This window comes from Vombatus ursinus, unplaced genomic scaffold (assembly GCF_900497805.2).
Source record: "Vombatus ursinus unplaced genomic scaffold, bare-nosed wombat genome assembly UNPS02014799.1, whole genome shotgun sequence".
NCBI lineage: Eukaryota > Metazoa > Chordata > Mammalia > Diprotodontia > Vombatidae > Vombatus > Vombatus ursinus.
This window is the reverse complement of record NW_020954577.1, coordinates 18,275,907-18,420,085: the sequence shown is the minus strand read 5'-3', so window position 1 is coordinate 18,420,085 and position 144,179 is coordinate 18,275,907. Positions and strand designations below refer to the sequence as shown.

The window sequence follows — 144,179 nt, the reverse complement described above, 5'->3', positions numbered from 1 at the left end:
CTTTGTCCTTCTGTGTTTTATGTTTAGCACAACCCCTAAAGCAAAGATCATGGCTCTGTGTCTGCTATACAAGACCTCATTAGAGTTCATTAGCTTCAGGACTGTATATAAATTAATGCAGAAAGTATCTGGTAAGATTTTAATAGTAAAATATAACTTCTAAGAAGGGAAATTGCCACCTTCTGTGTATTACATTAATTGAAATGTGTTTAAGGAATAAATTTATAGCATATTTTAGTAAAAGAACAAAAAAAGGATGAGTATTGGGCCAATGGCCTAGAGACAATACTATTTACTACCATGTAGATGATCTGAGTTCAAACTCTCTTCCCCAGAATTGTAAAAAGCCTCGAAGTCTGGGAGCTATTGTCTCTCTCCTGTCATTGGGAGATCCTTAGTGCAATGTCAGACTTGAGTTATTGCTGAAGTAGTTGAACACATGGATTCTAAATGATGGATTATTTTTGGATAAGGAATTTTGGTTTTTGTGACCCATTTGGATTATAAATCTTACAAATTTTGGAATATGCCTTATGGACAACCTTTCAGAGGTAGACTAAGATTATTTAATAGTTTTTAAAGAGTGAACCTCAGTGCATATGGTGTACTGGACTCCATCTGCTCAGTAACTTCTTGAGTTAGGGGTAGCAGTGCTAGTTGGGTTCTAATCTTTTCTTTCATGGCAAGTGAAGAACAGAACCTAGAACTTGGGTATGTTGGGCACTTTTTGTTTGTGTTAACATTCATCGGGGATTTTAGTGACACACTGAGCTCTTCAATGAAAGCGTTTATGTGTGAGCTTAACCATTGTTGCAATTCACCGAATCAGATATGCAGATCGTACTTAATAAAAACATAGAAATGAGGAAAAGTAGAACTATTTTTGTAATTAAAACGTGTAACTGTTGCTCTTGTAACTATGTGTGTCAAACTAAAATCTGTAATTTGTTAACTAAGCATGAAAAATAAAATTTCTTCCTGTCAAAGTGCGTTTGAATATGCATTTTGGGTTCATTAGAATCAAATAATCTAAGGTTGCATGGATCCCCTAGCCTTAAAATTCTCAGCAAGGAACATTTTTTGTGTGGTTCCTCAGTCACTAAAAAAGTGGATTATTAAAAATAATAATATTTAAAGATATCCGGATTCTGCTGCGGGGAGGGCTGTGCCGATTTTTAATTAAAATATATTTTAGATGTCTTTGGCGTCCTAGAATTAGGCATCAGTATTGTATATAAAAATGATCAAAATCCTATGATATTGGACTGCCTGTGTTTATAAACAGTTTGCTAAAAATTCATTAACCAGTCCCTATGTTGTGTGTTTCTATTTAACCTTCTGTTACCAATTTTAATTATTTGGGAATGAATTCTGTTAATCAAATAGTTCTGTATAATCTAATGATTAGAGTAATTATGAAATAAAACCTCAGATTTACCAAAAGGAAAAATACAGTTCATCAGTTTTAATTGTTCTGTACACATTCAGTTAGGACATTCTCTGCCATGTGGTGTGTGTGCCCTTACAAAACTGATAGCAGCTACACATGCATTGTGATTGTCATCATTTGGCTTGATTAGAAATACTGCTTTACGACATGTTGGCGTTCTCCGTCCTCGACCTCTCCGCCCAGTCATGGGAGTTGTTCTCTGGTGGGATTCTTGTTCATGGCCTCCCTCGTGTCCTCCCCAGTGCCCCGGGCTGGCTCATGGGTCTAGGTGGAGAATCCACGTGGACAGAGTTCTCGTTTGTCATGCATCTCTTTGGTGCCCTGGGTGATGTGTTCTGACTGTGTTGCAGCCTCTCTGTTTTCAACAAGTCTTCATGGCCATTTGGTCATTGGTTTACTTATTAATCACTTGGCTTACTAATCACTTGTGTGCAAGGCGCAAGCCCTGTACTCAAGTATCCTGAACATCTTGTATTCAGGGTGTTTCCCTAGATTGGGATAAATTAAGAAAGTTTATGTCATCTCCTCCACTCGAGTCCTGTGATGCCTCAGTGTAGGTGTGGAAGTGAAATTAGCTTCTCTGGCAGCTCTTGCCATTGGGAAAAAGCTACTGCCTGATGAGGTCATAGGTGGAGCTTCCTGGGCATCAACAGACAAAGACTGAACGACCATTTGTTAGGGATATTTATTTGAAGATTCTTTTTCAAGTACAGGTTGGATGAGATATTCTCAGAGGTCCCTTCCACCTCAGAGACTATGTGGTCTGTATAGGCCTACACCAGACTTTAGCACACCTAGATGACATTAATTGGTGCCCATCTGCCCTGATGGATCATCGAGTACTTTCTAAACCCAAGACTATTTCAGAGAGAGAACCTCTCCCAAGTTGGGACTCCTAGTTCCTGTAGTCACGGTCTGAGTAGGGTTCAGTTCATGGACTTTAAGGGAGATTCTAGGGAGCTTGGAGACATGGTGTCTGATGAAGTCTGCACCCATATACTGGCAGTTCGTGGCTGCCTTTTCATTTGGTTGTGGGCAAGTCTTGTATCTGAGTTATCCCATGGGTGCTCCTGTTACCCTAGAAGGGCCTGGGAACCTTCCTTAGCCTTGGAGTCTAAGTGATCCTCAAGACCAGGCCTGTATGTCCAGATCCTTGAGTATCCTACTACAGATGTGCCTGAGGCTAGGGGATGGGGCATGCATACAGCATGTCTCAAAAGGGTTACACAGAAGTGGTCACAGGCTTGTGGAGCAGGAAGAGAGGCTGTGACTGATGGACATGCGCTCATTTGCTACCTCTTGGATCTACTTTGGTTGTAGTGAACCTCCTCTGATTTCTGGGGCTCACTGGTTCCCAGTTGTTGCCTCCCTCTAGAGTGGTCTGGAGGCCTTCTTTGACCTCCGCTTCACTTCTTCTCTCCAAGGACCCAGACTGTCTCTGCTTCCCTCACCACAATTTTCTTAACCTGTCTTGCGTGTGAACCACAGTGGTGCCTCCGTGAAGCCTGTGGGCCTCTTCTCAAAGTCTTTTAAAATGCAGACATTACAAAGGAAACAGCATGTTGAAGGAGTTGTCAGAATATTAAAACCAGTAAGTTTATGGTCGCCAGGTGTAGGACCCTTATCTTGCACGATACTCGGGAGCCATTCCAGCTTCAGAGAGGCTCATCACCAGATAAGTGACTGTGTAGCAATTGGTGAAACTGCTAAGGGGGAGAGAGGCAGGGAGGCCCCAGGCCTTTGTTTCCAACATTTGCCAGTGCTGTGCCCCAGTCCCCCCTCAGATTCAGCCTTGCCAGCGCTCTGCCTTCCCCCACCCTCCAAAATCGGAAACAGCCTGCCTGAGTCTTCTAGCATCAGCTAACTTCCCTCCGCCTCCCCCTTTCCACATCCATTCGGTGGCCAAGTCCTGTTAATGTTCCTCGCACTGAGGTCCTCTCAGCCCTCCCAAAGCAACTGTCCTCGTTCAGATGCTCAGCTCTTCTCACCCAGATTCTTCTAATAGCCACCAGATGTTCCCGTGGGAGCTGACTGGCTCTTGGCATCTGTAGTTCAGAGGATAAGCATTACCTTCCCAGCTTTGAGAGGCATTTGGGACCGTCGGGATGTTCGAGCCAGAAGATGGAGTCGTCCGTCAGACTGGGAGGAAAGAGGAGGAACGGCAGCAGTGGGGTCCCGTGCCCCAGCCCTAGCCTAGAGCCCCCCAAAACTGAGCCGGAAAGAACTGGCAGCTTAGGAGCAGTGAGCAAAGGGAGGAAGAAGGCAGGTAGAGTCCATGGGAGAGACCGAGGAAGGACGTCGGCCCCGCGGCGTCACAGAACAAGAGTTAGGTGAAGCCTTCCTTAAGACTTGGGCCGGGTTCTCAGCTTCTCCCTCTCTCTTCCTCTAGAGCCATTTGTCTTAGGTCTTCCTCTTTGGGGTTCCAGCTCCCTGAGATCAGAGGTTGTTTTGTAGCTCCCATTATAACCCCAACACCATGCACCACCTGCTGTGTATGACATCCCAGAGAGCCAGCTCTGGCCGCTGACAGGGGACTTGCCCAAGGTCATCCAATTGGGTCTTTATGACTCCAAGGCCAGCTCCTGCCCACAGGGCCCCAAGTGCCTTTTGAGACTAGAAAGTAGGATCCTCGAAAGTGAAAGAAACATGACATTCCCTTGTAAGGAAGCGGTAGGATTCAGAGAACTGGATGGCCCTGCCTCTTTTGTCTAGATGTCGCCAGAATTAAAAATACAGAGAGAAAAATAGGGGATCAAAGATCGCATATCTTTTGAGGAAAAAAATAAACCAGACTAAGAGACACAATAAATCATTTTTATAAGAGGCGTGCCTGGTGCGGGAATTGGGAGGAGGGGAAGGGGAGAGAGGAGTGGGGCAGGAGGATGGACCTCAGGTAGAATTAGTCTTGAAATGTCTAGTCGACCTGGAGTCTACCATGATTGAGAGCTCAAGGAACCTCAGATGGACAGCCTGCAATTCAAAAGCCCTCAATCTTAGAGAATCTCAATTTCAAGAGACAAGGAGATTACTTAGTCCAATTCATAACTGAAAACGAGTCCGCAGCTTCCCCAGCAAACTTTCAGTACAGCCTTTGCTTAAAGACTCTCCCAGCGGGAGAGAAGCTCCCAGGGCAGCCCATTCCTCCTTTGGTGAGCGGTGTAATGGCGAGGTTGGCTTTACAGCGCGCTAATCTGTCTGGCCTCTGTGCCGTCGCCCTGCTCCTGACTTCTGGGTCTAACGGCCTTCGTCTTGTATCCATTCAGATTTTTGTGGATCTCTGTCTTCTTTGCCCCATTTCTTTCCATCTGCCTTTGTGTGGAGTGCCTTCCGAGCCCTTCATTCTTCATTGTCACCTTTCTCTGGATGTTTTCCAGATCATCACTCTCCTACCATGTGATTGTGGTCTGACCAAGGCAGGGCAAGTTGGGACCACCACTTACCCTGAGCTCTGCTTTTCCTAATAGAGCCTTTTGGGGACCTAAATAGGAGATTTTAAATCTGTCTTTATTAAATTTCTTCTTGTGTTCAATCTGGTACTCTAACCTGCAAGATATTTTTGGACCCTGACTGCCATCAAACGTGGTTGCTCTCCTCTCTAACCTTGCCCCCAACTTTCCATCATCTTCAAATCTGATCAGCACATTACCTCTGCCTTTGCCCACTTCACTGATAAAATCTCAAATAACACCGGGCAAAGGGCAGAGTGTGGGGCACTTCACCGGACACATCCTTAATACAACACTGATCCATCCACGACTATTCCCTGAGTCTGGGCATTTCAAAAGTTCTCAATCTATTAACACACATCTCTTAGGCATCTGTGAATTCATCTCTCCTCTGGTGTTTGCAGCAACCCCTGCCTTGGGAGATAGTTTAGTAACTTGCTGTGCAAACAAATGATCTCTGGGGGCCAACCTTCTGCCGACGAACCTTCCCGCTTGCTGCTGGACCTGCCAGAGTGCAGAGCCCTCCAGAACCCAGGAACCTTCTCCAAACTCCCACTGATGAAGAAAGTGCCAACCTCAGCCTCCCGGCTGCCTACCTCTCCAAGACAACTCAGGTTTCCAGGGGTATCCCTCAGTTGCACTGAGGTTATTTGCTAATGCTATTAACTTGAACCATCATTCCAATGTTACTTACTCTTTATATCCTCCACTGATTAATGCCCCAGTATCACTTAGCCAAATAGCATCCATACAGCAAGAAGTGACAAAATCTTTCTCCCCAACACCAGTTGGAGGAGTGTTGGTGGAGAAGGATGGTCACACTCTGCTTATTAATCAATAAACATTTATTAAGTGCCTTCCTTCTGTGTGCCAGATACCACCTCAGGGCCTGTGGAGAGTGGATTCCGCCTGAAAAGCAGCTGCTGCCCTGTATTCACCCCATGTGTTCACTTGAGAATGCAGCTTAGCTGAGGAATGACTTGCTGCCACTCCCTCTTAGCTGCCTTTGATCCACAGCTGTGCAGGTCAAGCGAGTAACTCGGGACTTTTTCCTCGTAAGCCTTGGCTGTCCAAAAAAATCCTTCATGGACTCCAGCTCCCAACCCCACTACTGTCCATCTACAAACCTGAAACTCAAACAGCTGAAACTGTCTGACAGGACTTGAGCAAATGCAAAAAGGCATAGCTAGAGGGCCAGGGGCTGAGCTCCCAGGCCTTGCCTCACCCAGAGTTCACAGCTTGGTCTCACTCAAGCCAGCCAAGCACAAAAGAAGACCGATTTGCCCTCCTGGGAATCTTTTGTATGAATACCCATTTCTGGCTCAGCAGCCAGTCTCAAAGACACACGGTAAGTGTACAAGAAACAGTAGGAGAATTCCTGTGCGTGGGGAGCTGGCCGCCTTCATTCTAGGTCATCAGGCACTTCTCAGAAGCAGGATGGTTAACAAATCAAGCCCTAGAACACTGCAGAGCCTCCTGGAAAGGACCGGTGGCCACCCAAAAGAGCTTGGCCTAACCATCTGTACAGGAGCATTAAGTAGATGAAGAATATTGTTTAGTTAATTAAGGACACCAGATGGGGAAATTTGCTCAAGACTTACTCTTTTCCTCCTAATCAATTCTGGGCCTTAAGTGTTTGTTCTGTCTCCCCGCCCCAGCCCAGCCCCAAAGCTCTGATTAGTGCATGCAGCTACAAGGACAACCAAGAGCACTTGTCGTTCAGAATATAATCCGTGTATAGTAAATATAACGTGCATGGAACTACAATCTGCTTTACCTTGCCCGCAGCCATTGTCATGGAAGCTCAGGACTTGGGAAGTGACTGATTAGTTGGGGAGGCATTTTAGAGTTCTGGAGATTCTGAAGGCTGTGGATTTGACCTGGGGCAGATAATCCAGAGGGTTTCCAGCCTGGGGCCATGAAGATCCTGAAGGCCTCCAGGATATGAAGTATTTCTTGGGGCCCATTAATCTCCATTGGCTGTCTGAAGGGAAACTTGACTAGCCACAGGAACATCTGAATGGCTTTCTTCAGGGCCGCTGCCTGGAAACAACTCTCTCCGTGCGTTATGGACATTGTCAATAAGCCACCTTGTGTTTTCCGATTACATAAAAATTGTTTTCAAGGACAATTGCTTTTAGGTGATGAGCATATTATCTCATTCCTCCAGAGCTGGGCTCTAAATCCTTGCCCACAAGCTTTCTCTGCTTATTACTTTACAGATTACCTAGCTCATCTGTATTAACTGGTTGAGACTTCAGTTGAGCTGCAGAGATGTCTGACCAGAACAGGGGCTGTGTTCAGGAGCTGGTGTTACACCTGGCCATTTTTTAAGCTAGCAGGCATCAGTGGGTTGAGTCACCCAATACCTAGTTGACTTGCCTTCTGACGTGGCCACTTTGCTGTGGTAGACACAGACATTGGACAGCATGGCGGAGGTTATAGATGAGTTTCTTGTCCGTCATTCTTGATGCAGTCTAGAGGTTAGGGGTCCTGGAATCCCAAAATCACAATTCCGGGGACCTGCCTGAAAGAATTCGACCCAAGCCTTCTTGCAGCCAAAAACAAAGTTTATTGAAGATTCACCATAATAGCTAGATTCTTAAGGAATCTGAGCATCTGTGGGCTATTGGCTAAATTGTAAGAATCAGAGCATCTTAATGGAGACAAGATGGACCTTACATACAGAAAGATTGTGGGAGGGATCTAGAAGTGGCCAAGTAATCCATGAGGTAATAGAATTACCAAGGGTGGGAAATGGAGCCTAGGTGGCACCAAGGGTGGGAAGTGGCCTGGGGCCATAGGAAGGCAAGACAATGGAGGGGAGATTGGGTGTAGCCACAATGAAAGGCCAGTTGATGGGATTATAGCCTCAGGGGAATGCCAGAGATTTGGCCATGTGGGGAAGTCCATGGTTTTTCCTTTCTGGGACCTAGATTCCAACCCCATCAATTCTCAGGACTTGATGGCCTGGGTAAGTGAAAGATGAGCTGGCCACTGCCAGGGCTTTGGGGATTAGACTTCTTCAGAGTCCCATTGACAGAGGACTCACACCTCTGGTAAATTTCCATCAATGCTGCCATCAGCAGAAGTGTTTGCCCTTGTGTTTTGTCCAGGGCTCGGCCTTAATCTCGAGGCCTTCTCCCATACCAGCTCTGCTCGCTTCTCTATTTCTGTTTTCAGTTACCTCACGTATACGGCACACCCATCTACTCAAGGAAGGCTGCCTAGAGGCCAGGCCAAAGCCCCTTCTGAAGTCTTCCAGACTACTCAACTGATTTAAATTCCACCTGCAGCTCTGACATCTTCCCTTTCCAGGTTCTTGTTAACCATCACAGTCAGTTATCATTTTCTTAAATGTGTCCCTGCCCTCTGCAGCTCATCTCCTCCCCGAGTGTCAACAGTCTCCACTTCCCCCAGGTGGCAGACTCACCTTTGTCACTTCTCTCCAAGTTTCCCTCACCAAGGCTTTGTGGTGGTGTTTTTCTGTTTCTATCCCTCAAGTTTAGTCAGTTAACAAGCACTGATTAGGTATTGATTTTGTGCTATGCACTAGAGAAACAAAAAAGGGGAAAGAGTTCCTGGTCCCCAGAAACTCGCATGCTAACAGGGGGCACTGTGTAAATCACCAGGTACAGAGTAGATGGAGGGTCAGTTCAGACAGCAAAGGTGAAACAGCGTGCTGGGCATGGACACTGACCAGTCCAAAGGCACTGTGAGTAGGAGCAAGTGTCTGAGGCACTACCAGGAGGTGAGCACAACTGAGTACCTGGAGGGGAGGAGAGTGTAAGAAGCCTAGGAAAGGAGGAAGGAGCCAGGTTATCAGCAATTTTCAAATCTAAACAGGGGAGTTTATATTTGATCCTGGAGGTAATAGACAGAATGCAGTTTGTTGAGCAGGAAGATGATGCTGTCAGACATAAGCTTTGGGAAAATCACATTGCTGTGGGAAGATTTGAACTGAGGAGAAAACTGAGTTTCTTTTGCACCAGGAGAGTCAGAAAGACCTGAATTCAAATCCAGCCTCAGACATTTCCTAGCTATGTGACCCCGGACAAGTCACTGGACCCCAACTGCCTCCAAAAGAGAAGAAAACCACCACAATAAGAGGTGATGAGAGCTTAAATGAGGCTTGTACCTGAGTGGAGAGAAGGAGATGCATAGGAACATTGTAGGAATGACAAGATTTGATAACATGACATTTGTGGGGCAAGCCCATGTGAGAAGTCAAAGATGGTTAATGGGGGATGAGTGAGAGGGAAGAGTCCAGGATGGCACCAAGATGGTGCCTTAGCTGTGGGTCACTGTGAGGCGGGTGTGAGTGCCTTTAGCAGGAATGGGACAGTTAGGAAGAGGCTATGGCTTGGAGGAGGGTGGGAGACAGTGAGCCCTGTTTGGACACGTTGAGTTCGTGATGCCCACAGGATGTCCAAGAGGATGTTGGAAATGCATGACAGTATCTTAGCTTCATCAAGATGATATTAAAGTCATGGCAATGGGTGAGAAAGTGTAGAGAAAAGGAAGGGCTGGTAACACAGAGCCGTGGTCAGGGAGCAGGATATGGTTGAAGAGCCAATGAAGGAGACTGAGAAGGTGCAGTCAGGTAGGGAGGAAGAGGAGCAGGAGAGTCTCTAGAGGAGAAGATGTGCAGTAGGAGAACGTGAGTGTGAAAAGTGCAGTGTAGGAGCCTAAAGGAGAGAGAAGAAGGTTTGGGAGGACATATCCCACCGAGGATAGTGGGATATGGGCTTAATGAGAGAGGAGTAAAATGTTTGCCTTGTGGAAAAGGACCACATGTACAAAAATATTTATAGCAGCTCTTTTTGTGGTAGCAAAGAATTGGAAACTGAGGGGATGCCCATCCATTGGAGAATCACTAGGCAAGCTGTGGCGTATGAATGAGATGGAATACTTCTGTTCCATAAGAATTGGTGAGCAGGTGGACTTCAGAAATACCTGGAAAGACTTGCATGAACTGATGCTAAGTGAAGTGAGCAGAACCAGGAGAACATTGTAAATAGTAACAGTAACACTGTGTGATGATTTAACTCTTCTGCGTAATGCAGTGATCTAAGACAATTCCAAAAGACTCAGGATGGAAAATGCCATCCACATTCAGAGAAAGAGCTGTGGAGTCTGAATGCAGATCAAAGCATATTATTTGCTCTTTTTTGTTGTTGTTGCTTTTTTGTGTTTTCTTTCTCATGGTTTTTCCCTTTGGTTCTGATTCTTTTTTATAGCATGACTAATGTGGAAATATGTTTAATATGATCATATGTGTATAGCCTATATCAGATTGCATATTGGGGAGGGATAGTGGAGGGAGGGGAATTTAGAACTCAAAATTTTATAAAAGCAAATGCTGAAAACAAAAAATAAATATTTTTTTAAATATCTGCCTTGTTACAAGAAGCAAGGGCCCATTGAGGTTATATAATGTAACAGGGTGACTTCTAGGGGGAAAGATACTTAGAGGTCATCTCCTCTATGCCAATCCTCTCATTTTACAAACAAGGAAACCAGTGTCCAGCGACTTAAGGTCTCATAGATTGTGATCGAACCAGGATTTGAACCCAGGCATCCTAACAAATCCAGTGACCTTCCCACCACTCCATACCACCTCCCCATTTTTATTGTAATTATGGTCCTTGACAAGACACTTGAATTACTGACTTCATAAGCTTCCAAGATACCCTACTACTGGAGGCTTTTCTCTGCTTTAATCTTTCATGTCCATAATTTCAAAATTAATCTTTTGCCAACACAACTTTCATGTAGTAAATCCCTGCCCAAAAATCACAGTGACTCTTAATTACCTATTTTATCAAAGTAAAATTTTATCAGTATATTTTGTTTTTATGGCACCTATATTTCCCAATGTTCTTTCCCTCTCAGTGTGTCACAATTACACCCCAAGGCTCATTTTTTCCACCAAGAAAGCACAAGCAGAGCATGTTTTATTGGACTTTGCTTCATTGCACTTTGCAGATGTGTTTTTGTTTGTTTGTTTTCACAAATTGAAGGTTCCTGGCAGCCCTGCATTGAGCAAGTTTATGGGTGCCATTTTCCCAACAGCATGTGCTCACATCATGTCTGTCACGTTTTGGTAATTCTGGCAATATTTCACAGTTTTTCATTATTATTATATCTGTGAACTATGACCAGTGATCTTTGATGTTACCATTGTAGATGTTTTGGGTGCCATAAAGTGTATCCATATAAGACAGTGAACTTAATAAATGTTTTGTGTGTTCTGACTGCACTGCCTACTGGTTGTTCCCCATCTCTCTCCCTCTCCTGGCCTCCCTATTCCTTGAAACACAACAATATTTAAATTAGGTCATTTAATAACCCTACAATGACCTCTAAGTGTTCAAGTGAAAGGAAAATCGATGTAACACACTTCGTTGTTTTATTTTAAGAAATTGCCGCAGTCACTCCAACCTTCAGCAGCCACCGTCTGATCAGTCAGCAACCATTGACATCCAGGCCAGACCGTCCACCAGCAAAAAGATTCTGACTCACTGAAGGCTCAGATGTTGGTTAGCCTTTTTTAGCAATAAAGTATTTTTAATTAAGGTATGTATGTTTTTTTAGCTATACTATTGCATACTTTAGATATACTATTGCATATAGTATAGTATAAACATAACTTTTCTATGCACTGGGAAACCAAAAAATTTGTGTGACTCACTTTATTGATATTTTCTTTACTCTAGTTGTCTGGAGCAGAACCCATAATATCAGAGGTATGCCTGTATAGAGGATTTATTATGGAAGTGGAAAACAGTCAATCCAGAATGGCAAGAGAGTCCCTTGGCACGAAGGCCAAGGCAGAGTGACCTCTCATTAAAAGATGGAATGTCCTGTGTCAGAGAAAGGTCAAATGATGGTAAGAGCCAGTTCTTTGTCAGACGGTAGAGCTGGTACAGTCCTTCATAGGGTCATGTCTCCGGCAGGCTTCTGCCAGGTGTCACCAACAGTCCAGTGGCCCCTCGGTGGCCATCACAGTCACAGTCACCTCTGCCTCATCTTCCACTTGCATTTCAGCCTTTTCAAACCAGCCCTTTTAATAAAGAATAAAAAGGGAGATGGGGGTGGGGGAACAGTAGAACAAAACTAACAGATTGAAAAAAGATGATGTCATTTGCTGTATTCCATCGCCTTCTCCCCCACCTACGTATGGAAGAGGACATGGGCCTTCTAATAGCTCTTGGGTGTCAAGCCTGCCCATCGTAATGTCACAGTTTTCAGCTTCAGGTTTTTGTTGTTACCTTGTTTCTAATGGTTTCTGGATCTGCCAATTTCACTTTGCATCAGTTCATGTGAGTCTTTCCTTCTTCTCTGCATTCAGCGATCTGTCCTTTCTTCTTCCCTTTCAGCACAAGAATATTTCACTAATTTGCCAGCAGATGCTCTGCCTGTTTTCAGCTCCACCATCATCCTTATCATCACCCTCCCGTCTTTCTTTGGTCTGTTATCTTCCCCCGTTGGCTGTAAGCTTGAGTGCAAGGGTTGTCTTTCTTCTCGTCTGTGTCCCCTAGTGATTAGCACAGTGCCTTGCACATAGTAGGTACTTAATAGATGTGTGTATATATATGTGTGTGTGTATGTATACATATATTTACAGCTATCCCCGAGGGAGCTCAAAAATCTGCGATAGGAAGAGAAGCCAGGACATCAGCCTGGAAAGTGGGATGAAGATGGAGAAGCGTGGCTACCAGCCCCTCCATGAAGATCCCACATGTGGAGGGCTGAGGTTCCCCTGCCGACGCTACCGGCCCTGGCGGCGGGCAGCGGGATTTGTTGACTGACTGGAATTGCTCACAAAACAGTTTAAGATGCATTCTTTGCATGCGTTTGGCAGGCTCTGCAAGCTGTCCACATGGACTTCTTTTTTTCCTTTTCCAGGGAAACCTCTTCTAGAAGCTAGCAGGAGCAGAGCATCCAGGCAGATGAAGGTGTGCTCTAGGTGTGGAGCGGTGACAATGTGTATAAGCTCCCTGAGGACCGGCGCAGGCTCAGTTTGAGCTTCGTGGCCCCAGCCCCCAGCCCCCAGCACAGTCAATGGCAGGAAAAAGGCGCTAGTGAAAGTTTGGTTTTAATTGAAGTGAATTGTATTGAGAAGAGGAGGTGGAGGTAAGAGATTCTGTGAGGACGCAGTGGCCAGGGCCTCGTAACGCATTGAAAGCAGGGGCTCGGTCTCTAACGCGGTCACTCTCTGGTCTGTCGAGGCTTGGTCCCAGGGAATACCTCTAGCCTTGATCCGTGCGCCTGTGCTACTGAAAGTCTTCGCGCTGCGTTGGCTGAAGGCAGAAAAGCCACGCTTACCCATATTTCAAATGATGCAAAACCGAGAGGAACAGGTATGGCGGAAAACGGTCAGAATTCCAGATCTTGACAAGCTGAGCACAAGAGCCGAATCTGTCTAGTACAGTGAAATTTGACTCGATAAATTCCAAGTCCTACATTCGGGATCTAAAAAGCACAGAGTGGATGGTGCAGAGCTAGACAGCAGTTCATGTGAAAAAAAGACCCGGGGTTTTTAGCAGACAGAAGTCTCCGTATCAGTCAACAGCGTGGCATGGCAGTCCCCCAGCCCCAATAAAATAAAATAAAAACTTCCAGTGCTCTCCTGGATCTCCTGAGGAAAAGTCCCCTGTCCAGAAGAGCCCCAGTAGCTCTCTTGCTCTCCGTGAAAGGTTTCTCTTTATAGAAAATACCCCTCACGATAACCAGTTTTCCATAGTTCACAAAAGCTGAACATATTATTCTCCATCCCAGCCCCTGCCCATTTAAAGAGCCATCCTTAGGACAATGATGCCTCCTGCCAAAGAATGTGTCCCTAATAGTTGGCATTTTATACCCAGTGGGGGTTTTGCCCAGCCTCTCGTCACCCCATCTTTAAGGCCACCTGTTTTGCCAGGTCCCACTCTGTTCTGGTCAGCTTTAACTGGTCTTTGGACAACTGGCTGACTCCTCTTTCTCCAATGGCATTGGGACCTGCGTTGTTTTGGACTCTTGATGAACTTGCTGATTAGGGGTGGAGCATTGTGAGAGGAAACCACTGACAGAGGGACCCAGGACTCACCTCAGGACCCACGGCCATGGCCTTAGACACAGGAGCTACTGAACTAATCCCCCCGGGCACAGAGGCTGTGGTTCCATGCCCAGCTGACTTCATGTGATGCAGTCCCCAAGGACCAATGGACCCTAGCCTCTGAGGTCCCTAACCAGCCCTTTCATTCTGCAGAGGGGGACACCGAGGCGGAAGGAGGCGAGGGCTTGCTAGGGTCACCCAGCTAGGAAATGCAGAGGGACGGGCTTTGCCTCCAGAGTCAGCGTTCTTTGCTGACCTGCGCTCTGGCCTGGAGCCTGCTCATTGCAGGGAGGGGGGGAAGGGTTCCATTCTCAGTCAGACTGGTTACACCCAGGAGGCATCCACACTACCCCAGCATGGACCACTGCGGGATTATACTGCAGCTCCTGAAATGAGTCTGAAAGCCAGACCCCTCTGGTCATCTCACGATTTAAAAATGAACGTGCAAATCTCTACAAGGAAAGGTGTGTAAAGTCACCCTGCTTCCCTTGTCCGTTCTCAGGGTGCTGACGAAGAAAGCCACGGAAGGGCTTCTGCTTCCTTGGTGTAAGGTATAAGAAATTATGTTTCTACAGATGTAGAGGAAGTGGTACTAACAATAGAATTCAGAAGTTGTCACTGGGTAGAAGGACAGGTCTTGCTCCAGAACTATTTTTACAGACAAAACCTGCTGACATTAGCAGTAGGGTTAGAAGACAGTAATACAGAGGTTATAGCTTGGCTAAGGTGAGCATGCTTAATGAGCCTCTGCATATTAACTTCTCCTCCCCAGGAGGATTAACACAATTTTAGGCACAATGTTATATGTAGAGGGAGAGGGGACATATTAAGGGTTAGGCATTCCGGGAAGGTGTACCCCTGGAAGTATCCAGCCAATGGAGAAATGAGGGAGGGACTTTGCATTTTGGGACAGAGATGTAACTACCTCCTCTGGCTTCTGGGTATGTGCCTGCCTCTAGCAGCACATGACTTCTTTTGAGAACCTACAATAAAGGAGCTTGCCTCATCTACCCTGGAAGTCTTTGTTCTTCCTACAGAAGTTATTCTTAACCCTGGTTTTCCAGGATGGTCTCGAAGGCCTGGCCTCCCAGGCTTGGCAGAGCCTCTGGAATCCGTCCGCCTGGCTGATGGAGACATCAAAGGGCTGCCTGTCATTCCTGCCCGAGGAAAATCAGAGCAAGATTAGGTTGGGGAGATTTTCTTGTCAAAGATGACCTTAGAAGGAGATGGTGGCTAAACCCTGCCTTCACTTAGCTGATTAAAAGGCTGGCCCTTCACGTGAATATTCACATCCTTAAGAGAGAACATCCCATTAACTATGGACAAGCTCAATCCCCATGTGTGGTACAGCTACTCTAACACAATTAAACTCAGAGACTTCACAAGGAAGCAAAAATTACTCTTTATTACAATCTCGCGAGAAGGGGCGTCTCCTCCTCCAGTACACTACCAGCAGGGGAGAGGCGAGGCACAAAGGACAAAGCAAGGTTATATATCTTAACGCAAACAAGAAACTCCCACCCCGCCACTATCCCTTACTCCCATTGGCTGGGAGGAGGGCTTACGTTCTAGGTGTGAAAATCTTTCCCATTCCCAAAGAACAAGGAAACAGGGTATAGCCAATCCAAACATACGTGTCCTTATTTAGTATATATAATGCTAACATGGCAGTGGCAATCAGGAGAGGGTTTAGGGCCGAATTAAACTTATGGCCTGTTAGTTCTCTCAGAGCCTATCTCTAGTTTCGAGACAGTCTTTTCATCACCTCCCTGAGAAGTCTTGACAGAGGTTATATCTCATTCACCCAGGATGAATTTCTCTGATACTTTTTGGTGGGCAGGGTCTAACCAGAAGATAGATGCATCTGTTATGCTGTTGCATCAAACTAAAATAAATAAATAAATAAATATAACCTCCATTGTATCTCTATTTATTGTTGTAGAGTCGTTTTTTCAGTTGTATCTGACTCTTCATATCCCCATTTGGGGTTTTCTTGGCCAGGCTGCTGGAGTGGCTTCCCATTTCCTTCTCCAGCTCATTTTACAGATGAGGAAACTAAAGCAAATAGGGTTAAGTGACCTTGCTCTGGGTCACACAGCTAGGAAGTGTCTGAGGCCGGATTTGAACTCAAGTCTTTTGATCCTTTTGAATCTTTTGAGTCTGAGCATTTTTTCCACTGGGCTACCTACTTGCCCTTTCATCTCTATAGGCTGCCTCAGACACTAGCTGCCTGTGAGAGCCTCCTCACTGAGGCTCAGTTTCCCCATCATAGCATTCTCTGCTGCAGAGAAAGCCAGAGGATTGGGAGTGAGACAAGGTCATCGAATTTGTTACTTAGAGGTCATTAGAGACTTTCAAGACAGGAAGTTCGGTGGAGTGGAAAAGCTGGAAGCCAGACTGCATCATTTGGGAAGCATTTATTAAGCACCTAGGGTGTGCTGGGTAATGGCCCTGCCCTGGAGGAGATTATAGAAGAGAGGACAGTATTTTCACAAATAATACAAAATACATTGAAAGTGACTTGGGGAGGGGGCTAGGTCTCCTGAGGGGTGGCCCTTGAGCCAAGTGCTGGAGACCAGGCTGTGTGTGATGAGCCACCAATGGGCCAGTCTGACGGTGAAATGGAGCAATCTGGAAGGCCTCTGGAAAGGCCGGCTGGAGGCTGTGGAAGGGCTGTGGACTTGGGGGCTGGAGGCTACAGAGCACTTTCATTGAATCTTGGAGGGGCTGAGCAGCCGAGGAGTGACCTAGCGGAGAGCTAGACACAAGGACACTGGAGAGGAGGCTTTTGCTGTCGTCCCTGGCAAAGAAGAGGAGAATCTGAGCAGGGCAGGCTTCAGGCTGGGCTGCAAGCCGGAACTGAGGCCCCTCTCTATTCCTGGGGTCACAGTCATGCAACTTCTGAATTTGCATGCGTTCAGGCTTCAGCCTGGGGCTCAAGGCTCCTCACCCTGCAAAGCCGCCCCCTCCTCAGTCTGCCCTGGATCTGTGAGCCCAGAACAGCGACAGCGGTTTCGTGCCCTGCACAAGCTGAGTCCCCTCTGGGCTGGATTTGGGGTCTGTCTCCTTAGTGCCTACCTTTCCCTCTTGTCGAATGTTCTGAGAGGCTGTTCTTGGGCAGACAGCATCTCCAGGGTCCACAGATTTCCCTGGCTGTCTTCTGTTGGAAAAATGACTCACTGTGAATTTTTTCTTCTATTTCTCAGTCAGGACCCAGTCTGGTGTGTTTTCCAGATCTCTTTGGCAGAGGGTGGAGTAGAGCATGGCTACATTTCCTCCACCTTCTCCACTATCTTGGCTCTTCACCCCACCCTCCTCCATATTTATTCTTAACCATCCATTATGCTTCAAGTGGTTTGTGTCAGGGAAATCAGGCAAAATAGGGAGCGTGCTGGAGGAAAAATAAAGAGGAGGATAAGAGTAAAGAGTATTTGAATGAGGGTGGCCTTAGCTAAGAGAACAGTGCTGTGAAAAGGCTCTTTGAAAACTCTCCTGGTTTGGGATTAATTCATTTCTTAGATTTTAAATTAATCCTGCATCTCTGACTTCTCTCCATTTTTTCCCCAAAGACCCACCAAAGATGTGGGGAGCGTTGGCCAGTGATATGAAAATTCTTCCGTGCTAATGGCAATATTCTCAAGCAATGTTGAAGAGAAATCCCTCATCAGGGATGGAGTCAGGCCTGCAGAGATGGTAACCCTGCTATGGGTCATGTCCTCACATGGCCCATGGGGCAAGTGAAGGAAGCACTGGGAGCTGGCAGGAAAGCAGAGCTTTGAGACTTTGCCGTTGATTCTGCTGTGACATTTATGCTTTGGCAATTGGAGTTAGGAGTCAGCACGCCTCCACCGAGGCACCAGCTCTCCCCAGCCTCCAGGAGCAGCTCGTCAAACAAGGCTGGGAGATGGAGATTAGGGGCTGTATGGACTCGTCTTTGTTTCCCTGTAAGCCTCCCAACTGACTCAGGCACTGCATGGAGTAATATTTATCCCATAATCCTTAAAAAATGATCAAGGAATCATGTTCAGTCATAATAATGCTATGAGAATAAAGCCTAATTATTTTCATTTTCAATTACATTTGGGCTCATGGTTCCATGAATTCTTATTTATCCGACAACTTCATACAGCGGCCATATTGGCTATGCTTCATCTTTACCACTGTATTCACCTACCAATTTACTTGGAAGCTATCAGTTACCCAATCATTAATTAATGTCTGGCTGAACATCATAATTTACAACTGATTTTGGTGCCTGAGTTCCCTGGGCCATTTTTGATGTGGAAGGCAAAGTGCCCTCGTCAAAGTGGGTGGAGATGGTCTGAAGACACCCCCTCCAGGTGTGGCCCCACCCAGATCACCTGCCTTTCTCAGATGGAGTTTCCTCATCTGTAAAATGGGGCTGTGGGATGAGATGACCTCTAAGCACCTTCCAGCTGTCATGTTCTACTTGTCTCCTAAGGCGGCATGATGTAGTAGGTAGAATGCTGACCTTGGAGTCAGGAAGAGCTGAGTTCGAATCCTTGTTCAGGCACTGCCAGCTGAGTGACTTCATGCCTCTGAGCCTCAGTTTCTCAGGAGGAGGGTAGACTCCACAGCATGTTAGGTTCCTTCTGTAATTCTCTGGCCCTGTGATCTTGCTCCATCTATAAAATATGAACTAGAAACGACAAAAGACAGCTGTAATTACATATTCCCACGGGCCTGTGGTCTCATTAATTTGGGTGTTTCCTCCAGCAGTACAGGCCCCAGCTGCTCCACATCTGCCTGGCAGGTGGGTCTGTGTGTCCTTCTCCTCCCATCTGCCTGCTGGGGCGGGCTCCCTTCCTCTTGAAGTCAGTGGGCTCTCCTGGCAGATGCTGGCCCTACGCCTGCCTTCTCCCCAACCCATCTTCTCTTCCCATCTTAGTGTCCCATGGTCATGTCTTTTCCTTCCTTTCATTGGTAAGATATGGCAGGCTGCTTCCATAGCTCTTACTTTATGTTCAATTACATTGTGCTTAAGCTGTGACTTTAAAAATCTCTGAAAAAGCTTCCAGCAGTATTTCAAGTCTGTGATCCTATTACTATATTAATTATTAATAGCTAATGAGTATAAAATCATCTTTCTGGTACTAAGTAACTGAGAAATTGGAATAATGTGCTAAATGCAACAAACACTGATGTGACCAGTTGCATTTTTAAAAATATTCTGGGCCAAGGTGATCCAGCTCCATTCTTCACCCTTCCACCAGGCCGTTGGATCTAGGGCACACCAGCTTCTCATGGGGACTTCCCTGCCCAGGGACTTCCCTGCCAGATTCTTGTGCAGGTTTTATTAGAACAAGAACATTTCAATTCAACTCACTGTATGAATTTGTTAAGTATTTGCTTTATTAAGTCTTCAAGACAGAAAACAACCTGGCATGGTAGACAGCTACATGGCCTCAGAGGCATCAAGATCTGAGCAAGTCCTGGACCCTCTCTGAGCCCCGAGCAAACCTTTGGAGAGACCAAGACCCAGATGAGCGCTTCTGAAATGAGACTGGAACCCAGGATTGTCTCACTCCAAGGCCACCGGTGCTCCGCAGTCAACAGCCTCTCTCTCCAAACCCCAGCTTAGATTTCCCTTGTTGTGGGCGTGGTTTTCATCCCTTCTGTGTTTACCCCAGCCTCACTCTAACCCCTGGTGAACAGTCAGTCCCTCGTGACAAATTAAAACCCCTAAGCAAAAACACCTGATACCAAACCCAGGCTGAGTCACACATAAAGCTTTCGGTGCTAGGAGGCTGCCCTTTCTGGGCCATAAAAGAGGAGGTGCATTGAATTATCTTTTTTCTGGGAACAGCATTTTTTTCCATTAGTAGAACTCTATTTCCCTTTCTTGTTTCAATAAGTATGTGAGTCTGCTTTGCCAACAGAGTGAAATCTGCAGAAGAAGGCACCTCATTGCCTTGCAAGCCTGTGGTAAAGTGATGGGCGGCCACTTCTTAGTTCTGCCCCATGGTGATGGGGCAGACTCCAGCCTCAAAGCTGATACCATTGTTGCCCAGGTTTCTTCCTGCCCCTTCAGTGCCCCAAGACGGTCAGGGGCTCCCCAGTGCCTCCAACATAAAACCCAAGGCCTCTGCTGGACATTTATAGCCCTTCATGGTCCAGCAGCGGCCTCGCCTTCCAGGCTAATCCACATCCCACCCAAAATGTCCTCCTTGCTGTTCCCACCTCTGTGTACCCACCATGTGCTCCCTTCTCTCCTGCTTAGTGGAAGTCCTAGCTTCTTCAAAATGCGACTCACTCACTTCCTCTTCTGAGTATTCCCTGATTCCCTCAACTTAAAATGGTCTCTCCCTCTTCTAGAGATCTTGGATCCTTAGCCCCCTCTCAGCCCATCCTCCTCTTTACCTCTCTGCCATGGCTAGCTTTGTATTTGTATGGGTACTCTCCAGAGATCTGCCCCATCTGCCCTCACACAGGGCTGCAGACAGCCAGGGAATCTTATCTTTTAATGAGGACGTCTTTGGAATACTCAGTCATAAAGAATATTTTTATTCATTAAGTAAACTAGAACTTACAATTTGTTGACATATTAGAATGTGCCTGTGCACATCTGGTCACACCTGGCCACACCTGGTAAGTGTCCCTAGATGCCCAAGTTCCCAGAATGCTTTCTGGTCATGAAGGTCATCCTTCTAGGCAGACCTGGAGAGGAAAGGCTCGATCTGAGGGGAAGCGCTCTCCCTGGCGTCCTGCTCCACTGAGGGGTTCTGTGACCTTCACTCTGTCTCAGATCCTGTGCATCTTCCTGATGGGGTTGGGATCTGGGCCCCAGAAATAAAAAACCCTGGACTTTGCCACATTGCCAAATCTCTGGCCTTCCCCTGAGGCTATAATCCCATCAACTGGTCTTTCATTGAGGACCTTCCTATGGCCCCAGGCCACTTCTCCATTCTCCCTCGGCCACGTGGTCCAGGTCTCTGGAATTCTATTACCTCATAGACTACTTGGCCACTCCTAGATCCCTCCCATAGTCTTTCTGTATGTAAGGTCCATCTTGTCTCTGTTCAAATGCTCAGATTATTAAAATCTAGCAAATAGCTTGTTCAGACTCCTTAAGAGTCTGCCCAATATGATGAATGTTCTAACAAACCTTGTCTTTGGCTGAAAGAAGACTTGGGTTGAATTCTTTCGGGCAGGACCCGTGTGTTGTGATATTGGGGTCCCAGGACCCCTGAACCTCTAAACTGCATCATTCCCAGGTCTGGTTGAAATCTTCATTTCCTGTAGCACAGCAGTAGAAATGTGTTTGTATCTATGGGACCTTCCCAATTCGTTTGATCCCTTCTGGGTATAAACCTAGTGGTGATATAGCTGGCTCAAAGGGCCTGACCTGATTCGTAATTGTATATAAACCCAGATTGTTTTCCAGAATGGCTGTACCCACTCACAAGTCTACCAACAATGCATGGGTGGGAGTGTTTCCCTGCAGCCCCTCCAGTACTAATCATTTTCCTTTTGTGTCATCTTTGACACTCCCTGTAGAATCTCAGAATTATGGTAATTTGCATTTGTTTAATTAGAACTCTGTTCATATACTTAGTCCATTTGTCAATTAGGCAATGTCTCTTATTTTGTAAATTTAACTGAGTTCCTTAAACATCTTGGAAATGAAACATTTATTGAAACTTGCTGCAAAGATTTTTCCCATTTAATTCGTTCTCTTTTTTTGATTTATTTGTACAAAAACTTTTTAATTATTTATAATCACACACATACATACATATATAGGAGCAGCTAGGTGGCACAGTGGATAGAGCACCAGGCTTGGAAGCAGAAGACCTGAGTTCAAATCCAGCCTCAGACACTTAGTGGCTATGGGACCCTGGGCAAGTCATTTCACCTTTGCCTTGGTTCTTTCAGCTATAAAATGGGGGTAAGGCCAGCGCCTACCTCCCAGGGTTGTGAAGATCAAATGAGATAATATTTGTAAAGCACGTAGCCCAGTGCCTGGTACACAGTAGGTGCTTTATGAAGGCTTGATTTCTTCCTTTAGGTGACTCTTTAGGGTTCTTTAAGTGGATCAGGATTTCATTCTGCCACAAAAGCAGCTTTTAGGGGAAAGTTCCTATCTCTCCCCTGTGCTGCATCCTTTTCCCGCCTCTTTGGTCTATTTTCGAGCCTTCACATCTTTTTTTTTTTTTTTTAAGGCAATTGGGGTTAAGTGACTTGCCCAGGGTCACACAGCTAGTAAGTGTTAAGTGTTTGGTCTGAGGCCAGATTTGAACTCAGGTCCTCCTGACTTCAGGGCCGGGGCTCTATCCACTGCGCCACCTAGCTGTCCCTGATCCTTCACATCTTGCCTCTTGTTTGGTGACCCTGCCTGTGCACTGGGAGCCTTGGCTCATTAATGGGGCTGGCTAGGATGCAAATATCAAACCCATGGTAGGGACTCTCTCAAATGTCAGCATCATTCATGGAAAACTAATTTTAGAAAGAACATTTTCTTAGGAAATCAGCCTTTCCTAACCTTTGAACTCGGCTTCACATCCGACATTTGAGGCATTCTTTTGTCTACAAGCCTTAGACAGTTTGCTTGTGTGTGTGGGTATCTCTGCCTGTCTCTGAGTCTCTCTTTCTGTCTCTGTTTTTGTCTGTCCCCCCACCCCCCATTATAAAACTAGGTTATATTTCGAGGAAAATTCAGTGTACAAAGGAGTAAATCTATCGACAGAGAGAGCCTCTACTTATAACTTACATAAAGCAGATTCAGAAGCACTTTCTTCATGCAAGGTCAGGAAGGTCCTTCTCCTGGAAGGTTTTCTTATCTTTGAGTGTTTTCAGAAATCATAAAAGTAAATTGGAATAAACTTTCACCAAGGAGAAATTCTATTTACAAAAAAAAGTTGAGAAGCAATATTTGTCATACACAGAATATCAAAAGCAAGTGTTTTTAATTACCATTCAGGAACATAATCTTTGATTTTCATCTTCTTTCACGTGCACTTAATGAAAAAGAGAGCTGGACTGGATCTCGGAGGTACCTGTTAGCTCTGAAAGGGGCTGAGCATCCAAAAAGACAAAGTCATCGGAATGGAGCACTGGAGCACTGCAGGCAGAGGTAAGACCTAGTGTTACCTAAAGTCCAGAGTTTAGATATCTAGCGCAGTTTATTTCTGAAAGACAGAAGAATGTGATAAACTAAAGCTCAAATGATAAATTTACAACTAGAATCCAAAAGCTTAGAGATGGAGCCCTGCAGAAAGAGAGTGACAGGGACAGAAACAGAGAACAGGGAGATGGGAAAAGGAAGAAACCAAGAGAAGGAAGGAGACAGAGGAGAAGGAGAGAAAGAAAGAAAGAAAAAAAGAAAGAAAGAAAGAAAAAGAAAGAAAGAAAGAAAAGAAAAGAAAGAAAAAAAGAAGAGAAAGAAAGAAAGAAAGAAAGAAAGAAAGAAAGAAAGAAAGAAAGAAAAGAAAGGAAGGAGGAAGGACAGATAGACGCTGTTGGGCCTGTGGGAATTCTGGGGAATGATTTGCAGTAACCACCTTCACAAACCAGAATGCCATCTGGTCACCCCCTTCCTCCCTCCCGGTGGGCAGATGGCTCAGAAGCCCAAGGAGAGTTGTTACAGCGGTTTTCCGGGCACACCTCTGATTGTCCTTCTGCCAGAGAGGGAGAGGCCTCTAGCATCAGATCACAACTAGCCCTTGGGGTCAGAGGCCTCCTCCCTTTGACACGGCGTGGCTCTTTCTCACCTGATTCCTCACTCCCCACCTAACCCCACCCCATGCCAGCCAACAGACCTCCATCCACCAGTCAGGATTCATTACCTTGAACATTTGAGTGGATCACAGGTATTTTAACTCCAGGCTTTAAACTAATGTTTCTAGGTAGTCTCTCTAATGACATGCCATTTTTTTTTAAGGATGAGTTGTTGAATAATTAATTTATATTAGGTCTTCATCAGATATGGGGATGTTTTTGTTTGGGGTTTATAAGCCCTTAGGCACTGACTACAGATGGAAAGATGTTACTAAAGGGAATTTAAAAAAAATAACTAAATTAACTTGATATAATGTATCAAGAGTAGGATACCTGTGTATAAGTAACATCTGGATTTTCAAAGGAAAAGGTACCAAGAAGGCAGCTTTAGGCTCAATTTCTGGAACAACCTTCCCAACAACTAAAAATGGAATGGGGTGCCCCAGGAGGGCATGGGTCGTCCCTCACTGGAGGTCTTTAAACCAAATGTATCTAACTGCTTGCTGGATGTGTTAGAAAAGGGAGTATTAAGGAGATGGCGCCCTGAGAGCTCCTCCAGCTCTGAGAGTCTGTAAGAAACTGGAATTGACAGAAATGGGATTAAAAAACACACACACACACACACACACACACACACACACACACACACACACATACACACACACACACACACACAAACTTTATTAGGCTTTGGTTGCCAAAGTCATCAGATGAGGTTTAAAAGGTGCCCCAATGACCCTCTGACCGCCAACACAGTGGAGGAGGTGTAAAAGAGTGGCCCATTTTTTTTTTTTTATCAGTACCAAGTCACTTTATTGGGATGTAAATGGTGGTAGTTTTTTTGGTACGAATTATGAAAAAGTCAGATAACCAAAATATTCATGCACTGAAAGACAGTAGGAGTCCTGCCCACAGTTCCCAGGTGTGGGGGAAGCCAGGTGTGGCTTAGCTCTGGTGGTCACTGTCTCCACAAGCGTGCTGGTCAAAAAGATATTCTGCCATGCCAGAATCAGGGCCCCATTTTGCACAGGTTGGTTCTGTGATCACCCAATTGTTTGATAGACTTTACCTGTCCATTCAGGTAGTGAGTTTCCATGAAATCACATAAATGGGAGTCATTCTTATCAGCTGTCAACTTGTGTAATTCCGGTAAGGACTGATTGACATTTTTTTCCAAGTGCAGAGCACACTCCATTGCATCTGCAGAGTAGCCCATTTTGAGAAGAGAATGAAGGAATGTTCCCCAAACCCACTTCTTCTGTCAGGGAGGAGGGTTGACTTTTCACAAGGCTCATCCCCAGCCACGCGGTACCCAAAGGGTCAGACACGAATGTGTCCCTGTTCCTCTGTGTGAGCAGTGAAGGTTTGTGGGGTGGCAGCCAGAGAGAGAGCCCACACCCCCAGACAGGTTGTGAACCCCTGGTTCACTGTTTACTTTTTCCTAAGACAAGACTTAGGCTCATTCCCTAGGGTAGAATAATAGAACACATTTCTATAGCACTTTATAAAGTGCTTTAGAGAGGTTACCTCATTTGGTCCTCACAAAAACCTGGGAAACAGATGCTGCTATTATCCCCATTCTGCAGATGAGGAAACTGAGGCTGAGAGACAGTAGGTGACTCTGCTCAAGTCTTATGGTGAGGAAGGCCAAGTTTGAACTCAAGCCTTTCTGACTCCAGGCTGACCGCTGAGCACTCTGGCCTCCCACTGTACATTCTAGTTCCTCCTTAAGTGATTCATACATTGTAACTTCATTTCCCTCAATTTAGTTCAGTCACAACGAAGGGGAGAAAGATTGTGCTGGAGTAATGATGGACAAGATCACATCCCCGTGTTTTCAGTCTCAGAAATAAAACGTGTCTGCTCCATAATCCATGAGCCTCTCCGTCAGTACCTTAAACACTTTGTCTGGGGTGTTCATAGGGCATTTACAAATGCAGAGTTATGGCGACACTTCTGATCCTTGGGCAGCAGGGAGCTGCACACTTTGTAGCATCCCAGACTGGCATGGGCGTGAATTTCCTGCAAAGAGGGAGGAAGTGAGTGTTCATATGATGCTGACCGCTTGCCAGGCCCGACAAGTAGGATCCCACTGAATCCTCCTCACGGCCCTGCCAGGAAGCGGCCCCTCATGTCCCCATTTTACAGGTGAGCAACCTGAGGCACAGACTTACCCAGGGTCTCACAGCCAATAGTGACGATGCTGCACCTGCTGGCTCTGGCCCAATGTTCTACGTCCAAGAGCCGCTGGCCCTGCGGCCTGTCTTGGCTCTCTGGTGACACAGGGGTAGGTCCCGAGGGGTGCAACCTCCTACCTCCTGCCCTCCCTGCTCCCAAAGATGCCGCGGAGTCTGAGGTGATTGTAGGGTGAGCATCGAGGGCTGGGAGGCAGGAGGGGGCCAGGTTAGCCTCTCCTCTTTGGCATGAGGCAGGGTCAGCAGCAGAGCAGCAGCGGGTGGACCCAGGCTTTATTCCCACTGAGATGCTTGAGGGGGACAGAAATGCAAGCTGCTTCTGCATGTGTCTGTTCATGTGAGGTGCTGCAGCTCCAAAGAGCCTGTCAGCCCCTGGCCTGTGCTTGTGAATCACCCTGATGGAGAGACCACTTTCTGTTGGGAAGGATGTCAGCCTGGCCCTGCACCTTCCCACCTTCTGATTCCGGGTTCTGGGTCAAAGATGGTGTGGAGTGGAGTTAATCAGGCAGAGGCTGGGTTGTTGTAAAAACATTCTTGTTCAGCAGGGATGAGATCAGCAGGGGCAGGGAAGGAGGGCGGGATCCACAGGTGACCTCCCTGACCCTCAGTCTTCTCATCTTTAAAAGAAGGGGGTTGGAGAGATGGTTCCTTCCCACTCTCAATCACTTGTAAGGGGACAAATTCTGTTCTCTCTTGGAGGGTGATGGTGAGATAAGTCTGGATGAAGGAAGGGTGCAGTCGGGTCCTCACAGGAGAGATGCTGATGTTCATTAGCAGGCGCCAGTAAAATCTGTGTCAGAGGAGGGGGTCCCTGGCCTGGGGAGGACGCCCTTGCTCCTGGCTCTTCCCAAGGCTAATCAGGCTCTTTTCCTCCCCGTCACCTCTAGGCTGCCCTGACTCCCTTCAAACTCCCCAGGTTGGAGGAGGCCATTCTCCCCTGTTGCTGGTGCCCTGCCTCTCCAATAACCTTTCCCTATTGTGCATCTATCTCATAGTGACCTGGCTATTTATGTGCTGTTGACCCCATGAGAACATACTCTTAGGCAGCAGGGACCTTTCTCGTTCTTGGTATCCTTAGCACTTAGTGTAGAGCCTGCTACATAGCAGTAAGTACCCTCACTGATTGATTGATTGATTGATTGATTGATTGAGATCAGGACAGAGGCATGGATGGACATCAAGGGGATGAAGCCCACTGGTCTGGAGACATTTAGGAAGCCAGAAATGTCAGGATCTGCTAACACAGGAGCAAAGCACAAGGGATGAGACAAAAGAAACTCCAAGACTTTTTGCTTGCAGAGACAGGAGAAAATGGCATCATCTTTTACTGTCATTGGAAGGAGGAAAGGTAAGAAGCCGTGACTTCCCCATGTTTGTTTAGACCGAGACTGTAATGACATGCAGTGAGACAGCCAAGGTTGTAGGGAGCGGTTAGGAGATGACTAAACAGATCCGGTGATCCCGTGGGGGCTTGGGATAAATACACTGTGGGCTGGAGCCCATGGGCTTTGTGTGTGATAAACAGGCCAGGTTCCCCGATTTGTCAGGGCTACAGAAAGAGGAATGACTTCTCAGGGCAGCCCCCAGCACCTAGAAGTGTCGTCTGGAGCCAGAAAGGGCCCTGGAAGTGCCCTCGTCTGCCCTCCTTTATGGAGGAGGACATGGGAGCTCAGGAGGAGAATGCTCACGGGTCACTCGGGGAACACCAAGCAGAACCAGCTTCACACCCTTGGGGCAGACTCTGAGACTTCCCTTGGTCCCAAAGAAAAGGCTGTCAACTTGGCCATTAGGATTCTGAATTTTCAAGTCACCCTCACCAAAAACAGACAGATCAACAAAATGCAGAGTGCGTTGGTGGCAGAGTGATTGCAGCTGCTGACCTCGGTGAGCCTCATGGTTCTCCAGGCAGATACCAGCCTCTGCCCTGAGGGATCGGATTCTGCCGCGGTAGAATGGGGTGCTGCCCAGGAAGCCAGAACCCCACCATTCACCGATCCCGCGTCCTTGAGAAAGTCGCCCCCCCAGAATCCATGTCTATGCACGCAGGTGGAAAATGAATTCCACCTCTTCCTGCCTGCCTCTTGCACCGAGGTGAAGGGTTCATTAATTCATTGCATGGTGCTATTAATTCAGTCCCCTAAAGCTTGTTACATAAAAGTCCTTCTGTGAGACACATACACGCACCACAGCAGTTCCACAGGTAACAGTGACTTGAGGAAAGGCCAATAAAAGCTTTTTGTTTGAATTATTCAGATGACGACCCCAACCCTTCGGAGATCTGGCCTATGGATAAAAGAAAGAGGGCCAAGATGCCAGGGTCACTTCCCTGAGCAGTGGCACTTTTCTCCCAGTAACATGAAAACGTATTATCTACTAATGAGGAACAAGTTAATGACATTAGCCATGACTGATTACCTGTCCAGTTTGGCTGAATAGGGGAAACTTTGAGGAATGAATGTTAATTTCCTGATTACACCCTTGGGAGCACAAACAACCGTCCCCCTGCACCCCATTCCTGCTTTAAATACAGAAGTCCTTGACTTCTAGCATGAGGACAGTAATGAGATGATAAAACATTTCCCTCTGTAATTAGGCATAGGACCATGGTTTTGTATTTTAATCGATTTTACATGGTAATTTCATTCTTAGTTTTCAGACTTGATACCTAATTTTAAACTGTCTTTAAATAAAGGAATGCATTTTATTATATTAAATTTAAAGGGTTTTATGCAAGTAAAACCAATGTAGCCAAGATCAGAAGGAAATCAGAAAATTGAAAAAAAAAACTTTATAGAGAGATAAATGCCTCATATCTCAACTAAGTCAAATTTATAAGAATATGAGTCATTCCCTAATTGATAAATGGCAAAAGGATATGAACAGGAAGAAGAAATCAAAGCTGTATATAGTCATATGAAAAATGCTCTAATTCATTATTCATTAGAAAAATTCAGATTAAAACAATTATGAGATACCATCTCATACCTATCAGATTAGCTGAAATGATAGAAGGGGAAAATGAGAAATGTTGGGTGGAAAGTGGGATACTAATACACTGTTGGTGGAATTATGAACTCACTCTACTATTTTGGAGAGCAGTCTGGAATTAGGCCCAAAGAAATATAAAACTGTTTATATATACCCTTTGACCCAGTAATCCCACTATTAGATCTGTTTCCCGAGGTGATCAGTTAAAAAGGAAAAGAACCTATATATTCTAAGATGCATTCTAAAATATTTATAGTAACTCTCTTTGTGGTGGCAAAGAACTGGAAACTGAAGGGATGTCCCTCAACTGGGGAATGGCTAAACAAGTTGTGGTGTATGATTGTGATGGAATACCACTGTGCTATAAGAAATGATGAGCAGGTTGACTTCAGAAAAACATTGAAAGACTTGCATGAAATAATGAAGAGCGAAATGAGAAGAACCAAGAGAATGTTGTATATAGTAACAGCATTATTGTTTGAAGAACAATTGTGAAAGATTAAGTTATTCTGAGTATTATACTCAAGTCAACTACACATCACACAATCACATATATATGTGTATGTACACACACAAAAGACCTATGAAGGAAGATGCTATCCTCCTCCAGAGAAAGAACTGCTATGTGGAAGTGTGTTTTGTGCAGTTCCATATATATAGGATGTATATATTTCAAATGTTGGCCTTCTCTAATGAAGGTTTCAGAGGGAGAGGAAACAACTCAGAGTTCAAAATGTAACCAAAAATTTTTTAGAAGAGGAATGCAGCTTTTGGAGATTTTTGTTACATAATTCTGTATGGGACATTTTCTAAACTTTGGGGTCACTACTTTGTGCTTTCTGGATGGTAGGTGGCAAGCTACTAAACATTCATATGTGTGCATCTGTCTCTTTATCTGTCTGTCTATCTATCTATCTATCTATCTATCTATCTATCTCCTTCTCTGTCTGTGTGTAAGTATCTATCTATAGTAAACTGTGCAGGAGGAAGAGGGATGGTTGAAAACTCCTTTGCTATGGATAGGCTCATGGGTGGCCAGAAAGGTAAGGGCTTACACATCCACACCAGTTACCTTCAGCCACAGTGCAAACAGGTCAATTTAGTTTCAGAGAAGGGGAAATGTCTTAGTACATATTCAGAGCTGTCCCAGGGTACAGTGGGCTCTCTAGTCAGGACACTCTCCCTAGAGATTTTTCAGCAGAAGTTGGATGACCTTTGGGGGATGGGGGAGTTGTAGAGAGGATTCTTGCTTAAAGATGGGTCAGATTCGATGGTCTCTGAGGTTCTGTGGTTTCTGTGACACCCGAGAGCCCTTTGCACTAATTGATAACTAGGGCTTAGGGAAGAGTGGGCTGTGCATACAGAAAGGAGGGGAGACAGAGACAGAGACAGAGAGAGATGGAGAGACAACGAGAGAAATAGAGAGAGACAGAGAGACGGAGAGACAGAGAGAGAAATAGAGAGAGACAGAGAGAGAGGGAGGGAGGGAGAGAGAGAGAGACAGCAAGAACTCATGTACTCAATTAGGTTCTTGACACTGTGTGCTCAATTCAACAAACATCTGTTGAATGCCTACTATGTGCAGCATGACATTATTGTTTGTCCTTTGTTTTTGAAGAGAACCAATGACATCATGGGGTGATGTCTTGGCTTACACATGAATTAGATTTAAGTGAGGCAGACCTATGCAAAGTCATCAGCCTCACTCTCTCATCACGGTCCAGTGGTGGGACAAAAGTCAGGATGACTGGTGATGGCCCAGGATGCAGTGCCTGACCTTGGAGGCTTCAATGTCTGACCGCTCTAAGCTCTCTGCAGTGTCTGGTTCAGCCTCCTACATGGTCTGTAGGGACAACTCTCATAGGTCTAAATGTGCGCCACTCCACCCATTCACTGCTCCTGGTCTTGTCCTCGTCCAATCTCTCTACATTTAAATCCCCTATCACACACTTGAAGATAGCTTCCCTGCCCCTCTTAGACTTTTTTTCTCCAGGCTAAAGGTTCCCTCCTATCACATGAAACATGGTGCCCATAGCTGAACAGAATAACTCCAGAGGAGGTCTGATCAGGGCCGAGTGCAGAGGGGCAGGCACCTCCCTTTGCTGGAAGCTTTGCCTCTCAATATGGTCTAAGATTACATTCCCTCTCCAGATAGCATATCACTCTGTGGTCTACTGGGGCTCCCAGATCCTTCTCAGATTGACTGATGCCTAGGCATGTCCACCCAAGACCAATCTGTGTTTATGAAGTGATATTTTTTTTAATCCAGCTGTTGGACATCGAACACTGGTCTCCATTTAGTCTCATCTCAGGAAATCTGGCCCACTCGCATACATTTTCCAAGTCACATTCAGCAGTTTGTACAATTCCTGGGGCTGGAGGGTGCAAGTGTCCTTTGTGAAAGTTCCCGGGTGTTCTTGGGAAGTGGTTTTAGGGCATTTTCCAAGTCTCTTCCTTGGCCCCTCCCTGCCTATGTCCTGTGGTTCTGGGCCTGGGGTAGATCAGTCATCTTTCTTGCTGCCTCCCCGGCACACAGAATTCCCGATGATTGCCCCCAGACAAGAAGGGCTCCCATGTCAAGCTCTGGGAGTTGGAGAATGGATGCAGTTGGGCACGAGGAGCCCAGAGCTCGCCCTTGCCTCTCATCCAAGTCATAGAGATCTCGGGCCTTGGGAATGAGGACAGGGGCAGGTGGCTCCATGTGACTTTGTTTCCCAGACTTCCCAGAGGGAAGGCCTCCCCTTCCAGGGGGTCTTTCTGGAGCCTTTACCTTGTGGCTGGGAAGGTTTTGTTGGTAAGAGATGGAGCCTCGTGGCAGATTTCTAATGAGCTTTCTCCCCCAAAGCTTTCCTAGCTGGCACAAAGCCTAAGGGTGGGAACTGAGGACAGAGTGCCATCTGCAGACAGACTCACTCACCTTTTCTGACATTAATAAAAAGTTGACAAAAGTCTGATGTCTTCAGACATCCACTCCGACTCAGTAGCTATTTTTAAACAGATATTGCTGGGCCCCGCAGAAGGCACTATCTTCTGGAAAATGGGTATGATTGACCTCTTGCTGCCCTCCCATAGAAACAGCCAAAGCCTGAACTTGGCAGGTGGAGTCTGTGCTGTGCCCATATTTCGGATCTTAATTTGCTGCCATGTGGGTTATCTGGGGGTTCAAAGTCTTCCTAAAAGCCCAGCTTGAGTGCAAGCAGCCAGAGGACTTTGTATTTGACACTTCTGATAGTGTGGTCTAACTCCTCATTCTACAAGTGAGGAAAATGAGGCCCCGTGAGAGGAAAGGACCTGACCAAGGTCACATGGACATTAAAGCAGACCAGCGAGGGGCTTATGGGGAGACGCCTGCTTCCAGAGCCATCCCACAGAAAGCCCAGCTTCTTTGTTGAAGGAAGATGTCTAAAACTATGCCTGGTAGATGCCTCTGGTATTTCTTTCTTTACTCAGCATCGCTGTGTAGGCTGGTGAGTAGAGGTTTAAATGTGGACTCACAGAACTTGGATTTGAATTGTGGCTCTGTGCCTGTGACTGTATTTGTAAGATGGCGGGAAGCCTCCCAGGTCCCTGCAGTCCAGAGCCACAGCACCAAGGGAATGACACAGAGCATTACATACATTTGCTTCAAGTCACAGGGAGGTGCTGTTATTATCCTCATTTTACAGATAAGGAAACTGAGGCAGACAGCAGTTAAGAGACTTGCTCAGGGTCACATAGCTAGTAAGTGTCTGAAACCAGATTTGAACTCAGGTCTTCCCAACTCTGGGTGCAGTGCTTTATCTGCTGGTTGTCTTATCTAAACAGCATTGGACTGGGAGCCAGGAACCTTGGATCTAATCCTGGGTTTGACCTTGTCATTTAGCCTCTGTGATCCTCAATTTCCCCATCGTGAAATGAACAGATTGGGAGAGATGAAGTCTAATGTCCCTTCCAGGCCCTTTCTAGTCCTAAATATTTGTGATGATTAAAAAAAAAAAGTGCCTTCCAGCATGCTGGGCAGCACAGGAGGGAGAGTACAACACGAGCTAGTTGGTTCAAAGGTAGGAAATATGGAATCCCAAATTGGATTGGGCTTGAATGTCATGCTTGATTTTGTAAGACTGTGGTTTTTAAAATGATGTGTGCCACCTTTGGGAAATGTGTGATGTTACCATGAACAGTATTAAAACAGATGAAAACATTAGATAAATTGTGTTTACTGCAAAAGCACGCAATTTATAGTCCAATATAAAAAGCTCTGAGGTCATCACAGTTCCCATCCAAGTTGTGAGAGGCCTCTTTACATACCCAGCTGGCTTGTGTTTCCATGGCATGTCACATGTGCCAACAGTGAGCTCTCTCCATCAGGGCATGGATTTGGGAACTTGATTCTGGCCCCTGGAGGCGCTGCTTCCTCTGACGAGCCCCACAGCCCCCCACCAACTGTGACTTTTAGAGTAAGACTCAGCATTCTGAGTTTTAAGGGGTGGGAGCAGGTTTCTGCTGCCATTGGGAGACCGACATATTCTGTCTTCAGAATGATATGGAGAAAACTCCCAATGGTGAATTAGCAATTTTCAACAACATGATCTTAATTCTTTTAAGAGCAAGCTCAGAGTCACAGAATCACTGAAGCCAGAGACACCAACTCTACCTGAGCAAGAATCCGCCCCCCCCCCCACAAGGGTTCATCCCTACCCATCGGGTCCTTCCTGGGACTCATCGCCTCTGCTGGGAGCCCTCCAGGGATGGGGAGCTCACTGTCTCTTCAGGCAGCCTATCTCATTTCTTGGATAGCGGCTTGTTGGGGAGCTCTCTCTCAAGAGAACCCGCAGCCTTCACCTCATTAGCTCTTTGTAGGATGCTTTGCATGCTCTGAGTCTTTGTTGTGAGCCTTCACTACTTTGAACAGTTCACAAATTTCTTTTTAACAAGATAATTCATGTTTGATGAAGCGATGCAGCACTATCATTGAGTCATAACCACTAATCTAATTATATTCCTTGCAGTTCTAAAGTTTTCTCCAATTCCCTGAGCACCCTGGGTCATTCTAAGGATTTTTTTTTTAATTTTCCCCCAGTAATCCCATAGAACCTGTGAAACCAACTGCCTTCTAACTTGTACTATAGGTCCAGTCAAATCCAACTGCCGCCCCACGCCATCTTTTCAGTCTCTCTTGGGAGGCTGCTGTGGATCTTTGAAAAGGTTACGAAAAGTTGGCCACATTTGCTCGAGCCTCCCAAAATACATCCCTTCTTCAGCAATTCTTACATTTAGTGCAAGCTACACACAAATCATTTTGGAAAGCCCGCCGGGGAGCTGGCCAGATCCCTGGCTTGGCAGCAAGCAAGTTTCCTAAATCCGAGCTGCAGAGACAGAGAGAAGACCCAGACATCCCTTCGTAGCCATGACCTTCGTTCCCAGAAGGTGTTTATTCTTAGAGGGGTTTGGGGGGCACTTATTAGGCTCTTGTTTTCTCGAGGACTGCAGGGGATGTTAAAACGGGAGGGTCTTCACTTTAGTGGGGATGTGTATTTTGGGATTCTCAGGAATTTAAATGAAAACCATTTAGAGTTCCATTCTGTTTATCGAAATGCTTCTTAGAACCCCACATAGGGGTATCGGGCAAGGAGAAGAGCAGGGTTCAAGTCCCAGTCCAAATGGACTAGAGGCTGTTGAGACCCTAGAGGAAATCCGATCCAACCACCAGATTCTTCTAATGGGTAAACTGAGGCCCACGGAGGCCAAGTGACTTGCCCAGGGTCACATGAGTAGAAGGTGAGAGGGCCAGGTCCCGAGGCTCAAATTCAGCATCTTTCCCTACCCTCTGCTGCCTTCCTGGGACTTCCTGCTTCTGCTCGGGTCGCTTCCCCTCCCTGAGACTCAACGGAAAAACGGCGGCTGTAGGATGGAGATCACTCAGGTCCTTGCCAGCTGCCAGATTCCATGCCACAGGACCTGCAATGTCAATGGACGTGCTCAGGCAGCCACGAGATCCCCAGAAGGCTTCAGAGAACTCCTCTTTGATGATGCATGAGACAGACTCCCCGGCTTGGTCAGGACACCATCTGTGACAGCTCGGGAAGACAGCTGGAGGCTCTGGCAAGCCCCTAGGTTTGCAGAGCAGGTCTGTCTTAGGAAAGGGCTCTGAAGCCCTCACAGAAGTCACAGGAAAAGCTTGAGATATGGAGTCAGGAGAACTGGGCTGGAGTCCCAGCTTCTCCAGTTACAAGTGGAGTGACATGGTGGTTGCCTTGAACACTCTCTGTGCCTCAGTTTCCTTCCCTGTAAAATGGGGTGAGAATATCTGCACAGCAGACCTCCCAGGGCTGCCTGGAGGACTAAGGTGGGTCCTGATGTAAAAGTCCTGATAACAAATCACACAAAGCCCTGCAAGATTGGTCCTCACCACAGTGAGGTGCGAGGACCCAGGACACTGAGGTACAGAGGGTGAGGTGACTTGCCTAGAGTCACCCCGCTAGGCTTGAATTCAAATAATCGGATGTCTAAAGCCTCCTAGGAGAGAGCAAGTCAAAACAGGGCAGATTCGAGAAGGCCCCTTTGGCATTGCGGCTCTCTGACTCACAAGTTCTGTGAGGACCACGGTCTCTATTCAGCTCCCATTATCTGCAGCCTTGTGGCACGCCCCTCAGTGAGGCTTGACCACCCTCCCTGACAGCCACACAGGGCCCCTGGCTGACACCTGGCTTTTCAGCCGATTCTGCTCTAGCACAAAGGGGGAGGATCCAGAATGGGAACATTCCCTTTGCATACACACAGGGTCAGCTGCCCACAAAGTCCCCTTGTTCTCCTTCCAGTGCTTGGACCCGTCACTCCAGCCGAATTCAGGACTGTGTCTGTACCTCCCTGAAAATAAGGCACCTGACAGAAAAGAAGGCTGGAGTGGGGGAGATGGCAGGAGTCCCTGGCAGGTCTGGAGCTGCCCTATCACGGAGCGAATTCTCTACCAGATTTGATTCCCAGAAGGGCAGACATCCCATATTTTTAAAAGGCAAATGTGAAGAATGATTCCAAAGCACGCCCCCAATTCCCACCCCCCACCTAAAGTGCTTTGGGATTACTCTCTGGAGCCCCAGGTGTTTCCATTAGCCCTCACAGCGGGCTGAGTGGGTAACAAAGCCAGGCCTCATTCTGTCCGTGCTCTTTAGCACCGAACCATTTAAAGACCCCAAGCCCAGGCTCCAGCTGGTCTCAGGCTGGTCTATAAAGTCTTTGATTCTCAGCCCTCCAAGTCTCTGTTTTTCACTGGGGGCCTTGCGTCTGTGTCAGGCCTGTAATGAGAGGGAGAACAGGGAAAAATCAGACATGGAAATCCCTCAGCTCTGAGCACCCATTAACACCTGGGTTCCCTTATGGGGGCCTTTGAGGCCTTGGGGCCGGTGTCTGCATAAAGACCTGGTCCGGCAGCTGACCAGGGGCCAGGAGCGGCTGCACGGGGGTTGCTGGAGCCAAAGAAGGGGCTGGGTAGGAGGCCTGGACTCCACCACTGCCCTTGGGTTCTGTCTGATCCCAGGCCCAGGGCAGTGGCAGGAAAGGAGCCCTTCCCACCAGACCCCACAGGGACAGGAGGAGCTGAAGCTAGGAACAGCCAGGCATTCCCAGAGCTCCCAGCACATGGAGAATTCAGCAAGAATTGGAGGGTGGGACCCCTTCAGGGTGTTTGTCACCTGAAAACTACAAAGAAGAAAAATGCAGCTTTTCCTGCCATGGCCTCTGCGGCCCTTGTTTCCAAATAAGGGGTTTTGTTTTCAGCTGTGACCTTCCCCCCCCCCACATACAATACACATACACACATACATATACCCATACATACAATACACACACACACACATACACACATACACATATACACATACACACATACAATACACATGCACACATATACACACACATACACATACATGCATACACCAGTGACACTTTCCACAGTGACACATACACATACACACATACATACACACATGCAATACACATACACATCTAACACACATACATGCATACATACACACATATATACACACATACACACACAATACAATACACACATACATACATATACACACATATATACACATACACACATATACACACACATACACACATTCACACTCATACATACACACATATATACACATACACACATGCACACATACAATACACATAACACACATACATACAATACACACATACACACATGCACATATACGCATACACACATACAATACACATACACACACACACACACACACACACACACACCCCTGCACCTCTCCCTGTTCCGGCCCCTGTCTTCATGACGTGAAGAGCTCAGGGGGCAGCAGCATTCGGGGTCACTGTGTGGACTGTGAAGTCCTGGAGACCCAGGCTGGAGAGCAGGGGGCGCGCCATCTGCCAGATGGGCCTGGCGATGCCTTGTTGCGTCCAGATGTTACCTCATCGTGGCTGTAACTTGTTGCTTGGTCATTTCAGGTGTGTCTGACTCTCCATGACCGCATTTGGGGTTTTCTTGGCAGAGATACTGCTATTGTGGTTGCCATTTCCTCTTCCAGCTCATTTTACAGATGAGGAAACTGAGGCAGATGGGGCTAAATGACTTGCCCAGGGTCACACAGCTAGGAAGCATCTGAGGCCAACAAAGACGAGTCTTCCTGACTCCAGGCCGGCGTTCTATCCGCTGCACCACCTGGCTGCCCCAATGGCTGTAGCTGTAACCGGCAGATACCTACTGACCGGGTGGTTTGGAACCATTCTGGAGCCTTCACTTTGAAGGCCAACAGAGTTCCCAGAATTTCTCTGCCCACGCCAGCAGCCATTTCTGCCCCTTACCGACCACGGGGATGTCCCATAGGAGAAGACGTATCGAGCACCCAGCCACAGTGAACACGCTTTCAGGCTCTGTCCTTATCTGCCAGGGCCCCAACGGCCATTGTTTCAGGTAGGAACTGGTCACTCCTACCCCACGGCAGAAGAGAGGAGCAGACGTTCCAGGCATCACCGTTGAACCCAAAGGGTGGTGCAGCGGTTAGTGCACTGGGTGACGAGGACCTGGGTTTGAATCCCAGCTCTGTCATTTTATTTCTGTGAGTCACTTTATTTGGTGAGCCTCACTCAGTTTCCTCAACTTTAAAAAGAGAATGTTGGAGTAACTAATCTCTAAGGTCCCTTTGTGGTGTTAAATCCTGGGGGTAGGAGAAGTCAACATAAGACGGAGCTATATCCTGAGATGCAATGGAGACGCCTTTGCCTCTGACACTTCCCTCTTTAAACCCCCATACCTGGGCCTTTCTTCTCACACAGGGTTCCAGCGTAGCCAGGCCGACAGGCGCACGTGTTGGGGAGGACACATCTGCCTCCATGCAGACACTTCGGGTCACAAAGGGCTGCAAAACACAAGGTCCTTGCATCATCACTGTGGGACGGGGCACCCAGAAGGCTTCCGGTGCTCTGGGCCTTTGGCTTTTCAGACCGAGGACCTTGGCAGTTGGAGCCGAAGCACCTGGGCCCCCACCCCACCCTGGTCCACTATCCCCTCAAATATAAAATCCCTCTTCCCACCCCTTGTGGGAGCCCGTATAAGAGGCCATCTAGGCCAACCTGGGACTAGAGATTGGGAAACTGAGGCCCACCAAGAGGATGTGACTGGTCAAGATCCTATGAGACCTAAGAGTATGGAAGAGCTGGATTTGAACTTGGGCCGGTCCTGCCACTTGGGATCCAGCACTCCTATTCCTCTACCTGCATCCCTGAAAAAAGGACTATTCTTCCCTGGTGGTCCTCACTGAGGCACCAAAGACGGTGCTACTGTCTTGGACACCTCCGCGTGAGCTCATCTTCATGCTTCTTCATGTCAATTAGGAGCCATGATCCAGTTCCCTCCTCTGGGTCCGCGCTCTGATCTGTTCATTGATTGACTTAGAGAGAGTCCTTTCTGTACTCAGAGGGGCTGGTCTTTGGACAGCAGCTGCCTAATCTGTCACTGGACTTGTCTTTGGAGACTTTCATCCCCAGGGCCTTCCAGAACTCATGGTCTGCTAGCAGAGCCTCTGAGAGCTCAGGGTCACCTCTGCGACTCAATGACGTGCCAGGGGGAACCTCGGGGGAGTTGGAAGGAGATTACTTTGAAAAATTTCACCTTGGGGATGAAGTCCATGGAGCAAGGACTTCCTGGTCACACACGGACTCTTCTTGGGGACGAAGACTTACCTGTTTGACAGCAGGCTCCTCCCCAAGAAGTAGGACAATGGCACACGCTCGGGCCTATGCATTCTCCCCCATTCTGACACAATTATATGTATGTATATATATAGATACAGATATAGATATAGATAAAGGGAACAGGGTGAGTTGAAGATGAAAGGGTCATATCTGGAGAATAAAATTAAGGGGTGAGAGAGGATTATGCTAGAAGAAAGAGAAAGGGAGAGGTAGAATGGGGTAAATTATCTCACAAAAAAAAAAAAAAAAACCAGAAAAGAAAAGGCTCTTACAGTGGAGGGGAAACGGGGGAAGGTGAGAGGGAATGAGTGAATCTTATTCTCATAGGATTTGACTTGAGGACAGAATAACATACACACTCAATTGGGTATGGAAATCTGTCTTACCCTACAGGGAAATAGGAGGGGAAGGGGACAGGAGAGTAGGGGGATGACAGAGAGGAGGGCAGATTGGGAAAGGGGGTAATCAGAAGCAAATACTTCTGAGGAGGGACAGGGTCAAAGGAAAGAATAGGATAAATGGGGGGGTGGGATAGGATTAAGGGAAATGGAGTTAGTTTTTCACATCATGTCTACTATGGAAGTGTTTTGCATAGCTGCACATGTATAACCTGTATTGAGTTGCTTGCCTTTTCAATGAAGGTGGGTGGGAAGGGAGAGGTGAAAAAATTTGGAACCTAAAGTTTTAAAAATGCATATTTAAAAAAAATGTTTTCACATGCAACTGGGAAGTAAGAAATACAGGAAATGGGGTACAGAAATCTATCCTGCCCCACAGGAAAATAGAAGGGGAAGGGGATAAGAGAAGTGGGGGAGAGATAGAAGGGAAGGCAGACTAAGGGAAGGGGTATTCAGAATGCATGCCAACTTGGGGTGGGGGGAGGGGGGAGAGGGGGTGAAAATTTGGAACTCAAAATCTTGTGGAAGTAAGTGTTGAAAACTAAAAATAAATAAATTTATTAATTTAAAAAAATTAAGAAAATTTAAAAAATTAAAAAAAAAAAGAAGGATTTGGTGCCACTCAATAAACACCAGCTAAGTACGCCCTGTGTGCACCAGATCAAGATGGGAAGGGAAGGCCGCTTTTGGCTCTCGGACTCTCCAAGGAGCCCCTCTTACGTGAGCTGCATCTCATCCCTCGCCACCCAGACGGACAGGAGCAGACACTGGGCTGCACACACCTGCCTCCGTTCATGCACGTGGGCTCACAGATGCCTGAAAGCAAAAGCACACATCATCGGTGTCAGGCCTTGCCCACAGACCGAGCTCTGTTTGCCCAGCCCCGGCTTACTTTTCTGGCATCTCCGTCCAGCGTACCCCTCAGGGCAGGAGCAGACATTCTTTCTCATGCAGCGGCCGCCATTCTTACAGGGAGGATTGCAGATCGCTAAAGAAGCCAATGGAAGATGGGCAGATGGTGAGTGTGGCCGCTGCATTGGATGTTCATCAGTCTGCCACCCGAAGGCCCAGGGACCCTTCCTGCAGCAGACACGGTGGTGCAGCAGCAGAAAGAGCTCCAAGCCTCCAGCCAGCCAGGAGCAGCCGGACATCGGCTAGCTATGCTACCATGGACCAGTCATTTCCCCCTCTTAGTCAGCTTCCTCATCTCTGTAATGGGCACAGTGATCTCTCTGGTGTCTCAGTCACAGCGATGGTGTGAGCTCCAATGAGAGTGTGAATGAAGAGGGCTTCAAATCGCCAAGAGCCTAGAAACATCGGTTCTCGTCATTAGGAGGCAGGACGGACCAAGCAGAGAAAACGAGGCCCACGTGGAGAGCAGCCCTTCCACAGTTCATGTGGACTCTGTAACACTCACTCTTCAGAGAAAATTGTACGGGAGGAAGTCCTTTTTCTGAACTCAGTGAAAGAGTATTCTTCTCACTCAGTAGATTTCCACTCATTTCTCCAATTAAATAAGGTCATTTGGAATTCTAATCCCATGGAAGGGTCAGATTCCTAACCAGACCAGTAGGTGGAAATGGGCCATCCAGAGAGGGGTGCATCATGAAAGAGACCAGCAGAAGTCCCATTTTTTAAAGCAAATCACGATGGGAAATTCACTAAAAATGTCCATTCTATTTAGAGAAATCTACGTGGACACCTTGAGACTAGGAATCCAGTTTTTAATTAAATTTCATCAGTCATTTAAAAGCTCCCTTTTCAATGTTATAGCTCTTTTACCACGAAAGTGGACGTTTTCGGTATTGAATAATACAGCAGAAGCCAGTTAAATGGAAAAATTGTGAACGTTAGCTCGATTCCAGATTCATCCCGCCACAGCAGGCTGGGATGGTATCTCAGCAGGGCAAGGGCCTCCATGGAGCATGGGCTAGATACCACAAACGTCGTCACAGCACCTCTAAGTCTGAAGGAATGTCCGAGACCCTCCCATCCCACCCAGCTAACGTCCCTCTTCACAGCATTTGGTCAGATTTCTTGTGTTTGAACCTAACTTCTTTTATACCTAAAAAAAGAAGAGAAAAGATGGAGAGTGAAGGATTACCATTCTGACACCTCAACCCGAAGAATCCAGGTGGGCAGAGGCAGGTGTTTGGCTTATGGCAGACGCCACCGTTGAGGCAAGCTGGCTCACACAAAGCTGGGAAGAGCAAGAGAGGGACCGTCAGAGCTCCATCACAGAGAAGAAATAAAAAGGAAAAAGGAAGCTGAATGGATGTATCTAACAGCAGATAATGAAATACTTCATTTTTACCGCAAGTAAAGCCAATAACTGATAATTAATTTGACTTTACTGAACATAAAAGGCAGAGAATGAAATAACTAGATAATGGTATAGGAAGTTTGCTCATTAATTTTATAGATAATACTACACTAGGAACATGGAGGATGGGATGAGAATTCCAAATGACCTTGTTTAATTGGAGAAAGGCGCAGAAAGCAACAGAGTGAAATCCAGTAGGGAGATGACCAGGGTAATGTAAAGATAACAAATATATAGCGGAATCCCATGTCTGCAGTTAATAGATGTCATGGGGCCCCAGTGGTCCTTAAATTGAACATAAGCCAATAAGGCGGCATAGCAATCAGAAAAAATGATACCCTGAGGTGTGGGGAGAATCACATCACGGAACAGCTGTGTGCATGCTCCCACTAAATTCCATAGTGAGCAAACTACATTCCATTGGGAAATCTGAAATTTAAGGGGGTCATGGAAAATTTAGAGAGAGTAAAGATGCGTGTCACAAATGCACGGAAGTATAAATAAGACTAGGGAAAAGACAAGATGGGAGTCTTGGGAAATCTATACTTTACAATAGGCAATTCAGAATAACCTTAAAGACAAGGCATGGTTATGCATAAAAGGGACCAAATATCTCCGTGTCTACTAATGAAGTGGGAGGCTGAGAGGGGCAGTGGAGAGAGCCCCAGGCCTGGCATCAGGAAGACTCCTCTTCCTTGAGTTCATATCTGGCTTCATATACTTACTAGTTGTGTGACCCTGGGCAAGTCACTTAACCCTGTTTGTCTCAGTTTCCTCAAATGTAAAATGAACTGGAGAAGGAAATGGCAAACCATTGCCAAGAAAACCCCAGATGGAGCCACAAAGAGTTGGACACGACTGAAAAATGACCGAACAACAACAAAACTAATGAAATAATCCAAGAGAAAAGACAGACGTGGCATTGTGAAGGATTCAGGAAAGACAGAAGCCGGACTTTCCCAGAGACGAGTTGGATGAAAAATCAGAGTGACTTAGTGGGGTTATGAGACTGCTCGTCTGTGGCTCTTGGCTTCCACAACTTCACCAATACTTGGGGAATGCTTGTGTCCGTTCCTATTTTCACACTCACACATGCACACACACGCACACTCACACACATGCACGCACACATTCATACACACATGCATGCACACACTCATAAACACGCACACACTCATGCATACACACTCATACGCACACACTCATACACAAGCATGCACTCATACACATGCGCACCACCCATACACACATACACATGCATGCACACACTCATACACACATGCATGGACACACTTATATGCACACACTCATACATACATGTATGCACACACTCATAAACACGCACACACTCATGCATACACACTCATACGCACACTCATACACATGCACACACGCGCACACTCACACATGCACGCACCCATTCATACACGTGGACACACTTATATGCACACACACTCATACATACACTCATATACATGCACACACTCATACACACATGCATGCACACACTCGTAAACACGCACACACTCATACAAATGCATGCACTCATACACATGTGCACCACCCATACACACATACACATGCATGCACACATTCATACACACATGCATGCACACACTCATAAACACGCACACACTCATGCATACACACTCATACGCACACTCATACACATGCACGCACTCATAGACATGTGTACCACCCATACACACATACACATGCATGCACACACTCATACACACATGCATGGACACACTTATATGCATACACACTCATACATACACTCATATACATGCACACACTCATACACACATACATGCACACACTCATAAACACGCACTCACTCATACACATGTGTACCACCCATACACATGCATGCACTCATACACATGTGCACCACCCATACACACATACACATGCACGCACCCATTCATACACGTGGACACACTTATATGCACACGCACTCATACATACACTCCTATACATGCACACACTCATACACACATACATGCACACACTCATAAACACGCACACACTCATGCATACACACTCATACGCACACACTCATACACATGCATGCACTCATACACATGTGCACCACCCATACACACATACACATGCATGCACACACTCATAAACACACACACACTCATGCATACACACTCATACGCACATGCATGCACACACTCGTAAACACGCACACACTCATGCATACACACTCATACGCACACTCATACACATGCACGCACTCATACACATGTGCACCACCCATACACACATACACATGCATGCACACACTCATACACACATGCATGGACACACTTATATGCACACGCACTCATACATACACTCATATACATGCACCCACTCATACACACATGCATGCACACACTCGTAAACATGCACACACTCATGCATACACACTCATACACACACTCACACACATGCACACACTCATACACACATGCATGCACACACTTGTAAACACGCACACACTCATACACATGCACGCACTCATACACATGTGTACCACCCATACACACATACACATGCATGCACACATTCATACACACATGCATGGACACACTTATATGCACACGCACTCATACATACACTCATATATATGCACACACTCATACACACATACATGCACACACTCATAAACACGCACACACTCATGCATACACACTCATACGCACACTCATACACATGCACGCACTCATACACATGTGTACCACCCATACACACATATACATGCATGCACACACTCATACACACATGCATGGACACACTTATATGCACACGCACTCATACATACACTCATATACATGCACACACTCATACACACATACATGCACACACTCATAAACACGCACGCACTCATACACATGTGTACCACCCATACACATACATGCACACACTCATAAACACGCACGCACTCATACACATGTGTACCACCCATACACATGCATGCACACACTCATACACACACACACACAAATGCATGCACTGTCTGTCTGGTCTTGGTCTCTCTCTTCTCTTGCTCCCTTGCCATTGTGGTGGGCCCTGGCCACCACAGCTGCTGTTACGTCTTCTAAAATGGGGTCATTGAGGTCTTGAACATTTTGGAAGGGAAAGCGAGAAGAGGATGGCAGGTAAGGACATGAGAGCATCCTCTGATCTAAAAACAGGGCGCTCAGTCTCAGCCGTTGAGCATCCTCCTAGCCACCAGGCCCAGGACTGCAGGAAATGGGTTCATTATTGCCAGAAGACCTCGCTTTACCTGTGGCACAGGTAGGGCCGAACCATCCCCGCTGACACTGGCAGACGTCCGGGGTGAGGCACTGCCCGCCATGTTCACAGTGCCTGCTACAGACCTCTGAACGAGAAGGAAGCAAGAAAGGAAACGGTGAGAGCCGTGACAACGGCCCAATTTTCGGGGTTTGGGCCACATTTCAGGCAGAGTCAACATTCGTGCTACTGAAGGATTCTGACCCCTCCCCTTCAGCTTTGACACGCCACCAGACTCACTTCTCCAGTGGCCCTGGCCTTCAGCCGGCCCACTGTCCCCTCTGAGCCCTTTCAGCAGCGGCCTGGAGAAAACCTCCCCAACCATAAAACACTCAGACTCCATTCGACTGGGAGCTCCTTGAGTGCAGGAACCTTCCTTTGTACCCCCAGTGCCTAGCATAGTGCCTGGCACACAGTAGGTGCTCAATCAACGCTAAGTGGCCGACTCTGGCCGGAAATCATGGGTCACAGAGAAAGAGTGGGGATGTCCTTAAGTCATAGGCCACTAAACCGAACACGAGACGGGAATGTTTTCTATTCAGGACTGCTGTTCTCCAAAGGGGATCGAGGGAAGGGACAAGAAGATGCCACATTCTCCTCAGTCCCTGCTGGTGATGAGAGCGGTCTGAGGTGTCAAGGGGTCATCGACTTCCGACATCAAATATAACAATCTCTGAATTTACTCTGGAACACCAACGGCACGGAGAGACAACGTATCATGAAGTAGTTCTCGAGGAGTCCACTTACTCGTCTCACACCTCGGTCCCACAAAGCCGTAGGGACACGTGCAGAGATTCTGAGCCAAGCACGTCCCACCGTGCCGGCAGGGCGGGCTGCAGTGGGCTGTGGGCAGAGACGGTGTTTATTGTGAAATCAGTTTTAACCGTGATTTTTTCAGTTTACTTTTTGATACCAGACCCCCAGTGGCCTTCTCTTGGTGATGTGATGGAGTTGAGGTCATAGAGCAAGACCCTGTTTGAGGGAAGAGAAACACCCATTGGGGAGGGAAGGGAAAAGTGGGGACTTGGTTGGCCCAGCGTGGACCGTCCCTTCTTCACAGGTGACTCCACCACGGCCTGGAAGACATTGGCAGACCCCGGGCTTGACGCATTTCCCGCTGTTCTTACAGCCAGGGCCACACAGAGCTGGGTTAAGGGAGGCAAAGATTCAGAAGTGGGTGTGCTCCCTCCCCTCGAGTCTGCCGAGATCGCCACCCACCGCACTTACCAGTCTGGCAGCTGGGGCCGGAAAAGCCAGCTCGGCATCTGCAGACGTTGGGCCTCACGCACTCCATGCCCCTGCCGCAGGGGTGCCCGCAGATGGCTGAGAAGGAGAAGGCGAGAGGACGTGGCTGAAAAAGCACAGCTCTGGGGCCTGGAATGGTGGGCGTGAGGCCCGAAGCTGGTGTTTCTGGGCTGAGGGGCTTTGGCAAACTACGCTCCCTTTCCGAGCCTCACTTTTCTCCAGTAGAAAGGAGCTTCAGACCACGGATGTCAAGAAGGGCCTCTGCCCCCAGACTCCACTGCCCTGGCGGTGGGTTCTGTTTAATCACTTTTCTTTTACAAGGAGGAAATTGGAGAGGGGGAGCGGCGTGTCATCGAATGACTGCTATCAAAAATGAAAAGGACCCTATTTTTAAAAAAGGAGGTCATCTCTGCTGGTTCAGCAGAATGAGGGCCGGATTTGGAGTCTGAGGGCCCGAGTTCAAAACCAGACTCGGTCACTTGCTTCCTATGTCACTCCCTTCTCTGACCTCAATGTCCAAAGAGGGGTGTACCAGATGACCTCTGAGGTCAATGGAGGTGCCCCTGGCCTTTGTGCATGCCTGGTGACAGAGCGACGAAACCCAGAAGCTGTGGCCGGGGCCCTCTGGTGGCGGTCGGTCCTGGCAAGATTTTCCAAGGGGTCTACAAGGCCATGGCTGGAGCGGTCTGGGTCTCCCCAGTGACTCTGGGTGCCCAGCCACCAAAGGCTCAGACCAGAGAGAACACACATTTAGATGGGATTGCCTTGGTTAGAGAAAAGCAAAAAAGTGATTGCTTCTGGTTAGCAGGTGACATCGAGGAACACCACACCGAACCAGACCAGCCTTCAGTGCCCCCAGCCTGCGGGTCAGGTTGCACGGGGACGACCAGCAGAACACAACGTGTTCCCCGTGCTAGCAAAGGCCACGAAGATGGAACAGGCTTCCCCAGAGGGACAGTCATTGAGTCCAATGTGTCAATGGGGGACGTGTTGTAGGGACCACCAGTAATGAAGCCCCACGCTGGCATTTGGAAGAGACGGTAACAGCAGGAGCTGACATTTATGTGCCATTCAAAGGGCTGCTGGTGCCATCATCTCGTTTGAATACGTAAAGAGGTGACCAGGTAGCCTGACGCCAGCATTAGGAGGCAGCGGGGGACAGCGGAAAGCCTACCGAGGCTCCAATCCTGCCCTTAGCCCTTCCAAGATGGGGGACCAGGAACCAGCTGTACGACCTTCTGGAAACTCAGCTTCTCCCCTATAAAAGGGGGTCCCATCACCTCAAGAGCCCGCCTCCCCAGGGATCTGGGACGCACCAGGGAGAGAGTGCCCCGGGTGAAGGCCAGCCCTGGGCATCGAGGAGAAGGGGAAGGAGCACTGTGCTCCAGACACAAGCGCGGTCTTCTGAATTCCTGCGACCCTCCCCCGAACAGACTCAGTAGGTGCTTAATAAGGTGGAAGGAATGGGAGAGGGGAAGTGGAGCCCACTGATGGCCCATCCTACCTCTGCACTCTGCCCCATCTCCATAGTAACCCAAGGGACAGCGACCACACCGGAAGCCTCCGTCCAGGGCAGACGCACAGGGCACACCCGGAAAGCAGGGGGAGTCGGCACAGGTGAGCAGCTTGGCTCTTCCAGGGCTGGCTGAGCTCTGGTCCTTCTCAGGCATCGCTGGCGGTGTGGACGCTGTGCTGGGACCAGCTCCCAGTAGCTCCTGCCGGAGGCTGCTCGAGGTCCAGGAGGCTCCAGCCTGCGTTTGGATGGGACTCGTTTCACCCAGGGAAGGGTCTGGGCTGGTTCTCAGGGAGTGGTCATCCTCAGCCGGCGCTTGCCTCAGGTCCAGGCTGCTGCCGGCAGTCAGGTCGGGATCTACAGCTGTGGTCACGGAGAGCCGGGCAGCCCCCAGAGCCACAAAGGACTGATACAGGGACACCCTTGAAGGGTGGCTGGTCACGGCCGTGGATTCTTCAGTAGATGGTAGAAGGTGAGCAAAGCTGGTGACAGTGGGCACCCAGGGCTGCTCAGAGGACCTTGGCTTAAATGCTGTGTCTAAAATAACAGAAAAAAAACCAAAAGAGCAAAGTCACAGGCTAGTCTTGGTGGACTTCTGCTGGGTGGGCATTTAACATTCATTTACTCAATCAAACACTTCAGGAGTCCCCATTATTTAAGGAAACCTGGCATTTACAAAAGGCTTTACAATTTGCAAAGTTCTTCCCAGAGTCATCTCGTCTGCGCCTCCCAAGAAGGGGGAGCCGAAGGCACAATTACCCTTGTTTTACAGAGGACCAAACTGAGGTCCCATGAGGGTCAGTGACAGACAGGTTCCCCCTGCCTCCAGGATGTGTTTGGCACATCATCATGGACTGAGGGCAACACTGTTACACCAAAATACCTGATAGTGCCTCCACAATTTCCCAGGTGTGGCCAATGAACACAGATTTACCCCTTCCCCCCCCACACAACTGAGTAAGTCAAGTCGACAAAGCATTTATTAAGCATCTCCTATGTGCCAGGAGCTGTGCTAAGCACTGGGAGCTGACCAGCGAGTTAAGGTCTGGAAAACACTTTGCAAACATTAAAGCCCCACAGAAATGTCATCATCCTCATTAGACCAATTTTTCAGAGGTGTTGTAGCTAAAAGATCCATCCCCCAGAGCCACACTGACAACGGGCCTTGAGGCATCAGCAAAGCTGGTCTGCCCACACCTGCCCCTCCCGCGGTCCCCCTACTCTTCTCCACCCAGCAGATCCTTCTATGGGGCTACTCCCCCGGCAGAGGCTGGAGCACCTGGGCGCCTCCCGCCCACCATGAGGCCAGGCACGAAGGAGGGCAATCGGAAGAGAATCATGAGCCACACCCTCAAAGACCTTCTGCTCCCTGGGGAGCAGAGGTGATGTAAGACTTGATAACAAGACGAGGCAACCGCATGACAATGTCACGCAAGGACGTGTGAGGAGAGCCGGCGGAGGACAGGCCCATTCCTACAGGCGTGGGCAGGGTCAGGTGCCCAGCCCGGACAGGCATGTCCAGCCACTGTCTACACTCCTTAAAGGTCTGCTCTGCAAACTGGATCTCACTTTACCCTCACAACAGCCCTGAGGAGCATGCGGTGTTACTCCCGGGAGGCCAAAGCCTTCTCTCGTGTGGTGGCTAAAGGCCTGCAGAACCCAAGGGAGGCCAGCTCTGCAGAGGGAGCCTCCGGGCCCAGCTGGGAGCATGGCTCTGCTTCCAATGGAAGGATCAGCCAAGCCCTTCCTACGGCTGGCTCTGCAGACGGGCCATAGACGGGCACGGCCGAGCGTCTGCTGTTTTCATTGCTTACGCATCGTCTTAGGCCAGGGGCCTCGAAGTCAGGCCCAGACCCCAAGCGTCAGGATGAGCTGCGTTTGGGGGAGAGGGGGCCGTTCATGCAGCAGAGTTAGAGAAGAGGATTAAATGACCCCAGGAAGAAATGCAGTCTGGGTGACAGTGTACATACGCATGTGTGTGTGTGCATGTGTGTATGCATGTATGCACAGGGGGAGGGGGTAGAATATGCCCGCTTCTCTTTCAGAGAGACTCCGTGGGCTCCCGGCTAACTGGGAAGGCCACCTGGCTCCTCAGTCTTAGCAGCCAGGCTAGGAACACGAGGGACCCAAAGCCAGCAGGAGATAGCGACGGAGCACGGGAGGCAGCGTGGGCAGTAACCTCGGAGTGCTTGGTATCAGCCCTGCTCCTCGGCCCTGGGTGTCCCTGGATGAGCTGCTGGCCTTGTCTGCAAGCCCAGAGGGTGGGCTGGCTGATGTCTAAGCGGTCCAGACCCCTCTCTTTGCAGATGACAAAAGGAGGTGCGGAAAGAGGTCAAGGCATTGCCCGGGGCCTCTGGGCTAAGAGGAAGAGCCAGAACTCCACAGTGGCCCCCAGACTCCAAGCCCAGCCTTCCTTCCCCCACCTGGGGTCAAATCCCACCTTGTCACTTCAAGACTTTGGACAGTTGACTAAATCCTTCAAGCCTGTTTCCTCGTGTGTAAATAATGCCATTTGCCTCCCTGCCTCCCAAAGTGTAGGGGGAAAGCACTTGGTCAGTCTTGAGGCTCCCTAAAATGGGTGAAGACCCACCTTTTAGGTTTTCTACTGAAACACCCACCAAGGAGGTTTCCTGGTGGACCACCGCCCTCTTGTGGCACTTTGGGGAACACCTTTTGTTCAGGGATTAAGTTTGGTTTTTGACCAGTCTCCACTTAAATTTTCTTTCATAACCAGACCCTGCTACAAATCATTGTGTCCCATTCATTAGGTGGGCACTTGGCAGGCTGTGTGTGCGTGCGTGTCTGTGTGTCTGTGCCAGCCTCTGGGTGGATCTCACCAGTCACCAGCCCTACCTAAGACATCTCCGGTGAGCCACACGCAGGCTCCTGGTTTCCCTCTCAGCTTTCCAGCTGCCACCATGGCCCTGATTTCACCAGATTCCCCAAACCCCAGCTGCCTGGAAAGGATGTAGGCTGTTCCCGTCCCCTGCTCTGCAGAAACAGCCCAGTGCTCTCTCTTAAGTGCTTCAAAAGGGGGTTCCTCCAAAGCTCTGCAAGGAAACACAGGAGGGACAATGATGTTCAGTGAAGGGGAGCCACAATGGGACGTGGGATTTGGCGAACTGAGCTGGAAGATGTCGTTGGTGCAAGGACAGTCCCCAAGAGACGGACTGAGAGGACGCACTGCTGCAGAGCTGTGGCACAGAGAAAGAGACTGAGTCAGCCCCCCCAAGGCCTCCCCAACACAGGACGCAGGCTGAGACCTCCAAGGGAAAGCTACACCTCCCACCCTCACAAAAGCTTCCTGCCACACACTTGATGTTTTGCCTCAACATCGCCTGCATTCTTATTTATTCCGAAGCCAGGGATTAGCTGGAGGCACGCAGAAATTTAATTTAGGACAGAGCCAGACCTGCCTGAATGCTAGGAACTTTCCTAACTGGGAGCTCTGAGTTACTTGTACTAATAACTTTTCATCCGACATAAACTTCATTAAATGACAGGGAAAACAATAGAGCCAGGCTAAAATGTAAACCAATTGTCTGAGCGGGGTGTGACTGATTCAATCTCTAAGAGAAGGTGGGTGGGGAGGAAAGGGCATCACCAAACAAAATGTCACCCACTACACCATCATGGGGAAGAGAGGCAAGGCCTAGGAAGGAGGATAGAGAAGGCCTGGAGCACCGGTGAGCCACCTCTGCTCTCCAGACAGGCGTCCGCCGCTCCTACACTACTGTCCCATGCCCCCTCTGAACCCACTTCCCCAGCTCAGCTCTGGCCAGGGCAGTTTCTTCCCACTCTCTATACCCCTCCTTCCCCTCCTCCATGCCCCAGTTGAGTCTAACTTTGCCCTCACCTAGTTTTGCTCCAGGGTCCTGGTCAAGAAAGATTTTCTGCCTTGTGCAACCCCCAAGCATCATCTCCTAGGGCTGCAAGTGGTTTGTCTTGACTGGAAGGTCCTGGCACCCTGTGTCCTGGGGAGCTGGTGGTCCAGGCTCTTGGCTTGCATAGCTGGCCTTGCCTTCTTTTGGTGGTGGTGGTGGTGTGTGTGTGTGTTTGTGTGTGTGTGTATTTGTTTGTGTTTGTGTGTATGTGTGTGTGTTTTCACTCGATGGCTCTTGACTGGCCACAGGGCTCCCTGAACCTCACTGCTCCATCACACCTCCCCACCTGGCCGCCTGACAGCATCTTCCCATGAGCTGTCTGCTTCTAAGGCCTGTCTGCACTGAGCTCACAGACATGACAACAAAGACAGACGCTCCTCACCCATCAGCGTTTATGGAGCAGCCCAGCCAACGCCTGGCAGTTTCCCTGCTCTCTTCTCTTGCTCCACTCTACACCCTAAGACTTGGTCTGTGGAGGCACCAGCTAAACTCAAAGTTCTTGACATATTTCAAGTGACCTATGACCTTTCCCCCACCCCAATAAAGAAGGGAGGACCATAGGGCTACACTGGGCTTTGTTCCGTGGCTCAGTGGAAAGCTCCAGGTGGACAGAAATGCTCATCTGGGGACAAGGAAGAAAAACGTGAAAATCTGATTGCAGCGATTTTGATAAACCTAGGTTTTCCGGATCAGATTCTAAGTGATTTGACAAAATGCCGGAGTTTTCATTTCGAGGGTCATTGTGACCACCCCCGTTCCTTCCTGCCCCCGCCCCTACACTCTCACCCCGGGGGTCTGCAAACAAGACTGCAGACACTGCCCAGAAGTCCAGGTGCTGGCCTCCCCAAGTGTTCCCAGGTCACTGCTCACAGACCAGGGAAAAGACACAGGCCCGGGTAGCACAGATCACTTCAGTCTGGCTGGTGTGCAAGACACTGCATGAGACCACGCAGGCCTTCTGATCAGGACACCCCCCCTCCCCCCGCAGTCCACAGGCAGGTCTGACCCTAAGTAGAACAGCCTGCTCTGGTCACACAGTTCTGAGGCTTGCAGGGGGTCCCTGGCATAGTGTCCCTCCACAAGGAAGGGGAAGGCTAGCAGAGTCTGGGGGCCTTTCAGACTTGAGAGAGCTCCAGAAATCAAGTCACATTCTGTCTGAGGGCATTCCCCCAATGCCCAATGAGGGCCGCACCGAATTAGTGGACACGTGGTGGATTTGTAAACAGAAAGACATGAGTTCAGATCCTACAGACTCTGTGACCTTGGGTAGGTCACTGGACCTTTCCTGAGCCCCAGGCTCCTCACCCAGAGAAGCGGATGATGACAGCACTTCTCAAAGACACAAGGAACATTTTTGGCTTTTAACAATCACTTATTTTACCCCTGGGCACAATGGGCCTAGAAAGGAGAGGGATCTGGGAAAGCCCGATGCACGTGACAGGCCCAGGGGCCCAGGGAGGGGGGCACGGCAGGGATGGATAGGCTCCTGCCACCCTGCCCCTGCCTGCACCCCCTGGAAGACTGCTGGTGGACACCCGCCCCGAGATCTCCCAGACGAAGGGGAGAGGCAGCGTCACCAGGCAGCGCCGTAGAGGGGCAGAGTCTGAGGAGGTAACTCGGCCAACTATTGATTAAATGATCGCACGTGGGTGGATGAGCAGGGGAGCAGGAGGATTTGGAGAGCAGAGTGCCTAGCGCATGGGGGAGCATGAATGGGGCAGAATTACAGGAGGCCTGGAATGCCATGCTAAAGAGCTTGAACCTGCAGGGGACGTGTGGCTCTGAGCCCCCGGCCGCTCACTTCCTAGGGAAGCCGTTTGTCCCTTCCTAAAGATCTGCCTGCTGGTGGAGGGAGATGGCGGGGACGGATGGCGCTGGCTTCCAGGCCTTGGACACAGCAGGGACCTACCACGAGCACCATCAGGACTCCTGTCCCCTCGTTATGTTTCCAAGCAGTCCTGACCGTCATCGCTCTGTGTAATTAAATATCGACTAAAAGATAACACAGATCAGCTACCTTACTCAATGAGAAATAGCTCATGGAGACAAATTTTAAGACAAAGTAGCTTCTCTAGCATCGGCACACATTTGATAACACTCTAAAGTCTGCAAAACGCTTTTTGATCCATTGTCTGGGCTAAGCCTCCCCCAAACCCTGCAGGGCAAGTGCTACTGGTATCATCCTCATTTTACAGATGAGGAAACTGAGGCTGAGAACACCCATGTCGGGCGCTATGGGAAACCTGGTCTTCCTGACTCCCAGATCAACACACTGCCCACTAGGACACTGCCTCTACATGTGGTGGGGCCTGCTTCATAGCATCATTGACTAGCTGAACCGGTACATACCCTACAAATGTGTTTTGACAAAGAAGCTCCGGGTCCCCCAGCCCGTCACTGGGGGAGAAAGAGAGTTTACCGTGGCACGTGTCCCCAGCGTCGGGAAGGTCTTCGGGACACGGCACACACTGGTAAGAACCAAAGACGTTGATGCAGCGTCCTCTGGGCAAGCAGGGGCTGGATCTACATTCGTCCACGTCTTCCTGGCAATTTGTGCCTGGTGGAAATACTGAAGGGTAAGGCCCACGCTCCCAGAAGCAGATGTGACTGCTCTCCCCCGCCCTGATTTGTCCAGCATCCTCCAGTGGCCCATCACCCTCCACCTTAGGTCGCATTTATGGGCAGGAGTGTTCCTGCCTTCCACCAGGAGGGAAGCCCCTTGAGAGCGTGGGCTCTCTCATTCTGCCTCTGCTCTCTGGCCTCAGCCCGGAGCCTAGCATTCAGCTCACTGAGCACCTGGGGAATGAATCATCCATCCTGTTTTCATCCCTAACTCCCTGTTCTAGACGGTAAATGAGGGGGACCTGCGGCTTCTCTATGTAAACACAGCTCTAGGCTCCTCGGGACGTCTGCAGCCTCTGCTCGGAAGTCTGGAGTGGAGGGTGCCTGCTCCACACTGGGACGGCTCTTGCTCGTCATTGAGAGGCCCTTGCTGGAGCCCAAATCTGCCTCCTCCTGGTTCTGACTTTGGGCTCCCTATTCCAAAGGGTGTCCTGTCAAATATGTGAAGAGAACTCTCCTTGCCCCCTGCCCCCGCCCTCCTGCCTCAGCCTTCAGCATCAGGACCGATGTGCTTTAATCAGCGGCCATGCTCTACAGAAGATGCGCCACCATCCAACTGCCTCGCTGCTGCTGCCCCTGGGTCCTTCTGGCTCACCTCCAATGGCCCCTCTCCCTGTTAGAGTTACAACAAGGGCCAGCATCTACAGCATCTTGAGGTTTGTCAAAGCTTTCTGTGTGTGTGTTACTCATTTGATCCTCACCACAACCCTCCAGGCGCGTGGGATAATCATCCCCATCTTATAGCCTGAGGGACTGAGGGAGAGAGAACCTGCCCAGGGCCCCAACTTGCTGACTCCCAGCCCAGTGCTCTCCAGCGCCCCACCGAGGTGCCCTGGCCGTGGGTGCTCCAGAGGGCAGAGACCGTCCCACTCTCCTCCCCGAGTCCTCAGGGCTCTACACACAGAAAGTGCTTAATGAATGCTTGTTTGTTCATGGGTGCGTGCATTCACGCTCCTTCCAATGATTCTCCTACAACGTGGACTCCGGGGCCCCGGCATCCTGGGCCCTGTCCCAGTGAGAACTCTCTCCCACGGACCTGGGTGTTGTTCAATAGTGTCTCACGCTACGTATCAAAGACACTGGGGCGCTCTGCCCCTTCCTTCTCCAGTGTGTCCCCGTTTACAAGGCCACACCTAGCTCCTAAGTGCATGAGGTGGGAGTCAGATCTGGGTTTTCCTGTTTCCTAGTCCAGCCTCTACCCACTCAGCGACCCTGCCCCTCTAAGAAGACAGGACGATCAAGCGTGCTGACCTGTCCACCCCACTGGGCATTCACAGGAGTAATTCCCGATGACATCCCTGCATTGGCCAGGACCGCAGGGGTGAGGTTCACACTCGTCAATGTCCACGTCACACCGGGTGCCTTCAAACCCGGGCAGGCAAGAACATCGATAGAGCCCACCTCCTCGGGGGATGTCCTCCTGAGGCACACAGGACCCACCGTTCAGGCAGTCACAGGGCGTCATGGACACCTGCGGAGGAAGGCAAAGGAAAGTCTCGTCTCATTCTCGTCCCTGGAGGACCTCACTGACACGGCTGTTTGGGGCTGGAAGGAGATCACCTTTGGGAAGTGTCTTACAAGCTTAGAGTGCTCTAGAAAACCCCCATCACCATCACTAATGAGAGACAAGAGCCAACTTGCCATCCCCAGGTCACTACCTCAATGGTCACTATGGCCTCGGCCTTGCAGTCATCCACGGCGCTGATGGTGAATGTCTGGGCACTCTGGGATAGGACTTTCCATCGTAGGATGCCCATGGGAGAGACACTGGCTCCCTCCGGGCCCGAGGTCAGGGTAAAGAAGACGGCAGAGCCTTCTGGGTCTGAGGCCACCAACGGGTATACAAAGTCGTCCCCATAAAATGTCTGTAGTCTTTCCTGCAGACCCTGGAACACGGGGGGTCGGTTGTCTGTGACAGAGCAGACACTTTTGTGAAAGCCCAGAAGCAGGAAGGACTTTACAGAAAAGAAAGCTCCCTAGTCTGCCCCGTGGCACCCGTCGGACTCCTGTGGGTGTAATCTGAGCTGATGCCTCTCTTCCCCTTCCCACCCCACCAGATGTCTTCCTGGGTCCCCAGACCCTCTCAAGAAGCGGGAAGGAGCGAAATATGCCAGGTCGTCATACCCTGCCCCCCAAGATTGTCTGGGGACCTCTCACCACTGCAGAAGTCCAGAGCAGGGAAGGGAGAAGCCTGGGGACCCCTCAGCCTGGGCTAACAGCAGCTAAGCGGCTCCTGTTCCCCTGCTTTCTGGGCTCCTAAGCCGGGAGAGGGAAGGCTAGCTCTGCTGGCAGCCAACTGGCCCAGCACGGAGGCTGGGGAGCTCAGTGACCCCAGGCCCGGAGCCTCAGATAATTAGCATTGCCTTGACTTAGCAAATGTGAAAGTCAGCTTGGAAAATCCACAGCAACAAGGAGGGAGCTGCTGTCCTTATCCTGTTTTCATCATGTAAACGGAGGAGGCAGACAGAAGGAAGACAGAAATCTGGAAACAGAGGCAGCCCGGCTCCCCGGCCTCTCAGGGTGGTTCTGACCTAAGCAGTCACCAAACGCCTTCATACCTTCGGAGATGGACCAAATCCACTGGGAGAGGCCACTTCTGCAGAGCAGACAAGGGCTCGTCGGGCTGGACTCCCCCTCCCCATAGCAGAGGCCATCGAGGTAGCAGTGCTTTTCCTAAATATAAATGAAAAATCATCAGCACGGAAGCAGTTGTCCATCAATGACGGCTGTGGGCTATTAGGGCAAGGAAGCTATGCGTGCCTTAGGCGGGTGACAGCCTGTCAACCTCCTGCTGCCATTTCTGAGGGGAAAATTCCAATTATTATCTGGGTTTGGAAATATCTTCTGCTAATGATCTGTGCTGATGATCACTTTGTCCTGGAAAACCAATTATTTCCAATCAATAAGAATTTCTGCCGAGCTAGACAAAAAGAGGGGCCCCTTTCTTAAACAAGTGAAAATATTTAAAGAAGTAAAGATGTAAATAGCAGAAAAACTCATAATGGGATTGTCGTTCCCATTAAAAACCCTGCCTTTTGCCTCCCTCTCTGTTCCTGGTATCCACGGGAGTCAAGAGACACTGGGCTGTTGTCTACAGTATGTCCACGGTCAGTCGTGGCTGGTGAAGGGGGGGTGTGGGGGTGTGGAGGGAATTGGAACTGGTGGGAAGCAGAGGGGCCAGAGCCAGCCTTGGGATCACAGACCTCAGAGCTGCATGGAACCTTCAGGGTCAGCCAGGTCACCCCCAGCTCCCCGATCGAGGAAAAGGAGGCCCAGAGTGAAGACCTGGGGATGTTTAGCCTGGACGAGATGCCGGGGGACACGATGGCCATCTGCAAGCCCGGGGAAGAGGGATTGGATTCGTTGGGCTTGGCCCCGGAAGGGAGAGCCAAGAATAGTGAGGAGAAGCGGCAGAGGAGAGAGAGATGATGGGTCAGTGCAGGGAGCCAGGGAGCCCAGCACCCACGGAGTACGAGGACCCAGCCTTTCTCTCGGCCTCTCCCGAGCAGGAAGCAGAACCACGGGGAGGACCCTGAGGAAGCCGGGAGACTAGCCCCTGCCAGGGAGGGCCGGGGCAGGAATGATCCAGACTGCTCTCGACACCCACGGGTGCAGGGGGATCCCCCCAGGCCTGGCAGGAGGAAACGCTCCATCAGAAAAATGGGCTTGTGGGATCAGGGCTTCAGAGACAGATGTTGTCCTGCCTGGGACTCCTCCTTCCCTGTCAGAGGGAGGATCTACGCACTGACGGGAGGTCCAGCACCTCACAGACCCAAGTGGGGCTGCAGGGGCCGCCCCAGAGCCAGAGAGCTCTGTGAGGCATCGGAAAGTGAAACATCTGGGGGCAAGGAAGGGCCGCCATCTTTCTGCAGCCAGACCCACGCTGGTGTTTTCAACAAAAGGTAAGGCTCTTGATGTTAAAATCTACTGGTGCCTTCCTCTCTGGGCTCTTTCTGAGGGCTGATGCTGAATCATCCTAATGTACTAGATAATATAGAATAGTATAACCACCAATGAGGTGACAGCCCTGGGCTCAGAGGACCTGGGTTCAAATCCTCCCTCTGCTCCTTACGACCTGGCTGTCCTTGGGTAACTCTCTTCCCCTGGCCCTCAGTTTCCTCAGCTATAGAATGGGGGCAGCTAGGTGATCAGTGGGCAGGGGGCTGGGCCTGGGGTCAAGAAGACCTGCCTATCAGTCAATAAGCATTTATAAAGTGCCTACTGTGGGTCAGTTCCGTGCCAAGTCCTAAGACCCAAGTTCAAATCTGGCTCAAACATTTACTACCTGTGTGGCCCTGTGCAGGTCACTTAGCCTCTTGCTGCCTCAGTTTCCTCAACTCCAAAATGAGGATAATAACAGTACCTACCTCCCAGGGTTGTCATAGGATCAAACGAGATAATATTTGCAAGGAGCTTAGCACAGTGCCCAGCACATAGTAGGCATTATATAAATGCTAGCTATTGTAATTAGACGGTCTTGGTCCCAGCACTAATTCTCTGACCCCATGTACAACTCTAGCGGGTCATCCCCGATCCATCCTCCACCGGACTGATGTACAAGAAGGGTCTGTGACCTAAGACGCCCGGGCCTGGGCATTTTGCTAGTGAAGCTAAGGTTTCATTTGCCCAGTCAATTATCTGAGCCGTTTGTGTGTAGCAGGGACGGCCCCTCTGGGCAGTCATCCACTCTCTCTTGCCCAGTCCACCATCTTGAAAGCCAGGGGCCTATGGTGAGAGAGAACAGCCAGGCCGGGGTATGTGGCCCTCATTGAGAAGGGCAGAAGGCAGGGCTGGAGCCAGGGCACAGTTGCAGTGCTGACGTATCTGAAGGACTGTTCCTTGGAACAGGAATGAAGTTCGTCCAGCCAGGTGCCAGGGGCAGAGCTGGGCCATCTGAGCAGAAGCTATGCAGAGGGAGATCCACCCTGAAGGCCAGGAAAAGCTCCCTCACTGTGATTTCTTTGATACAGGAAACTCCCAAGTGAGGGGACCCTCTGTACCGGGGCTGCCTATGGCACTGAGAGGGTAGGTGACCTGGCTAGGGTCATACAATCAGTATACGTCAGAGAGCAGACCTGAGCCCAGGCCTTCCTTTCTCTTCTGAGGCCAGCGCATGCGCCCCATGATGCCCAGTAACAAACGGACATGGGCTGCATCCCTATAAAAGAGGCCATCTCTTTTCCCCTTAATAGAGGTCTCTAAGTGGAGGACAGATTATCGCTGGGCGAGGATTCCTGCTCAGGTTTACACGATTAAGGGCTTAAATGAGTTGGTCTCTGAGGTCCCTACTTGCCCCCAAGTCTGCTGGAGCAGATGGATCTGGGCTGGACTAGCGTCCACACTGGCAGGCAGGTCCGGCAAAAGCCTAGAATAGCACTGCCACAGAGGGCAGTGTGTGACGCTGGCCACAGGAGATGGCCTGGTCTACACAGAAACCCTTAGCACCAAGCTGACAAATGACCTAGAAATCTGGGTGCATAATCAGCGGCAGAAGCTCATTTACCCTCACCTGTCTGGGCTGCTTCTCGGCCCTTCTGTCTCCAAAGGAAACACAACCCACCCTCCCAACTGGTGGAGAGTAGAAATGTTTGAAGGTCTTTCCCCCGTGGAGCACGTGGGGCAGGAGGTAGGGGGAAACCCCCACCATCAGCCTGGAGAGGCTTTCTTCGTTCACTGTAACCTGTCCCTGAGATCAGAAGGGGAGACCACCCTCACAGGAGGCTAGAACATTGACAGCTCAGATAGAAACATGAACATAAACCCAAAGCATAAGGGGGATACCTTTAATATACACCGTCCCTCAGCATGGGGGTCACATGTCTGACAAGCGCCATCATAGACTGTCAGAATCTGGGGATTACTGAAGTGATAGCCATCATTAGAAACCTGTAAGAGGGAGTGACAGGTAACAGTATATGAAAAAATGCTCTAAATTACTATTGACGAGAGAAATGCAAATTAAAACAACTCTGAGGTACCACCTCACCCCTATCAGATTGGCTAATATGACAGAAAAGAAAAATGACAAATGCTAGTGGGGATGTGGAAAAGTTGGGACACCAATGCATTGTTGGTGGAGTTGTGAACTGAACAAACCATTCTGAAAAGCAATTTGGAACTATTTGGATTTTATAGCCCAAAGGGCTATAGAACTGTGTTTATCCATTGACCCAGCAACACCACTGCTAGGTTTGTTTCTCAAAGAAATTTTTTTAAAAAAGAGAAAAAGACCTATTTGTACAATAATATTTCTAGCGGCTCTTTTTGTGATAGCAAAGAATTAGAAATGGAAAGTATGCCCATCAATTAGGGAATGGCTGAACAAGTTATAGTATGTGATTGTAATGGAATATTACTGTTCTACAAGAAAAGACAAGCAGGATGATCTCAGAAAAACCTGGGAAGATGTACATGAACTGATTCAGAGTGAGGTGAGCAGAACCAGGAGAACATTGTGCACAGGAACAGCAATATTGTGTGATGAAGAACTGTGAATGACTTGGCTATTCTCAGAAATACAAGGATCCACGATGATCCCAAAGGACTAGTGATAAACATACTATCTGCTTCCAGAGAAAGAACTGATGGAACCTGAATGCAGATCAAAGCAGACTATTTTCACTTTCTATATCTTTTCATGATTTTTTCTTTCCCTCTGGGTCTGTCTTCTTTCACACCATGACTAATATGGAAATATTGACTGCACATATATAACCTATATCAAATTGCTTACTGTAGCAGGGAGGGGGGAGTTGAGGGAGGAAGAAAATTTGGAACTCAAAATTTAAAAAAAATGAATGTTAAAAATTGTCTTTACATATAATTAGGGGAAAATAAAATATTATTTTTCTTAAAAAGATGCAAGAAGTGTCAGATGGCTTGTTTTCCCTGGACTCTCCATTTCACCACCAGGTCCCTGATATTTTCTTAAAGAAATCTGTTTTAAAAGATCCAGAATATCAAGGGAACTAATGAAAAGAAATGCTAGAGAAGGTGACCTCACCATGCCAGATCTTAAATTGTATTATAAAGCATCAATTATCAAAACTGCTTGGTACTGGCTAAGAAATAGAGTGGTGGATCAGTGGAATACAAGACACAGTAGTCAATGACTATAGTAACCTACTATTTGATAAACACAAAGATCCCAGCTTCTGGGATAAGAACTCACTATCTGACAAAAAACTGCTGGGAAAACTGGAAAAGAGTATAGCAGAAACTAGGCAAAGAACAAAATTTCACACCATATACCAAAAGAAAGTCCAAATGAATTCATGACTTAGATATAAAGGCTGATACTATAAGCAAACTGGGAGAGCAAGGAATAGTTTACATATCAGATCTATGGAGAACAGAAGAATTCATGACCAAACAGGAGATAGAGAACATTATGAAGTGCAAAATGGATAATTTTGATTACATTACATTGAAAAATTTTTGCACAAACAAAGCCAATGCAACCAAGATTAGAAGGGAAGCAGAAAGCTGTGAAGCATTTTTTACAACCAGTGTCTCTGATAAGGGCCTCATTTCTAAAATATATAGAGAACTAAGTCAAATTTATAAGAATACAAGTCATTCCCCAATTGATAAATGGTAAAAGGATATGAACAGGCAGTTCTCAGATGAAGAAATTAAAGCCATCTACAGTCATATGAAAAAATGCTCTAAATCACTATTGATTAGAGAAATGCAAATCAAAACAACTCTGAAGTACTACATCACACCTATCAGATTGGCCAACATGACAAAACAGGAAAATGATAAATGTTGGAGAAGATGTGAGAAAATTGGAACACTAATGCATTGTTGGTGGAGTTGCGAAATGATCCAACCATTTTGGAGAGCAATTTGGAACTATGCCCAAAGGGCTATAAAAATGTGCATATCCTTTGACCCAGCAATACCACTTCTAGGGCTGTATCCCAGAGAGAGCAAAAAATGGGAAAAGGACCCACATGTACAAAAATATTTATAGCAGCTCTTTTTTGTGGTGGTAAAGAATCGGAAATTGAGGGGATGCCCATCAACTGGGAAATGGCCGAACAAATTGTGGTATATGAATGTAATGGAATGCTATTGTGCTGTAAGAAATGCTGAGCAGGTGGACTTCAGAAAAACATGGAAAGACTTGTATGGACTGATACTGAAGTGAGCAGAACCAAGAGAACGTTGTGCACAGTAATAGCCACACTGTGTGATGACTAACTCTGATAGACTTAGCCCTTCTCGGCATTGCAAGAACATCGCCAAAGGTCTCATGATGGAAAATGCTATCCACATCCACAGAAAGAACTATGGAGTTTGAGTGCAGATCAAAGCATACTATTTGCTTTTCTTTTCCTGCTGTTTTTTTTTGTTTCCTCTTTTCTGGTGGTTCCTCCTATTGGTTCTAATTCTTCCTTACAACATCACTAATGTGAAAATATGTTTAATAGGAATGTATATGTATGGCCTATATCAGATTGTGTGCTGTCTTGGGGAGGGTAGGGGAGAAAAATTGAAAACTCAAAAGCTTATGGAAGTGAATGTTGAAAACTAAAAATAAGTTAATAAAAAATAAAAAAATATAAATAAAAAGAAATATATTTTTTGGTTGTGGTTGCCTTTTTACCTTGACTTGCCACTTTGCAGTTGGCCCATCCCCCCTCAGGTCCATTGTGGGTAACTTCTGGACATGGGCAGGCAGCTGGCAAGTGACAAATGTGCTGTTGTGGAAGATGGTGTCTGTGTATACAGGTGCTCCAAGGACCCCTTGGCTACTGTTATACTAAAGAAATACAAAGAATGGTATTTCTCCTTTTTAATCGTGGAAAATTTCAACAAAAATCAACGTTCACTTCATGAAATTCTTAAGCTGAAAACATTTTAGATTGGTTATGGCACATTATGCCCAGAAATGTGTTAGTTTTTTTCATTTAAAACCTTACTCCCAATCTACATCAAGAAATAAAAATAAATCATTTTGAAACACCAGGAAATCTGATACTTTATAACACTGCGAAGGTGGCAATTTTCCCCCCTAATTGGCAGAAAGGACCACCTTCGTTGGACAAGATCTGATATAATTTGTTGTCACTGTCTAATGAAGCTCTCGGAAGCAAACACAAAATGTCGGCTCTGGATGTCTAGCTACACAGGCGGGGGCAGATGGCGCGGTCTCGGAAGGATTGAGTTGGAGCAACAGCTTCGTTGGCACACAGGGATGAACCCATCGTGGGTAGTAAGTAACAGCCGGTCACACGAGCCCCTCACTAGAGCACCAACCAGACAGGAAGACCCAGCTAACACAGAGTCGTCCATAGACGCAGTGAAAATGCCAAATTATTAAAGATATTTGAACCTGGAACAGGAATCAAAGCAGGAGGCAGCGGACTCTTGTGATTTGCTGGGCCTTTCACCGTGCTGGTGGGGGACCTCTTGGGCTGAGGACAGTCCCCCAGTCTATGTCAATGGCTACTCTTCCTTCCACTTCCCTTGAGTTTAGAAGGAGATGGAATCCAGGGAGACAGAAGGAAGGCAATGACAGTCATCTCAGGCCAGAAAAGCAGTCCCTGGGGGTACCTCCCCAGACCGCGCACATCTACTGGGCTCAGGCTTGACTAGCCACCAAAATGATGTCTGATGTCACTCTGACGGTCCTGCCAAAATCAAGATGGTGTGAACTCTCCGGAGGGATGGTGACTCAAATTAATATTGTGAGCACAACTGTCTTTTTCCATTACTGAGTTTTACTGTCCCACACACTACCTTCTCACGAGGGGGTCAGAAGTTCATAAATTCATGGCTTGTTTACACAGACTGCTGGGGCAAATTCTCTAAATAATTGTAGTCCTTGAGGGTACAAAGACAAGCCATCCTCCTTGCAGTATGTTGTTATTATGGGAGATATTATGGGCTGGCTCCATTCATCTAGAACCATTTCAGGGTCACAGAATGTCAGCTAGAAGGGAGCTTAGACCATCTGGTCCCACCCAGAATCAGTGCAAAAGGACCCACTAGAACACACCCAACAAATGGTCAGACAGTCCTTGCTTGGAGACTTCTGAGATGCCACTCCCTGCTCCTCAGGCAGCCCCTCCTATTTCTGGACATCTCTCCCGGTTTTTTAGGATTTTTTTAAGCCACATTTTACCGCTTTGGTGGTTCTACCAATGCAGCTGGCTTAGTTCTCTGGGGCCAAGTAGATCAAATCTAACTGTTCCATAATTCAATGAATATGTATTCAATGGATGAGTAAGAGCGATGTTAAACCATGAATTAATATGTTAATGATCAAATCATCCTTGAAAACAATGACCTCCCAGATTTAAAGCTGGTTTGTCTGTCTTATAAATGGAATGCGATGTGAGCAAAGAGCCAGGTGGGCCACGTGGAAGCTCGTGAAGCACCCGAAGTTACTAGACATATCTTGTGTTCACCCTGAGAGCCCCCAGACCCCCTCTTCCAGCCACTTGGTATTTGCTGAGCACTGTGCTAAGTGCTGAGGACACAGAGACAAAAACGAAACAATCCCTGTTTTCAGGAACCTGACAGTCTACTGGGGCAGGAGACTATGATATGCAAGGGGAGGGAGGACCCTGGAGCTGGGGAAGGAAGGATGAGTCATGAGAAGCCCCTCACCTACCTGCTTCTGGGCCATTTCACATTTAATTGTTGGTGACTCTCTGAATCCGTGACCAAAAACTCCCACTGTCCTGCAGCTGTCCAGTTGAACATCACACAAGCCAGCCTTCTCAAGCTCTGTAATTTCTGGAGGCTGGTCTTGGAGGAAAAGTAGATTAAGCATGGATAGAAAGTTAAAAATACACACTTTGTAGGGAAAAGACAACCACAGAATTTTTTGAGTGGCCTCTATTTGAAGGTATGTGCTAATCACATGCCCTGTTAGATTCCTGGAATCCATTCAGCAGCATCAAACGAGGCGCTCCTACGGGGGACGAGGCGTAGCCACCCGGCGTGGCCGGGCCCTCAGCTCCCTGGGCAAGGCCAAAGACGGTTTTCCAGGGGCCACCTTCATCTTCCAGTGGCTGCTAAGATGCTTCCTCCGTTAACATCCTCCCAGGCCTTTCTGTGCAGAGAGCTCACTGGAGACCCATGGCCAAGAGGCTGAAGGAGAACGCCTGTCCCTTTGGAAGGGCTGGTGCCGAGCTTTCCCACAGGTTGTCACCAAGGGCGCACATCGATCAATCAAGTATTGACGGAGTGCCAGGACGGTGCCAGATGCTGGTGATACATGTACCAAGAAGGAAGCAATCCCTGCTCACAGGGGGCTTACGTTCTAATGGTGGAGACAACAGGGGCACTCTGAAAATGTGCCACATACATACAAAGGGAATACATGAAAATAGATACACAGTAATTAAGTATAGGAGGCACAGTGGTAAGGGTGCTCAATGTGATGTTAGGGAGACCTGAGTTCAAATACTGCCTCAGACACTGAGTAGCTATGACTGTGGGCAAGTCATTGAACCTGTTTGCCTCAGTTTCCTCTTCTGTAAAATGGGGATGACAGGAGTACCTGCCTCTCAGGGTTGTTGCGAAGATCTAATGAGATAATATTTGTGAAGTGCTTTGCAAGCCTTAAGCACCATACAAGCGTTAGCAAAGATTATTAGGGTAGATTGGAGCAGGGCCCAGCAGCTGGGGGATCAGGCAATGCTTCACGCAGAAGATGGCCCGTTCGCTTCATCTCAGAGGAAGGGAGTGATTCACTGAGGCCAAGGGGAAAGGGGAGTGCGTCCCAGGCATGCAGGAAGGCCAGCGGGAAGGCCTGGAGGTGAGGCCAGGAGAAAGACAAGGCTAGTCCTGCCGGATCGTGTTTTGCCAACTGTTCAGTTTTCGGCATGTAACGGCTTGATTTGCTATTTTGTCGATTTTCTAGACTTAAGAAAGTGATGGAAAATATTAATAATACATGCTAAACTTAAAAGTGTGTCATGTGTAATTTTTTTCTATTTTTTTTTTTTTTTTAGAGAACTTGATGCTAAAGGTTTTCCATCCCACCCCTGGTTAACTAAGTAAGGAATCACTTTTTCAGATCCACCCCTAAGGAAAATTACTTTGTCAGCAATGGGCAGGACGGACTTGAGGCTGGCTTGACTCAAGGGGTAAGTCACTGGTCTTGGGACGGCACTCCTCTCTATACAACACACACTGAGATTTTCCAGCTCTTTTACTTACCAGACAAGACGCTGCAGTCAAAGGAACTAAAGCCTTGGAAACATGCACAGCCCCATTCCACGCACTGTCCATGTCCACTACACAAATTGGGGCACTTTAACACGAGAAGAATTTCTCCGATGGATTGGCCATAGTCTTCTGTGTTGTACTTTCCCTCTTCCAAAATTCTCTTCTCACACTCATTTTCTAAGAGTGCCAGACCTGCTTCTGCCCAGCTAAGGTCGTCTTTTAACAGCACGTCCTTCACACACATCTCAACAACACTGTCTATTCTCTCACCAAGAAACTCTGCACAGGACTTTCCAATGCTGGAGTTAGCCAGGGTCTGATGGCAGGCTTCCAACACATGGGCTTCCACCAGCCCAGAAGGTGTGGGCCATGAGGGTACAAACTCCTGGTGTGTATCCGTAGCATGGTCCTCGGGAAAAAAATAGCTTAATCCTTCCAGGTCAGTGGGGCTGAGACTGGGGAAAGAAAACGTGGGTGGAGATTCACGCAAATGTTGTCTTTTCTGCCTGTTTTGGACAGGTCGTCTCTCTTGGAGATGGTGGCCCAAATGCTGTATACGTCTCCTGACTTCCAAAGGGGCTATTTTCCCTTTGTCCCTCTTGTGTTGAATGGACCCTTTGGAATCTACTTTTGTTAGATTAGCATATTTTTCTTGGCTTAAAGAAAGGGAACCTGGAGTTTTTTCTTCTCTCAATGAACGCTTCTTTAAACTTCTGCCCAGTTCATCAGCACTAATATACTCCATAGTGATGTCAAGTTCTGGTATCAAAGAAGGACGCCTGACATGTTCACTGTCATTGCAGCCTGACATGACTTCTGATTGAGGGTGCCTATCCAGAGGATTGACAGACCAGAATCTAGCCTTGTCTCCTGCACAACTGCAGTAGGAGATTTTTCCAGGAGATTTCGAAGAAATCGGAAGTTTATCAAACATACTCTTTCCTGGTGATATCCTTCCAGGGGATAAAAAGACAAGACAACAGAATAAAATGAAAACAGTTTGCCCACTGATGCAATCACACTGTAAAAGAACATAGGGTGTGGAGATGAGCAATACAGAGTATGTCAGGGCTTTTAAAAGAGATGAATGAAGCAGTGATTAAACACTTACTGCGTGCAAAGCTTTGTGCTATTCAAATTCTTACTGACACTTAGTCCAATAGAAAAAAAAAACCTGACTTTCTTACCTCCACTCATTAATAAAAACAAGATATGGACTGGAACGGTCCTTGATCACAGCTCCATGTTTGTCATGGAAGTCATTGTCTGGTTCTTCATCAAAGGTGCCACAAAGTCCCCGGGTATTTTTGTAGTCTGAGCTAGGAGACTGGATTGTCAAACTCATGCCCCATTCGCTAAGATCGGCACGAACAAAAGCTCCGGAAGAAAAGAAGATCTGGACACAAACACAGTCGAAGGCAGAACAAGTGAGAAAAAGCGTGAGAGACAGGCAGATGGCGACCCGACGTCCAGCATCAAAGGCAAAATGAACTCTGATCTTCAGAAGAGATGACTTCTGTTTCCTACGGATGTTTGTAAGCTGGTAAAACTTGAATCAGAAAAAACAGCAACTGCCTTATTTGAAGTAAAAGAAGGTTGCTGTTGCTAGCGAGGATAGAAGAATGTCAAAATCATAATCTCCTGACTACTATGTAACACGTGGAGATCAGGAGGATACGACCAGTGCGCTCACTGCTTGAAAGATTCAGGCGGGTGAATAAGCGCTGACTGTAGATCGACTGTGTTGAGCCGCGAGGAGTTTTTATAATTTTATAAAGCTCATAGATCGCAGATTTAGAGGTCAAAGGGCCCAAGAGGTCACCTAGTCCAAGTCCCTTGTTTTCACCATGGGGGAAACTGAGGCCAAGAAGTCAACATGGTTTTTAAGTGACAGAGTCAAGATTCAAACCCAAGCTCTGACCTCAAACCTGGCCCTCTTTCCGCTACCCCACAGTTGCCTCCTCGAGTATTGATGTTTCACTAAAATGATACCTCTCTCGAAGATAACACATTCCTTCAAGACTATCCCATATCTGGCTGTGAAAGCACATTTTAAACACTAATAATCTCCTGATTGTATTAGATGATTGTGAATCAAGGGACACAATGACTCAAAATTTTGGGTGACCAATAGGTAAGGGAGACAGGATGCATGGGAGGTATGTAAGTTGGTTGCTGCTTACTACCAATGACTTGGGGGCAGCTAGGTGGCACAGTGGATAGAGCACCGGCCCTGGAGTCAGGAGGACCTGAGTTCAAATCCGGCCTCAGACACTTGGCACTTACTAGCTGTGTGACCCTGGGTAAGTCACTCAACCCCACTGCCTAGCAAAAAAAACCCCAAAAAACATATTACCAACGACTTGTGCACAAGAAGGGATAGAAAAGACTTCTGCATGCACACGCATGACTGGAAAAGGAGATGGGCTGGTCCTGTTAAAAGAGTGAAAGGTAAAACATGGGAAGCTCAAAGGTTGCATTGGTACTAGCCAACAAACATTTATTAAACACTTACTGTGTGTCAGGCACTGGGCTGACTCAAGAGATGAAAAGCAAAAATGAGTCAATCTCTGCCTTCAAGGAATTTACATTTTATAGGAGGAAATAATATGTAGATATAGATGTACATACAGAATAAATTTGGGGGCAGGGTGATGCACCCAGAAGGATCAGAAAGGACCTCATACACATGGAGGCATGCCTTCTATGAAATCATTTTTAAACTCCAGAGAAAGGCTTCTAGTGGTGTGTTGGGTAAATTGTCTTTGCAGGATTTGTGGAAGAGCATGGAAAAGAATCGTGTAGAATGAAAGGATGAGAAGAGAATGGATGATAATCCCTGCAGACTGGAAGCTCTTTGCAGGCAAGGACCATTTCATCTTTTCCTTTGCATAATTTCTGGTGTCTCTTACATTGTAGGGGGCACATATTGGGTGGAATTTCTTTGTAGGAGGCATGGTCCCATCAAAGCATCTGATATCTTGCCAATTTCATACCATAACTAACATGTTTATGAATGCTAATTGAGGAATGTTTACCAAATTAACCTTCTGGTCATATCCTCCTGATCTCTACCTGTTACACAGCAGTTAGGAGATTATAATTTCGACATTTTTCTATCCTCACTACAACAAGAACTTTCTTTTACATCAAATAAGGCAGTTGTTGATTTTTCTGATTCAAGTTTTACCAGCATACAAATATCCGTAGGAAAGAGAAGTAATGCTTCCAAAGACCAGAGTTAATTTTGCCTTTGATGCTGGACAGAAGATCAATTCGACAATTTTCTGATGTATATTATCTTAAAATCAGAAAACACTTTGGATATGAAATTGCCAATTGCACAGGAAAACGAAAATGTCTGATGAGAAGATTCTCCATTACGTACTGTGACTTTTCTTCCTAAATAAGACTCCCTAATCTTGATATTGCTGGTGGGGTCTCTGCTCTTCACAAATAAATAGGGCTGTGACTCATGGAGCTGGCCATTGCACATGTCCAATGCGACCACATCACCTCCTTCTTTGGCCACAAACCCACAGTTACAAGACACTGGGTAATGAAGGCTTCCACAATCCCACTGGCGAACATGGACCTCAAAATCTCGGGACATGCTCTTGTAGAGCACAAAAGTTCCAGTCTTGAAGTGCTCATAATGCCTTTAATGAGAGAAGAGAAAGATTTAGGCTGAAAATAATTATATCTCAAAGTATTAATGCTGTAAGTGTTATTCAGATTTAGGAAAATCTTAGTCATTATTTAACCTTCCTGGGTCTCAGTTTCTTTATCTATAAAATTAGGAAGTTGACATGGTCTCTACCTCCTGCTAAGATTCTTTCAGTTATATTAGTAATATGCTCATTGATAGTTAAGCCTCTCAAAGGCATGGACTGTCTTTTGCTTTTATATGTATTCCCAGCACCTGGCACATCATAGGTGCTTAATAAATGCTTGCTGATTGAGAAACTAGATTATAAATATGAAATAATCAGCATCACTCTACCCTGTGTAAATCTATCTGAAAAAGTAATTTCACTGTTGGAATCTCCCCTACACACACAAAGCATCCATGAACACCACTACCATGATGAGGAATAAATGAGCTTTGGTAATTAAACAATGTCCTTGAGTGTAGTGAGATTTCCAGATATGTTTGACATTTCTGAATGCTTGGAGTGTCCATCCTTCAGGAGTTGTCCCACAGCTATCTTCTAGGCACCCAGATGTGGTCATTTTAGTCCAGAATCATTAACATTCAATGAAACTTGATCATGTTAGAATTGCCATCTGTGGAGTGGATTAAGAGGTGATTCCATGGCACTCAAGCACTGCCTGGATTTCATGTTATCTCAGCCCTGGGCTGGAGATTCCAGCCATCCTCCAGGACAAGTGACAGTTGAGAAGCTTCAAGCTTCAAAGACGGAGTGTGATAGCTGCCCAGTTCAGAGTGGGATTTTAGAAGTGGAAAGGCCCCAGGAGATCACCTGGACCAAGGGCCTCATTCCCAGGTGGGATAAGAGATGACACAGAGCTGGGTTCACGCCCAGATCTCATGCCTTCAAATCTAGGACTCTGTCACCCTATGGAGTGCAACCCTCACTTCCTGAAGGTAGGTAACTGCTCCCTTCTTGGAGGAAATCTACCCATGGCCACGCAATGGTTTCCCTTTCAAGTTATGCCCAAATATCTCAGGAGTTGGGTTTCCTGTTTTGTTCTTAGTGAACATTAACCAGCCCCACCAGCCCACACTTGAATGAGATTCTGATAACCTGAAGACGTCCAGTGGACAGAGTTCTCTGGTACAAAGAGTAGGAGGCTAGACTCATTTTGTTCTTGTCATCCCAGCAGCAGGATGCCAACAACACAGTGAGGATTGTTTTCTACCAAGTGGAATTTCAGCTGGGAATCCTCATTTTGAGAAAACAGACCTCATCATTGCTTCAGGATGACGCAAATCAAGAGTTTAGGGGGAAATATCCAAGCGTGTTCACAACTAAAAGGACACAAACACTATAAGAACTCAGTGTGGCCTTAAATATGCCCCCACTGACCCTGGAGGTTTTTTATGGCACATATGGAGGTAGAGAGGGGCTCCACACGTGAAATAACCAAGTGATTCTCTTGGCCCCCTAAATGTCACAACTCTCTACCCCCCCCCAAATAAGAAGGTTACCTCCCATCCAGTGTGATTATATGAGGATCAGTAAACGAATAGCAATTGGCCGTGGGAAGGTCCTTTACTTTGATCTGGAAAGCAAAGACATTGGCAGTCAGTTACATCATTACTCATGGTCTTATGAGAGACCAAAGCATCCAATAATCTCAGCAAAACTGATTTTCTGCTTGTATCATTATTCTTATTGTTCACATCTCTTCTAAAATACTATAGAAAATGAATAAAAATAAAGCAGGTTTTATTCAAATAGAAATCACAAAACTATTAAATACATCCACATTTATCTGTCTAGAATGTACTGTCTCTTCCTATTTTGTGGTTGAATCAAGCCTGCTCAGAGCTATAAAAGACACTGTTGTTATGAAAAACAAAGGTTAAGGGTCTGATTTAGGATTTGGAACGAGCAAGTTCTGTCCCTTCTAAATGTGACAGGCTATGCCACACCATGTAACATATATATATATATATATACACACTCACACACACACACACACAGATACACATATATACACGTGCAAATGTATCTATGTGTATGTATATGTACACACATATATATAATATATACTATATATAAAGTGTTTTAGAAACCTTAGAGCCCCAAACATGTGCTAGCCATTATTATTAATTCAATAATTAATATGTTAAATGTAGCATATACTGTTTAATATAGTAACAATAAATAATAAAATACATGATTTTAGATAATAGAATTAATCGATATCATTGTTATTACCATATACTGCAGATACAGACACTTGAATGGTTGCATGGTTTGGGGTCAAATTTAAGTTCCTCAAGTATGGACTCAAAATGAGAATTTGACATCTAACTCTAAGATGGAGTTTGTAGACGTATTAAAACAAAGGTGGTTTGTTTTAACATATGAGTACTGTGGTATTATTATTATTAATCATGAATTATTTCTTTTCCCTTATTGTTAAGCAATGGCTATATTTAAGATCTTAAACATGTCGCTGTGAATAACTGGCTATGTAAATACATGTGATGTAACTACATATAAACTCATGGGTGAGGTGGTGCAGTGGATGGAGCACTGGCCCTGAAGTCAGGAGGACCTGAGTTCAAATCCGGCCTCAGGCCAAACACTTGACACCTACTGGCTATGTGACCCTGGGCAAGTCACTTAACCCCAATTGCCTGAAAAAAAACAAATAAAAAAAACAAACAAACAAACAAAAAAATAAAATAGAATAAACTCATGGGTGAAAGCCCCGGAGCTAGAGAGGTGACTGGGAAGTGTATTTCCTCCAGCTTAGAGAAAGCCTACGTGTTGGCTGTGATTCTTCTCGGGGAGCCTGAGCTGCCTGTGTGACAACGCGCAGGCCTCTCTGTGTCCTGTGGAAGGGACAGGTTCGAGGTCTACCTCCGGGGGCGGTCTTCGTCCCCCTCCCCCACACGTGCAGGCGTGTTTGGTTTATGGGCAGAGCCACACATTCAGTCCCTCTCTAGAGAGAGGCCTTGGCTGTGTGCCCACCTGTGTGCCTTCAGGAACGTAGCTGCTCCACAGGAAATTCTCACTGATGATGGGCTCCACAGCAATCTCAGTAACTCTGTCTCCATCTCGTGCAAAGTCTATTATGGCTGTGAAATAAATAACCGCCTGGCTACAGGTGCCGTTCTCACAAGATGATGTCTCAGGAAGGTCCACTTGACAACGAGAAAGAGCCAAAGTGAAACCTCGTTGTTCATCGCCTGTTTTAGTGAGAGAGAGAGAAAAAAAAAAAAAGGTCCGAGCTTCTCTCTCAGAGGAATGTGCATATGGCAAAGAATTCTATGATCAATGCCTTTGTTAGCAGGCCACACACCGACGGACAGATCTGGGGCAGAAAAGCTTCTCTGTCCTGTACAGACGGTCACCCTTCCTCTCCAAGGCTGCTGGACAAGGGCTCTACATAAAGATGAGGTAATTGGGTGATGTGAGAAAGGCCTGGGCATCCCTTTCCCAGATCAGGGAGAGATCCCGCCATTTTGCTCAGCCTCTCAGGGCTCATTCAAGGAGCTCCCTTGGAATTGATCCATTTAAAGAAATTCCCTCAGGGGCAGCTAGGTGGCGCATAGAGCACCGGCCCTGAAGTCAGGAGGACCTCAATTCAAATTTGGCCTTAGACCAAACACTTGACACTTACTAGCTGTGTGACCCTGGGCAAGTCACTTAACTCCAACTGCCTAAAAAAAAAAAAAGAAAGAAGAAAAGAAATGGCTTGTCGTCAGGACATCTTCCTCAGCCTCCCCACCAAGTACATCAGGAAAGGAATGCAAAGTTATTCAGAATTGATCTTCAGCTCCAATTGTTTTTTACAATCTAGTTCCTCTTAGCTTTTTCTGTCTTAGCCATTGTCTAAAGTATTCAACCCCTCACACACCTGGATAAAATTCCACAGCAGGGAATGAAAATTATGCATCTAGGCCTTTTATGTACTCAATCCATCCATGATTCTGGCAACAAAAGAGCCTTCAGAAAAGCACCAAGCCTTGTCCGGGGCAATGAATCATGGCTCTGTCCATTCACTGGGCTATAACTTGCCTTTAGTTGTGGGTTGGTGGTGGGTTTTCTTTAACAAAATTCACTGGCTAAGCACATGGCTAGAGGTAGGGTGTGAATGAAGGGAAGAGAGGGGCACGGCATTCTCCTCTCAGCGCCTAACAACCCTGTGAGGTACATGCTATTATTATTCCCATTTTACAGATTAGGAAACTGAGCCTGGCAAAGATTAAGTGATTTTTCCCAGGGTCGTATAGCTGGGAAAACATCCGAGACAGGTTTTGAACTCAGGTCTTGCCGATGCCAAGCCCAACATTTTATCCGTTGTACCACCTAACTGGCCATGAGGGTAAGGTACTCTGGCTGTCCCATCGGGCCAAGACTGCCAGGTGCACGAGAATTAGTCTGAAAACTGTGACTAGGACTTTATACTTATTTGCTGGTAAGGCGTTTTTGTTTTTTAAAAAATGTGATCTACTCTCTTCCTTGGGAGCTAATCAGACCAAAATGGGGCTATGATCTTTCCTTTTTTTCCAGATTAGGTGAGTACAATGAAATAATGGAGGCTGCCTAAGTCCAGCTTTCACTGGAGGGCCCTTCCTCAGGCCTACAGAGATAACTCACCAGCAGCAGCTCTCCCCCAGCATTGAGATGCTAGGCATCGGTCACTGACAGTACATTCTTGTACCAAGTCCAGAGGCAAATGTCTAAAACCTCAGTCATTCTTTCTTATGGGTAAAACCTTGTTCGTTGGAAATGACTTTCCATTAAAAATACACTTTGAAGTTTTAGACTCAAGTTTCTGAGGGCAGAGGGAACTTTGAGCAATGTTGGGAGGGCACCTTGACCTTCCTCCATGACAAATGGCTATGATGCCAGGGGGCACCGTAAGCTGTGCTCTCAGACCAGGAGGGGGGGCGCTCTAGTCTTACGGATGGGGGTACAGACTCCTTGCCTCTGTACATGGGGTTGGTGTCTACCAGTCTACAAGAATCATTACTTAAATGAGTCTTCTGAGAAAACAGCTTCCAGTAGTAGGGTGTGCAGTCCCTGGATTGAAGAGGTCTCTCACTAGACCCCCTGGTGCCCTTTTTACCAAGAGTTTCAAATTCATTTGGTGCAGAAAAGTTGATATTTCTGTGGATATAGAAGCTGAGCCTGCACTAAAGGGTTATAGAACCATTTAAACACTGCTCCAAAGTGCCTCAGAGGTCACACAATGGAACCCAATAGCTTGGAGTGAGGACTCCTTTGGGTCCACTTGGATTTGCCCCCAACAACTACCTGTCCATTTCTGGCTACTGGAAACACGCATTCCAACAAGTTGTTGTGACACGGCCTCCAAGGAGATGCTCTTACCCTGGTCAATGGTTTTCAGTGTCAACGAGACTTTGCATCCTTGGCCAAGCTCAGGACAAAGAACGGGAACCGTGCTCTCTAACCTCAGCTGGTACTCTTGTCCATCTTCCAAGATAGTGCTTACCTCTGGCCTGAGCTGGCACGGGAAGAAAACGGGAATATCAAAAACATAAAATGTAATGGTGCCTGCTGCAGAGCCGTTCCTTAATGAACACCCTGTGATTGATGACTCCCCTTAGAGGATAATGATTTTTTTTTGAAAAATTTTTAAGACAATTGGGGTTAAGTGACTTGCCCAGGGTCACACAGCTAGTAAATGTCAAGTGTTTGGTCTGAGGCCGGATTTGAACTCAGGTCCTCCTGACTTCAGGGCCGGTGCTCTATCCACTGCGCCACCTAGCTGCCCCAAGGATAATGATTTTAATGGGAAATTTTTCTGGTAACTCATTTTACCCCCAATTAAATGGACAGATAAGGAAGGATATCAAGCATTGGGCTAACTGGGCACATTCAATCGTAAGCTCCTTCACAGCAGGGACTGGTTGCCTTTCTTTGTAGCCCCCAAGTGCATGGTGCGTGGCACAAAGTAGGTGCTTAATATGAACGTTTGTTGACTTAACAAGTGTTTTGTGTAATAGAAATGATTAACATTTATTGATGTTCCTTAGAACACCATAAAGTGCAAAAAACTTACCCGTCATTCAATCCTTCAACAATTCCAAATGGATATTAGTATAATGGTTTCCCCATTATAAGATGAAGAAAGTGAAACTCAGAGAGATTAAGGGATTTGATACCGCTAGTAAGTGTCAAGGGCTGGGTTTGAACCCAGACCTGCATAAGGCCCAGTCCAGGGCTCCAGCCACTTTACCATATTGCTTCATCACAAAATGAAACTATGTCAAGAAGTCCACCTAGAGTATCATAAGACGAGTGGTCAGTTCACTCAAAGAACTGTCTAACTCAACCACATTCCAGTGTCACAGTGCACTAGGGTTCATTTCAAAATGAATGAGAAGAGACCAAAGGCCCCAACGACCTCCCAAGTAGGCCTGCCCTGTGGCGACCAAGACCCTGGCCCAGGCTACTCCAGGTCGCTCTCGGCCTCTGGGGGCGCCTTTACCCAAACCACTGAAAAATCACCAAAAAGCTTTTGAAAGTTTGTTCTCTCTCATTTCTGCTTTGTATCTGCAGTGCCTCTAAGGGTCTGCCACATTGCTTATTACTTTGAAGTGAATTGTCATTCACTGTTTATTGGCATTTATTTGAGAGCCAGGGGCAGCTAGGTGGTACAGTGGATACAGTCCTGGGCCTGGAGTCAGGAAGACCTGAGTTCAAATCCAGTCTCAGTCACTTCCTAGCTGTGCTACCCTGGGCAAGTCACTTCACCCTTTTTGCCTCAGTTTCCTCATCTGCAAAATGATCTGGAGAAGGAAATGGCAAAGCACTCCATGATCTTTGCCAAGAAAGCCCCAGTGGGGTCATGGACAGTTAGATACGACTGAAGAACAAGAAACTGCCAAGCCAGAAGTCTTCTATACGCGTGAGCTGCTCGCACTGGGTACCGCGGGGTTTCCTTGTGTCCTTATAGTACAGGTGGGGGAGCAAATGAGGGGCACACAAGCAAGAAGCTGGGGGAGGTGAACGTCGTCTTCTTCTTTCCAAATAAGACAGGTGCAAAATGCTCCCCATTCTTAATTTCCGGTTTGATTGGAGTGACTAAAACATCAGCCAGGAAATGCATCAATGGGTCTGTTATATCCCCACTGATATTGAGCTTTAAGGTTAATGAGGCACGCTCCCCACGGCAGCCCCATGAAACCCATGATATTTGCACTCTTTCCTCCATTAACAGATGAGGGAATAGGTGAGCTGACAGCTCACGGTGACCCGGCTAATAAATGGCAGCGTCAGTGCCAGGATTTGAACTCGGTCTCCTGACATCAGGGGAAGCATCCTTATGAAAAGCTCGTAGATTACAACTTTCCTCTGTCCCTTTCCTTCCCCATCCTGCCATCCTCACTCAGCCCTGACAGCTCCCAGATTTCTACCCTCCACGTACCTTAATGCCGGCAAAGAACTCTCTACTCTCGACGACCACGCTTTGCATGCCTGGGTTCTCCCGGAAAAAGGCGGATGCACTACAGAAAATCTGCAGACAGAGTAGTTGTCTTAGCAATAAAATCTTGGAGGACGTTTGCCTAAAGCATTATTTTGAAAGTTCATTATCTCCATTTCACTCTAGGGAAAGTGGAAAGATCACAGACCCAGCGAGATCTGCTCCTTCACCCTAGGTTTGGCCCAGACTCCTCGGTCAGCCCTAGAGGAGCCTCCCTGTGACAGGCCCAGAATCCCAGCATCTCAGAGGGGCACAGGACCTCAGAGGGCATCATGTCCAACCTGTCCCTGAACAAGACTCCCTTCTATAGCATCCCCAACAAATGGTTGTCCCTCCGGTTGGGAGCCTCCTGTGCGTGGGGGACCCAATACCCCTCCCCCAAAGTCGCCTATTTCTAGTTCAAGAAGTCATTAGTTGGGCACCGTGAAGACGGGAGATCAGACAAGCCAGGGGTCAGTGAGTTAGTTGGTGGCCATGCACACACCCTGACGTCAAAGGTCTGCTCATGGTTGAGAGGCCAGGGAATCAGATAGGTGGATGAGAGGAACAAGGGGCAGAAGACCTTGAAATGGGGTAACTTGTTCTTGAAGGAACACACTGTTATTGTGGAATTCTGGGTGGGGAGAAGTCAGGCCCGGAGCCCAAGCAGTGGAGGAGCTGCAGGGGATGGGAGCTGTCAAAGGGCTGACCTTGGCTACAGTGGGGATCATGACAGGATGAGCGTTTTCTCTTTCCCAAACCAATGGACACCCAATCCCCAATTCTACCAATCCAGAGCGTGAAATATCCTTGAGAATTCAGAACAGTCCTGGGCCATCATCACAGGCTAAACTGTCATCCCAGACTGCCAAGACAAAACACCACTCGATAAAAATCAAAGAACATTTGAAAGTGGGGCCACCTGCCCCAGTGCTGCTGATCTTCCGGCCACACGGAGCAGAGAGCTTCACGAATGCAGAGTTCTGGGGGAAGAAACTGAAGCCCTCTGAGGGCAGGAGGAGGCCCCTTTCCTCCTGCTGTGCTCACGGAACTGTGATTCCTCCAGGGAGCCTAGAGGAGGTGAGCTTGTCTCCCGGGACTTTTATACAAACAAAGAAAGTGACTACTTCATCTACCAGGACACCAGGCTTTACAGAACCATCCCAGGATTGCCCCAGGACCATTTCTATCCTTGGGTGTACTGCATGGAAGGAGATGAGAAAATGAGACATGAAACGAGAGCCGAATGTCCCATTGCACTCTGGAGGCAGACCCTGACAGCCACCAAGGGATGTTAGTCCAGGAAAAGGAAGCTCCCATCTCCTCTCTGTATGTGATCCAGCATTCAGACCAAAGCATTGAAATATCAAAATAATCTCCATTTCAGGATCTCTCAATGTGGGGTTTCTGAAAGCTTCCCTTACTGGGCAGACTTTGAGATTTGGTGAAATTTCAAAAAGAAGGAGTGCTTCAGGGAACGTAGAAGCTTTCTCTTTAGGACCTCATGGACGTAAAGGCCCTTCTGGGATGAGATGCTCTCTACTTCTGGGGTTCAGGATGTTCTCTATGTGGGGGAGGGAAGGGCTCATGGACATTCTTGGATTTTTCCCCCTAAAATCTTGATTTTAATTATCATGATAAAACAGTAAGATCTGCTTTCTTACGATGAAGAAGCATACTTGAACCCAACACATGGATGACTTAGAAGACGGTATCTGAGATTTACTGTGGCCGCCAAATTAAGCCTTCCTCAACCAAGCAGAGATGAGCCTTTCCCAGTGAATGACAGAAGCACCATCAGGAGCTGGTCCCATCGATGGAGCCTTCCCAGTGCTGGGAGGACCTACCAGAGCCTTTTCTCTGGGGGCACAGTTCTTGACATCCCAGGGTCCCCCCTACACCAAGAAGCGGCGACAGGGGAGTTGTCAGCAAATCCATTAAAAACTATGGGTCTGAAGTAAAGGTGTGAAAATCAGGAAATGCTACAAGGTGGGTGGGTATGTCTGTTTGAAGCACAGAAGGCAAAGGCATTCACCTGAAGAGATGCTGACAAAACCTTTGGGTGGATTTTGCGGATAGTGACCAGTGCACATATTCACAGAGATTTCTCCCTTCACCCATTCATAACTGGAAGTGTTGTGAATGCTGAGGAAAATGATGACAAGCGCTCCAGACGCTCTCTCTGCAGGCACAAGGACCCACTTTTTAGACAACATAGGAAATCACATTTGGAAACACCCATTCTTTGAACCTACCCTGTCTCCAAGCCTAAGGTTTACGCCATCAAGTTCTAAAAGGGAGAACTCCTCCACTGTGATCTCCTTTTTCAGTTCCTCTCGGAGTCCTTCTGATGAAAGTCTGGACCAAGCAATGACAAATCCCTGGGAGATGTTTGTGGGGGACCCCTCAAAGGTGCACTGGAGAAAGATCTTGGATGCCATCAACTTGACCTCAACCTCTGGGGCTCCTGGAGGGGAGGGAGGTGATGTGACAGTAGGGGGACCTAGGAGGAAAAACACATCGATGCTGCTTTGGTTCTTTAAAGAAGACAGGGGCAGGGGAAGACAATTACTTTGCTTCAAGATTTAATTCATTGAAATGACTTTTTTTCTTACTAAAATTCCCTCCATGCAATTAGGGCATGGGAATAAAAAACACTGTCAAACATTTCAAACATGGCGGGTCCTAGGAAGCTGCTGAAAAAGAGCCTGGCCCAATTCATTGATGTGGGAGACAGGATCACATAAGACATGACCTTCTGAAAATTCAAGGAATTCATGGCAATTTTCTAGTCCTCAACAAGGTGGAAAATGTTCTTTTTTGATGGATTTCCTCTCCAACCCCAACAGAAGAGCAATTCACCCTGGCAGCATGGTTAACTATCAACAATGCACATTTATTGTTTCTACTCATGAGATAAGTTCAGTGACTGAGCATTAAACCAACTTTGGGCCCCTGAAGCAATGATGTTGTTCCAAAGGATGGCCCAAAGACATAAAACCTCCCCAGTTGGATGGCATTACAATTCCACAGCTTACCAAGGAAACAGTTTTCTAATTAAAAACCCAACGATGCACTATTTCACCAGGATGCTCTGTTACAAGAATTGCTCTTTCGAAGAGCGGTGCCAGTTTTTTAATGAAATGCCTGAAATGCTAAGAAACATCCGGCCCTAGTCTTTTGTTGCAGGGTTGCAGGAGCATGCACTCTCATTACCTTCAGGAAATTGGAGGAGGATTTTACAATTTTAAATTTAAAAGTGGTTTCACAAGCTGGAATGTTTCTAAGAGCCTCACTGTTTTGTTTTATTTTGTTTTAAAGAAAAGGAACAGGTGCCTTATTAAGTGGTGATTTTGAACATAAGGATTTGTGAAACATTAGGAAAAATTGATTCATGCCCATGTGCTCCAAAAGAAAACACTGTGCTTCTAAATTTGGGATTTGAGTTGGAAGATCCATTCTGAGCCATACCCCAAGACAGGCAATCTGGGCCATGCACACCCCTCCGCCATTGTGAACATAGCACAGGATAACTAACCCAAACCACAGACTATCCTGAAAATCTACTGGAAAAGGTCAAGGCAATTGAGCCTGTTGTGAAAAGCCAAGTCTGATCCATACCTTGACAAGCACTGCCAACATCTGCTCCATCAGGGCCACACGTTGGTGATGTTGGGACAGAAATAGCTGCAAGAACACATCTTAATTTAGTCTATTTTTGTAAATGAGATTTAAATATATGAGACGAATAGTCCCTTAAGACTCAATCAGTTAATGAATCAGTTAATAAGTATTTACTCAACACCTACTAAGTGCCAAATGCTGTCATAAATGTTAACCCAGAGTGAAGAAATTCAGAGCTGTGTCCAGACTGATTCCGTGCAGGTTATGTTCTGTCCTGGTTCAGATAACATCACATCTCAAAAAAATAAAGTGATGACATACTGAAATGTTAGCTAATTCAGGTGCCGCCTCAGTTTCCACAACTCTAAAATGATCTCATGCTAGATGTCTTCTAATATTCCTTCCACCTCTGGATCTATGATACCATGACCCCAAGATTTTATTCATATATATGTGTATATATATATATATATACACATAGGTATATGTACATTTATATAGGTATATATAATACATGCATATATAGACACAACATTCACATGTGTGTATTTGCATTGTGCACACACACGCACACACACATATGATGGGAAGGCCCTGGATTTGGAGTCCAAAGAGATGGGCTTAAGCCCAGGCTCCCACTGGTCATATGACCAAAGTGGTTTATAGGACCATAGGAAGTTAGGTCTGGGAGTGATTCAACCTCTCTGAGCTTCGGTTTCATAATTTAATGGGGATAATAAAATTTAGTGTCATAGGACTTAGCAATGAGAGGGACCTTGGAGATTATCTAGGTCAATTCTCTCATTTTACAAATGAGGAAACTGACCTTCAGCAAGAGGCCTGCCCAAGGTCACAGTGAAGGGTAGGGCTGGGGTTGCTGTCCAGGCTCTGGGATGCTCTATCCCACTGGGCAGCACTGCCTCTCATTGGGAAAATGCTTTGTCATCTGTAAAAAGATCTGTAGATGGGAACGTTTGTTGCTTTCTCCTGGAACAAAGCCCTGGCCTTTGGGCCCTCCTGGGCTGCTCTTCCAAATTCCAGAGCCATGATGATGTCAGTTAGTCACTCTTTTCACAGGCGATGTGAGGCAAGCAATCAATCACCATTTATTAAGTGACTACCATAGGCCAGACATTATGCCAGGCTCCAGTGCTACAAATACAAGGACCTAACAAGTTAACTGTTTAATGGGAAGAAACCAATTCTTCTACTCAACTCTGAAATGTGAAACCAGGCTAAGTTATGTGGGAATTTGCTCTGCTTGACTAAGCATATTGATACAGGAGCTTTGTTTTCTTTTTTTCCCCAACTGGGTGAGGTGGGAAGACAAAGGAGAATAGGGATGGGGGGGAGAGAGAGAGAGAGAAAGAAAGAAGGAATGAAAGAAGGAAGAAAGGGAGGAAGGAAAGGAGGGAGGGAAGGAAAGAAGGAAGGAAAGGAGGGAGGGAGGGAAGGAAGGAAAGAAGCAAAGAAGGAAGGAAGGAAAGAAGGAAGGGAAGGAGTGGGAGGGAGGGAAGGAAGATCAGTCACTGAGACATCCTCTTGAAAACAGAGAGAAATGAACAGAAAGAGGTGAGGAAGCAAGCAGAACAGATCTGAAAGTTAACAGGTTGAACTTACCTATTTAAAAAGGACAAGGGAGCTTTAGGTACTAAAGACTTGCATTTTCATGTGTATAATCCTCTTTTCTGTTCTCCTATGTCTATGCAAATGCCCATTCTATCTGACATTTAAATTCAAAATACAAAGTAAAAACTAATTTTTTTTAAAAAATAAAAAAAAAGAAAGAAAACCAGACTGAGTTAATCCATAATATTGTAAGGGTAGACAAGCATTTCTATGGTGTCACACATTGAGCCTTACTATTAAGAAAGAATGCAGGGGATATAGAAATTTACACATTTAAAATTCCAGAAAAAAGAAGAAAATAATACAAAACTTAAAATGTTCTCCCTCTCTCATATAATCAAATTCCTTAAATGCATTAAAATTCAGGATACATGACCAATTTATCAAATAAAATTTGGAGTTCGAGTGTATTTCTTTTTTCAGTTCAGGGCTTTCCATTCCACACAATAATTTGCCTCTAAATGGAATGGGGCCCTGTAAGCATGGTCCAGTAGCAAGACGGTTTTCCATTATAAAAGCAAACGATGTGCCATAGGAAAATGCAGGAAATAATGCACGGTGCGTAGGTGCTGTCCCATTGGCTTCCATTGGATTTCCAGGCCCTGCACACAGTAAGTGCCTCACAATTGCTCCCATCTCTCCTCTGCCCCCTCCCAACTCTCTCCATCCATCCATCCTTCCATCCAGGGGAAAATCGACCACAAAGAATATGGAAACCCAAGACGCTGCAGCGCGCCACGGCCACCTCTGTAATGCACTGCAGCCTGGGAAGGCAAGCACAAGATAGCAGGTTTATCATCGGGTCCATCTCCTGGATCTGCCCACACTCGGTGGTTTGGAGCAAAGACCCAAAGCTTGTGTATCCATGCCTGTGCATCTAGCACCAAGCTGAGCCCCTGGGAAAAGTTTTATTGCTCTCTGTTCAATCAGTGAGGCGGGCCAGGACGGTACTGTGCAGAGCTCTGGATCAGAGCTCCTGAGCTCCAATGCTGGCCGTGCTGCTTGTATGGCCTTCATAATCCCTACGATCCCAGTGACCCATAGGATCAGGTTCATTCATCACATGCCATTAGCAACATTTTTTCCCATTTCTGAATGAAAGTCTGTGTGGATGGTGGCCTAGGAGGTTGAGCTCTCTCACCTTCAGCACAGTACCCCATACAGCCCTGGGTGGGCTGCAGAAAGTAGACCAGGAAGGGTCCGCAGTTCCTCACGGTCACAGGAATCCGGAACAAGCAGCAGTCCTTGGCAGCACCAAAGAACTCCCAGGAGGCACAGGCTGTCAGCTGCATGGCCTCCCCTGGCAGTGGCAGGGCCTCGCCTTCTCTCAGGGATAACCAGAGAGGGACTTGGGTACCACAGCGGTTCACCTATTCCAGGAAGGAAAAAGAGCAGAAGGCACAGCAGGTGTGTAGGGGAGAAGGAAGGTCTTTGGGTCATTTTCCCAAGGGGCACATGAGCAGTGGAGTGGGCATCTGCTCATTGCCAGAATTTGTGGGCACAATGACCAGTGCAGGAGCCAAGCTGGCCCAGGCACCGTGCGCTGGAGCTGAGCCGGAGCAGATTCCTGTTTCTGGTGTGTGTGGGCAAGGTGGCGGGGAGGAGCAGCACACCCTCTGCCTGGCTGAGGTTCCTCCCATCTTTAGGAGTCCTGGAGTCTTGGGCTGCAAATATTAGAAATACCATAGCATGTCCTGTGCTTGTGTTTAATGGCAGGTTTAAAACACCAAGCATCACATACTTCCAGACATCCTTCCTCGGCCATCCCCAACCACACACACCTGGGGGATTTCCTTCCAAATCAGCTGGATGCACAAAATAAACTTCAATGGTGTCTACGGATTTCCAGTGGAACATGCCCCGATTCTCTGAATGGCGACCATGTAGAGAAGGGGATCCAGGTGGGGAGAAGAAGGGATGACATTAAACGTAATCTAATTCAACAAAGACCGGGGTCTAAATCCCACCATGGACTTTACTAAAATGTGATTCTGGGCAAATGGCATAGCCTCTCTGTGCCTCAGTTTGGCCATCTGTGAAATGTATAGATTGGATTTGATGACCTCCATTTCACATACCAGCAAGGTTATGCTTAAAGTTCTTCAAGTTGGGCTTCAGAAATAGGCAGCTAGGTGGCATTGCGGATAGAGAGCTGGGCCTGGAGTCAGGAAGACTACTCAAATTCAGCCTCAGACACTTGCTAGTTTGTGACCCTAGGCAAGTCACTTAAAGCTGTTTGCAAACCACTCCAGTATCTTTGCCAAGAAAACCCCAAATGGGGTGACAAAAAGTCAGGCATGACTGAAACAATTCAACAACAAGGCTTTAGCAATATGTGAATTGAGAATTACCAGAAGAATAGGCTGGTTTTTGAAGAGGCAGAGGAACTAGGGACCAAATTGCCAACATTTGCTGGATTATGGAGAAAGCAAAAGCTCTCCAGAAAAACATCTGCTTCTGCTTCATTGACTCCACTAAAGCCTTATACTGTGTGGATCACAACAAAATGTGGCACATCCTCAAAGAGATGTCTACTGAGGAAACTGTATGCTGGCCAAGAAGCAACAGTTAGAACTGAATGTGAAACAACTGATGAGTTTAAGATTGGAAAAGGAGTATGACAAGGCTGTATATTGTCACCTTACTCATTTAACCCATATGCAGAGTACATCACAAGAAATGCCAAAAGCTGGAGAAATATCACCAATCTCAGATATGCAGAAGATGCCATTCTGACGGCAGAAAGTGAAGAAGAATTAAGAAGCCTCCTAATGAGAGTGAAAGAGGAGGGTGTAAAAGCTGGCTTGAAGCTCACCATCAGAAAAACTAAGATCTTGGCATCTGGCCCCAACACTTCCTGGCAACTAGAGGGAGAAGAAATGGAAGCAGCGTCAGATTTTGTATTCTTGGGCTCAAAGATCACTGCACACGGCAGCTGCGGCCACGAAATTAAAAGGTGCTTGGTCCTTGGAAGGAAAACTATGGAGAACCTGGACAGCAGACTAAGATGCAGAGATGTCACCTTGCTGACAAAGGTCTGTATAGTCCAAGCTGTGGTTTTTCCATTAGCAATGTAAGGCTGCGAGAGCTCCACTATAAGGAAGGCTGAGCACCTCAGAATCAATGCTTTTGAATTGTGATGCTGGAGAAGACTTCTGGAAGTTCCTTGGACAGCAAGGAGGTCAAATCAGTCAAGAAATTAGTTCAGACTCTTCACTGGAAGGTCAAACACTGAAGCTGAAGCTTAAATACTTTGGCCACATAATGAGAAGATGGGACTCATTGGGAAAGACCCTGAAGTTGGGAAAAATTAAAGGCAAAAGGAAAAAGGGATGGCAGAGGCTGAGATGGATGGGTAGTATCATGGAAACAGTGGAACATTCACTGGGACAGACTTGAGGAGATAGTGGAAGAGAGAAGGGCCTGGCATGCTGTGGTCCATGCGCTCACAAAGCGTCCATCACAACAGAACTACTAAAGAACACAACAAAAGGTCCCTCCCCCTGCCCCACCCAGGGCTACACAGGGGTTCCTATGAGCCAGCACTGATTAATGACCTGCTCTGTGCCAAGCATGTGCCAGCCACTGGGGACTCCAAACCTGAGGCAGGCAGTCCCTGCTCCCAGGGAGGAGCATTCTGCCGTCTGTCCCCTGGGCCCGCCCGTCTGGCAGGGCCTTCATTCTGCAGACTTAGAGCAGAAGAAGCAGGGAAAACCTTTTTTTCTCCAGTTGACTTCCATTTCCAAAAACCAATCACGGTCTGTCCAGTTAAAACTATTTATGGATAAGGTAAATTTCTGCTCAGTAAAATAAGGGGCAGTGTAAAAAGAATGCCAGAATCAGAGGTTTAAATCCTGCCTCTTACACTTGCAAAATGATCTTGGACAAGTCACTGAATGACCCCAGGCCTCAGTTTCCTCCTCTGTAAAATGGAGATAATAATAGCATTTGCACTGTGTACCTGCCTGTCTCCCAGGCTTTGTGTGTTCATGTTTACGTGTTTGTGGGTGTGGGTGAGAAGAGAGCCCTTTATAATTCTTAATGTGCTTTAAAGCCATGAGTGAGGATTGAGACTGAGGCTCTGTTGTCCTTCCAGGGCAGGCGGCTGAACTGTTCTCGTCCCACAGATGCCTTTGGCAGCTCTCTGGTGAGGCTTGTAGACCCTTTCTTGGAATCGTATTGGGGAGGGGGGGCTGAGGCCAACAGGGTCGGGTGACTTGCCCAGGGTCACACAGCTAGAAAGTGTCAAGAAGTGTCTGAGGCTGAATTTGAACTCAGGTCCTCCTGACTCCAAGGCTGGAGCTCTATCCACTGTGCCACCTAGCTGCCCCAGAATGTATTTTTAAGTACATAAAATAAAATGAAGAAGATTACAAAGAAAACCAGTTATATCAAAAGACAATTCTCAAACTATTCCAGGTTACCTTTTCTAGATGATTTCCCCAAATCAGAGGAATTTGTTAGAGGAAACCCAACAGAAGAAACCACAACTTGAGCTCACTCTAAGGAGATGGAGAAGGAAGATGTAATGGGTGGGTGACACACATTTAAATGGTGGGCCAGGGGCTGGCAGATGCTAGGGCACAGATCTAACAGGAGTTAATGATGGTCCCCTGGCCCGTGGTGACCTGGGATGCAGGGGTAAGCCAACAGGGTCTTCAGCTGTTGCCTGCAGGCTTCTCAGACCCGGCAGAACCTCCGCCTTGGAGGGGTCACCAAGCACGGTTCCACAGGGCAACAGAAAGGCCACAGGAAACTGATCACTGTGACTGCCACTCTGCTTAAGAGCCACGGCTGGACTCAGAAAGCAACAGCTCGCCCTCCTTGGCCCCTAGTTCCACCCGGCCAGGTGTGAGCCCTGCCCCAGAGCACCACAGGGCCACACATCATTCAGTGCTCTGGTGGGGGATAGATTCTAACTCTCAACTGACACTCTCTTTGAGTCACAGTTACCAGTGACATTGGCAGAGCAGAGCCTGCCACAGACAGTGCGGCCAAAGCCAGAAAGCCGGCAAGGTGAGGCTGGTGGATCTGCTTCCTGTCTTCATGGGCTCAGACCAGGTTTGGTCTGTTTCTAAAATGAGCCGGACAGGGCGAAGGCGGGACTCAGCAGGAAGCCTTGGGGCTCAAATTGTCAAGAGTGGCCACACCCGGTGTCTGGCAGGTCAAGGTGGAAGAAGGGCCTTTCGATGAGGAATGATCACTGAGCGAGGAGAGTCGGTGAGGCCGTGCAAGCTGCTGGTGGGGCCCCTGCATCGGGAGGGAGGGAGGTCTGGAATTGTCAACCAAAGCTCCAAGTGAAGCGTCAAATAGGAGGGCCAAGAAGTGGGAGGAATGGAGGGACCCCCGGTGATGCCGAGATTCCGGTGCCTGGCCCATTGGTGCTGCTCCAACGCCTACTGAATGCTGAATGGACTGCCGGCGATCCTCCCGAGCCACCGGCCACCACCATCTGGAATTCCTAGTGAATTCCAGAGTGAAAGGTAGTCTCCTCTAGTCCTACATCAAGAATCAGAGAGGGCCTCAGAGACAATCAGGTCCAACCCACATCTGAGCAGGAACTCCTGACGGCAGGTATATAAAACCTCTCCCAGTCATCTCTCCCAGCCGCTTGGGTGTGAGACAGCGAAAGCCTACTTCCATTTCCATTCAACAGCCCTTCAAACATCTAAAGACAGCTGTCATGCCTGCTCTGCCCCCAAGAAGAAAAAGAATTATTCACCTACTGACAGGCTGCACAAAAGAATTGCCTTGAACAGCAAATCCCCCTAAGTTCCCTTAAACATTGCATTATTTACAAAACTCAATTTACATATATTTTATCAAAAACACACCTGTTGCATAAATTAAGGGATAACAGTTTTGAGTGTCCAAGAAAAACCTACTCACACACAATCTCGTCCTAAAGCATCCGAAGAAATCCAGAGGCTAAAATGTCCCCAACCGGCCGCAGCTCACTAGCCCCGAATGTTCCATGGTTATTTGATGGAGTCTAACCTTCGAAGGGTTAAATGTCATCCACAGGTGGAATTAAATGTCAGTAGCAAGTGCATCATCACCTTCAGTGAAGCTGGTGTCTGCCTCCCTGAGCCCTGCCTTCCTCCCTGACCATCCCCACACCTGCCATAGGCATTTCCATGGTGTGCGTCTGCCTGGTGGAGTGCACCACCGTGGACAGCTGAGACTCTTGGGTTGGAAGTTCGTGGTCCCCTCACACTGTCAATGCTCACTGGGGGTTCCTGGCCATTCTGCATAGCGGGTAGCATCTCATCCCTTCCTTCCCACCCCTCTTTGTGCCCAAGACATCCAAAGGCCACAATGATTCGCTGGACCATGAAGAACAAACATGAGACACGAGCCCTTCTGGGCAGCTGAGACAAAGCGAGACAATACCTCCACACACGCCTTTGGCATCTCCGCAGGGCTGTCTGAGATCTGGAAGCGGTACCATCCTGGGCGGAGGGAGTGGTCACACATCAGCTCCACCGACCACGGCTCTGCTGCGCCAAAATCCACACTCCTCCGAGGGTCCCGGAGGACCTGGTGACCTCCAGGAGAGCATTCCTGAGCTAGGGACACGGACGAAGCTCTAAAGGGGGGTCTGTTTTGTACTCTGGACACACCCTTAGAAGGAGCCCTGATTTCAGAGTAAGCTTAGGGGTCGTTACAAACACTAGGTCATTCCCCAAGGGTCTGCCAGCCATCCCACTCCCCTTCTCCAGCTCTTGGCCCATTCTCAGCATCTACCCAGGATGAAGGGACTGAGGGACCAGCTTTGTGGGCTGTCCATCCACTACAGGTCACAGTCTGGCTTCAGGCTTCTCCCTGAAACAAGGGCCCTCTTTTCTACTGTTGATAATGTGCCAGTGAAGCTACATGGCTTGGTACGAGAGTACCATGGCCCCTGAAAAGGGAGAACCGAGGGTTAGTTACCCAAGGGCAATGGGGAGGTGCATGGTGGCCATGAGTCACCTACAGTTTCTCACCAAGGAAGAACTGGGCAGGAGAAGCATCAGAAGGGAGGCTGTCAGAGAGAGGTATAATGGGGAAGGAGGTGAGCCCGTCTCCTGGCAGGACACAAGGGCTCAGAGGAAGGAGCCCAGGACTGAACTAGAGAATGAGGACACGTACAGAGTTCACCAAGAGGAGAAGGCAAGGCTGGCCAGGATCAGAGGGAGGACCAGACTTATCAGGGTTACAGATCCAGCCAAGTAGTAAATAATAACTAGCATGTCTAGAGTGCTTTAAGGCTTGCAAAGTGCTTTGTGTTTATTAGCTGATTTGATCCCCGGGAAGGAGGTGCTATTATCATCCTCATTTAACAAATGAGAAAACTGAGGCAAATAGGATTCAGAGACTTGTCCAGGGTCACACAGCTAGTCAACATCTGAGGCAGGATTTGAACTCAGCTCTTTCTGACTCCAAGTCAAACACTCTATTCAAAGTGCCACTCATGGCTCCCCTTAAAAGAAACTCAAGCAGGAGACTATGGAAAGCCATTTCCTTTCTAAACCCATTGATTTCATCCAATTCTAAATCCACAATTCTAAATTCTGGAAAGGTCAATTTTTATGTTTGAGAAAGCAATTGGCCCCCGTTTCTGTCAAACTATGTAATACATTTAAATACAGAATCTTCCCATGGACAACAGTGGTTATTCTGGGCCCCCTGTCTCTGCTGCAACTTCATTGGCCACAGGATTTATTACATAGATGTGTCTGACTTTACATATGAGAAATTTTAAAAATGTTTGTGAAAATCAATCTTGATCAAATAATTTATATTGTAATATACTAGAGGCATTAATGTGCCTTGGGCACTCTGTAGAATACAGATTCTTAACCTGAAGTCCATATATGTGCTTTTTAAATATGTTTAGAACTGAATTTCAGTATAATTGGTTGTCTTTGTAATGCTATTTATTTTATTTTTTTAAATTAAAAACATGATTCTAAGGAGGGGTTCATAGGCTTGGCAGAAATGGGATCATAACACACAAAAAGTTAAAAACCCCGGGTAGGAAAAATATCCATGATATGGTCACTGGTCACATGTCAAATAATGAGTAAATTTCCCTTCAGTTATGGTCAGAGAAGTGAACAAAATAATTCATCTACATCCATTAGGATTTTACTTCTCGAATATATTTAATCCAGCAGGAAAAAAATAAATCCATAATTCTAAATTTATAAAAACTAATTGAGGATAAGACAATATCTCAATTGTTTAGCCATTTCCTTCTAAGGAACTAGCAAATGTCTGGGTAAGAAAGGTCTGGCTTAACTTTCATGGTGACTGAATAACATTCAGCAACCAGAAGGGATGTATTGACTGTGACTTTATCTGACATCAAGAGAGAAACAGAGTCGAGGGTCTCTTGTGAGATGTCACACTTACAAATATTAACAAAATTTGAATCAAAATTGCCTTTCCTCCCCCCTCCCTCAGGCCCCCATGCAGATATCACTGCACAAACACAAAAACCATTAAGAAGAAACCATGGTCCTTGACTTCCTAGAGATTGGATTCTTCCAAGGACAAATAGGAATGGAAAGCGAAGAGTTGGGTGTTTACTGAAATGCAAAGGACAATATCACAAATGGAAATTAAAAGCAGCCCGTGATTGCTGTTTTAATCACCAGTCTTCCCAAGGCATAAACTCAATTCATAGGTACTATAAAAGAGCAATTCGAAAAGTAATAAGAGGGTAGTTACTAAAGCCGCCAACTGCAAAATCACGTCTAAGAGAAGAAAAATAACTGCACAGCTAATAGAAGTTAGCTTGGCCCAACCAGCTGGCTGCCTCCTTCTGCGAGGTTTTCTAGCACTCATTCCCCTAAACCAATTCAAGGAACAAAGTGAGAACAAGAAGGAAATTAAACGGACAGCTCCTCCTTTGTCCTGCTCCTCCCCCCAGCGAGCCCCTTCCCCAATTTCCCTTTTGGGATTCTGAGACTAACTTGGGGGTTCTCACTGGGTTTTACTGGGATGACCTCCTTTCTCCTAATCTCATAACGCTTTTTACAAAGGGCTTAAGAGAGGTTTGGACCATGAATTCTGGATCTGTTTCCAGAAGAATTCCAAGTCTGGAATTTCAGGAAAGGCTGAAAGGCTCCCCCTGGGCTAGTAACTTCTAAGATGGACAGAAGTGCCTTCAGCTGCCCTGATTAACCGATAAAAGTTGAGAAAAGAGTCAGGGGGCTGGGCAGGGCGAGGCTGGATCAGATCAAAGCCCTACCATTATCCGTGAAATGGGAATATCTTATCCCACAAACGCCTTACAACGAATACCAGGTAAGAGGCAAAGTGCCCCTCCTCCTCAAAACCCACCTGCCTCGACTCTCCCTGAAGCCCCTGGGTGCTGATGAGAGGCAGGGGCAGAAAACAGAAGCAGGTCCTAGTTTGTTTGCTGGCCAAGGGATGCTTAAACCTGCTTTCCCAGAAGGACTGAATGGCAGCTTGTTATAGTGGGTACAGTGCCCTCAGTTTCCTCAGCTGTAAAATGGACTTCACAGATTGGTAGTGAGGCTCAAATCAGTGACTCATATTGCAGTTCTTTCTCCTTTTCATCTGAGTCTTCTATTCTAGGTCAAAGCACTTGGGGGATGGGGAAGTCCCCCAAACTTCAGAACCAAAGCACTGCCAGGGTGTTCTGAGTGACTGTCCTGCACAGGGAGAAAGCCCAAAAGGCAGGTCCACTCGGTGTTGACCAGAATCCTCTGGCCGCTGGGACGGCTTGGGGGTTCCCTTCTCTCCCTCCTTCTCTGGGGATCTGGGTCAGCGCCTTCTTTCCCTCAGATACGAAGACAGGGAGCCAGGAGGCCAAGCAATAGATGTCCTTCTGCTCAGATTCTGAGGCTAGCTCAGAGGTGCTCACTGTTTTAGAGGGATGGGCTTCTGGGGCAGGGATGGGGCAATGGGTGTCCTGAGGGTCAAATGAGACAATGCTGCAAAGCACTTTGCAAACCTTAAAGCACTATCTAAACTCGAGCTATGACCTGCAGTCCCCAGGCCTCTAGTCTGGTGGTGTCTGTGTTCCCAGAGCCTTCTACAGCCCTCCTGCTAAGCACAAACAAGTTCACAGAGCAATACAGGCTGGACTGGTAATGTTTAACAACCAGGCACTCAGGAAAAAACGATTCAAAAAGCATGCGCACATACGTATTTTATCTGCATTGTTAACACTTTTTTAAGTCTAGATAAGACAACAAAACAATACGTCCCAGATTTCTGGTGTGTAAGTGCTCATGCTGAAATGTTCACAACAGAGAGAGAGAGAGAGAGAGAGAGAGAGAGAGGGAGAGAGAGAGAGAGAGAGAGAGAGAGAGAGAGAGAGAGAGAGAGAGAGAGAGAGAGAAAGGGGAAGTTAGGTGGCGCTGTGGATAGATCACCATCCCTGGAGTCAGGTGGATCTGAGTTCAAATCCAACCTCGGACACATAACACTCACTAGCTGTGTGACTCTGGGTAAGTCACTTAACCCTAATTGCCTCACCAAAAATAAAAAAAGAAATATTCTCAATAGCTGCCTCTAACACATATAGTATGGGACCAGTGGGAAAGCCTGGAAACTTCCCACTGGCTCCTTTGGGGCTGATGAAGAGGACACCTGCAGATGGGGGAGTAGGAGAGAAGAGAGACTGGCCTGCCGGGGGACTGAAAGCACATTTGCTCCAGGCAAACAGACAAGGAACCCACGCAGAGCCATGACCCTCGCCCACAACCGGTGGGATCTCAGGGAGCCCCTCTCCTCTCTTCCCCTCCCCTCCCCACCCCCAGTACGCCCAGACCAAGGGCTGGCTCTTACCTTGACCGCCTGACTCTGCTCCTGCAACTGCCCCTGGCTCCACCATCCATGAACAGATGACAGTGACCCAGAGCACTGGGGAGCCTCCAGATGGGGTCCCCAGACCCATCATGGTCCCCCAGATGCCTCAAGTTCTCTGGGAGCCGGGCTGGGGGAGGAGAGAGGGTGTCCAGTGCCCCTCCCTGCCAGCCCTCTGACCCTAGGGCTCCCTGGCACTCCTTCCTCACTTCCCTATCCCTCTCGGAGCTACTCTCCTGCCCTCCCACCAGACTGGCCGTCCTGCAGAGCTCAGGCGCAGCTCTGGCTTGGCAGCGGCCTCAGGGCGGGACCAGGGGCATTGAGATGCTCTGGTTTCAGCCCTGGCCCCTCTCCTTTCTCCTCCCACCATTTCCTCCTCCTCCTCTGCTCCTAGGGAGCAGCAACTTGAGCCAGGCTGTCTGCAAATGTTACCCTCTCCCCTCTTACTTTCTCCCCTCCCTTTTCCTGCCCCCTCCCAGCAGCCTGCTGTCCTCTGGACTTGGGGTGCAGGAGACACGAGCTACCAGGGCTGGAGGTGGATCTAGGCCTTCCCTGAAAGTGGGAAATGCGCTGCTGCGTCCCGTTACCCCCTCTCCCCAGGACCCTGGGACTGGGAGGTGTAAACAGTGTCGCGGGGTGGGAAAGGGACAGCTTCCTCCCTCTGGGGACAAAGCCCTTCTCTTACTGCCCCCTGGTGGTCAGTGGTGGAGGGCTAAGCACATCAGTCCCCTTTTGCTGAAGAAATCATTGAGGCTCAAGGAGTCGATCGTAATAGTTAGTATTTGGAGAGTACTTACTACGTGCCAGGCACTTCACTTTACAAAGCTGGTCCTTACAACAACCCTGGGAGGCAGGCACCATCATTATCCCCATTTTACAGATGAGGAACCTGAAGCAAACAGAGTTCAGATTTGAAGTCTTCCTGACTCCACTTTGTCATCTGCCTCCGTCTCAGCTCACTGAGCTTACCCAGAGCCACGGCTCACCGACCCTCGGAGATGTGGGTGTCCTCAAACTGGCTAGCCCCATGCAGAGCAGAGTCTTGAAGGAAAACGGGGCTTATAAACACGTGCGTATAAACACATACATGTATATATGTATGTATGTACACACACACACAGACAGGGAGAAGGAGGAAAGAGGAGGGGCAGTTTGGGAAGAGCTTTCAATGCCAAGAGAGGGACAAGGAAGCCACTGGAGTTTGAGTGTGTGTGTGCTACATTGCCAGACCTGTGCTTTAGGAAAAAACTTTGATGGCTCTGGGAAGGAAGGAAGAATTTAATCAAGTGCACATCCTTTGCAAACCACTGGGTATACACCTACAAAAGTAAGCGGGTCCCTGCCCTCAAGGAGCTCACCTTCTAGCAGGGAGAAACACACAGGAAAGGTTTCAGCGTCCAGTCAAAGGGAAAGCCTCCAGGGGGCAGCAGCAGAGCAGATGGTCAGGCTTCTTTCATGTCATTTCCACCATGTTCATTTCTGACATTGAACCATCGACAGTGCCAAGGACTTGGTGGTGAGAGTATTGGTCCAGGGCTTCAGGAGACAAGGAAACGTGTTTGAGAGATGTTATGGAAAAAGAAATGACCTAAAGATTTGGCAATGGACTAGATAGGCAATTGGACTTTGACCCTAACAGGAATTTCAGAAGGGAGGCGAAGTTCAGAGGGAGAGAGAAGCTTAGTTTTTGGACGTGTTGAGTTTGAGATCCTTATAGGACATTTAATTTGAAATGTCTAAAAGACAAAAGTTCAGGAGAGAGACTAGTCTAGACATAATGATGTGAGTCATCCGCATAAAGATGATAATTGAACTCTTGGGAGCTGATGAAGTCACCATCTGAGAGTGTGGACCAGATGAGGGCCCAGAACAGTGTTGGGGGACATTGCCCCTTAATAGGTGTCTTTAGAACATCTTGTCTGGGTAGGTTTCTCCCCCAACTTCCACATGCTCTAGAGAGCTGGGACTCCAGACGGCCTCTCCTTAAGAACTCCCACTGGGGTGCTTCCTCTTAACAAAAGGTAGATGAGACCCAAGAGGGGAAAAGAGTGAGTCTGAATTATCTCTGCATCTCCTTGCAGCTACCAAATGCTCTGACTTTAATCCAGAGAAAGGGAGGGATCTTCAATAAAAAGGATGTCCAGCTGATGCTCGATGCCTCATCACCCCACCTTCTACCGCTTATGAGAAGTAAGAAGTTGCTCCATCCCCAGAATCGGCATGTGTGTAGCTTCCCTTTCATCTGGAAAACCAGGAGCCATTCAACCCCCCCCCCCCCCCCCCACTTCCCATAGACACTGTGTATGGTGCACACTGTGCACCTAAGGTCTATGGGGAAATGCTTTGAAAGGAAGGTTCTTGCTGGACCACTTAAGTAACTGCTTTAGCTAAGAGGTTGTTTTTTCTTCCGTAAAAGAAGGGAGGCCGACGGAATGATCTCTCAGGCTCCCTCCAGGGTAGGTCTTGACCTTCAGTCTCTTTCAGCCCTGTATTCCTCATCCATAAGATGGGACAATGATACTTGCGTGTCCTAAATCCCAAGGCTGTCATGAGGAAAGAGCTTTCTAAGCCTTCAGCACTCCAGTAAGGGGCGCTGTCATTGTCCTCATCCATCCTTGATCTAGGGGAAAGCCTCTATATTCCTTTGCCAAAAGTTGTGCCTGCACAAGTGGGTGGCTTCAGGCCCTCTCATACATGAGTTTGCTGTGAAGATGAATTCTTTCAAGTGAATTGACCGAGTTGCGTCAAGCATCATTTGGACCGCACTTCAGTGTTTCTGAATGCTGGATGGAAGGGCCCACAGGGATGTCATCTTTACCCCTCTAATGGCATGGAGAATGTTTCTGCTGGTGTTGAGGCTACAGCTACTGAGACCCAGGAAAGGACCAAAATCCTCGGTGTTCTCATTGGTTCCGCATCATAAACAGGAGTGGTTCCACCACGGGAAATGGCATGAAGAAGAGGTGGCCCCATCTCCTTCGCTCCTGCACCCTAAGGACCCCGGGATTTTCTGTCTGACTGGCAGCTGAAACCCCCCCAGCCGAGCAAAGACCATCCTATTTGTGTTCCCAGCCCTTCACACCCAGCAAGTGCTTAATCGAGGCTTCTCATTCTTTGGCCCTGAGCAGGACCCCTTCACCCTGATGTCTTCAGTGTCCTCCAGTGCCCCGCCCCTCCGCTCCCCCTCCCACATCCGACCTGTCTCTTAAGGCTTCTCCAGGCCCACCATTAGCTGAGGCCTCCTTTTAACTCCTGGAACTTTTATTTTTGGTTCCAATTATTTGTACTGGAGAGGAAATGACGCTGGATGCACGTCCACGCAGGAGAGACCTGACTTGAAGCTTGCTTTGGACGCCTCCTCGCTGTGTGACCCTGCAGCTAGGTCCGGGCCTCACGTGTATCATCTGTAAAAACAAAGGAGCAGGGAGAAGAAGACGGATGTGGGGATTATTGTGCATTGTCCTCTCCTGGTTATTTCTCGTCTTCCCAAATAGACCTGCATCTGCAGGCTGGAGGTCGGTCAGTTACAGAGTGATGACACAGGCAGTATCCCCACCCTGGCTTATTGATAAGAAATCAATTCAAATTGGTAAACTATTCCGAATAGCAGCAATCTACTCGAATGAGGCTCTGCATAAAACACCCAGATAGACACAAACAAAAGAGAACATATCAGCCCTGTCCTGGAGTCTCTAAGTGGAGCATTACATTGGGGCACCGGGGATCAGGAGAGCTATCGGTGATTTCCTCAGCTGAAGATGGAAAAATTACAAGTCACAGATCCTCCCAGGATCAGCTCACGGGACGAGCTGGGGACCCTTCCTCCGTCAGTCCTGAGCTGGGCCTCCCTTTTGTCATCCGTGAAGTGGGGAGAATACTTGTCACATCTGTGTCACAGGGTGGGGGTGGGGGTCTGGTGAGGTACTGTCCCTCAGGTGCCCTGCACACATAAAGACATGGTGTGAATACCTGTTATTTTGTTGTGTCTTAACGCTGGGGATGATGCATGGGCCGCTCCCTGCACGGGTGCAGATAAAAGCCCTGGTTTGTCCCCGGTCTCTCTCACGCTGTCAGCTCCGCGCGGCTCGAGGTAACCAGCATTGCACGGGGAGACTCCAGGGCAGGGCGCTAGTGGAGAAGCCGACTGGGACGTGTGGGGGAACCCTGTGGCTGCCTGCGGGGCCGTTTGACCTTCGTTCCAACCGGACATTCCATCTCCTGCGGGCCCCGACGCCAGGCCTGCCCTCCCTTGTTGGCTCTGCGCCTGGAATCCTTGGCCCCTTCACGCCTGTGCTCAGGCGCCAACTCCTAGGGACCTCTCCTGACCCTCCCAGGTGTGGGCGCCCTCTCGCTCGCCAAAAATGCACGCGTGTGCGAGAAACGCAAACCTCCCGCGCTGCAGAAACACGACTGTCCGCGTCATCGCCGCCGATGTCATCATTATCCTATTCCCCTGTGTTCTTGCCCCCGGATAGGAGGCAAGCTCCGCGAAGGCACAGACTGTGTCGAGTTTTTTCACTTTGTGTCCCAGGGCTAGCACACAGTAGGCACTCAATGACTGCTTGTCTTCTGCTGCAGCCGTAGACGTGCGGATGACTGGGCCGTCGTGTCCAGCCCCCGCCCTCAACCCTGAACTCAGACCGATGTCAGGCTTCACTCTGGTAATGCACATTTCCAATCTAAGCACGGTCAGGATCAGCCCTGTCGGCTGCCCCCAAGGAAGTCAGTATGGCCTGAAGGAGACATGTGAAGCCGGTGTAAGAAAAGCCAGGGACGTCCGGAGAGATTCCAGTTCACTGCGCAGTTGAAAATCCCTTCCCCGCTGGCTTGGAGAGCTGGGGATGGCCGGAAGGAGCCCCACAAGGGATGATGAGGGCACAGAGGAAGTGTTCAGTGCAAGCTCAAAGGCTTGTTTTATTCAGCCTTTCTACTAGAGAACGTGGCCTGAATCACAGAGCTCACCCACCTGGGAAGCCTGACCTTGTGCGGTGGAGATGGGTCTCTGACTGAGGAGCCCCATGGAGAAGGGGGAGGATCAGGGAAGGAACAGGAAAAAGCTTGGTGTGGATAAAGGCCAAACATCCCAATGGGGAGATGTTGTGTGGGCAATGAGCACCTGCCGGGGGTCTTGGCCCGAGTTCACACTGAAAACCCCCCAACTTCCTGGGGAGCCAAACGCAGGCGCAGCCACAGCACGGAGGAGACAGCACCCCTACAGCCTCGGGTGGTGGGGTACCATCCCCTGCAGCCCCACCAGTGGAAGGGGCCGGGGCCTCGTTGAGGCAGGTGATTAGTCAGAGCTCTTTTCCTGCCTTAGGGTCAGAATCTGCCTCCTGCAGCTCCTGCCAAGCCCCTAATGCTGCCCTCCGAAACCACCAGAACCCACATAATCCTACTTCCATGGGCAGCTCTCCCATTTCCCCTGGGTCTTCTCCCAACCCCATTCCTTTCCAGTCCCCTTCCAGCCTCTCTCAATATCTCATATTCCAACCCCTTTGTTTTACATGTGAGGAAACTGAGGACAGGGGAGGTTGATACAATTGCTGGAGTCAGCCCCAAAAGGGGGATCTGTGTACTTTGGTTATTCTTACTGTTCAGATGACCTGGTCCAGCCCCCTCACATCACATATAAGGAGGCTTAAGTATTCAAGGTTACAAGGACAGTAGCATCAGAAGGGGGTGGGGGTGTTGAAAGGGAGCCTCATAGGACAAGGCTTCTCTCTGCCTTTGGGGAGAATGTCCGGAATCCCAGAAATCACCATTTTCATGTTGGAAGGGCCTTCAATGACCAGTTAGTTCAATGCATCCCCAGAGGCCCCTCTGTGGCGGCCCAGGCCACTTTGGGGCATCTGTGATGACTGGAAGTTTTCTTCTTGGTTTAAGCCAAAATCAGCCTCTTTGCACTCCCACTTGCTCCTGGTTCTGGCCTCTGAGCCACAGAACAAGCCCAGCCTTGGTCTTTTAGGCCTTCCCTATCCCGGCTGTCTCTTCTGGACCGACCTTAGCTCACCAGGCTCCTTGAAAGGTGACGACCACCTGTGTCCATCCAGTCTAGAATAGCATGCGGGATGGGAGACAGGAAGGCAAGGTGAGGACTGGGGGATGTCTTGTATTCCAAGAAGGGGATTCAGGGGCAACTAGGTGGCTCAGTGGATAGAGGTCCGATCTTGGAGTCAGGAGGAGCTGAGTTTAAATCCGGCCTCAAACACTTGACACTTACTAGCTGTGTGACCCTGGGCAAGTCACTTAACTTCCGATTGCCTCACCAAAAAGCAAAAAAAAAAAAAAGAAAAAAAAAGAAAAAAAAGAAGGGAATTCGATTAGAATAAGGAAGCTAGGTGGCACAGTCCATAGAATACTGGACCTGGAGCCAGGAAGACTCGAGTTCAAATCCAGACTAGCTGTGGGACCCTGGGCAAGTCACTTCATCTCTGTCTGTCTCAGTTTCCTCAGCTCTAAAATGGGGATAAAAATAGCACCCACTTCTCAGGGTTGTTGTGAGGATAAAATAAATATTTGTGAAGCCCTTTGCAAATCTTGAAGTGAGTGTAATAACATGTGTGCCATTGTAAGTGCTTTTGTATTACTGTATGTTAGGCAAATGTTCAAGTGCTTTTAATAGCTGTAAATGCTGGCTCTCGCTATCACTTATCATCTGCCACCACTTCAGCATCTGTGGGGTGGTGTGCATCTGGATCAGGAGGAAAGCCCCTGGTTGCTGTCGAAGGAGTACGTGGCCCTTAGTTTACTCTCTCCCACTGAGCCTCCATCCACCAAATACCATTTAGACAAAAGACCATCACTTTGATAACAACAATGGTGAAAGAAAACATCAGAAGAAGGAGGAAACAAAGCAGCAGCCCTCGGGTGAACACCCAGCAGCCTCGAAGATGTAAGCCAGTCTCCAGTCACACACTGTCCTGGACGTGCATCTCTGCCACAAGCTGGCCTCAGTTGTCCCTCTCCTGACTCGATGTCCCATCACACACCAGCGACAGATTCATTCACGCAGTACACATCCATGAAACGGCTCCTATTGCCAGGCCTATGCCAGATGCTGGAAGACATCGAATGCTAAACAGGACGAAGGACCTGCCCTCAAGGAGCTCCCCATCTAGTAGGGAGAGGAAAGATGTTCACAAACAACTGGAAAACTAAATAGGGTCCAAGGACATAAGGAAAGATGTGCGTAAAGAAGGGAACAAGGAGACTTTCTGGGGGAGGTTCTCAGGGCAGGGTTCAGGACGAAGGAGCCCTGGGGCTGACTCTGGTAGGGTAGGCGGTGAAAAAAGGCGTTCCCAGTAAAAGACTAAGGGAAGCTTAAGCGGATCCGGGAGCAGAGATGGGGAAGGCGCAGTGAGGACCCACAGAGTACCTGGGGTGGGGTGAGGATGAGATGGGGCTGGAAAGGTAGATTTAGATTGGGTGGGGGCGGGGTCCTTGGTTATCAGAGGAGGGAAGATGGGCTCGGTGGCTTAGCAGGAAAGCAGCAGGAGGGGACTGGAGTGCCCTGAGGTCAGCCGCACAAAATAACTGCACCCACATCTGCCTTAGGTTCTCTGTCCTTCTGCTTCACTGAAGATAACGTGGGGAGGAAATCAGAGGTGGAGGCGGGGATGAACAAAGCCTTGCAACCGAGGTGAACCAAGCACTGGCCATCTGCTCAACACTGTCCTCTCTCCTGTGAGTCTGGGATATTCATGCTAGATGTGAAAGGGTAAAAAGTATGGTGACCATCCCACTCACTGCCAGTGTTCACAGCCTCCTATAGAGGAGGTACTAGTATTATCCCTATTTTACAAATGGGAAAACCGAGGCACAGAGAAGTCATAGGATGTGCTCAGAGCCACACCGATAGGAAGTTGGTGAGGTGCGATCTGAACTCAGGTCTTCCTGATTCTGAGGCCAGCCCTCTCTCCCCCACGCCATTGATTCAGGGAAGTGTGGACAGTGTGTTGCAGAGAGGATCTTTGTTTTGGGCTCCCTTCTCCCTTGGAGAGTCTGGGATTCTTTGGGGTGTTGAGCAATACCAAGAAGTAGAAAGAGAATGGAAACTGTTGTCTAACTGCAAATTCTCCTTTGGTGGAATTCGATGCTTTGGGTTAAAGGGATGGTTTCTAGGTTGGTTTGCTGTGGATTTTTCCTTAAACAGCCTGATCCTTCATGCCCTCTAGTTGCCAGTGTAGACGCTGCTTGGGGGGGGGGGTGCCTCCCAGGAAGCAGCTGCTGCAGGAATTTCTCAGCAAAACATCTCCCACAACCAAACCACTGACTTTGTAGGGGGCTTCCACTGCCATTTCAAATGACCATGTTTCAAGCTGACATCAATTAGAAGTCAGGCCTTTTTAAAAGATGAAATGTCTCTTCCTGGCTAAATTAAACACATGTGTTCAAGGAGTTTCAAAGCGGTTTTCATCCTTAAACATTGTTTATAATTGGAGTGTACTTTACAAAATGCCTTGTTAATTGAAGTGTCTGCCTGAGACAGGATTTCTATCATTTCCCTCATGACATATTTCAAGGTCTTTAATCCTGCACATTCCTATTTGTTTTTTCCCCCTCCTAATTCTTGCCTGTGTTGGAGCATTTGGTCTAGGCTTCCGTGATGCTTAAACAGAGGTGTGGACAGGGGGAGAAGCTGGAAGGCTCTTGTGGTCCCTCTTTCTGTCCTTTCTGATCCTGTCCCAGTCCCAGGCCCTCTGGAGCCTCAAAGTCATCACAAGGGTGTCAGGATTAGTTTAGTTCCCTAAATTTAGAAACTGTGGAAGGGCGGACCTGAGTAGCAGCCCAGAGCTTGCAGTTAAAACACAATCTGAGGAATGACAAGGAATGCTGGTGTTTTTTCTTGGCTGCGTAATTTGAAACAGCCCGTGAAAGTTTAAAAGAAAATTTCCTTTTTGTTTATGAGATCAGGCTGCCCAGGGCAAGTGCATTTCACTGTGGGAATCCCAGAATTGCAGCATTGGCAATATCTAGGCCTTCCAATAAGCAAATCCCAAACCCCAGTTATGATGACTATCTCTGGAAAACCTCTGGGGATGGGAACCTCACTACTCCATCCAAGAGATAGAGATAGCTCCAGACTGCTTGACGCAAGTCCTAATTCTATGTCCCTCTTGGTCCCAGTTCTATTGTCTGGGTCCAACCAGAAGTAATTAAGCAGTCTAGCCTCTTCTCTATTATAACTATTGGAAGGTAGCTAGCATGGGCGCCCTAAGACCTCTCCTTAATAACTAAACATCCTTAATTTCTTCCTACCAGTTCAGCTCTTTCCACCAACATCAACCTTTGTACTAGAAAGCATAGGATCTCAGATTAAGAAATAGAAAAGAAATTAGAGGTCATCTTTGGCTGTTGTCCATTCTTGGAGAGGACCAAGATGAGGTCACTGTGTTAGGGTCAAGGTTCAGCGTTTCCGACTGCAGCTGATGGGCCCGAGATGAGCTTAGGAGGCTCTACTACGAGCCGGGTACAGACAGGCCACAAGAACATCTAGGGTGGATTCTCTAAATATGCCCACCTCATGTTCCTTTTGAGCTACTGCAATTCTGCTCGACTCAGAGCACAGCTCCTTCTCTGATGAGGGCACGCTGTGCTGGGCAGTCCTGTGCCAGTATCTCCTAGGCCTCACAATCCATTCCAAAGTTCTTCAGAGAGACTTTAAGAGTGTCCTTGTATAACTTTAGACCTCCGTGTGAGTGCCTGCCTTGTGTGAGTTCTCTGTGAAATGTAAGCAAATGTATGTTTGGCATTTGAACCATGTGGCCAGTTCATTGGAGTTGTGCTCTCTGCGGTAGAATCTGAATGCTTGGCAATTTAGCTTGGGAAAGGAACTCAGTGTCTGGTATCTTATCCTGCCAGGTGACCTTCAGAATCTTCCTGAGACAATTCAAATGGAAGTGATGCAGTTTCCTGGCAAGGCACTGGTAGACTGTCCAGGTTTCACAGGCATACAACAATGAGGTCAGCACAATGGCTCTGTATACCTTCAGTTTGGAGGGCAGTCTAATACCTCTTCTCTCCCACATTTTTCTTCAAAGTGTCCCAAACACTGAGCTAGCTCTGGCAATGCATACACCAATCTCATCTATGTGGACATCCTTGGAAAGTATACTGCCAAGGTAAGTGAGCTTATCCACAGCGGTCAAAACTTCTCCATTTGCTGTACAAGGTCATCTAATCATAGGAAACCAGAGCTCAAGCTGGAAGGGACCTCAGAGGCCAAATTAAATGAGGGTTCAGGCCCCTCATTTTACAGATGAGGAAACAGGACTAGGGAAGCTAAGTGACTTTTCCACGGTCACACAGAGAGGCAACAGCATGGGCAGGATACAATCCTGAGGCTTAGAACTCCAAATTCAATACTCTTTCCACCTCACCACAATGTCGTCACGTCCGTGCTCTGAAGTATGACTCCCCAAAGTAACCAGAGCATTCCCCAGGTGGTCTGTTTAGGGCAGAGTGAAGCAGAACCATCACCTTCTTGTCACTGGCACCACACCTCTCCATTTCCTAGAGCAGCATCAGCTTTTTACGTGTCTGTTGTCTCATACTTTTGTCTCAGGCTAAGCCTACAGGCTACACAAGAAAGGTCTCAACGTCACCGATAACGACGATGGTGTGGTTACTGATCTAGCCCGATATCCTGGAGAATGCAGTCAAGCGGGCCTTAGGAAACATTGCTAATGATCAGGCCAGTGGAGGTGATGGAACTGTGCTCATTTCACATACCAGCAAGGTTATACTTAAGTTCTGCAAGTTAGGTTCCAGTAATATGTGAACTGATAATTACCAGAAGAGCAGGCTGGTTTTCAAGGAGGCAGAGGAACTAGAGACCAAATTGCCAGCATTTGCTGGAGTATGGAGAAAGCAAAGGCTCTCCAGAAAAACATCTACTTCTGCTTCATTGTCTACACTACAGCCTTTGACGGTGTGGATCACAACAAAACGTGGCACGTCCTCAAAGAGATGGGAGGACCAGATCATCTTACTTGTCTCCCGAGGAACCTGTATGCGGGCCAAGAAGCCACAGTTAGAACCAAACATGGAACAACTGATGAGTTTAAGATTGGAAAAGGAGTGTGATAAGGCTGTATGTTGTCACTTTATTTATTTAACCCATATGCAGAGTACATCACAAGAAATGCCAGGCTGGAAGAATCAAAAGATGGAGAAATATTACCAATCTCAGATATGCAGAGGATACAGCTCTGATAGCACAAAGTGAAGAGGAATTAAGAAGCCTCTTGATGAGAGTGAAAGAGGAGGGTGTAAAAGCTGGCTTGAAGCCAAACATAAAAACAAAAACAAAACAATTTAAGATCTTGGTAACTGGTCCCATCACTTCCTAGCAAATAGAGGGAGAAGAAAATATGATGATTTTATGTTCTTGGGCTCAAAGATCACTGCAGACAATGACTGCAGCCATGAAATTAAAAGATGCTCGCTCCTTGGAGGGAAAGCCATAGCAAATCTGGACAGTGTCCTAAAAAGCAGACGTCACCTTGCTAACAAAGGTCCATGAAGTCAAAGCTATGGTTTTTCCAGGAGCAACGTAAGGCTGTAAGAGCTGGACTACAGGGAAATCTGAATGCCACAGAATCAACACTTTTGAATTGTGGCGCTGGAGAATGCCTTTGAGAGTTTCTTGGACAGCAAGGAAATCCAATCAGTCAATTGTTAAAGAAATAAATTAAGACTATTCACTGGAAGGTCAAATACTGAAGCTGAAGCTTAAATACTTTGGTCACAAAATGAGAAGACGGCACTCCCTGGAAAAGACCCTGACGTTGGGAAAGATTGAAGGTAAAGGGAGAAGGGGACAGCAGAGGATGAGATGGAAAGAGACTGTCATGGAAGCAAGGAACATGAGCTTGGACAGACTTTGGGAGATAGTGAAGGGTTTGGTGTCCTTTAGTCCATGGGGTCACAAAGAGTCAGACACAACTGAATGACTGAACAACAAAATCGCCCTTGTGAGCCTTGGTTCACTCATCCTGCCTTTGAGATCTTTGTTATATTACATTTCTGTCTTCTAAAGCACCAGCTTTTCCTCCCTATTTCCCGTTTTCTGAAAATGTGATGAGTACCTTAGGCTTTCAACCAAGTCATTGAAGAAGACGCTGAAGAGTATATGGCCAAGGATAAAGCCCTATTCTTATACTAGAAAAAGAAACCTTCTCCTTCCCCTTATGTGGAAAAACGCTTTCATAAGAGGCCATATTAGCAATGGTCAGACTGTCAGATCTGGCCCTGAGTCCTTCCTAAGATAGGTAGATCCCACCTCTCTGCCTATGGGCAGCTGACCACTACCCCTCATGCCTTGATCAAGGCATTGATTAGGTGAAACCTCACAATTTAGTGGCTTATTAGCTGCCAATAAAGCTGGTGAGGTTATTATAGTAAAGAAATTGGGCACATGATCTGTGTTGATTTAGACTGAAAAAGTTAAAAATCTTGACAATAATCAAAGTATATCCAGGATGGAATGAAGAATCAGATGTCACACCCAACATGCTCCTCACTGGGCATGTGCTTTATTTCCAGGACAAGTCAGTCACCTGCGAGCCTGGGAGTTGGGGAGGAAGCTAAAACCTTTGGGAGTCTGAAGGGTTAGTGAGAAGCTGGACTTTTCTTTCATTTTAAACCATTGGAATAGGTTTTGTGAGCTCTTACACTGGAATGTTCCTTCCCTGGGGAAGCCTATGGCAGGAGGATCATATGGTTATGTTAGAGGGCACAGTCTTGGGCCATGTGTGGTGCAAGTGATACCATAACAAATGGAAATAAGCATGAGAGCCAGATTTCAGGGTGAGGACACAGCATTCCATTCTGCAAGACAGGGGCCGAGTTCCAGCCCAGCACTGGAGGCTTAGCTGTTTATTCTAATAAAGTAGAGTCTACAGGCCTGAGGGAATAGGGAAGGGAATCAGCATTTCTATAACAGCTACGTGCCTGGCACCATGCTAAGTGCTTTACAGATATTATCTCACTTGATTTTGACCTTGATATTGCCTTGAAGCAGTAATATTGGAGAAGAGCCCCTAACTCCTCAGGGCTACACTTAGAGCCCTGAGGGAGAGATGGAGCCTTACTCTGGGGGCGGGCTGATCAGAATGAGTAGGAGATAAGATAAGGGTCCCCAGGGTCTGTAAGAGACTACATTTACACAGTGCCTTGGGAATATCTTTGGCCTGACTGGCCCGCCTCTCTTTATAGTAACATTTCTTTTTGATGATATATCTCATGGCTTTTAAAAAACATTTAAATTATTTATGTTCATCTGTTCCTAATGAATGGTTCATTCCAGCTCTAGAAACCTCCCCACATGACAGAGGATGCTTCATTACCTTATCTGACCATGAGGAACGTGAGCTTCACGCCATCAGGATTCTAAAGGAAGAGATCATTGTTTTGGCTGATGAGACAACCAACTTCTTTTTTGAGGCAGTAAGTTGTGGCCCTGGAGTACAGAAGACCTGGGCTCAGTCTCTGCCTCTGATGGTGTCGCTGAACTTCTGTGAGCCTCAGTTTCTTCCTGTGTACAACGGGAGTCCCAGAAGCTGTATGTCTCTCCCAGGGGTGCCAGGAGAAAGTGAGAGAAAGGTGGTTGTGGTGTATGTGCTCTGGAAATGTCAACTATCATTATGTGAGGGTTACTCACTTAAGTGGACAGGTGGTATTTTAAAGAAATGATGGAGTGTTAATTAAGGGAAATGCTGGAAGGGAACAAGAAAGAAATTACTTGAGAAAATGACCTGCCATGTCCATTGAGGATCAGGCTCAGGGCAGAGGGAATGGATCTGTGCCTCTACCAATGCAGGTTGGCATCTTCTCTATGCCTCACAGCCTTGGGAGCATTGCTCAGAACAGTGAGATGTTAAGTAGCCTGCCTTGGGTCACAGAGCAAGGGGGTGTCAGAAGTGGGACTTGAACTCAGGTCTTCCCAGCTTTGAGTTCAGTTGTCTATCCACTATGCCTCACTGCCTCTCATGCTTCATGTTTCTTTTGTGTATATAATCATGGAAGATCATGTCTGACAATGCAACGCCATGGGTTTTGGTTGGAGGGGGTGCCCTGATCCACTTGGCCACCCCAGGGAGCCTGTGTCAGGAATCAGAACTCAGGGGCAGCTAGGTGGCACAATGGATAGAGCGCCAGCCCTGGAGTCAGGAGGACCTGAGTTCAAATCTGGCCTCAGACACTTGACACTTACTAGCTGTGTGACCTTGGACAAGTCACTTAACCCCATTGCCTACAAAAAAAAAAAAGAATAGGAACCCAAGGTAGGAGGGGGTGAGCCTGTATCCTTCCTTCCACTTCATGCCCTCTGCCCATAAAGCAATGCCAGGAAGGCTGTCGGGCATGTCATTGGCAGCTTCCCATGGAGTCCACCAGGAGAAACTGGCCATCTGCCAAGATCCCCCAGCCCCAACCTATCCTGAGTGTGGCACCACAAATAATTGTCTATGTGGGGAAGCATGTGGCTTCTTGTAAACCAGAGGAGGCCAATTTCCACCTCCGCTAGTAATGAGAGACTTGGGTTCCCCAGGCATCTTTAAATGACCCCTCTCTGCCCCAACCAAGCAAATGCAGGGCCTCGCCTTCCTGTCTGGCCCTCCCGGGTTCCCCAAGCAGGCCCCCCTCTCTGACACTCTCCTCTAGCAGCAACAGCAAAGGAGGGGCTGTAATAAGAAGGTCTGTCTGGGGGAGAGGGGATGGGCAAAGTCAACTTCTGGAATTAAGGAGAGAGTGGGGGATTAGGGGCGGGGATCAGAAGCAGGTCTACTCCATTCTCAGTCCTCCATACCCAAGACAAATCACCCAGAAGGGAAGGATGGGCATATTCTTTGTTTCACCCCTCTCTGAGCTCCGAATTCAGATGGCTAGCCCCACGTGGTGGGGTGGATTGGTGAAAAGCATCAAAGCAGCACCAGCCACACAGCTCCTATCTCCTAACTTCCATTACCTCCAGAATGTCCTCTCTCCACACCTTTGCACAGTTCCTTCCCCCGTGCCCCGGGTGCCTTCCCTACTCACCTCTGCCTCTTGGGACCATTTGCTTCCTTCAAGCCTTACTGAACCTTCTGGCCGTTGCGGGTCCCTCTGTCCTAAAAGTCCCTGATATTCAGGCATTTATTATATTCCTTAAACGAGGAGTGATGGATGGAAGCTACTGGGGAGCAGGTTTGGGCTGCAGGGTAAGGGCTCCCTAATCAGACTGTGGCAGAGTGGAGCGTGATGGCTCTGCAGGTGATGAGCTCCCCATCCCTAGGCGGGGGAGGGGGTTATTGGGAAGCTGGGCGGAAGTGGGAGGGGGCTCTCTTGTTCAACTCAACTTTGGACTGAACGGCCCTGAGGTCCCTTTGACTCTGAGACAGTGAGATTCTACTTGTCCATTGATGGCGGCAAATCCCTAAAGCCATGGGCAAGACATCGATGTTGGGGTTTGGCAGAAGAAATTCCCTGCACGGAGAAGCCCATTCCCTAACTCTGAACATGACCTTTTCTATACACAGTAATGCGTGAGCGTTCGGTCACTACAAAATAGCCAGTCAAGATGATGGCTCGGACGCTCCCGAGGTGGACTGACCTCCGGACGGAAGGATCCCCTGCTTCTCCAATGGGGACGTTGATCCAGTCTCTGGCCCATTCTCCGACTGGGAAAACGAGGACGCGCTTCTTCCTGTACTGACCTTGCCCCTCCCTGCCGGCCCCAGGCTGGTTAAGGCCAGGGACTCCCATTTACTCCCCAGCGACCTGGGAGGCAGACGATGGAAGCGCTCTGACTCCCCTTTTAGAGCTGTGGACGCCAGACTTACCGAGGTCACCCACCAGGGAAAGGAAGCTCTGGGAAGGTTCCGGGGCTGCAGAGTGTGATCCAGCGTTCATACTGGTGCTGCTGCTCTCCGCACTGTGGAGAACCACCCAGCACTGCGCTGGGCACCGGGGTAGGGGCAAAAAGGACCGAATTTGAGATAACAAAGGATAATGGTCACAGAATTCTATCATGACTATGGAGACTTGACAACCCCACTCCATCTGTCCCTCTCTAGGTCTTTAGGAGAAAAGTATCAGTATCATTCCCACTGCGAACTCTTTCCCCTGAGTGAAAAGGTGGTTTTTCGATTTTGATCCCTGGCTGAGCCCTCAGATGACCAGCTTGAGCCCAGCAGACTTTCTCCCAGGAGTTCATGGCTCACAGTCCTATCCAAATACCCAGGGCAGGATAGACTAACCATCTAGGATGCCTTCCCTCATGTCCATCCTGCTCCCCTGCCCTGCTCCTTCCTTCTGTGTCCCACACTAATGACAGTGCCCGGGGTGGTATTGAGGGAAGGGGCAGCTGTTGGAGGGGAGAGTGGGCTGACTCTGAAGTCAGGGGATGTGGGGTTGAACCTTACCTGGAAAATGACGAGTTTGATCAAATGACAGTTAAGGTCCCTTCCAGCTTTAAATCACTTACCTGTGTGTTCCGATTTCCAGTTCTAACAAGTACTTCTTACGTGACCCGTAGCTGGTCGCTCAGTGGCCCTAAGCCTCAGTTTCCTGATCTGTAAAATGGAGATAAGAATGCCCCCCAACTTCATAGGGCTTTTTTTTAGTGGAAGAAAGTGCTTCACAGACGTGGAAGGGCATGGAAATGGTGACTCAGCTTATGGAGCTGGCAGATCTGAAGGGCCAGGGCAGACCAGGAAAGACCAGACCGTTGGAAGTGGGGGGCTTCTTTGGGCAGGTCCACTGTATCTCTCTAAGGAGGGTAGAGACAAGCTCATTAACCTCTGAGAAAACTGACGGCAGCGCTTAGACCTAGGGAACCATTTCTACTACATTGAATGTGGCTCAGGCTGTCTCTGGTGAGCCTGCCCACTCTGCACGGGGCCCATCGAAGGAAAGAAGCCAAGCGGTGGAGTGGATAGTGCTCAGGACCTAGAGAATGGAAGACTCAAGTTCAAATCTGGCCTCAGACACTTGCTATGTGTGACTCTGGGCAAGTCACTTAACCCTGTTTGCCTCAGTTTCCTCATCTGTAAAATGGGAATAAGAATAGTTTCTGCCTCACAGGGTTGTCATGAGGATCAAATCACTATATATATGTATATAATGTATACATATGTAATACATATTATATATAATAAATATATAATATGTAAATACATATAAATACATATGACCCTTGGCAAACTTTAAAGTGTTATACAAATGTTAGCAATTATTATCATTTGTGGAGCTCACAAAGAGCTCTCTGAGAAAGCCTTGGAATACCTACATGCCTTTGGCTGGCTCCCTGCAGCCCTTCCCACTGTTTGGAGCCCAAATCTTGAGGACCATTTTACTGGATGCCCAAGGTCTAGGCATATCATCTTTCCTAAGTTTACATACAGAATTTGAATGGTCATAATTTGATTAAATCATGGAAAAACAGTATTAGACATGCATAAACCCCAGCCCCCATAGAAATCAAAAAATGCTCTAAAAAATTAGGACAGCAACAATGAAGGCAGAGATGTCTCATGATGAAACCTCAGTAAAGTGATCAAGAAAAACAGAGTCGTTTTGAAAGTGAAAATAGCAATTATTCATGATAACTAGGAAGAAAAACCCTCTATCTCCCAGGTAATCAAAGAGATATAAATGAAAACAGCTTCAAGGCATGATTTTGTACCCACCAAATGAACCAAAAACACGAAAAGCCATGAAGCTGAATGCTGGTTAGGCTGTGACACCACAGGTCTGCTACTCCATTGGTGGCAGAATTACAAACTTCCAGAATCTTTTGGGACAGCAATATGGTGGGGCACAACAAAAATATACCAAAATAATCATGCCCTTTGACTAGTTCTTTCACTGTTGGGAATATATACTGAAACCACTGTTAAGAATAGAGAAGACGGGGGCAGCTACGTGACACAGTGGATAGAGCACTGGCCCTAGAGTCAGGAAGATCTGAGTTCAAATCAGACCTCAGACACAGAACACTTACTAGCTATGTGACTCTGGGCAAGTCACTTTAACCCCAATTGCCTCACCAAAAAAAAAAAAAAAAAGAATAAAGAAGAGGGATTTGTACAGACATTTTCATAAGCTTAGCTGTCTCTTCCTGACTCAGCTTCCCCGCCCCACCTCCAAATCTAACAATACTTCAGTGTTCAGAACCTAAATGTCCAAAGACATGGAAGTTAAGGTTGGGGTGCCCCTGATTAATTGTGAGATATTGATGGAATAGAATATTGTAATGTACTTAAGACCAACAGTCATGAGGTAGATAAGAAAATCTAGAAAGAGCTTGATGAAATAATGCAGTGTTAAATAATAATAAAATGATAACAGCAATAATAATTAAATAAGCAGTTCTCTAAGACTCTGGGTTGCAGAGCAGGGGCTGATCTAAATTAGTAGAAGGAGTTTTCTTGTTGGGAGTTCCTATATCAATGAAATCACACTTCCAGTACCTTTCCTCCACCCTCCAAATCACTCTTCTCTCTTGTTTTAAGCCTCACAAAATGCTCATCACAGTTGTGTGAGTAAGTAGTTTCAGTATTATCCCCAGTTTAAAGAAAAGGAAACAGACTGAGAGAAGGGGTGGGGGACCTGCAGCCTTGAAGCCACATGTGTCCTTATAGGTCCTTAAGTGTGGCCCTTTGTGGTCTCGAGGCCTTGCAACTTGTCCAGGGCCACACAGCTACTGAGCGTAAGAGGTGGAATTCTACATCAGGTCTCCTGACACTACATCTGGCTATTCCTTAAACTGAATTAAACTACATCCCAGGAAAAGATGACTATATAATGAATTATATTTGAAAATTCAGCCCACCTATGAGTTCACACCATATTTATTTGCGTTTTAAAGACAAACCAAAAAATAATGATCAGTATCCTTCCCACTAGGTCATTATTAATACTAGACCCTTGTGAGTAATGGTGGGTGTTGTCTCTTCCTCATGCTCTCCTTTGCTTTATGCAGATTTAGTGGGACTTTGCTGGGACCACAGGCATTGAGCATGTAAATCTGGAGGCTTCAGCGATCCCTATCCCTCACCTATTTACCAAGTGGAAGTCCTCATTTTCCTGCGGCTCAGGCCTTCAGGGCAGAAGAAGACACAGTAAGGATTGTAGACAGCTCCCTGTCAGTACCGGCTGTTAGCTATGTACACTGAGGTTGCACTCCAAATCATGAGTGGCTTAGTGGGGCTGGGCTGTGGGAAAGTTTGCCAACACTAAAAAGGACTCTTGAATATGCTCAGTTTTTCATATTGCCACTTTTAAATACATTTTAAATGAACATTGATGTACTTGACCCTCTCTGAGTCTCAATTTACTTGTCTTTATGATGGGGACAATAATGTGTGTCCTCCCTATCTCACAGGGTTGTGCTAAGAAAATGTTTTGTAAAGATAAAGGTGCTTTAGAAGTGGAAGTCATCAGCAAAGATTGGAAAACAATTTGGGGAAATGGTACCTCACTCTGCAGGTAAATAAAACAGCCACACACAAATAGTGAATACCATTTCCCCAAATTCTTTTTCCATTCTTTGCTAAAAATTCCCACACCTTACCTTGATCTGGAGATAACCAAAGTGGTGCTACAAGACAAGTTAAGGATCCATCAGCACCCCCTGGGGTTGTATCTGCAGGACTCAGAAGAACCATTTTCATAATTTGCCAAACATGATGTCTCATGATATCTTATGCAGAAATTGATTGGGGGCAGAAAGAGGAGAGGAAGGGGTTTCCATGGAAACTGGTACTTCAGGCACATTCCAAGGAATCATCTAGCAAAGATCCCTATGATCTTTGGAACCCTATCGAGAGTAGAATCTTGCCAGCAAAGAAGAGAAAATAAAGTGATGGGCTTGGAGTCCTGAGATATAGATTTCTAGCTAGAAGGGACTGAGAGGCTACCTACTCTAAATGACTCATTTAACATGGGAGGAAACTGAGGCTCCTCAGGCAAAGTGACCATTCTAAGCTGGTACCAGACAGTCCAGGCTGTTTGGCAATAACTTGAGCTACTACAGACAGCTTCTATTCCCTAGGGCCCTTAACCTCTGGAGTATGACTTGGACTGCCTTTGGCCTTCTCTGGACAGAGGCCTCCCCTCAGGGCAGGGAAAATTGATCCTCCAGGGAGTGCCAACTTACAATGCCCCCTCCATCAACAGACACCAAGCTAGGAACATTTATTACCTTCTAACTATGTGTCAGGGACTGTACTAAGTGCTGGGGTTACAAATAACAGCAAAAAGAGTTTCTGTCCTCGAGAAGCTTAGGCTCTAATACAGGGAAGAAAACACAAAAAGGTAACCAGAAAGAAAAAGAGGGGAATGGAGGCACAAGAAAAGATGTTGAAGTCCAGAAAGTCAGGAGCAGAGCCATGAGTGAATTGAAAATTAACTGGCCTGGACCACTCCACAAAATTGAATCCCCAAGGGGAATCTAGCAATGGAAGAAGGGAGCCAGATAGGTAGAAGGATATTCCAGTTAAGAAGGCTACAAGGGGAGTTGGTGTTCTACATTGAGAAGGTTCCAGGAGTTGGAAGAATTTCCAAAATGAGACAGCAGTTGTGGCATGGTTTTTGAAATCTAGAAAATCAGGATCAGAGTCAGGAGGAGAACTATAACTGATTGTCTCTAAATGATGAAGGAAAAGGGAAAGCCAAAGACAACACAAAGGTTTGGGACATGGGAGAGGGGATAAGTAGAGGGGCTGCTGATCTTCTGAGTCTGAGTTCCACAGGACTAGCCAAGACCAGATGGGGTTGGGTTTAAGAATGAGCTCACGACTAGAGATATGGATTTTGGACTCGCTCACCCAGAAGTGTTGGTTGAAGTTGTGAGAATGAATAATTCAGCCAAAGACCAAGTCTAAAGGAAGAAGGGGGTGGAGCCAAGATGGCAGAACAGAGAAAATGCTCGGCTGAAGTCTCCCAACATCTCTCTCCAAACAACTTTAAAATAATGCCTCAAACCAAATTCTAGACTGGCATCGTGAAAATCAAAGGAGAGATTAATAAAATTGAACCAACATGGAACTGACAAATAAAACTAGGAGCCGGTTTTATTAAAAAAAAAAAAAGATAAACCGTTGGTTAATTTGATTAAAAAGAAAGAAGAAAACCAACTTACAGTATCAAAAATGAAAAGATTGAATGCACCACCAATGAAGATAAAATTAAAGCAATTATTAGGAGTTATTTTGCACAATTATATGCCAATAAAACTGACAATCTAAATAACGTGAATGAAACTGCCCAGATGAACAGAAGAGGAAATAGAATAGTTAAATAACCCTATCTTACAAAAACACATTGAAAAAGCCATTAATGAGCTGACTAAGAAAAAATCCTTATTTGATTTTGAAGATCTTTTTATAGCTCTCCCATGACTAAAGTAATTTTTCCTGTCATGTGCCATTTTATAAATATTCTATGATCTGGTAATATGGTAATCTGTGTGAGAACATACCCCATGTGTACATGAATGGGGGATCTTTTTAATTTTTTTGCCTTGCTATTCAATTAAATGTCTTTTTCTGTGAAATGATTGATATGTTCTTTGACTAGAAGGTAAAAATGAACACAGGGCTTTCAGTGTTTGCCTGCCTCAAACCTGGTATAGCATTTCTGGGGGACCATATGTGAGAAAGTGTGAAATCTTGGTGTAATATCTCTACTTAGTTCATTCTCTCTCTCTTTTTTTTTCCTCTTTCATTTTCAAGAGCTAAGAGCCAACAACTATAGGAAAGTCCTAGGATTACATTTTTTCCATAAGATGATCCAAAATGTAAATCCCCTTGGCTTCCTCATTTTGTTACATATCAAAAATAAAGACAGCAGGAAAACATTGTGTAAATCATCCAAATGAAGATGGATCCCTCTGGTGTGAGGAGAATCGAACAAGATTTGGCCTGCCAAATCACAGAGAAGATGTCTGTTTATGCTGCCCATAACATTTTTACAGAGTGATAAAGTCTGATCGCCTTGAAATGGAAATGAGTTCTTTCAGACAAGCCATTAGTCATAAGAAGAAAGTCCTGACCACCCTGGAAGCCTTGGTTCTCGCTCACTTCAACAGCATTGATTTCCAGAGACATCTAGGCAAAGACAGTGGGAGTGGAAACTTTGTCCTGGATGACAGACTCACCCGTTCACAAAGAAGCCATTATGAGAAGAGGTTTTCATTGCAAGAAACTTGTTCATTTCATTTTCATCAGACCAGAGGATGTTCTGCTTTCGAGACTGTGGAATTCAAACTCGGAGAGGCGAGGGAGATGATTAAAATCACTAGAAGTCATTAAAGGAATTTTGGAACTGCTGTGAAGTGATGAGGGCAACACAAGGGAGTCCAATTGCTTAATTTAGAGAACTCCCCCCTACCCCAGGGACTTTAAACAAGCTCTGTCTGAAAGGGGTCTCTACTCCGGCAGGTAACGGCTTCAGAACCGTGTGGAGAGCTGCCTCCATTGCAAGCCATGCTTTCCTCTGGCCAGGTATGTTGGATCCTTCGTGGGCTTTGCTCAAAGCTTAACAATAACAGCAAAAATGTTATTGCTCTCTTTGCTTCTGACACCTTTAACCAGTCCTCTGCTACTGAATCCTTTCTTGTGAATAAAAAAGTTAAGGAAAGTCAGCTTATATTACAACTATACCTGACAGTATAGACTACATTCCCAATGCATAGTCCTCCACCTCTCTGCTGAGAAGATCAGGTTTTCTTATCAATTCTCCAGGAAGGAGATTGATCATTACAATTCATCAGTCTGATGCTTTTTGGAGTTCTTTTCCTTTACATTATTATAACCATGTATATTGTTTTGCTTTCTTCACTCTGCACCAGCTATCAATCTATCAGTAAGCATTTATTAAGCTTCCATTATGTGCCAGACTCTGGGTCAGGTGTCATAGATACAAAGATAAAAATGACACAGTCCTTGCCCTCAAGGAACTTACAGGTCTTCCCAGGATTTTCTAATTTCCTCATATTCCTTATAACTTAAAACTATGTTATTAAACTCATTAATCAATCAAGCATCTCTATGAGTCAGGCACTCTGGGAAGCACTATAATGGCAAATAAGAGAAAAATCTGATCCCTGCCCTCAGCAAGCTTACATTCTAAGGAGGAGACATGTAAATAACTAGGTATATGCAAAGTAAATAGAATATTGTCTCAGAGGAAGGCACTAGAAGCTGAAGAGGTTGGTAAAGGTGCCTCTTGCATCAGATGAGATTTGCACCATCTTGGAGGTGGGGAGGGAAGGAGGAAGAGCATTCCAGGCATGAAGGACAATCTGCAGAGGCTGGAGATGGAGTAGCACAGCTGCAGAACAGCAAGCGGGCTCATGTGTCTCAATCAGATAATTTATGGAGAGAAGTAAAGTTCATGTTAAGAAGACTGGAAGTGTCAGAAAGATCACGTTGTGAAGAACTTCATTTGTTCATCCATTTTCTGATCGATGGGTGCTCATTGTCTTTCCAATTGTTTGATACCATGAGTATTGCAATGACTATATTGTTATCTGCAGAACTTTCCTTCTGTCCTTGGATTCTTTTGTGTTCCCAGTAGTGGGATTTCTGGGCAAAGCATTCATATAGATTAGCGACTTTCCTCAGATAAGTTCAAATTGGTTTCTGAGATGTTTTCCAGAGATTTTTGTTTTCTTTTATTAGGTTTGGTTTTTGTTTGTTTTAGGCTTGGCAGCTCGTGATTTTTTCTTAAAGCTGCTAGTGGTCAGTCAGTCAATCAGTAACAATTTATAAAGTGCCTACTATGTGCCAGGTATTTTGCTAAGTGCTAGAGATAAACAGAAAGGCAAAAACACAGTCTCTGCTTTTAAGTACAGACAGTATGCAAACCACCTTGTACAACTGGAAATAATCAGTAAAGGGAAGATGCTAGAATTAAGAGGGGTCAGTAAAAGCTTCCTGTCGAAGGTGGGATTCTGGCTGGGACTCCAAGGAAGTGAAGGAAGCTTCATAGAATGGAAGTTACTTGAGGGTAGGTAGGGTCTGTTTCATTTTTTTTTTGTTTTGGTCTGTACATCCCCAGCACTTAGCACACTACCTTGTATATAGAAGACATTTGCTATTTATGTAATTGAGGAAAATTGAACTGAAAAAATCCAAATTCCTAAGAATTTGCTAAAGGTTGTTACAACTGTGAATTGGTGATTTAACTGTCCTTTTCACTGACCCTCTTACCTCTTTTTCTGGGAAGAAAAGTAGATTTTAAAAGTCATCCCTCATCTCTTAGGACCCAGGGCATCAATGAGACCATCTAGAAGGACATATTCCTGAATTGAAAACCACCCCAAAGTTGGTCAAACCCCAACATGCTCTTGTTAAATAGAGGAGATTTGATGAAACCCAAAGTAAGACTCCAATCTCTTTACTCTTCAGTAGTGCTATTAATGAACAGTGATATAGCTAGCCAAAGAAAAGAAGAGAAAACTCCTGTTGGGACCTTTGGATAACAGGACAATGGAGGTGTGACTATATAGGTAAATAGGTGTTTTCATGAAGATAATTCAAAGGGACACATATATAGCTGAAATTCTTGACAGGATTGACTAAAAGACTATGTGTACATCTTACACAGCACAGCCAAGCTCTGATATACTGAGAACCTGTTTAGATCCTATGTAGAGAACTCTAGGTGAAAATCAGTTCCAGAATAGGGACCTTTCACCCAACCCCCATCTTGTTTATTTCTCTACTTTTTCATGATGAAATAGTCATTGTAGCCAGTCAAGAATTTATTAGATGCTCTGCCCTTGGAAGAAATAGCTCCTGCAGATGTTTGGATCATCAAAATCCCCCATCACTGCTGTATCTTGTGCAGCTTTTGATCAATTTCCCAAACTCCTCATCTATTTTTCTTTCTGCCCCGGTTGTCTGTAGTCTACTTCAATGACATCGTTGTTTCTGTTTTTGTCTATGATGATCTTTTACCAAGTGTTCTCTCCTTTGTTTTCCCATGAAGTTCCTAGATTTTTTCACATGAGCATATATCCTTAAGATATCCTCCTTCCCACACCCCATTTTTACCTATATTTCTTATTTAGTAGAACACTTCCTTAGAGAGTCATATTTTCCAAGCATATCAGTAATTACCTCTTAAGTCAAAATTGCCTCTTTGTATTAGGATCTATAATTTATTTTAATTGTTAGCCATGGTTTGGACCTTTGTGTATAAACATCAGAAACCACATATTTCCTGATGACTCCTTTCTTGGATTTTGTCTTTGGTGAATGTCTTTCTTCACTATAGTTACATTCCTTCATAGGTACATAGCATGGTGGAGATTTACAGGCAGTTTCTTTCCTTTCCCTTAATTCTCATCCTGAAATCCTTTTGTATAGGTTTGAAAGGTAATAGATTCATTCATTCTTACCGACCCTTGCCAGGAGCTCATCATCACAATATTTTATGCCATGGTCCAGAAATCCAGACCCATTCTCACACACCATTTTAAACTAATTTTTTTTCTTTACCAACTCCACCTTTCTTTTCTGTATTGCTTGAGTATGAGTAGTATGAGTAGTAATAATTTTAAAAATCCCTTGTATCCTCAAAGAGTATACAGTTTCTTAACCAAAACTTTGTAATCTTTGGCAAAGTTTTTAAAATTTCTTCTGACAGTCATTATGCCCATGTGAGTCATAAGAAGCAGATGATAATAATAAATATGGGACAGTGGAAAGAACATTGACTTTGAAGTCAAAGGATTTAGGTTCAAATCTTGTCTCTCGTATGACTTTGGGCAAGTCCTTTCATCTCTATGAGCCTCAATTTCCTCATATGTGAAATGAGAAAGTTGGACTGGATGTCCCAGGAGGACCCTTCCAGTTTGAGATCTATGACCTGTTGATCCTATGGGTCACTATGGCCACAGAAACAATCAGCTGTGAATCCACTTGGACAAGTGCTAGGAGAATCACTTTCTCACACTCATGAAAACAGGAGACTTCACTATGGCTGTTATCAGGTTGACAAATCACTGCCTTAGTTCTCTTCATCAGAAAATAGCCAACACGGTCAGGCATCTTTTCTTTCTTTGGCCCCCATTGGACGATCTCGTTTGCCAATACCAGTTAACCCACTTTCTCATTCTTTCAACAATGAGCAGCTGCCTTCTGCGAACATCTAACTTGTTCCTAAAAAAGAGACATCTATTTGCTTCATACCTACACCTGTAGGTATGTTCAGTGTTTCTCTTCCCCTTCCTCCTCTGTGTAGTGTCTTCTCTCCTTCCATCTCCTGATACAGTCCAGGCCCCCTTCTGATGCTATAGATCCTTTTCTTCTTTATTCTCATGTTGAAGTTTCTTTTGTTTTTGTTTCCCTGAAGAACATTTCCTCCTCTCTTCTAATAAAATTCTAGGGACCTCATGACTAAATGTCTAAAGAACATAGGGTGGATTCCAGAATTCTTTCAGATCATCAGAAAGGCACAAAATGGATTGTATACTTCTTTTAAAAAATCTAATGTTACTACCCTGTTCTGCAAACAACCTTGGAAGAGAGAAAAGTTCCATTGTGTTCTGGGTTAAACTTTAGATGTCAAAGTCAGATATAGATTAGCCTGCACTTTCTCGCTTCAGAAGAAACCCTGTCTGCCCACCCCAGGAAGTCTCACAGTGTCTATCTTGGCCACTGAAAACATGCAGCTGGGAGAAGGCTGCCCTGGCAGACCCAGCCATGTGCTCTGATGAGTTAGGAGGCACAGAAGGTCCACCTGCCTCCCTCACATGTAAAATAGGAGCTGTTTCTTCTCAGCTTCATGGACAGATTTTTTTTTCGCCTGTCTGGGAGGAAGTTGCTTAGCAAGTTGTCAATTCAATATGTGCCCGAGAAGAGCATCCTATTGGATGCTTGGTATAATGGGCTGCAGCTGGTGTCATATGAAGAGGCCACCTGGATCCCCAAAAAAGAAAGCCCACTTTGGGGTCCACAGCCCCAGACTGGGATCCCTAAGAAGCAACAGGAAGACATCAGTCCTAAGCAGTAGAAATTGGAAAATGACAGCATAAAGTGAGAATGGGTCAATCCAGGAATGGGGCATTCGGCTGTGGTTAAATCCCAGGCGTCTCTGTCACCATTTGGATAAAACCTGCTTTATATCAGGAATTTCCTTTGAAAGGATAAAAACCCCAGAGCTTCCTCCTTTCAAAGTGCTATCTCCTCTCTCCATTTGGGAGCCCGGGGAGCTTTGGACAATGGTGGGCTATCTCAGAACACAATATTCAGATGTGAAAAGTACCTGTAACAGGACCATGATCCCGGAATCATGGATTTAAAGCCAAAAGGGGCATTAGAGATCAATGGGTCCAAGGTTCTCATTGTATAGATGAGGAAACTGAGGCATTACCTGCTATATACACCAGGATGCTAGAGGATGGAGAGGTCATGCCAGATATATACATTTGGATGTTCCAGTGAATTCACCTTGTTCATCAAGGCATGAAAGCTGGGCCAGGGATAGGTGGCAAAAATCACTTGGAGGCTTTCTTGTTTTATTTGGGGGGAGGCTGTGTTTTGTCTGGTTCTCTTTTAATTCCTTTGTCTCTCCTTTTGTACAAACTTTGTCCTGAAGAATGATGTTTCCTCGAAGACCAAAATGGAAAGTGGAAGAAAAGGGGCTCACGATTTGGAATGACAGCCCTGATCACCTTTTATATCAGGGTGCTGAAGGAGTGCTGTGCTCCCTAGAGGCAAAAAAACCTTTGAGTCTTCCCTCCTCCCCACTACGTCCTCTGGGTAGTTGTAGGTGATGAGCCCAGGCTTTCATCTGTGCTTGATCTTCCTGTCTCTGGAGGTGAGGTGCCTCTTCTCTGTATGGAAACAGAGACCTGTGGCAGAATGCCTCTGGAGAAGTGAATTCACTTATTTGACTTGATTTCCCATGCCTGTCCCTTTACCAGGAAGCATGGAAGGAAGGCAGAATGTGGTAGGAGCAGTGGGGCCCCCCTCATGTCCATGATCTGCTTGGCTTCCTGGCAGCTCCTCTTGATCATGTCTATGCAATTAAAGGTGTGCATATACCTGGGGAGGGTGCAGAGGTCGGCTGGCTGGCTGGGATGCTTGAGCCATTGGAGGGAACATTGATAACAGAGGATGTTGACTTTCCTAAAAGTGAAATGTTTTCATTTCCTTTTGTCTTAGCCTCCTAGACTAAATCTGTGAACCTGTGTGGGCATGAGTGTGTCTTCGTGTGTGTGTATCCATGTCTATGCACATCAGTATGTCTCCTATCTCATCATCCAATAGTTATCCAGGTGCAATGAGGGAAAAAACCCTCCCTCTGCCAAGTTTTCTTGCTCTCTGAGTTAATATTAATCAGCTGGAGAATAATTCCCATCTCATATTTTGTATGAGTATATATTCTATATAGTTGCCTATTTTATGTGATTTTTTACCAGTACGGGTAATTCCTGGTGTGACAACACTCTCCCCCAATATAGCAGCCCATTTCTAATTCAGAAAGGAAGTCCTGGGGAGGAGGTTGTGGCTCAAAAAAGTGAAGGGACTTGTCCGGGGTTATGCACTAGTATCAGCATCAAGATGGAGGAAGCACCAGCTCTGGACCCATACCAGCTGGGTTCAAATCCTACCTCTGATGCTGCCTAGCTTCATGACCCTGGACAGGTCACTTCATCTCCCTGGGCCTCAACTTCTCCTGTAAAATGAGAAAGTTGGCCTCAGTGGGGGTTCAGATTCCTTCCAGCTCTAGGTCCTGTGATAAGCCATGAACCTAAGACAGCTGCAGGAAGGAAGAGACCAAAGGGGCAGCACACTCTTCCAGGTGGTGGTGTCCCAGTTGGGGCCAGCCCTGGTCCCGTTCCTTCTTGGCACACAGTTGGGGGGGTGCTGAGCCCCAATCAAGGCCATGATGGTCATCTGGCCTCCAGCCAAAGAAAGCCTATATACCACTGTCATCTGGAAGGACTCTTACAATCAGCACCACCTAATCCTATCTACTCTGTTTACATATCAGAGAGCAGAGGTTTGGCAACTGGCCCAGGGTGGCCAACGTCAGGGCTAGCATTCAGAGCCTGGCTCTCAATCCAGTGTGCTATACCTTGCCTGCCTCTCAATCAGTGGGCAAAAATGGTCTTCATGGGAGCATCCCAGTAGATCAGCCCCAAGCACATCTGCTGGAGTATCCCCATTCCCTTCATCCCAGCGATCAGCTTGGCCTGCTCTGGGGCTGCTTGAGATATTAATAGTTCAATAGAGATTGAGGTTGGAACAACATAAGGATGTTATATTATCTATGAATGATTAACATGAATCTTCCATTTACTCTTTCCCCATGACCACAAGTAGCTTATATCTACGTGTGCGTGTGTGCAGTACATAGTACAGGCATTATTTGCCCATTTTAGAGAGGAGGAGGCTCAGGTTCGTTGAGGGAAAGTGACTTACCCAGGGTCACACAACTAGTATTAGTTTGTCTTACCACCACTGTGGAGGAAGAACCTCCATCATTCAATTCTCAATTCTTCTTACTAATTATACATCTTTGGGCCAATTAGTCATATGGGTGAAGTGGGCATTCTCTCCAAAACCTGAGAGTCACACTGGAGTCCGGAGAACATTCCAAAGCCTGCAAGGAGCTCATTTGATGTCTACGCCTTGAAATCCGGTGCCTATGTTTTGTTTGGGATTCTCTGGGGGAAGCTTCTGAGCTTAACACAGTGTCATGTACAGTGATCAGCATGCCTCCATGAAGCTTGTGCTGATCCCACTGGAATGTCATCTCACTATGAAGTAAGCAGGAGGAGGAAGGCTTGGCCCTGATGCCTCCTCCCTGAGCCCAGCCTCCCAAAGGTCCAACCCCACTGGAAAGGCTTCAGTCCTGGGCTTGAAAGTGGACTGGGTGTCTACCATCTGAATACTTGGCCACGTTAACCAGTGGGAGACACCCGTTTAATCATAGAAACTCCCAAACGCTATTTACTAAGTCATAGAAGGAATGCAATCCACGGTTAATTTAATTCGATTCAAAACATTTATTAGGTGACAGATACCAGGCTGGGTATTAGGGATACATAGATGGACATGAAACTGTTCTTGCTTTTAGAAAACTTATCTTCTACAGGCACACAAGAAAGCAAATGTATCCATGTGGACAAATCACAAGCCCCTGAAGTATTCAAATAAGATGGATCAGTTAAATGGTTGAAGGACACAATTTTGTGCTCAGTGTTGTACTTGGCACTTGGAAAGAAAAAAAAATCAGGAACTAATTTTTTTAAAATGGCCCTAGATCTCAGAATATCTTCCCTATTGTTTGTTTGTTCATTTTTAAAGGCTGGGCCTTTCTATATCACCCAGGCTGGAAGAGCTGGGTCTATTCATGCACTTGATTCCACTACTGATAGGCATGGTAGCTTTGACCTGCTCCATTTTGGACCTGGGTCAATTGGTCCCGCCTTAGGCAGCCTGGTGCACCCTTGCCCTTTCCCATGAGCTCACCATAATGATGTAGAATTAAGTGTGGACACTCAAATGACTTGTCCCACTGCAACTCAGAATTGCCAAGTTCAGACTCTCTGGTTGGTGGCATTGCAGGCATGCACTATCGTTCTTGTCTCATCTATCACGAATATGCTGGCACAGGTTGGTATTGACAAAAATTTAGAAGACATGAAAATATATCAAATAAGTCCTTTTCTCCAGATGCAGAAGTTAGGTAGGAAGTCAAATCTTCCAAATTCTTCACTGACCATCTTTTTGTAAATTTGGCTTCAGTGGATGTTAAAACAACTCTTTTCGGCCAGGATAGTTACTAAGGCTTTGTGTGGGTGGAGTCAACAAGACTTTTTGGAAAAGGAATACTGTGTAAAGTAGCCATATCCACAAGAGTAAGGGAGAAATATGGACTCATGAATTAAATAGGACCCCCCCAAGTTGTTAAACAGTGGTTAATGGTTTAAAAAACCCGATTCAAACAACTACCTTCCAAGTCATGGAAAAACATGCTTGACTTGTAAGATACCTTTATGAAAGAACTTCAAACTGCTTTCAATCAGCCATTTAATCCTGTAAAGCCAATGGCTCTGGGTGACAGATGTCATTCAGAATCTGATGTGAGCCTTTAGACCCAAAAGGAAATGTGTGTGTGCAATAAACACATTGCAGGAACATTTGAGATGAAACGATTATTCCCTGAAGGTGAATCCAATGGAACCTTAGCGTGAATCTCAAGGAGTGCATCCTAGAATGTCCAGGGCCCAGAGAGGAATCATAGGATGTCTCCCCCACCCCCCACCCCCACGAATTATTTTTGTAAAGTAAGGTTTGAATCTCACTTCATTTGAATCCTCACTCAGTTGGTCATGAGTCAAAGTCTCTAATCCACTAACAGAAACGTACAGCAAGAGTTAATCATTAGCAAGTATTTATTGAGCCCTCACTCTTTACCTGGCACCATGTAAGACCTTGAGGATAGGAAGGCAAAAATCAAGCAGTCTTTAGCCTCAAAAAATTTACATTCTATCAGGGAAAATGACAGGCATGCATGTAAGCAAATGCAAACTATTCACAGAGTAAATGAAAAATACTCATGATGGTGGAAAGACTAAGAGCTGGGGACAGAGCAGTCTGGGAAGGCTTCATGTAGGAAGCAGGATTTGGACTGAGCTCTGAAGGAACCCAAGGATTCCAAAAGGCAGAGCCAATGAGGGACAGCGGGAAAGGTATTAGCATGGAAGTGGGAAATGGAATTGTGTCTGAGGAAGAGCAAGAAGCCTATTTGTGTTGGAACATAGAGTGTGTGAATGGGGAGTATAGAGGGGACGCGAGAGTCAGGTCGTGAAGAGCTTTGCAAGCCAAGCAGAGGAGGGAGGGTGTGTCTTATTCTAGAGGGAGCCCCTGAGGTGTCTCAAGCAGGGTCACAGGGTCATTCTTGCATTTCAGAAAGATCAGTTGGGCAGCTGTGTGGAAGTGGGTTGAAGACAGGTGAGGTCGGAGGCAGAAAGACTAACCACAGGGCTGTTGTATTACTCCAGGGTTGTCTGCATCTTCCTTCCACTCTGAGAAAGCTACGTTGTCCTTCACTTCCTGAATGGCATTCAGTAATGTTACCAAAGGTGACCTGCATACAGGAAGTTTATAAAGGACTCCAACCAGAAACAGACTGGTCTTGGAGCAATAAAGAGATGGAGAGGTGGAGTGTGGCACTGATATTCATCTACTATTAAAAGACCTGGGATAGGGAAGGATGGCCCTAGTCTACTGAGGATTCATGGAGGACACAGACAGATTGGGCAGGGATGCATGAGCTGCAATGCACTTCTTTGGAGGGAATGTCCATATCAGAGAGATCCATTGGAGTGCTGGAGTGCTGGAAGTTCACTGAGGCTGCATGCAAAGCAGTCCAGTTATTACCAGAAAATGACATGCAAATATGGTCCAAGAATGCAATAGCCAGGTGGTCATTATGCCTTGGTGGGAAAGGGGCATAGATCCAGGAAAGTTCAGCACCTGTAGAAGGACAAAGAAGGGGCTGGCATCTGGGGTTTCAGAGAATAAACTACACTGGATAAATTCAAATCCCCAGATGAATCAGTTACCAACTTCCTGAAGCCCCAGCTGCAGCTGGGTGAATGTGCCATGCAAATGCATCAGAGCTAACTCAGCTCAAAATGCCAGGGAAGGCACTCTGCCAATGCTGATGGGCATTCACTCGGCTTTTCAAATGAGCCTTCCCTAAGGGAGTGGGCTGCCTGGACAACATCGAGCACAATTACTTTGTGCCTCTGGCTTCTGGGGTCAATTGATGTAGCCTTTAACTCAGAATGTGAGAGGCAGCATGGAGGAGGGGTTCAGGAGCTGGCCTCGGACCCCAGGAGGCTTTCACTGGCTCTGCCTCTGCCACACAGCGGCTGTTTGGACATGGGCAAGTCGGTTAACCACTCAATGCCTCAAGCAAGTCTCTAAGATTGTGAATGGCTGAGAAGATGTCAGTCCACATGGACAGAGAGAGCTCCTCCCTAGGAATTCCCCATAGAGAAGAAATCAAAAGTCTGATTCATACACACACAGACACGAGCGCGCACACACACACACACACACACACACACACACACACACACACACACACACACACCACTGAGAATTATCAATCAACAAGCAGTTCTTAAGCCCCACTATGGGCCAATGACTTCTGTGAGGATTTTTTGTAGCCTGTCCTAAGAGCTCAGTGGCACCACAGTAGATGGCAAACTGGACCTGCAGTTAGAAAGACCTGAGTTCAAATTTTGCCTCAGGCATTTATTGATCTAAGCAAGACCCTAAGCAAGCCTGCCTCAGTTTCCTCATCTGTAAAATGAGGGTAATAGTAGCACCTACCTCCCAGGGTGGTCATGAGGATCAAATGGGATAATCCTGTCAAATAGCAGGTGTTTATTATTAATAAATTCCTATTCCCTTCCTTCATTTTGGTAATTAGGGGTACAAAGACAATACAGGACCAGTCACTATCTTCCAGGAGGTCAGCTGTCCTGCCTTCCAGACTAGTGTTCAACCTATAATGTGAAAATAGGACCCTGGGTTCTTGGAAAGAAGGATTTCTAGAAGTTGTAAACACTCAGGATTGTTCTCCCAAGGCCAAAGGAAGGGGATTTTTGAGGGCTCTAGTGAAAAGGTGCCAGTCAGGTCAGTGCCAAGTACCCAGTTATAACCAGTTCAGGCAAGCAGGGCCCTGTCCCAGGTGCTGATGGGGGGGGCGCTTCTTCCCCAGGGTGACAAACCCATATCTTGCAGGGTGCAGTAGCCCTGTGGACTTCAACAGAGAACAAGCAACTACTCACTAGCAGGGAGAATATCCTTTGTGGCCTCCCATGTGGACAGACCCCTCCTCTATCATAAGATCATAGCATCATCAATTTGGAGCTGGAAGGGATTCCAGGTCCTCTCCAAACATAGTATTCTTCCCACTATACCTCAGCTTATTCTTTGCCCACCACAAGCCTCCTCTCCTTTTAATAATATCTTCCCTGCCTGATGAATTCTAAACCTCCCTACACACACACACACACACACACACACACACACACACACACACACACACGCATGCACACATGTCCCAGACATAGCTCTGCCTAAGTATGGCTCCCACCCTATATTCTTGACTGTGTTTGAACATGACCACCAGTGACCATACCAAAGAGCGGTGGCCTACCAGTGCTAGGGACCTGGCATTTAGCACCTTCAATAAAGATCACAAGTGAGGAAAGAAACAGGCAGTAATCTGGAGGAAAAGTGTGTACTTCTAGGAAGAAATTCAGAATGAATTTAAGCATTTCTTCCTCAGATGCAATTGGCAAATAAAAGTCCCTCCCTTTAGTATTTGCATCCCTCCTGCTCCAGCAGGACCTTTGGAGAGGAACAAATGGGAAAAGGATTCTTCCTGACTTGTCTTCTTCCTGGCCTTGCCCTCTAGTCCAGGGACTGGCTGAAGGTAGAGGTTGGCCAGTGCTGTGCTCCTATCAGTCAGAGCTTATGCCCTAGGTATTTGAGAAGTCTACTAAGAGAGACTGGGATTTCTGGTAGGAGACATGATTTCTCTGGGAGAAATTTCCCACACCATAGTCCTGACAGTTCTGTTCATTATAGGGATTATTGGAAATGGATTTCTAGTGGTCGTGAATGTCAGTAAACTGATTCAAAACAAGAAACTGATCTCCATTGAGCTCCTCCTCACCTGCCTTGGGATATCACGACTTGGCCTGCAGATTTTGTTGACATTTCAAGTTGTCATGAGCATCTTCTTTGCCAAAATTTATCGGCAGAACATTTATGGATCTCTTTTCTTCTTTATCTGGATGTTTCTAAACTCCTCCAGCTTCTGGTTTGCCACCTGCCTTGGCATTTTCTACTGCCTTAAGATCTGTGGCTTTACACATCCCTGTTTTCTGTGGCTGAAATTCAGGATCTCTAAACTAATGCCCTGGATGCTCCTGGGAAGCCTGGTGATCTCTGTGATCACTGCTGCCTTATCTGCCTATATGTGGAACTCTTCCACAGAGTCCTACACCGACTGGTCCAAGAACGTCTCCCTGGCTAGCCATGATTCTGAAAAAGTCACCATCAGTGACATGCTCCTAGTTAACTTGATATTAATATTTCCTCTAGGTCTCTTTGTCATGTGTACAGTGACATTATTTGCCTCTCTTTACAGTCACACTCACCGGATGCAAACCAGTTCCTCTGGCTTGGGGAATCCCAGTGCAGAAGCCCATATCAATGCCCTGAGGACTGTGGTCACCTTCTTTTGCCTTTTCATTTCCTACTTTGCAGCCCTAATGGTGAACCTGACATTCACAGTGCCTTTTAGAAGCCTCCTGTTCTTTATCTTAAAAGATGTGATGGCAGCTTACCCCTCTGGCCACTCTGTGATCATCATCCTGGGCAATTCCAAATACCAGCAGTCATTCAGGAGGATCCTGGGCCTTGCAAAGAAGTCATAAAGAGGAGGACAATCTTAGAACCATTTTCAGTCATTTCTAATTACTGAGAGCCCTTGTGCTTTTACCCATGACTATTTTCTCCTTTTTCATGACGTAGAGAGACCTACAGCTTTACAATGTGTGAAGCACTGTAGACAGTCAGTGATTATTAAGGGAATCAAGCCAATGAATGTCTTAATGACTGAATAGGGATGAGCACGGTGGCTTTTCATCTCTTGTTTATGTGCTTTTCTTTGGGTATTTGGGAAGGTATAAACAGACACTTACGTAGATGGGAGCAATGCAGGGGGACCCCAAGCCTTGGCGGACCCCACCAATCTGAAGAAGCTTCCAGCATCTGCCAGTGACAGACTGATGGATTGTTGTTGGGTCAGCCAAGCCAAACTCAAGGAGGCTTCTTGCCATGTTGACTATCAGGGAATGGTTTATTAGCCATGGCACCTCTGGATGACCATGTTCTAAGACACAGAGATGTTGTCATCTGCGATGGTGGAGGAAATGAGGGTGCAAGGCAGAACATTTCTCATGTAGACATTGTTGGGGAGGGCAAAGCAACTGGGCGCCATGGTGATGCATTTTATGGAGGAATAGAAAATTACCTTGCAGAACATTCTATTCATTTTGTGTGAGGTATCAAGCAGAGAAAGAGCATAGCAGGGTGGAGAGCGTGCTGGCCTTGGAGTCAGGAAGACCTGAATTCCATTCCCACTTGTGTTCCAATCCCCTGGGCACGTCCCCCACCCCCAAGCTGCAGGTGACTCCCTGGGAATGATCTACCACATTGTAATCTGCATGATCTACTTGAGTGGCGAGAGCTCCCTATACTGATAAAAGCACAGCTGCTCAGCATCTTCACATCTGGAAAGCCAAAGTGTAGTTGAGGTTATTATTTTGCACTGTTTCAAATAATCATAATTCTAAGGGGAATAATAAAAGTTCCAATACTTTGTTTACCCTGCTTGCATGTGGGAATTACTCCTAGTAATGTTTGCTACAAGCACAGTTGAACACCCTTCTAGGAAACCAGAACTCTTATGTTTTAGCCCACTTGAGAAAGGAAGGACCACAGAATTGCAGAGCAGGAAGGCACCTGGGAGACAATTTTCAGACAAGGGTCCTCAATCTGTCTCTTCCTTAGAAACTGGCAATTCATTTGTGACATTCAGGCTTTGAAAAATGGGTGAGGATGCTTGTGTACACGTCACCTGTCAGATTGTAAGCTCCTTGAGGACAGGCACTGTGTCTTGCTCTATTTTGTATCTTGTGAAAACGCTAACTCCTTGTCTTAATATTTTGGTGTTTGTTGTTTGTTCTCAAAGAGGACCAGGACATCAGGGAGGTGATGCCATGACATGCAAGTGAATTGGATTTAAGTGAGGCACGGCTGTGCGAAGTCACCAGCCTCACTTTCTCCTCCGGAGCCATCTGGGTCCAGTGGCGAATAAAGATCAGGACAAATGGAGGTGGCCCAGGATGCAGTGGGGGGACTTTGGCCTTTTCAAGCTAAGCTCTTTAACAGGTCTCAGTCTGACTGAGACAATGCCCATTCAGTGATTCAGGCTTAATAAGAAATGAGGCAGAAAATGGCCTCTTTACGTAGTCAAATTTCTAAGATATTTTAATATTTAATATTTTAGCTATTCAATAAATATCTCCATGTCACAGAAGCTCAAATCTAGAAGGGATCTAGAGGATGGACTAGATCTAGATCGAAAGGCCATCCTCTACTTTGTGCCTAAATAAGAATCCTCTTGGATCCTTGCATCTGCCTAAGTGGGCATTGAGGCAAGATTGACCGGGATTTGGATTCCACCTATGGCAATATTGGTGTGACCAATTTTACTTTATTATATACTTTATTCCTGCATCTGTAAAATGGGCATAATGATACCTATTATCTCTGATTCATAGCGCTCTTGGAAATAGAGTTACTTTATTCCTGCATCTGTAAAATGGGCATAATGATACCTATCATCTCTGATTCATAGCGCTCTTGGAAATAGACAATGAGATGATGGAAATAAATCATATAGATAGCTCTTATTGAGGAAGACAAGAGTCTGTGCATATCTCCCCATTCCCTTACTCCCACCCAACTCCAGGGCCAACCGTGCTGACCACGTGCTTACTGATCTGAGGGACCAAACATGACTACACAGGCATGAAGTTGGACCTATCATAGTCCCAAGGAATGGGGCTTTTGGGTTAAAATGCCCACGGTGGGTGGGGAAAACCCTCTTTGATTATCACAGATTAATCTGGCAAATTAGCTGTTAGAGGTCAAGACTAAGTTTCAATGAGAATGACAGTAGCAGCTCATGTTTGTATGGCCCTTTGTAGTTTGTAAACCCACTAAATGGCATCAAAGGCAGATGACATCTAACTCATGCCCGAGAGTGATAGAGCTGAATCCTGCCACAAAGCCTACGGGTATGGGCACTGGGAGTGGGTGTGTCCTAGGTGATCTAGGAGTGTTGTTTCATCATCCAACACTCAGCTCTAACTGGAAACTGATCTGGGAATGGGACCAAGGATAGCCCAGATTATATATACATATCTATCCAGACCCTGAGCTCTGGAATCTTCCCAGGGACTGATTCTCATTCTAAGAATAATCTAAACTTTCAAAAACCACCACTGGGCTGACAGCCTGCTAAGCCACCACCATCTCCCCACTTCCTGGTCAGCATCCCCAGGTCTTGGAACTGCGGCACCCTCTTCTAGGTTGAGGGAGTCAGAGTCCCTGGGCCATCTTCTGTCTAACTCAGATTGTCCTCTGTCCAACCCCTCCCTCCACCAAAATGATTTTGCCCCCTCCTGTAATTATACTGTTGATTAGTGACTTTGAATATTTTTTTGGGGGGGGTTGTATTTCTTCTTTGAAAACTACTCTTCCTTTGACCCCTTGACTTGTCTACTTGCTAAATTTATCTTTTGACAAATGAGGAAACTAAAGCTCAGAGAGGTTAAGGGATCTGCCCAAAGAATCACAGCTGGTAAATAGGAGAGGCAGGATGAGCTACTGGGTCTGCTTGTTCCAAATGCTACAGTCTTTATCCTGCGTCACATTGCCCCTAAGAAATGTCGATCAATAACAGCAACATCTTCCTTTCCATCTCAACATTTTGGTGAAGCAGGAAGTGCAAATACTATTATCCTTATTTTAAAGATAAGGAATCTGGGCTTCAAGGGTGGGTCGCGATGCGACCTGCCTCAGGTCACAGGGTGAATAAATGAATGGTAGAACCATGGCTACTGCTTAGGTATTTTGAACTTATGCCTAGTGATCTTCCCACTATGCCACACTGTCCTTGTGTGTGTGGGTAGTTGGGAGGGGGGAGGGAGGGAGGGAGAGAGAGAGAGAGAGAGAGAGAAACAGAGAGAGAAAGAGAAACAGAGAGAGAAGAGAAGAGAAGAGAAAATAAGAGAGGAGAGGAGAGGAGAAGGGAGGGGAGAAAAGGGGAGGGGAGGAGAGGGGAGTTAAAGAGGGAGGCAGGAGGGATGAGAGGAAGAGGGGAGAGAGAAAGAGACTGGAAAAAAGGGAGAGAGAGAAAGGGAGGGAGACAATGAGGGATGATAGCTAGGTAGATGATAGATACAGACATAGATAGATGATAGAGTTAAATATATATATGTATATATATTATATATGTATATATATATATTATATATGTATGTATATATATTATATATATATACACCATATGTGTATGTATATGTATGTAAGTATAATCCCCAAGTAGAGTGAAGATGAGCTCTAGGTAAGCCTGCTCTCTGGTGGTGTCAGGGACCCTTTCAGGGCACCAAGGATTTCCTCAGTCTCGTGTCTTGGTGACCCAACCCAGAAAACCTGAGGAAACTTGCCATGTCTCTCACAGCCCCTTGAGACTACTTTCCTTTTCAAGTAGACATTTCTCAATGGAATTGTTAGCTTAGAGCTAGACCAGGCCTTAGATGTCTCCCAGTCCGAGCCCCTTGTTTTACAGCGGGGGAAATTGAGGCCTGGGGTTCAGGGGATATTTCTGAGGTCCCACCATGGGGATTCAGTGGCAGAGGCAAGAGACAGACTCTGGTCCTCAAGCTTACCATCCAGGGCTCTTCCCCTATATCTGCCCCCTTGGTGCCCCATAGGAGCATCTTCTTTAAAGAGGGGACAGGAGTCTGACCCAATGCCTCAAGCATCCCAAGGTCCCCGAGATGTGGGAAAAGAAACAGAGCCACGGTCCAGGTTTGAGCGCTGTTGGCTCCGGGGGAGCAGGGGCTGTGTCTGATTCAACCCCCAGGGCCTCCTGGGAACCAAGCACAAAGTGGGGTACATTGTAAAAACTGCATTGACTTCCTAACTGCCAGGGGCTTGGGGGGGCAGCCAGGAAGACTATTGCATGCTGCCATCTAGTGGCAGGATTTTGCTTGTGATGATTACATTTTTTTAACACACCTGTTAAAATCTATCCCTGTCCTTATCTCCCTACTTATACACTCTCTCTCTCTCTCTCTCTCCCTCACATACACACTCACATATACACACTCACACACATTCACTCACACACACACACATACACACCCTTGGGGAAATTGAAAGAACCCTATGCCCTAAAGCAGGCTACCTCAGACACCGGGTAGAATGACGGGCTCTGGGGAGCCATGATCCTCTGTGATCCTTTTTGGAGCCTGGTGATCTCTGCCTGTTTCCTGTTGGACTCTGATTTTCAAAATAATAAAAAAAAACTTGTTTTAGAGACATTCATTGTTTTAATCAGCAGCCAATGATGACCCCTGGACGAGGGCGAGGACGCTGCCCTCTATCCCTGACTCTGCCCTTGGAGCGGTCCCCAGGGAGATGGGCCTCTTTGGAAGGAGATAACCATGACAGGAATTCACGTACAAGTTCACATTCACCACATTCTTCCTTTTTCATTTCTCCTCCAGTGGATCTGTGGGCTTATCGAGGCAGGCGCTGTGTCCAGCGATGCCGACGACAACCCACCCAACGCCTTCTTCTCAGGGCTCATCCGTCCCACCCCCTACCCCACTGGAGAGCCACAGTCCATGTGCTCAAGGATTTCCTCTGGGGCACTGAACTTTCTGGAGGCACCCAGGCAGCTGCCAGCCTGACCACTGCTCCCCCTGGTTCTCTGGTCAAGGAGAGCTTGGGTCACCATTTGACTGCTCCTCTGAGCCTGGCTACCCTCACTCCTCTTTCTATGTATGATGTTGGGGCTGCCTCCAAATGGTTTGGCAAGAGCATTCAGCATACCCAGACAGAAATGAGGAAATTCGGGCTTTTTATAGGAAGTGACAAGCTTCATCTCCAGGCTTTTGCATCTTCACCCCATGGAAGATAGATGTCTGAAAATGGTACCAGCATGGGAGCTGTTGCAGACATTTTAGGAGGCGCAAGAGAAAGGTCTCCACCTGTGCCCTCAGGAGACAAGGGGATGAAGTGGCAGGTAGGCTGGCTCACAGTCCTGAGGTCTGGGCCTCTCAGCCCTTTCCCCTTTTCACGTGCTCCACTCACCGGGTATGTCATTTAATACTCAGCTTCCTCGTCTCTGAAATGAGGACAAGCTGACAGTCCCATTCAACTGCCAGGATCTTTCAGGGCTCTGGCTCCACCATCACGACCTTTGAAACCCCCTACACCAAAGTGCAGCATCAGAGGACTCGACTAAAAGATACTGTGAATTTTTATAAATCAATAGATATGAGGCCCCTGCCTCCATACAACTTCCAATGAAACAGAGGAGAAGAGAGGTCTTGCTTTGGAGAATGCATCGTCCTTGGAGGACAACTCCTATTTTACTCACACATTTCCTTTGACTGGCATAAGTTTGTGTTCGATTGCCCAGACATGGATTAGCACTCTCCTGTGCCCGTCTCTGCTGCCCTGAGCTGTGTCCTCAGAGCCCACACAACAGGCTTCAGAGGCCTTCATTCCAAGCCATGTGAGGATTAGGCAGGGAGTAGAGATATCTAGCCTTCGAAAAAGAAGATTTAGGGGAATATTAGAGTCATTTCCAAGTATTCAAAGGGCTGTCCTACAGGACTTTACTTTTCTACTTGGCCTTGGGGGCTGAAATATTAGCCATGAGGAGTCAGGTGGCCAAGAGGCAAATTTAAATTCATCAATGGTGGCTGCCCCAAAGTGGAAAGGACTTCCTTGTTTGCTGGAGGGCACCCCCTCTATGGAGGTCATTAGGCAAAAGCTCAATGACCACGTGCTGGATAAACTAGAGAGAGGATTATCTTCTAACTATGAGCCAGCCTGGATGACCACTGGCATCTGTTTCAGGTTGAATGAATGACCTTTCACTCCCTGGAATGCTCTCCTCCCAAATGATTACAAAAGAACAGGCTTTTGGGGTTGCTAAAACATGCTATTTTTTAAAGTTACTGGTGCTCACACTCTCAAGTTACTCTGTATTTACTCTGTACCTATTTTATGTTTATTTTTTTCAGTCTTTGTTATCCTTTCATGCATAGAACACAGTGTTCTCAAAATTTTGCATTTCTGTGATTTTGTTCTAATATTAGATCTAATTGTAACAGCGCAGTTTTCATTCTCTCTACCTTTCTTTCTTTGAGGGTCCATTGCAAGATCAACAAATTTCGACCTTCTATGTTAAGCCATTATTTCTCCCTTCCAAAATATTCTTTAGTAACTCTAATTTTGTTCCACATTTCTCACTCAGATTATTTTTTAAGCTTTTCAGCCCCATGGAGACTTCTTCTGGATGTTCGACCTTAATTTATTGGGATTTGGTTGTGGTTATTACACCCTTATGTGCCCTTCTGACACGCTATTGAAGCATGTCTTCGAAATGCAGGAAGCGCTTCTATGAAGAAAAGCAGGAAGGTGAGTTTCGAAAGTGACAGATTGAAATCGTTACATACTTAAAAAGAAATGAAAGTTGTAAACTAGAGAATTTCGCAGTTTCACGGACAGCTTTCTTTTCCTGTTCTCCTGTGCGTAGGGAAGTGCTTATCTTAATTGAGGTTTATCAAGGTCAGAATTTTTTAAATAGGGAAAAATGGGAAAAAAAAGGACACATTCACCTCTGCACTCCACACCAACACGCGTGATAACACACCAACATACCGCACAAACATATGCACACATGTGCAAACGGGGAGGTCTGTAAGTGCCCTGAGAGACAGACCTTGGTCTCTTCTCATCTCTACACCTTCAGGGCCTGGTACCTAATAGGGGCTTAATAAACACTTGGGGAATGGAGCAGAATTGTAGCGGTGCCAAAGGGGTAGAGTGTGGAACAGGGGGTGCTTATCTGGAGAAATAACTTTCTCTCACCACCAGATGTCACTCTTAGAACAGTATGAATCTGAAGAGAGGAATTTCGATTTGACTTTGGGACATCTGATTCAGCTCTTGGAAGACTGCAAGTGGACGTTCCTGTGGAGGGATGCTCAATGTCTGTGGGTTTGTTTCACAGACAACAGGAAATGACGTAAAGACATCTGGAATTGCAGACTCTTGGGCTGGAAGGATATTCAACGGCGTCTAGTCTAACCCTAAAACAGCAAGGATGCTCTTCATATCCTCCTCAATGGGCATCCCAGAGGGTTCTAGCCTGAAGAAGGTTTTCCCACCTTTAAGTCAAACCTATCTTTGGACTATTTCTTTTTGGTCACTTAGCCTGAGCTGTGTGACCTTGGGCAAGCAACTAATCCATAACCCACAATGATTCCTTAAGTACAGGTTGTACTGTATGCCAGGCACCAAGTGAGAATGAAACTCTTTTCTCCCAAGGACTTTACATTCTATGGGGAAGGGCACATCTATGAAATAGACACACATAAAAAATAAACACAAACTCGACAAATGTGAGCCAGCCACTTGGAGTTCTGGGATCAGGGAAGGTTTTATGAAGAAGATTGTGCTTGAACTGTATCTTTCATGAAGAGAGAGATTCTTCAAGATGAAGACAAGGAGGTGGGACATTCCAGGCAAAGGGGCAACCAGAGCACAAGTATGGAGAGAGGAGAGTTGATCCTATTTCAAACTGTAGGATTTTTTTGAGGGGGGTGGTATGTGGAAGGAATTGTCAGACACTCCAATCTATGTTTTCTCCTTTCTTTGAGAGACGGAACTCAGAAAGAAAGTCCTGAAATCTTGGGCCTTCACAGCAAAGAAGACATTGGAGCAGCAACTGGGCTCCTTGAGATATCCGTCCTTCTCGTTTTGACCGAATTTTAGCTGAGCTCCGCGAGTGAGAGGCCTGCAGACTTCTGGTGCCGAGCGCCTGGTGGGGTTAACTGTAGCTCCCACTGACCATGGAGTTATGTCCCCACTCAAGACCCTCCCTCCAACCCATGGTGCTCTCAGCCTTTCCAGCCTCCTCGTGTCCAGCTCTCCTCTCTGGTTCAATTCCACCAAACTGAACTATGGTCAGTTGCCACAAACACACCCTGCATTTTCCCATTGACATGCCTTTTCTTGTACTATTCCCCATGCCTGCCATCTTATTCCTCCCTTTTCCTTCTATTTTTTGAATCCCTACCCATCCTCCACCATCTCACATGATGGTGAGCCCAGCTCAAAGGCCACCTCCTCCAGCACACCCACCCTGATTTCCTGCGGTCATAGGTCTCATGCGGCACTTGGTTTACTTCTCTCTAATGGACTGGTCATGTATTATTCTGCAATCTTGCTCTTGATGTCTGCATCCAGTGGACACTGGATGGAGGTTTCTGGACCTGAATTGCACTTGATACCAAACAGGGCTGGGGCATGCTGGGCTCTCATTAGCCAGATATTTTTGTCACGAAGTGTCATTCTGTCAGCTCGACTTTGTTTGTCTGCAATGGAGCTCAAGCTGAGGTCAAGCTCAGACTTAATTTTGTGGTTCATCTGTTATTTCTCTTTCTCTCTGAGCTATTTTTAAATGCTGAAAGTCCCCCATGTGACCCTTTCTTCACCTTACCTATGGTTGTAAGTCACGTAGCCACCAAGTTGACGGTGTTCCGGTCTGACCGCATGAAGATCACAGATTCCAGAATTCTGGGGATGCCAAGAGGCTCTCTGTACGTACAACAACCACAGCCTCTTTAGAGGTTCCTAAAAATGCAAAGTCTAGATTGACTCCCATGTCCCAACCCATGGCATTTGGGCAGAAGGGGCTCATATTTGGCTCACAGAGCCATTATCCTCCTCCATCCCCCCACCATGGAGTGGCGGTGGAGTGTGGCAAAGAGGAAACAAACTGCCTTATGTTGAGAGCATACTTAGTGACTCCCCACTTTCTTGAACTTAACATTTGACCTGATCAGAGATAATCCAAGATGCTAACAAGCTCAGAGAGCTGGCTCCTTCTCTTTTGAGCTCCACCCCGTGCTGGAAGTATAATGGTACAACACTTTCCTATCCCCTTCTCCCTTCACCTTCTCCATTCCAGGGAAAGCAGTTTTCCAAGATCTGAATAATCCAGAAGCCAAAGTGGTTTGAGCAACAGGGTCCAACTCAAATATATACGACACCACCAAATTTTGCCTGAGGATGCAAATGGAGTCAGAAAATCACATACTGTGTTTTTATTGATTTTGTTCCATATTTCCCAATTACATTTTGATCTGCTGCCCTCGGAGTATTGGAAGTCTTTGAGCAGTAAAACTCAGCAAGGGAGAGAGAACTGATGGGGTGCTTGCGTGCTTTTGCTTGTACTTGGACCCCAATTTCTCCCTAGCCTCAGAAACACTGTCTCTGACAACCACTCCCCAGCCCAAGGACACTGTGCCTAGCAGTTATTCATGAGTGGGCCCCAGCAGGACCCTTATCTCTCTCCCTGGTGCAGCCACACAAAGCTGGGTGAGAGAGTGCTGGGCTGCTCAGGCCCCAGCCCTCAGATCATGTCTCTGGAAGCCTCCCAATGCCTTAGTAAGTTCCTGTCTTGTGAGAAAGCTTTCCCTTGTTGCAGTGCATTCTCTCATTGAGAGAGAGGGAGACAGGTGCCTTGCCCAACCCAAGGAGTTTTGTGCTTGGCTGGCCCAAGGACTCTTCCTCCTGCCAGACTCCCAAGATCCATAGCTCTGTCATCTCCCTCCTTGTCTGGTATACTCCCTGTACTTTCCCATCTATAGCTCCCAAAGACACCTGGACCTTTGGATTACCTAATGGGTATCCCTGGCATTCCTTTCCCATGCCCTTTTCCATGTATACCCTAGCTCCATCCTTAGTCTCTCACAGGCTCCTTAACAATCCTTGCCCGCTGAAAAGCGTAACAATAAATCTTTGCCACCTTGACTTAAAGAATGCTTGAGTCTGTGAATTCATTCTAGCCAACCCGTCCTGTACTCCGGTCTTTGAGGGGTCTCAACCTCTCAGTCTGCAATAGAACCACACAGAGGACTCTTAGTTAAAGAATCCCACCTGATCTAAGTTATAATGATATTAAGGCTATTTTAAAAGAAATTTTGGAAAGCATCAGGAGATGTAAAGTATAAACTAAGAGGCATGAAGAGAAATTATGAATGTAGTCAATTTTTGTAAATTGTAGATGTAGGCCATTCAAAAATTCCTGATAGGGTAGGGTAGGGGAGGCTTAGGAAGAACTTAGAGTCTAATTGTAAAACTTCTTAAGAAGAGAAGGAAGAGGAGAAAAAAATTAATAGAGTTAAAAATCACACTGATTATTGAGTGATTTTCTGAAGATATATTAGAGTTCATTTAGTATAGAAAAGTCATTTGAAATGCTCCAAACAGCTACAAGAGTTCATGGGCTTCCATCTATTGTAGAGCATACCACGACACAGCTAAAACACAGACCAAAATGAGGCTTTTTTCTCTGGAAAGAAGGGACACCCCTATGGGGAGTAACCATGATTTGCAGGGGTGTACAGGAGCCAACTTTCACAGAGCCAATTGCTAAATTTTCAGTGAGAGCATTTACAACTTGAAAATTGGCTGATGCTACACATTGGAGCTTGAGTTATCATTTTGTTCATTGTCCAGACTTAATAACGTAATGGAGAAGATGTCAATAATGCAGATGAAACTTAAAAGTGTGTCCTGACCCCCCTTTCTGGAGAACTGGTTGTTAAACATTTGCAGGGCCCCCCTGGATATTTGGGTTAGAAATGTAACTGAAGCTTTAATAACAATGACAGCTCCCTGAAGGGAAGAGAAGAGGGAGACAGTAAGAAAGCCTCAGGGGCTTAGCGTTCAGAATCGTGCAGAGGTTAAAAATGGCTCTCCCAGAAAGGACTTAGCTGGAATGTTTACAGAAAGCACAAGGTGGTTTGGTGTTGGTGGGACACCCCAATGAGCACACGCCGATTTTATCCGACTTCTTATCCTGCAAAAGGATAAAATAAATACCTTTTGGATCTGGAGACAGCCAACCTCCAAGACTGGCAGAGAGAGGAGTGAAACCTGAACAATCGGATGATGAAAGACTGGAGAAAGAGCGTTGAGGTGGGGCACAGACTCAGAGGCTGGGGACATCTCTGGATGTGCCTGGCTGTGAGAAAAGAAAGATGCCAAATTGTGCTGAACTCCCGGAAATAGTTGGGAAAGTTGGAATATCTGAAAATGCAAACAATACCAGGACAAAAGCACCAACCCACGAGGCTGTTGCCAAATTTAAGAAAGATGTCATTCAGATTATTCAGATTTAAGAGAAAGGACACAGTAGTCCCTTCATCACAGGTGGACCAGCAGGGCATACCCAAAGGTATGAACAGGGAATAAAGTACCAAGGGTCTGGACCCTTGGGTGGGACCTTGCCAACAGCCCAGAACAATCAAAGAGATAAAACAATGGTACCTTTGGTTAGAAGTGTGGTCTGATGTCCAAAAGTCTCATGATGGAAAATGCTATCCAACAAGAAGAAAGAACAATGGAGTTTGAATGCAAATAGAAGCACATTATTTGCTGTTTTTTTTCTTCTGTTGTGTTTTGTTTCCTCTTTCTGGTGGTTCCTTCTATTGGTTCTAATTCTTACTTACAACATCACTAAAGTGAAAACATGTTTAACAGGAATGCATATGTAGAGCCTATATCAGATTGTGTGCCGTCTTGGGGAGGGAGCGGGAGAAAAATTTAAAACTCAAAAGCTTATGGAAGTGATTGTTGATAAATCAAAATAAATTAACAACAACAAAAAAAAAGAAATGTGGTCTGAATGGGCCTAGGAATACGAGGGTAATAAAAGGGCTTACCAAGCATGCCCTGCACCAATTACATGAGAGATTTTCAGAGACAAGAGACATTTTGTTCAGTTGAGTTGAATTGGGAAGCGAGAACCAAGAGAAGCAGGTGAAGGAGAGAGTATTCCACTTTCTCAAGAGAAGCCTCGGAAACCAAATAGAGCCTTCCTTTGGACTGTTCTCTGTCCCTTTTGTGAGGGAGATCACCATCTCAGAAAGTCTGTGAGATCTGATAGTCAATGGGCTGAGAGCAAACAGTTGCTTTTAGTCTGAGAGGATGTGAGTGCTGGTCATTTTCACAGGCTTCCCAAGGCCCTCCAGAGGAAACAGTCACTAAAGAGGCAGTGAGGGAGTGAGGCTGCTGGCTAAGTAAAGTAGCCTAGCAAAGAATACTTCAACTGAGCACTGAGGATGGAAAGTGATGCTACCATAGCAACCCAAAGTTGATACTGGTGCCTAAACTTTCTGTAGTGCCCCTGGAATGAATAAATAGAAAATTAAACACCAAACTAGTACAATTTAATTAACTAATAATTTAATACCTTTATTTAATTAATACAATTTAAGGACTTTCTGCTGGAAGAGGGGGTCCTAGCGACAGGGATATGTGAGGGATCAGTATAGACTTTGGGGGGAAGGGAGCACATGAACTGAGCTTTGAAAGAAGCTGGAGATTCATGGAGGCAGAGTTGAGAAGGGCATGGGGGAATGGCCTGTTCAAAAGCATGGAGAAAAGAGACGGAGTGTTATGCATAAGGAACAGCAAACAGGCCAGTCTGGTTGTTAGGTAGAATATAAGACATGGCTGCAATGTACCAGTCAGTAAGGATAATTGTATTTGGAATTGTCAAGAGTTAGGAGACTCTGGTATGGCTATTGGAGCTTCAGGATAGTGGAGGAGGGAAGGATAGATTAGAATGGGAATTGGGGTCCTTAAACATGTCCTTGAACCTTTCTGCCTCATTTTCCCCATTTCTGAAATCTACTATTAGCAATCTGTCTTCTACTTTAAAAATTCCGTGAATGTAGAAGAGCCTGAGGAGAAGGATCTGACCAAAGCAGGATAGCGCATTCCATAATTTATCAGATTCTTTTCATCTTTGATGATTCCAAGAAACTGAGGTTGAGCTTTGAGCAGCCAGCTCATCCACACCTTCCAGAGTTTTAGGTGTGGTAGTTTTCCATTTATCCAGTCACTCTCTCCATTTTGATGAGTTTTTCTGATAGAACCAGTCACATTCACTAACTTTAACTTTGATTAAACCCCTGGGATCTCAGGTAGAGCCTGGTGTAATTTTTAACTTTAGAGAACTTACTCATTTGGCTTTTGAAGTAAAGATCCTAATTCACAAGGGGAGAAATGTCACTGTTGGGAAAGCAGCAATTTTCTGCAGGGCGAGGATCGCCAGCTTCCTCAGGCTTCTTGAATAGAGGAAGCTGCAGTGTAAGCTGCATGGCTCAGTCTAGCTGCCAGGGGCATGTGGGAGTTGAAAGGAATTTCGTTACCCCAACCTGAATAGCAGGGAGGCCTGTTCAGAGGGTTGTGGAAAAAGATGCAAAGACCTACGAAACACGGACTTGAGCTAACATCCTTCATGGCTTCTTAGACATACTTTCCCTCCCCGTACTTTCCAGTTCAGCTAAAGTAGATTTCTCTCTGCTCCTCCCACATGACACTCTGTCTTCCCACTCCGTGCCTTTGCATCTGCCATACCTCATGCCTGGAATGTGCTCCCTCATTTCCTCTACTTCTTAGAATCCTTCAGGACTCAGTACAAACACCATCTTCTATCCAAAGCTTGTTCTGTTCCATCAACTACTAGTGCCATCCCTCCCAAACTTGTATTTATTTTATTTATTCTTTCTTCTACCTATTTTCTTGTTTTCATATACTTCTATATAAAATTCTCATGGTCTTCCTTATTAGGATGTAAGTTCTTTACAAGTAAGGACTGTTTTAATCTTTCTTCTTATCCCTGCAGAGCCTGTGTAGCACTTGGTGCATCCTAAGTGCTTAATAAATACGTGTTGGCTGATCAATTTTGTTGTGCTGGCTGGGTGCAGCTAGGGGGCTTAGCCTTAGAAGAGCTGAAAGCGTTCTAGCACTGGGGCCATAAAGAGCTCTCTACACTGTTGTAAAAGACCCGGTAGAAGAGTTGCAATTGAGGGGATAACCAGGTAGCAGCACAAAGGAGAAACCGTCCCTGCTGATGACATCACTGCACTGCTCAGGACATTATGTTACCACTGGGACCAAGCCCCAGCTGTGCAAGTGATCTTCCAATAACGTTCCCCTTTCTGCTGGTAGCTAAGGGGTCCAAGGCAAAATGTGCGCCTGTTTAAGGAGCGGCGATAGGAGAGGGACAGAGATTTTCCTTGTAAATTACCTGGCTAGTCAGTTTTAATTAAATTCATTGTGCATTTACTTTGGGTGCCCTGTTTTGGACTGGTAAATGATAAACTTCCTTGGGGCCTAGAAGCTGCAGTTTGGAAAAGACACTGAACATGGGGTACCTGGAAGCACAGGGCTTTGTTCAGGGGCCCATCTTTGAGGGGTCCTCAGGTGGCCGTGCTCTGGAGGACGATGTTGGCAGTGCAACATCCTCAGTAGTTTTGTCTCCACTGTGGTAAAACCAAATTATGACTCAGAACTTTTGGGAGGCTTTGTGGTTCAACACCAGTAAAATGCTTCCAAGCACCATCAGAGAAACGCATGTGAACATCTTCAAGTCAC

General features: G+C 46.8%; 2 protein-coding genes across 2 annotated transcripts; one reads left to right on the top strand and one right to left on the bottom strand.

Annotated features, from left to right (window-relative positions):
- Nucleotides 1–36,141: 36,141 nt before the first annotated feature.
- VWDE (von Willebrand factor D and EGF domains) lies at nt 36,142–93,853 on the bottom strand. Its single transcript, XM_027871929.1, is given in 41 exon segments — nt 36,142–36,188; nt 38,193–38,297; nt 39,121–39,216; nt 40,257–40,346; nt 40,423–40,518; nt 41,635–41,730; nt 45,134–45,229; nt 45,889–45,986; nt 46,193–46,286; nt 46,369–46,464; nt 46,530–46,618; nt 46,895–47,091; nt 47,217–47,407; nt 47,603–48,436; nt 49,259–49,467; nt 49,508–49,708; nt 49,951–50,197; nt 50,753–51,093; nt 52,570–52,645; nt 53,165–53,386; nt 54,203–54,340; nt 54,648–54,819; nt 55,107–55,237; nt 55,657–55,876; nt 56,064–56,314; nt 56,964–57,078; nt 60,187–60,291; nt 63,020–63,175; nt 65,033–65,169; nt 66,589–67,550; nt 67,785–67,993; nt 69,986–70,256; nt 71,771–71,844; nt 73,269–73,486; nt 75,636–75,771; nt 77,698–77,787; nt 79,989–80,236; nt 81,355–81,420; nt 84,128–84,356; nt 89,380–89,555; nt 93,793–93,853. Coding segments are annotated over 41 exon segments (7,653 nt in total). The 5' UTR covers nt 93,839–93,853; the 3' UTR covers nt 36,142–36,159.
- Nucleotides 93,854–126,624: 32,771 nt separating this feature from the next.
- Nucleotides 126,625–129,283, top strand: LOC114050311 (taste receptor type 2 member 7-like). Its single transcript, XM_027871928.1, has 2 exons — nt 126,625–126,715; nt 128,346–129,283. Exons 1-2 carry the CDS (start codon nt 126,625–126,627, stop codon nt 129,281–129,283), a joined length of 1,029 nt encoding a protein of 342 aa, XP_027727729.1.
- Nucleotides 129,284–144,179: the final 14,896 nt, after the last annotated feature.

Coding starts and splice junctions, on each gene's coding strand:
- LOC114050311 (XM_027871928.1), top strand. CDS start 126,625: ATGGAGGAGGGGTTCAGGAGCTGGCCTCGGACCCCAGGAGGCTTTCAC. Junction 126,716..128,345: donor GGCTGTTTGGACATGGGCAA/GTCGGTTAACCA, acceptor AAGTCTACTAAG/AGAGACTGGGATTTCTGGTA.